The sequence below is a fragment of the Archocentrus centrarchus genome, chromosome 3 (genome assembly GCF_007364275.1).
Source record: "Archocentrus centrarchus isolate MPI-CPG fArcCen1 chromosome 3, fArcCen1, whole genome shotgun sequence".
In the NCBI taxonomy this organism is placed as follows: domain Eukaryota; kingdom Metazoa; phylum Chordata; class Actinopteri; order Cichliformes; family Cichlidae; genus Archocentrus; species Archocentrus centrarchus.
The window spans coordinates 2,052,922-2,197,100 of NC_044348.1; the positions used below are offsets into that span (position 1 = coordinate 2,052,922).

Here is a 144,179-nt window from a genome sequence, read left to right on the forward strand (position 1 = left end):
CCCCAGTAACTGCGTGGCTTTGGACTGTGGGAGGAAACCCACACAGACACGGGGAAAACATGTAAACTCCACACAGAGAGACCCGGGCCAAGGTGGAATTGAACCCAGACCTAGATGTCAATCTAGCTGTGAGGCAGTAGTGTTAAACACCATGCTGCCTTTCTGCACAGCATCTATTACATAATTTTAAAATTGTACAATTAAAAAAAAAAAAAAGAAATCAAACTTTTCATTAAACTCATGTTGGCAGACTGACCCCTCTTTTTTCCCATCCTTTATTTTTCCAAAGTTTTCTTAAGATAACTCAACGTATAATTATATGAAAACCAACAAGTAAAAATAAAATTTATAATAAATAAATAGAACAAAATAAACATTTGATATAAATTTAGGAGGCGTATATACTTTGACATATAAACAAACTCAAATTTCAATAAAATTTGTACAGAGAGTCAAACAAATTCTGGATAATTTACCACAATGTTTTTTTTTGGGTTTTTGTTTCCCATTTAGCCTAGATCTTTTTAAATTTTACAAGCTGCAATCTACCTGAAAAAGCATTCTTTAAAATTCTGAATAAACATTTAGATTTTGAGTCCATGTCCACTGAGTACAAAAATCCAAATAAAAACTCATAAAAACTCACAATTTCTTTGCCGTCCCTTTTCTGGTGTTTTTTCTTTTACTTGCTCTTCTGGAGTTTGATGACAGAAATAAAAATAGACCGAGCTCATTAGCATGGTACCACTGCTAGGTCATAGAATATATTAAAATCTGAAGTCATTCTTCAATCAATAATATTTTATACGTGAGGTAACTTATATTATGACCTTTGACTATTCTCAATATTACAAACTACATTGTTTGTTTTTTTTTATGTTAGCACTGACCACAAAAAAGAAATCAAAAGTTAAGAATTTTCCTGCCATTAGTACTTCTGTCTGTTGTCAACTCATTTTTGAAATCCTCAAGCTTTGATGTCTTGTAAACAGCCCCAGCTTACCATGAAACATTTTCTCTAGCATCTCCTCTGCTCCTTTGCTTGACATTGTGCACCAACATTACAAAAAAGAAGCAGCCTGATTGGCTCTCTTGTGAACATTTCAAGTGCCTATTGGTTCACAGATAGAACCTTATAGTACCAAGTTAAAGCTTGATTTTGCAGATAGAACCTTATTATTTTGTGAATAAAACGCCCAAAAATATATATATTTGAAAAAAAATCTCTTACATATTGTTCATAATTGGTCAGCAAATAAGTATATGACAATAACTCAGTTTCGGCAAAAAATGTCCGAACCTTATAATTCTAAGGGGACAATTTATCTGTGTATTGGTAACATTTATCTGTTCATTGGTAATATTTATCTGTGCACTGGTAACATTTATCTGTGCACTGGTAACATTTATCTGTGCACTTGTAACATTTATCTGTGCACTGGTAACTATGCACTAGTAACAATTATCTGTACACTGGTAACATTTATCTGTGCACTGGTAACATTTATCTTTGCACTGGTAACATTTATCTGTTCACTGGTAACAATTATCTGTACACTGGTAACATTTATATGTGCACTGGTAACATTTATCTGTGCACTGGTATCTATGCACTGGTAACATTTATCTGTGATCAAGCCCCCCCCCCCCCCCCCCCCCCCCCCCCCCCCCCCCCCCAATAAAGTCACATCCTTTCGATTTACAAAAAACATCTTACATAAATAACATGTTATTTTTCTTTATTCATTATCAATTTTAGGTAAACTACTAGCATGTTTAATCATTTGGTAATGTAACCCCCCCCTCTCCCCACAAAAACCTGGTATCACCCAACCCGCTTTCTCTACCAAGCGGCAGCTTTCGCTTGTGGAAGCAGCTGCTGGGCAGCAGGTGTAGTTTGAAAAAATGAAGAGCACAACACCCCTTGTAAAAAAGCGGAAAAATCAAAATGAGGTAAATGTAAATGTATTGTTAGCTGATGATTTAATAACTATGCTGCTGTGTACCAGACACACTATGAATACCGGTTCAGGTATTTTAGCTCCATTAGACCTGCTCCTCCTAATCTGACAATGAGTCAAAGAAAAAGAAGCACAGTACAATACCTGTAATATGTAATAAACTAAACTCATTAAACAAGTATACAGTTTTACTCAAGTGAACACGCACATAACATTTTATGTATTTAGTTAGTAATGACTAATATTATTACTGATAACAGGACTGAAGATGAGAGTCCCAGAAAGGTCCAGGATGAGACTCGTTATATTTTAAACACATCAAGTTAAAACCTTTTTCTCTACAGAACGTGTTTAATAGTAAAGATTGCATTAAACTCTCACATGCTCAGTGGAGAACAGACTGCTGTAAAATATTTTATTTATTTTATTTGGCAGGCCAAATTAAAACAGTTTCTTTAAAAGTGGAATGAGGGGCTGCAAAATTGGTAGTAAAACAAAACAGGTTCATGAAAGATATTTGTTACTGTTGGAAAATGTAAGCCTTTTCTTAATTGTTGAAGGTGCAGAGTAAATACAAATAAAGTTAAATAAATACATAGTAAAAGCATTACAATGTATTTCTGATACATTTCTAATTAACCCAAAAAGTAAATGATTTAATAAATAAATAAATAGGCAGAGAGCTTAACCCCCCCAATGTTGGATCCAAGTTACGCCCTTGATCAAGCCAGTTTGCCCACGTCCTACGGTTATAAAACATATACATATGTAAATTATACATGCAATCATATAAGTGTACACAACACTATTTTTTTCAAGAAACATTTGAAAAATAAGAAAGTAAAAGATCAAATAGCATTTTTTTTAATGCTTTTCTCAGAGTATTTATGGATCTGTCAGGTTTCCGATATGTGTCACCCCCAATAGGAAACTCATTCCTACGCCCCTGGTTGTAGACCTTTTATACGGTTTGTCTTGAAATGGGGGCATTAGATAATATACATTTTAATCTTCCATCTGCTCATTTTCAATTATGGATTGTATGACATGCTATTTTACATTGTAGCTCATATAAACATTTGGAAAAACTAATAATGTTTGAACAGTAAAAAGCTATTATTGTCTCTGGAAAAAAATAAAATCGACTGTTACTTCCTGAACCCTGACAGGTCGACAGAACTCTGCCCTCCCCTCTTTTCCCCATTCAAATTCATTTTATTTGAAGTGGGGGTGTTCCAGTAGAACCACTATGGCTGCTGTCAGTGTCCTTGCAGTTGTTTCATTATTCACTGTCCACAGAGGAGCGTCTGGATTTTTGTCTCTGGGTGACATCATTGCTACAGCCTGTCCCTCTGTCCTTCAGTTTAATTTCAAATCCATTAATTATGCAGTAATGTACAAGTTGTACTATATTATGGAAATGAGATGAGAATTTTCTGTTGGGAGGGGTATTTTTCCTTAATTAGCATGAAATCAAATTAAATCCTAGGCCTGTGTGAAGACTGGTTGACTTCATTTAGCACAATAATGCATTCCACATATAGATAGTTAATATCTGGGAAAGATTTCAATTAAATTACCTTTTCGAGACACATATTCTTTATAGGTTCTCATATATGCGTTCTCCTACCGTCAGTTTCTGTTGGTGCTGTGAACTACACACTCAAACAAACGCACACACTCCCTCGATGCAGTGCGGGCTGCTGTACGACAGTAAATCACTGAAAGGCGGAGCGTGGCGCTGAAAGCTCGGTGACAGAAGATAAACCACACACTCTCAGACTCTCCACAGTGAACTGTGAGCACCTCCGCCGGCTCCCCCTCTCCTCCAGGAAACACTCTGATGATATTTAGTCAAATGAAAAGAGCATCCACACTAGGGTTTAATATTTTTCCCGAAAATGACATGAATCAAATCCCGGGAAATGACGAGCCATTTCCCGGGAATCCCGGGAAAAAGTTTATTTATTTATTTATTTTAATTAGGCCTTCTGTAGCCTGTGTCGGCCTTAACCTATTGTGATATTGTAGAGGTAGCTTTCCAGCTATGTCCTGTTATGCCCAGTAGGGGGTAACGTTGGCTTGATTAACGCAATAAAACCTACATCTCGGCATTTGAGTGCTCGAGCTATGCGGTGTTGTATCGTTCCTCAACACTCCCCCTAACAAATATAATTCGAATATTCCTCCATTGTACATGGAATTATACCAAGATATTTTACAACTGCTGGTGCAAAACAATACGGTTCATCTCCACAGCATTGATAATGGCTCAGCCACGCTGTCGTGGCGACATCTGTTACACTGTATCTCCACCAGTGGAACGCTGTAATAGTCATTGAAAAGTTAACTACCGTACTTCACTATAATATGGCATAACACAGGGCCTTGAGTAATGCACTACGACTTGGTCATTGCCATTCTGGCAACAGCAAATTTATAACACCGTGTCTGAGGGTTAAAGTAGGTTCGCTGTGAATCGTCTATTGAAAAACTGGCCAATCCTTATAGCCTAAAAAATATACATTTTACTCAACTCCATTTTAAAAGCGAAATATGTTAAAGCAATCTATTTCATGATAATTTCTTCACACATTAGGCCCGTATCCTAATTCATGATTGTTAGTAAGCGGCTGCAAACGAGGAAAAGAAACACTCGAAGTTAAACAGATATTTCTTTATTGTTCAGGGCAGGCATATTTTATAGGCTATATAATGCAATATAACAATATATAATAATATAAAATTATATAATACAAAATACCTTAGGGTAAACACATTGCCTACGATTTTAACAAATTAAAGAGGAAAAAAGTACAACTGTGTAATACCTCTATTAAAACGCTTGAGATGAAGAGGCTGAAGCCTTAAACGGAGGCTGAACGTGCCTGAAATGAAGAGTAATGCTTTTCGCATTAAACGAACCCTTCTCTCAATATTTCCTTAAATTTAACATTCTGAAGCTTTCTTTTCTTTCTGAAAGTCAAATCGACGCGCGCGACTTTTTTCCCGGTTTCCCGTCTAACGTTTCCCGGGAAACGGGAAATGGTTCTGATCGCATTTCCCGGGAATCCCGGATCCCGGGATTAAACCCTAATCCACACCATCGAGAGACAATTTCAGTCACACTTTAGTCCCGTCATATGTTGAAAGAGGAGAGTGTTGACAAATGAATGCAGGATTACATACTGTGTCCAATTCTGAGGGCCCTGTATTCAAATTAATCAGGTCACATTATAGTCCTGATGTGCGGGGTCATCTGAGTAAAGCTCAGTGCATCTTCATCACTGCAAGAAAGAAAAGAGAAGTTTTTCGAGGCAATGCAGAGAGCGGTAGCATCAAAGTACTGACACAAATGGCATAGCCTGCTGCTACTCTTTTGACTGCTGCTGCTTGCTAATTGGTGGCTCATCACGCTGCTGCCAGTTCTGGTGTTCTCTCTACATTTGGGTCATTTTGTATTGGGTGTAATTGTCCTGTTGGTCTGTTTCAAACTAGTTCTGTCCTAGGGTCACTTTCGGATCGTGTTTGTGTTGCTTTGTCCTTTTTAATTAATTTAAGCAGTTTGGGCAGGTTTTGCACAAGCCTGTTTTTAGATCTTGTCCAAAATTATGGAACAAAGACCTGAAGCGCGGATCTAGTGAGATCAGTACTGCAGGTCAGCTGAGAGAGCTGACTCAGCTGTTTCTGCCTGTCTGTCCTGTAATCCCAGACTCCATCATGTTGAGATCAGGATTGTTCTTGTTGTTGAAGACGATTCTTGGACACTCTGACTGTTTGCTGGCCTGCTTTTCATGTTGATGAAAGACTTAGGACCAATCAGATGCCTCCCTGGTATTTTTACATGATAAATAAGAATCTGAACATTTAAAAAGCCCTCAACCTTTGCAAATTGCGATACATGCTGTTACAAATATATGTACACAGAGATACTATAAGCAGATAATATATATAATATAGTCACAAAATCGTGAAACTGGGATGATTAAACTAAAATAAACTAAAATAATAAAGTTAAAAGAACACTTTTCCGTCATTTGATTGGAATTCGCCCTTTTGCATCCTAGGTTGACACTGAGCTTTCTCAACCGGCTCATGCAGCAGGCAGAGGAAGTATGTTTGACCAGAGGAAGGAGAGTTTAGAAAATTGACAGACACTGAAACGAGTCACACGGCAACAATCAAATAGGTTTCCAAGCAGTTGTGAGGTAAAATGAGAGCTGCAGCGTGACACCTCATCGCCTGGGTTTTCAATCAGACTCACTTCCTATCTCACCTGTTCACACATAATTGTAATGTAGGCACACACACAACACACAGTGACTATCAGATTACACAGTAAAGCCTACCTCTCTCTCTCGCTTTCTCTCTCTCTCGCTTTCTCTCTCTCACACACACACACACACACACACACACACATGCACACGCACACGCACACGCACACGCTACCACACAGAAACATGCGCAAATCACTTGCCAGGATCATTTTGCACGTCCTCAGTGGGAAACCCCATCAACTTTCACAGCAGGGAGCGGAGCAATGAAACACATCCCAGGCTGCCGTGACTAGCTCCCTCACACACACACACACACACACACACACACACACACACACACACACACACACACACACACACACACACACACACACACACCAGATGCATTTACTCAGAGAATTACTGAGAGCCCAACATGGTGGCCATACTTGTGCACATGCACACCACGCAGAGATGTAGCATGCTGTGGGAGGCTCTTGTGAGGTCTGAAACAAGGAATGCCAAATGGCTCCCTCAGGTAACACTCATTCAGCCTGCCTTCGATAAAAATTACCAAATGCACATTTGGCTTCAGCACGCTGTAAAATAAAAATCAGAGCTCAAAATGTGCTTGTACTGAAGAGACTTCTCTTATGTGGTGTTCAGTTTACTTTGTTATATACCACGTTCTTCATAAGTAGGCATCTACAATTCAGATAATGACAGAGCCTATTCCCCAGAATCCCCTGCTAGTATCTTGCTGAAGTCTGAACTCATTATGTGGTGTTAACTGGAACTACACTTTCATAATAAAATGCTGCGTCTGTGCACATTTTTTCTACACTGTCAGACAAAGTGGAAGCATACGTACCCTTGATCTAGTGTGCAGTATAGCGTCTTCTGAGAAGACGTGGCTGTATTATGGAATAAATCAGTCTTGCTTCTAGTCTGACACAATAGTGAACCACAGTAATGCAAATAAGATATCTTCCTCCATATAGCACCATAATAAGAAGCACATCTGTAGAATGGATGGATTAATTTTTTAATTAATTTTTTAGCAGCTGACACCCCAGTTTGACTCCAGGCCTGCTTGACCTGGATGTTTAAGTGTGTCACATTATTACCTTCGCCAGTGAGGTCATGTTTTTGGTACCGCTGCGTGCGTGCATGTCATGTGTCTTGTAGACACAATAGCTCGAAAGGTTTTGAATGAATTCTGGTAAAACTTTAAAGGGGTGTAGAATGGAGTCATGTTGACAATCCATTACAAATTGCCTTCCATCCACCAACATCTTCAAGTTCAACGTCGTGATATTTTGGTCCAAAATTGGCAAAAAGCCTGATAACTTAAAAACTATGACTCTTACAAGCGTGGTGTGCATTGTCAGTTGCATTCATATGAATGAGTGAGTGTGTCCAAACTTTTGACTGGTACTGTATATAAGCTACATATAAAGATTTAAAATAACATGTCACATTTGACCTCTGACCTCTCGTTCAAGGTCAATAGATTGATCTGAAGGTTAAAGTGATAAGGCAATACGGAGCTATTTAAAACTATTGTTTGTACTGACAACACATAGAATGATAGATTCTAAATATCACGTTACTTTGGACCTCTGACCTCTTCTTCAAGGTCAAATAAGGTCAAATGTCTCTTATCTTTAAAACTGCATCTTTGTATTGGCAACATTTACACCAGTGCAGTACCTCTTTTTGGGTATTTCAGAGGTATTTTTTACTGACATGTTCAATATTTAAAATTTTGACAACCTGATATAAGTTAATTACTAACATTTCCTCATTACAGTAGCAGAAATCATTATCCAGGTGGTGTCCTTCAGCCTCTATTCACTGCAGCAAATTAGTTCCATATAAACATCATTTCCAGGAGACGAGGCTGACGGTTGTGTCAATCATCCCCACATGCACATGTGTTTTGTGCCAAACAACACAGAATAAAAGATGCATTTGCATGTGTAGGATAAATATAAACTGGCCCCTCTTTCAGCACCCTGGACCATATTCCCTCAAGTAAGGTACCTCAGAGCTTCAGCGGTAAGGAGCTCAGATTGCAGCTGGAGCTTTCAGGTGCCACTGCGTGAAAGAGAACACATTCCTTTTGAGAAAACTTTCCTGAAAAAAGTTTGGTTTGCAGTCAATGAAATCCCTCTTTATTGATGCAGTGCACCTTCAATTCAGCCATTTTTTTTTTTTTTTACTGAGTTCTTTGCGTGACACCTATAACCCACACATATGCCTGAGTAAAAGCAGGATCTGTAACACACGTATTAGTTTTCGATCAAAATTCTACTATAAAATGTTTCACCCCTGTAAGAACAGTGTGAAAACAGCTACACAGTTTGACATCTGTTATTGATGATTCATGAGTGTCAGAAACACTGTTTTATCTACACACTATAGAACAAACTGTTCTTAAATAAAGAATAAGTAGCTAAACATTGCTTTCAGACACAATGCACTTTTAATGATGCAGCCACACTCAAAACACAACTTGACAATCTCAAGGCTGCATTAAATTCTGCTCCATTCAATGTGGCCTATTATGCTTCTCCTTACTCACTATCATATATACAGTACTACAGTGATGAATGCTCATAATAAACATGGTCAAAGTTTGAAATAATAATAAATAAAGTATGTGCAAGAAATCCTTGTGAGCCAAAATCTAAGGCTTCAGACTGCTTTAAACTACTCTTGGGTATGACATCACAGAGTGGATAGCATTAATATGGTCATCATAAGCACAAAAAGCTGACTGTAAGCACAGAACAAGGATTATTATTTTTGAATTGTGCAAAGCTACACTAGTAGAGTCCAAGATTTTAAAAAAAGGAACTGGAAATGGGCATGCAAGACTAGAATCTCTGGAAATGAGAGAAAAGTGGCAGCTGTAGAATGAAAACTCTGTCTTTGGCTCTACTGACACAAAAATTAGATTTTTTGCTGTTAATATACTTCACTGAAGATTGTGCTAGTGTTAATCTCTGCAGCAGCTGTGGAAAAAAAAATAATATACAGCCAATTGACTGCATTTAATTTTGGCCTTGAGAAACAAGAAAACAACAAAGCAGACTCAGAGATGGGTAGTGTCAGTGGATTATTCGATTTCAGACCCACTGTGGTCACCATATTGGTTGCGATGTATTCAGAGTGATGAAATTTGTATTCCCTGAGTTGCTGTGAGTGGTTCCTGGAGGAACCTGCTGGCCACCGCATGGTCAAATCAGTCACAAAGAGGGAGCCGCACCAAAAGCCTCCTTGTGATTGCTTTGGTTGTTAGCAGATTGCCGCAGTTGCCCGCAGTTTGTGTGGAAGACACCAACGTGTCTGCAAACACTCACTATCTACTGGTGAGCGGTAAACTTAAAAAAGTGCAACAAATGGAGAACGTTCACCTTCAAAGTAAAAGCTGTGCCTCGCTGCTGCAGCCGACATGTTTCAAAATGCGCAGCTTTTACTCTGAAGGCAAACGGTCTGTTTCCCTTTTGTGCTGCACTGCACCGCTCGGAGAGTAGTTGGTGACTGTTTGCAGACGAGTCTGCATCCTCCTTGCAAACTTCAGTTTGCATAGAAGATGCCAACTGTGAATCACAAGGAGGTTTTTGGTGCAGCATCATATATCTCTGCAATAATTTCAGCTAGCGACTGCCAGCAACCTCTCACCAATCAATCCGGGAATACAAAACCTGTGCATCAGCACTGGTATGGGAAAAGAAGTAATAAAAACCAGAAGCAAAGGGGAAAAAATTTGATAGCTTTTATTTTTCAAAGTTTTCTCCAGAAAGTTTCATCTTTTCAAGTTGATGCATCGTTGAAATGAGAACAGCAGAACACTGGAGTCTTCAACCCAGCGGCATCTGCAAGAAGTTACAAAAGCTGAGAGGTGCACAACCAGCTGAAACAAAGCATAGCTTCCACCAGCAAATGTGGCATCACCCTTTGCAAGGGCAAAGACAGTGAGTATAATGGCCCCTTTAACAGTATTTAAGTGTGGATGTTTCCTTTGATCTTATGTTCACAGACTGGTATGCTCTCTCTTTTGTTTTTCCCTTTTTTTTCTCCTCTCTCTGCCTCTCTCTCTCTCTTTCCCTCTCTGCTCTTGTTGAGTTCATTGCCTTTCATCCGATGTCTCTGCCCTCTTTCTGTCGCTCTGTTTTCTGGGTGAGTCTCTGCATTTGGAACTTCAGCCCTCGCTGTCTGACCAGCTGACCTGCTGACATGCTTTTATCCCATTGTTATTTGCTCCTTTCCCTCTCGCTCCCTGCCTGGTGCCTGAGCCTTAGAAACAAGTGTAATGATGAACCTATGCACCCGCAGACACACATACACATAGGGAAGTTCTGTATTTTCAACCCTTTTACATACGGCAGACAGAACACTAAAAATATTAGCATTTTATTGTGCAAGGAGAGAGCAGCAACAAAGTAAAAGTCCAACCTGTTCCTGCCATTTATCTGCCCAACAAGAGGTTCAAAATGAATTTCAAAAGAAGGAAGGATAAGTGGCTCTCATGCCAACTGACTGCTGAAAGACATAATAAATATTATTAGAATTTTTAAAAGAAATCTGTTTGCAAGTTGCTGAATATGTAATGCACAGTCTAATTTTCACAATACAAGCATACATGCATGCATATACTACACACTGGCACTGGAATACATCATGCAGGCTCCACATATAGGCTTTGAATTGTGATACTGCGCATGCAGCTCTTGGCAAGTGCAGTCAGAGGATGGAGAAAGTTACCACCGTGATAGAATACATAGTGGATTAATTGCGAGTGTGGGTGCTCGGGTCGTCACCTGAGGAGAACAGGAGCCACTTTAACAGAGCAGCTGAGGACTGAGTGCAATCCAGTGTTGTCCTCCTCTGAACTTCATCCAGTCAATTAACGTAATTTAATACACAGTCACTCCACATGGAAAGCAGCGTGGCTCAGAGTTCTCCCAATTTATACGGTATTGACTGCTTCACACACGTGCGGGGAGGGATAGAGAGAGGGATGGAGAGAGGGAGGAAGCCGAGGCGCACAGATCGTGTTGAATGGTTGCGGGTAGAGCTGGATCTCGGGGGGGTGTGGGGTGGGGTTGGGGGTGAAGTGATTGTTTTATTTTTACAGTTTACTATTCCTGAAGTTTAAAGGGGCTGGAAAGAAAGAGATGGAGAGGAGGCAGAGAGAGACTGACTCACAGAGTCCTCTTGAGTGAGCCTTCGTCTAGCCTTTGGCATAGAAAGTGAGCCTGCATATTACTCAGTCTATCACAACACAGCAGGAGAATGGGAGGGGAATTAATACACTTGGCTTTCATGCCAGTGTGCTCTCTCTTTGCCTTTCTTCTGTCCTACACTTCTGCTCTCGCTTTCTCTTCAAGCTCCACTGGACAAAAGCACTTTATGTGCTAATAAAATTAGCTGGCATGTAGATTTGAACCCCCCCTCTTTTTTTTTTTTTTTTTTTTTTTTTATCAGTCCCATAACACCAAGCTGAGGAAAAGTGAGAAAAAGAAAACTCCTTGAATCTTAAAGTATTCATTTGTCTGCTTGTTTCTAAACACAAGGCCGGTGCCAGCAGCAGCTCGGTCTTCAGAGTGCTGCTGAGGCTCAGGGGCAAACATTTTTGTCTGTGTGCATTTCAGTGACATAAACAGTATCTAGCCTGCCATACCCTCAGCAACCATCTATCTGCCTCCCATAAATCTGAATGACATTAACATTTGAAAAACCCAGCTCCTGCCTGTGTGTGGATGGGCCTCTCAGACAGACAGGCCTCCCATTTTATTTATCCACAAGGCGAGCAGCGAAGACAGACAGTGCCACAGACAGGCATAAATCTGTGCAGGTTAGAGCCGGTGAGCCGCCGTGGCCGGCAGGTTAAGTGAATATCACCCTCTGCCTCCCGCAAGAGCTCACACCACCTATTTCCCTCTCCCATTAAATATGTGTTCCATTTTTGCCTTATTTGGATGGAAAGTCATTTTACCCTCTTTTATAGAAGGTCATAAAATATATAGTGTTTTTGAGCACTCTGCATAACATTTACATTTTCTATTGTATAAATGTGATCGGCACGACATGGGGCTGAATAAAACATTCATAGCAAAAGCCATTTCTTCTCTGACATTTGGTCCCGTATCTATCATCAGTTTTCTATATGCAGCCAGGAGAACAAATGCTGGTCAAATGTTTAAATGTGGCCTCTCCACATAAAATTTAAACCCTGCTTTCACATTAACACCCCCCGGCTAGTAGATGGAAATGCTTTTTTTTTTTTTTTTTTTTTGCGTAGATAAGAGAAAAGTCAAATGGAAATGACTTGCAGGGCTGTTGTGGCAGTGGGGGAACGTGCTGATGGTCCTGGGAAATTGAAGCATGCCAGTAAAATTAGAAAACGCCAGCCCTGCCTCAACTGGCAGACATGTAAATGTGGTAGAGCCTCTCAGACGGGCCCATTATGGATAGTCCCGCGCAGCCTTTTCTCATCAGAAATCCCATCAGTATATTAAAAGGTATAGCCTTGGCACTGACAAATTAATTCTTTATTATATTTTTTTTCTTGACTGCTTTGAATTGCTGTTGAACTCAATGATGGGCAGCAATTGAAAATGATCATTTCCTTTCCTTCAGCAGAAAATATTATTTTGCTTTGCTAACTTATGATATATATATATATATATGATATATCATATATATATATATATATATATATATATATATATATATATATATATATATATATATATATATATATATATATATATATATATATATATATATATATATATATATATATATATATATATATATATATATATATGTGTGTGTGTGCAGGTCATCCATAATATTTAAAAGAAAGGTTTTACAGGATTAAAGAATAAGTAGCAATAAGCAGCCAAGAAAAGAGGTGGCAGCATTTAAATTATCATCAATTATTTAAAGTTTGTCTGTAGGCAGTTTAACCCGTGACCCACAACCCAGACTATAATAAAGACCAAAAAATATATAGTGATTTAGTGTTTCTTCCCATTAATGTTGCCTACAGCTTACTTACAATAGCCTTCATTTGGCTGATCCTGGATACCCTCTTCTACCTTTTTTTTATAGGCAGTATAGGTAACTTTCTGAGTAGATTGCATGGTTTACTACTACATGAGGTTTCCCTTCACAGAGCCATGATAACTGTGTAATAACAATAGTTAACTGAGACTATAGCTGAATAACTATGAGTAACACTGAAGCTTTAATAACATCAAATTAAGGGGAATGACCAGAAAATGAAAAGTGAACACTGTGCATGACAGCAGCACCCTTACAGACAGCTTTGACAATTTTTTTTTTCCTGTGCATACATGTGTACATGTGGCGCAGAGCTGTGAATATGCTGCAGATGTGATGCATCATTAACTCTGATGGAACCAGTTGGGCACTTCCATTTTTCAGAAATGGACAATAACTTACAGCTGGCATGTTTACATTATTCGAAATACAATTGATTGCCAGCTACAACCTATTTAATGCAGTTCAGTCAAATTAAATAGTCACAAAACAACCACACCCCAAAGCATACCCTGCAGTGTTGGGCATTTTAACATTAAATGGTAATGTTATCATGTTGGATTAAACAAGACTAAATAAGAGAAAAGGCTACACAAGAACTGGACTGAAAATCAGTGGCAACAGGTCTCAGGGAGTGATGAATCTGAAGGTCAGGAGAGAGGCGCAACAGTGAGTGTCTACAACCGTCTGTAAAACACAGTGGAGATTTGAAGTAAGGTTTGAATATTTGTATTAATTTCCATTCAGCCAAACTTGATTTTTTGAACATATCTGACTCTCCACTTAGACGAGGTGATGAGCCTTCACCGTGCACTGAAAAAGACTATAATTCACAGCTGATGGCACCCAGATCTTGAGGTTAGATTATTTCTGTACATGAATCCGGTATCTGAGCCCTTCTGCCTTGAGTGTTGAAAATGTGACGTCAGTTTCATTTGTAAATAGGTTTTAAACAAACAGATTATTGCAATGGCTGCACACCAAGAGACAGAAACACAAAGAAAACTCCAAGATTAACAATAAAAATGTGTGTTTGAAGAGACTCAAACCCCCCCACCCCCAGACTTCACATTTACTTCAGAGAACTGATAGTCAGTGAATTAAACCCTGGTGATCGGGAAGCTGTTTTTACAACCAGTCGGCCAACTTTCAGGATTTTCCCAGTTTGGAAACTGTGCTGCCCCATTTCAGGTTGTGTGATGGACTCCCACAGGTACTCATTAGTATTGTTTACTTGAGAACCCAAAGGGACCATGCTGCCTTCTAATCATAGATTTTACAACACCTTCTACACTCTGGCACATTTCCCACACATCTGTGATCTTATGAAAAAAAATATTCCAGGTCAACATTTCCACTGAACTGCGTCTCAGTGCGGGAACATGTATGTTAACTGATGCTGGTAAGAGTGAGGCATGCAGGTATTCAGTTTACCCAGAAAAGATAAAAGTGCATTCATATCAGGTCTTCCCTGTCTGTCACTGCCAAGATGATCAATTAGCTTCAGCGTGTGTGCTTGTTACATACAAGCTCAATGTGCAGCAACCAAAATATTGATTACTGCATATGATTTTATGAAATAAAATCAATAACCTACTTTTTATGCCATGCCAGAAACCCAGTTCCTGGCTTTCTTCATGGCCAACTGTAGACACAGTGGGAAAATGGTGAATTTAGGAACCTGGGTGGATGCTTCTTAGCATTTCCAGGTTTAGGTTTTCATGTTTTGAAATATTCCTTAGACTTAGACTGCAATTATAAATCATAATATAGCTGCAAAGGCTGCTTGACAACCTGCCAAGTCTACTGTTGTCAGTTTTTGCACAAGATACTGTAACGGACTATTGAAATCTGGTTAATAATGTCCTTTAGATAAAAGGACAAGACATTATAATAGTGGAGGATAATAAATGCCAAAACAAATACTCTAATCTAGCTTAATATATATGCATTGTAAATTACTTATAAACCATTAAGTAAGACTATAAATATGACTTACAGAATCAAAAAATTTGTTCTGTGTAATAATTTAGAATTTAACTACGAGGTTTTTCCAGGCAACTCTTCCTCACCACCAAAATACATTAATTTAGGTCATAAATAATAATACTGTCAGTCAATACTTGTAAAGTTGTGATATTTATTTAAAACTAACACATCTGACAACCCTTTATAAAAGGTAAATTATTAGTTAGTACTAGTATTCATTTATTTAAAGAGTGACAACTTGTCTCACATCCACATAGATCGTTTTCTAAGCCAAATAATTTACTTGCTACAACCTATAACCCATTTATAAAGACTATATCATTAGTAAGTTGTATTAATAATTTATTCCATTTATGCTACACATTCTTTTTTTTCCACAAACATGTATTCCAAGTAATTCCAGGCAGGTTAGTGTCACTACATAAATAATAGCTCCACCTTCAATAAAGCAATTCAGTTAACATATTTACAGTGTAGTCTTTCCAGCTGTAGACTTCATATATTTTATAAATCAGTTGGCAGTTTAGAAACATGGGCTACAATAACAATGTATACATAAGAATTTTGGCTTAATAAAGTAATATGTATTCCACGGTAACATGGGGTTTCCCCCCCAAAAATCCACATTCTGGAATTTTTGAACCATCGCTGCCTAAATCGTTACTTGATAAGAAGCGCCATTTCCGAGAGTACATGAATGCAACACGGAGGTAGAGCGGGACTGCGCGAGCACCCTCCTCCTTCCCCGCCCCCCTCCGCTTCTCCTGCCTCTTGCGTGTGGCCGCCGTTAAGGGCGCGCGCACGGGAGGTGGCGGGGGGTTGTGCTCGCTCCTGCTCTCTCTGCTCTCTGACCCCAGTGGCAGCTCCGACTCACTGCACTCCGGCTCCCCCTCCGTCAGACCGAAGCTGCTCTCTCTCTCTCTTTCTCTCCCCCCCCTCTTGTCTGTCAGTGTCTCTCGTCCTCCTCTCCGGCTTTTACCCCCTGCGCTCTCTTGTTGTCTGGTTTCTTTCCACAGGAGCCAGCAGAGGTCCCGCCGGGTCGAAGGTTCAGCCCTGTTCGCCTAGACTGCCACAACCCCCGGACGGCCGCGTACGAATCTGCCCGCTCTAGTGCTGCTGCCGCATGGACCCGCGTCCCTCCGCCGCCGCTTCCTCCGCCGCCGCTGCGTAGAGGGCGACCCCGACCCGACACTCTTTTCTCCGGCCACAGAAAACACGCACAAAAAAAAAAACCCACACGACGAAGGTAGAACAACCTTTCCGCTTTGCTTTGAGAACCGAAAAGGGAGGGAATGAAGGGGAAAGATGGGAGACTGGGAGGAAAAAAAGAAATTCCTGACACAAAGCTGTCGGTTATAAGGTGGCTTGTCATTTACGAGGAAGAGCAAGAGGTTAGCGCGACGGTGCTGTGACACTGACCACCTTTGGGTGCTTTTCGTATTTCAGGAGCAGAGTTCAGGATTGCACGGAGCTTTCTTTTTGTGTACACTGCTGCAAGCGGCAGTGTTAATAGCGAGCGGCGCATAGCACACATCGTGTGTATGCGTGTTATCAGAAAGGGTCAATTTATTCGCCTTCACCCCCTCTGCTTACCGGAGTGATTTCTACTCGTGAAGTTAGCTACACGGTGGCGTACGGGCACTCTGTAACCGAAGACTGCACTGACCATGTGTGCGCGCACCGCCGTTATAGAAAAGCAGCTCAGCGTGAAGCTACAGCGTACATAATAATTACAGTAATAATAATAATAAAAATGTATTGCCAGGGCACGTTTAGCAGGCTAAGCTAGAGAGCTAGTTGCTACTACTGTAGCCATAAGGTAGAGACAGACAAGCGAGCTTCGGCAACCCGAGACACACATGCATAGGAACACACACACACACACAACCAGGAGATTGTGGAGCATGCTGCACACAGTTTTTCGGCCTACATTTGCACAAAAAAAGCTAATTTTCCGAGAAACTGCAGCGGCAGCACCACCAGGTTGTGATTTTTGCGCTGATTGCTGAGGAGGTGAAGCGCAGGACATCCTGCAGGGCAGCTTTTAACTGAAGTGAAATATTTTCTAAGGCCCAGTGAGATCAGTACACTTGTTTCATGTGCAGCGAAGATTTAATGGAGCAGTCTCAGTTTAACTTTGAAGTGGAAAAACATGAGTATGTAGTGGGGGCTGCTCAGACTTTGTTCGTGCGTTTATTTTTTTAATTTTAGTTTGAGTCTGGTTTACCCACCTTTTTCTAGGCTGGCATACATCTTTTTGACTTAAATTCATAGCGTACATCATAGGAAGTAGGATGCAGCCGACCCAGAAAACATAAATCAATGCTTTAGTGAAAATAGGACAACTTTTAGTTTAAATTGGGGGGTTGTTTATCCAGCAGCAGAAGCATTTTTTTTTTTTTTTTTTTAAGTCTCACTATTGCATCCAAGAATTTAACCATCATGTGAACTCTGGAGCTTTTGTTGATTTCCCTCCAAAAGATATGACAGACTTGTTAAATTGAGGGCCTTTTTTTTTTTCTGTCTTTTTCTTCTCTTGCTCTTGGCTGCATCAGGAGGTCTGGTATAAAACGCCTGTCAAGCCCACAGTGGCCACTTTACTATCAGTTAGGGAGGTCAGACAGGAGGGAGGCTCAGGGTGCAGGGAGACGCACAGCGGATCCGGTGAGTGTGCTCTGAGGTTTGTTTTTAACCCAATTTCAGTCTTTGTTGTACAGTCAAGCAAACGATACCATAGCAGTTAATTGCTACTGGTTCCTTTCAGAATATATTTTTGTGCTTGGGTTATAGTCAGCGGGGAAGGAGACCTCTTTGATGCATGCTTTGTGAAGAATTTCTCATTTTAGTGAAGCCATTGCAACAGTTCATCACGAGCAGAGATTCTGCCTCCAGCCTTTCTTTTTTTTTTTTTGTTTTTTAAATTTACTTGCAGAGATTTTTTTTAACATTTAAATATGTTTGCATTGAAACTAACTGGGTTATAAGAAACAGCAGCAATTAAAAAAAAAAAAAAGTGCTTTCCAGAGTGTAAATTGTCACCTGAAAAGTGAAAGAAGGATTTTGTGCAAACTTCATTCTAACAGGCTATTTTTCTACCCTTATCAAAATGTTTTTAAAGGTAGAATTCATCTTGTAATTATGTTTAAAATGCCTCACTGCATTTTTCTAATGAGGATTTTATGAGGATGTGTTTGATGATCTGTTTGAGGATTTCTTTTCTTTCTACCAAATTTCAAATTGCTTCTGTTATCTGGAGCCATGTAAAAAGACTAATTACAGTGCATATGCCTTCACTGGATGGATGTCTTTGTCTTTGCACTTGAGTAGAGAGGCACTTTAAAGTGTAAAAATCTAACCTGGGATGTTTTTAATTTCTCATGTGAACGCCCTTGCTGTGGGTGTATTAAGAAGAACGTGCATGCCTTGTTAAAGCAGTTGATGTGTCTGTGTGTGTGTGTGTGTGTGTGTGTGTGTGTGTCCTGTCGGTGCAGAGTGCAGCGTGTTGTGGTCGAGTCGGTCGGCCAGGTCATTGCTGCTGCTGCTCGTGCTGCTGCAGGGAGGCTTCCTGGGCTTCTGGAGAGCGGCTCTGAAGGATGACCGCCGCACAGCTCACTGCTGAATCCCGGTGAACGAACGGCGTCTCATGTCCAAACGGTGGAAGAATGGCTCATGGCAAAGTGACCATCACGTTGGACGAGTACAGCTCCAACCCCACACAGGCCTTCACACACTACAACATCAACCAGAGCCGCTTCCAGCCCCCACACGTCCACATGTAAGTTCTCACACAAACACACACAGTTTTCATGAGCTGGCAAATTTTATTTGTAATCTTTATTCAAAATCAAGTCAGTCTTAAGGAACATTGCAATGTAATTTTTAAACATCAACTGGTTGGTTTTCTTTCCTTTTAATGTTTTTTAATGTTTTTGTTTTGAGGCAGACTTTGTGTGATGATTTAAGCAAATTTCAGAATCATCCATATGCTGTAACTCCAGTACAGGAAGCCAGCAGGTAGCCTGTAAATGCAGGCTTTATTTACACTTCGATATCACTGGCTCTAGCTCATTGAGTGTACGGTGGCCAGCAAGGACAAACAGATTGTACTGTGAAGTAACACAGGACAAACCAAGCTTTGTGAATAAAATTATATATGCTACTGTTTCATAAAGTTTCAGCGTTTGTGAAACGCTGCTATTAGATTGAACAAATATCTAATGGTTGTGCAGCAATTGCAGAATAAAAACAAATGCTTTGTGGGTCGCACATATGTGTGCTGGTTTTTCTGACTTTTTTTTTTTTTTTTCTTCTTGCGTGTGTTGTTGATGCGTGTGGCTCACCGCTATGTGCTGCGGTCTCACTATGAGACGGTTATCATTTGTGCCATGTTGTCATTGCGGTACATGAACGCTTTGTCTGCATTAGGGCACTCTCTTTAGTTATTTATCAGACAAGTTACTTAGCGTTGCTCTTGTCTGATGTGGTTATGCTGTTCCTCTCATTAGTGGGTCAGAGCGCTGTGACCCATCAGAGTGTGTGTGTGTGTGTGTGTGTGTGTGTGTGTGTGTGTGTGTGTGTGTGTGTGTGTGTGTGTGTGTGTGTGTGTGTGGCGGGGGGGGGTGGCTCTTCACCAGGCTGTGTGTTTTAGCTGTGAGCAGATATTAACACAGAGCTGCAGCTCACTTCGTGTCTTCTTCCAATTAGAGCAGTTTTGAGCATTTATAAAAGGTTGGTGACTGCTGGTTGTGTGTACACAGTGTGCTCGTGACATTTATTCACTGTGTATGTTGTGAAGTTAACCTGCAGCAGGGCCAAGACGAGTTGGAAGAGCCTGTTTGTTGTTTCCATCATCACTGTAATGGAAATGTCATTTCTCCTTACTTTGCCCTAATATGTGCATTTTAAAAAACATTTTTTTAGAAAAGTGCAATCCATCAATATCTCTTTTTTTTTTTTATATATATCACCAGTGGAGCACAGGGATAAATACAATTTATGGCCAAAATAAACGAGTATTGTTGATAATGATTTGCTTCAAAATACCTTGATGCTATGTTGAATTTTTGAAAGTCAAACACCAAAACATACGTTCATGTGAGAAAATGCAGCCCACGCCCAAACACCGAGCGCTAATGCCGTTGTAAGCTTTGTTTTAGACAGATTTCACAGTGAGGTATGTACAAATGTGCTGTTCCCAAGTCCTCATGTATAATTAAATTGTTGAGGATAAAATCACAGCAAAGCTCAAGGCTTTTTTTTTTTTTTTGTTTGTTTGTTTTCACTGTTTTCCTTGTTAGCACAGAAAATGGTAATCATAAGATTTTCGATTTAGGCAATGCTTTGGTTTTTTAAAAAAAAAAAAGCAAAACAAAACTTATGATTGACTTTCATGAATCCTTTCATTACCACGAGCTTAAATCGCATCTATCAGTTACTGTAGAGATCATGAAACACTGTTCAAGAGAACTGCGGAGCCACAATTATAGATTTGTGCGCACATGTTCATTCTTGTAGCTCACTTCTCCAATCGCGCTGAAATTAAAGGTGAGGCCGAAGAGTCGCCAAATCAAGTTATCAATGTATGAAACCAAATAAGAGGCCGGGAGAAGCCTTTCCTTCGGGTTGTAGATGCGGGTGTTGGCGGGGAGTTGACGTCTGCGCCGTGCTGAACCAAGATGACAGCTGTCGGGATTGTCGTGCAGAACTGGAGTTTCTTATGTGAAGTGTGAGAAACTGAGATAATGCAGATATGTAAACAGTCATAAAGGAGATGGGTTTTAGTCGGTGCAAGATCTCAACCAGCTGCGTTGCGTCACTTTTAGGGAGCAGCAACATCTGGCAGGCAGGATTTTTTTTTTTTTTTAATAATATTGTTTACCTGGAACATTCAGGGTCCCACAATCGTGTGTGTACAATCGTGTCCATGTAAACAGGATTATTTTTGGGAGATGGAATAGTATAAACAGCTAAGAGGAGTTTTGCCTTCCTCCTGGTGTTGGCAGTGTTCTCATGATTGTGCCACTGTGTTGTTTTGGGATTCCTCAGCTGCGAAGCAGGGCTGCCAAGTACAACAAGTGCTGGTGCTTCGATTGTGGTGAAAAGAGACCCGACTTCACCTATCAGCCCGTGTTAAATCTGTTTTAATGGATTACAAAGACGGCAGTAAAAATCAGAACAAAAGCCTCGACGCGAGCCCAGGTTAACATACGCCAAGCAGCACAGGATTCACCAGAACAGGCTCCGGTTTGATGTCTGGAGAGGCTTCCACAGTCTTTGATGAGGCGAATAATAGAACATACAAACAATATTTATCTGGCATAAAAAAAAAAAAAAACATGACAGAATGACCTCTCTGAGCTGAAATACCCCAGCTTATTTTTGGATTTATTATTTTTGTGCTTCTTCGATTGACAAGTTTTGTTTGCAGTTCCCTGGAAACTCTTTAGTACAGTTTCTGACTGCCTTTTATTTGCAGTCTTGCACCAGTTGTGTATAAGTTCAGTCATGAAAGCCTTACGTAAAAGATCTTTAGAGGAAAAATGTAGAAAAAAGCAGATTAGGAAAAGAATGGATCTGCCTGATGTTTACAAGGAAAATCTTGAAAACATTTTATAGAAGTGGATCATCGTCTGTCATCTGGAGGCTGTTCAGTTTTATTCCAGACAGCGACAAATAAGAACAGATGCGGCTGTAAAAGGGGAAAAAAGTCATTATTAGGGGTATTTTGTAAAAGAGGGCATACGGCAGGAGTTTTCTATTCTTCTGGCAGCAACAGTGATTGAGTGGTAACGGTGTAATAATACATTACGCAAAAACTTTGAACAAATAATCTCCGTATTTATCCATATAATCAGTATAATCATTTTATGCCCATATTGTGCAGTCCTGCTGTTTATTTTCCACTTTCACGGTGGTAGTTTTTGGAGGTGAAGCCCCTGTAGAAGGGGATGTGTTAAAGCCGTGGGGCCTCTCAGTAGATATGTGTTTGGATAAATACATTAGGCTGTTTCCTGGCTTCCACAGAGCCTGCAGTGTTTTACCCTGTCATTCTTAAACTCAGTCTGGGAACTCTGGGATCACACGCACTCACGCACCCCCCCGTGTTTAAGTGCTTATAGAATACGAGCTCTGTTCTAGGAAAGTAAAGGCTTGTTTAGATTTGAGAGATGATGATCCGATTTTGCTCGCCATTCTCTCGCTGCATCTGCAGCATTTGGACATAAATAAAGTTGTTGCTTCTCTGCAAGCAAAGAGGAAGGGGGGAGGAAAAAAAAGCAAGGTCTTGCCCGCCTTTTGAAATATAATCCTCACTCTAATGTCCCGTCTCCACCTCCCCACCCCACACAGAATATTTAGATTTCTCAAATGGAGTACAGCAGTGCCTTTTGTGTGGCGTGGAAGGTATCATTCTCTGAACCACATATGAAAACATGCACGTGGAGCACGTAGAGAGTCGCGCACACACGGTGGCACTAATAAGCTGAAGCTGGGGAACGTGACCCTGAAGTCAGAGTGGACTTTCTTCGGAGCATGGGATGACTCTGCCTCTGTCTGTGAGTGAGCGACAGACTCAGTCTGGCCCTGGTTGTGTCTGGTTTATTTTTCTGTGCCAGCAGTGTGTGTGTGTGTGTGTGTGTGCGTTTTTTTTTTTTTTCTTCTTCTTCTTCTTTAACTCCCTCTCCTCAGCCCCCTCATCATCGTCTTGTGAAATGAAATGCTCAGCAACTTGGAACATATGCTTCGAGTTGGGACACTAATGACTTCGTATCCAATTTGGGCAGGATCTGGGCAAGACTGTGGGAAGGCCTGACACACAGACGCAGGCACAGACAGACAGAGCTGAAACTAAAAGGACTCCTAAAAAGCTCTTGAAAAAAAAATGTACATTTCAGGATTTAATAAAGTTTTAAATACTGTTGCTGGACTCCAGAGGAAGGATATCTGCAACATTTTTGACATGGACAGAACTGAATCGCTCTTAACATTCCTCAGTTCCAAAGTGATGGAAAACCATTCCCCATGGAATTAAATCCTAGTAGTGCTGCAGCTAGTGATCATTTTTACAGTTTTTTTTAAATTAATAATTAAAAAATGTCAAAACTGTGAAAAGTGGCCATCACAATTTCTCACAGAGAAACAAGAAATCCTCACTTTTGAGCAGCTGGAAAGAGCTACTGTTGGACAGTTTTCATGCAAACCTTAGATTTTCTAAGCATTTCACGCACTGGAGTGTGCAGGTGAGACACACAAAAAAAAAAACACAGCATAAAGCACTGGAGGGAGAAATGTGATCCAAGCCTGTAATAACGAGGAGTTAATCAAGTGCACCGGATTAGATTTTGCAGAGATGATGTTGGTGGTGGTTGATCTTGATCGCAGATGTGTTGGCATTTCTCGCTCGATGATTTAACTGCGTTACGCCATTAACGCCTTTAGAGTGTTAATTTATTTAATTCCCACTGGATGTGCGTGCCACGCAAGCCAGCAAAACTGTGTCAGTGGAGAAAGCTTTCTCAATCACTGCCACGGTCCATGGTGGGAGACGTTTTAGAGTCATTAAAAGCTATAATCTAATTTAACAACATTATTTATCCATTCAGGAGGAAGAGCTAATTTAAATCTTGAATTTTGTTCCTCAACTTTGGGTATTATTCTTTGAGACCCAACCTGTAAACCCTGTTAAATCATTGTTTGTGATTATGGAGTGAGTTTTCCCTGCATGGATTCGGCATCACTAACAAGAAGCACGCTGGGATTTTTAATGATGGCCCAATGGCGGTGCCTGAGGGAGAAGAACCTACGCTGCAAAGTTGTTGTCCATTCCTTGCTCTGAGTTTTTTTTTTTTTTAATGGCATCTAAAAAGGGACTCTGCTGAGTTAAGAGCAGTCTGAGCATTTTGAAAACCTTTGTGAATATGGACACTGGTGTCTTTGTCTTTTCCTTTCTTTTATTCTCACAGTCTGCCTGCCTGCTGCAGCCCTCAGCTTTGGTTTTCTATTTCAGCTTTTTAAATTCAGTTTTAACTTTTGTCACTACAACATGCAAAAAGCAAATCATTTTCTTTGCTGTCCCGTGCTTATTAACTGGCAGATATGAGCTTGGATTTTCTCCACTAGAGCTCGATTAATTTTTTTTTTTTTTTTTTTTTTTAAACGTTTCTATTGTTATCAGCTGATGTGCAACATAAAACCGTGAGTATTAGCAGCAGCTCAGAATTTGTGCTTCTATTTTACTCACCGCAGCAGGTGATACAGGTGATCATCCTGTGGACCTGAGCTTTAGGCTAAATTGTTTGCCAGGGTGCTGAACTGGAGCCAAAGGAATGCTGAAAAAAAGCATTAGTGTTCATTTAACAGTGATTTTGTGAGCAAACAGCGAGTTTCTTTGTATCAGATTTGTATAAAGATTCAGTAATTATTGATAACCAGCGGTTAATTGTAACCTATGACACAAACCTGTGGGCTGTATATGAAAACACATTCTTTTGCAGTCTGGATCATTTAAGAAATATAAATTTTTTCCTACATTACTTTAAAATTCCTCTCATACGTGTGTTTGTCTTAATAGGCACACAATATACCCAAATATGTCAACACAACCAGCAAATTTATACTTTAAATCTGATAAATGAAAACCTAGAAAGCAGAGAATCTTTCAGTGATTGATAGTTTTTTGATACTTAGACGAGTATTTATAGTTTCTGGGTAAACCTCTGTGGTAGGACAGGATTTATTCTGAATTAAGGGGAAAAGCAAGAGCATGTGTGATGTAAAATGTGGCAGGAAACCTTTAATTATATCACACACAAACAAATCACCTGTAAATATAGAGATGCTGCATCCTGGAAAGATGGTGAGCTTGTGGAGAACACGCAGTCTTAAAATATTTTCTTTTCCCTTATGAGGTTGGTGCCCTATTACTGTTATTTACTGTCTATTAGCATCAGTCACTGGAGACACCTGCGCTCATTACATTAATTTTAATGCACAGAAATGGAAATATTCTCCACACACACACACGAAAAAATACTCCACATTTAACAAAGTCTTTCTTCTCCACATGCCTTGTTAATTATTCCTGCCCTGTGAATAATTGAGGAGATTGTAAGTATGAATCATTTACCGGAGCCGCCTGCATCGATACACGTGGATATTCTGACACGAGCTGGTGAGAAAATGGCAACAGAAGAACACAGCTTTGACACTTTCATTTTCAGCACAGTCCTGGTTTTATTAATGAACTCCTTAAGGATTTTTTTCATGTGCCATATTTCCTTTTTCAAGTCTGTTTAGAAGAGAGCTGTAAAAGCCGGGCTCGTGCACGGTGAGAGAGACCAAACCTGTTTCTGAGCTGATACAGTTATGTTTGCATTCAGTGAAATTCAGCGTTCTTTTTGGTTTCCATAAATGAGTTTTTGCATCTTGGAAAAAGGCAGGATGCTCAGCATGTAGAGTCACGTGACAGAAGAACCCTTTCAAGGTGGCGGAATGATAATTCAACAGGACATTTCCATCTCTGAGTTGGTAATAGTAGCTTTTCCACTCATGTGACTCAATTTTCAACATGAAATGGACTGCATCTTTGTCCAGGAAAGGATCCTAGTTTTCTCGTATCGTGTTGTGGATAAAACACATTAAAGCGTGTTTATGCAAACCCTTCAGCAGCGGGGGTCACTTTGAAGATGAAAAAGCTCAGATAATTGGCGATTTAATTGTTTGAATAAATGTGTGATTTGTAAATAGAGATGTTGATGCTTTAAAGCTCCCTCCTTTGTCTAATTTAGCAGTCAGCACGCCACAAGTGTCACCCCCGTTCCTCGGAGCTTCAGATGTAAGCCGGTGCATCTTGGACAAAGATGCAACTGAGTGAAAACCAAATGTTTGTCCTTTTCAAGGGAATCATTTGCTTCATGTTTTGCTGTTTGAGTTCTCGAGGTGAACCAGCCATTTGGTACAACAAGGCTCAGTTGTGTTACCAGTATCCCCACGCTTTAAGCTAAGTATTATAGTCACAACTATAAATTATACTCTTTTGTCTTGGTTTTAATTGGGACTTAGTGTGCTTTTCCATCCTTTGTCGTATGTTGTTGCAGCGGTGGATGCTCATATTACACATGGCCAAAATCATAAATAATGAGGTCAGCTTGTGTACAAATAAAGTGCTGCTAAGTTTCAGGGTTTTTTTTGTACTCTCAGCGCTGTATGATGTCACAGAGAGTGGATGTCTGAGTGACACAGTTCCAGGAAGACAGACTCTTCGTAGTTCCTCTTTAAGAAATGGTATTAAACTTTCTGTTTAAGTCCAAAAATGTTTAATTGTAGTATTTCTCAAAGGAGCAGCTACACAGTCTGGTTTTCACTGGTGATTATTTCACTGTTGTTGTTGTAATGCTGTTATTTTTATTAGTTTGCGGTTCTGCTACAGCCCGAAGGTAGACTCCTTTCCCGGGTCTGTTCCTGCTTGTGGTTGTCTGATTTAAGTGTCTCCAGATGACAGACGATGAGCTACATTTGGGAACTGAAACATGTTCGATTTTGTTGTGTCTGATGCGAGACGCTTTGTGTGAGGTTTCCCTGCTGCTGCTTCTTCACCTTTCTGTTTATTTGGGTCACATGTTTGTGATTTTGCTCGGTTGTAATGGAAACTAGCTATCCCAGATTTAGACCTCTTTAATCTCCACCCACATATTTGATTCGTTCATTGATTGAAATGGGTTAGAAAACAAAACAGCCAAGTGAGTCAGATTTTTAGGTGGTGTAGTCATCCTGCTACATCGTCTGTGTGTGCTCTGCTCTAATAAGAAATGGTGACAAGTGCATATCAAATGGACGGAGCTGTGCAGGTTGTTGTCTTCCACATTACAGAAGCAACTCTTAAATTGACATGATTCCCTGTTCAGTCAGTTTGACCTGGCAAGTGCTGCTGTGTAGACTAAAAACTCTGTTATTGAAATGATACGTCAGACCCTAACATGAATGTGTCAGCCTGAATAATAAAAAAACTGAAGCGCGTTATGAGTCTATCGATTCACCATAATCAGACTTTCCCAGAACTGAAAGCGCATCAATAATCTATGATCATGAGTCATTGGCAGATAAGAGTTCCCAGCCTCATGTTTACCCCCGACCTCGGCGTCCCTTCTTCTGTTTTAATCTCAGTTTGCGGAGGAGCAGCAGTCGACCCACAGCCCTCCTGAGAACAAAGCACCAGTTCCGTTTCGTTGCCTTTTGTTTCTGTCGGCCTGCCGCTGCTTGCCAGCAGGAGCGGAGGGGCTTTTGTAACAGGAGAACCCTTGATTAAGTTCCCTCTCTACCCCTGACCCGCTGCTGGGGCCTGGCGGGATGGCAGTGGTGCGGGTTAAGTGACAGTTGACATTGGACAGGTCTGCTTTATTCTGTTGTTTGAAGCCCGTTTGATGTCTTTGAGATTTGGGCCCTTTGAGCCTGCTGGGCCTGGCATCGCAGGGCACAGTCCCCTGATGATGTCACTTCATATTTAACATTAAGCACTCCCAGCCTGCAGCTTCTCAATGTGACAACTCCTCCGTTTATGCAGTTTGAAGAGTGTTTAGTTTGGCTTTAGCAATGACTCATTTGTATAGTCATTTTGTGTCTTTTCGTAACACTTCATGGAAGTTTGTACGATAGATGTTCTTATTTCCTTTTCACAAAGGTGCTCATGAATTGGTGAATGCATCCTACGGTCACTAATGGTAATAACTTGTTTCTCTGTGAGTAATAAGGGAGACGGAAGAACGTTAAAGTTGTTCAAAAAATTACTGTGAGCATTTTATGGCATTTTTAAAAAAATCTGAATGCAGCTGTAAGCATTCTGAAGGATAGATGACTTAAAGTGGGTAAGATTATGAAGCTGATCAGACCTTCATGGCTAGGCTACAGTTTTCAGTAGTTTTGGTTGGACCCGCAATAATTTAGAAGATCAAATTGTGTAAGAATATCCTATAAATTATTAGTCCTAAAAAGACTTAACTGGCTCTTTAAATACATATATACAGCTAGATAACGCATTTAAATGCTACCTTGAAAACCAGCTCTGCTGATAGGCTTTATAATAATCTAGTCTTTTGGATTGGTATATTAAAAGGTCAGCTTTTAATGCAGACTCACTCTTATGAGCCACACTGTCTGTCCAGGTGAACACCACTCCACTAGTTTATTCTCCTGCAGCCTGCTGGTTGGTGTTTGGCCCCGGGGACCATGTCATGACTGTCTCTTCAGCCTTTTCTCCCATCAGCCCTGCAGCCAGGCAGACTGTCAGCAGCACAATTAAGGGCTGCACCATAATGAAAGGGGCATTAGCAGAAGCAATTTATTTCTCAGCGCAGTGCCGGAAGGTTTCTCCAGTGCTGATATTCCAACGCGGGCTTTGTGTGCTCTACTCGGCCATTAAGGGAGGGATAAGGAGGACACACAGTAGCTGAACAAATGAAGTAAAGGAAGGTTTGGGGGGGGGGGGGGGGGGGCATAAGGCCATATTTCACCATTCTTGATAATCAATTCTAATTTGAATATTTTTGCTAGTGTACTTGTGTGTCCATTTCATAATTGTGCATTCTGTTTGTGCTTTCACTCCTTTTTCCTCACACTTGGATTTTTCCTGTTTGCTTGTTCTTGTCTCCCACCTTTGCCTCTCGTCTCTGCTCGCTTGTACACCCCCACCACCAGCACCCCTTTCTCCACTATTCCTGTGTTCATTTTGTTCCTCTGAAGTTTATTGAATTAACGCAGACAGCTGAAACGCAGAAGATAAGAGAGGCGCTCTGTGCTCCTCTCAGAGAAATGGTATTGCAGCGTGGATGAGTGAGCGGCGTGTTTGTGTGCATGTGTGTGTGTGTGAGACTCTTATAGCAGGGGGAGGGGAACTGATGCAGAGGTTATAGACAGAGGAAATGGGGAGCATTGTGTGTTGATGTTTCTCCTGAAAGGACGATAAAGGAATTTTGAGAGTGGTGAAAAAGTAGTGACTGTTTTGTCTCCACTTTCATTGTTTGTGTAAATTTTCCATTCCTTTCTCTTCACTTTCCAGAAATAAGTTGGTTACGTACATTATCGTGTATTGGCTGCTATGATTGATTGATGGGTTTTTTTTGTTTGTTTGTTTGTTTGTTTGTTTTTGGGGTTTTTTTAGTTCTTTTCTTAGTTTAGTTCAGTTTTTTTTTTTGTTTTTGTTTTTTTGTTTTTTTTTTAGTTCTTCTTAGTTCTTCTTTTCTGCTATGTCACAGTTTACAATTAAACCAGCTTTTTTGACCAACCCTATGACACTCAGTAATAAACCAGTGGAAATGTCACATTATATATTTCATATCCAATTAGTTCTGTTCCCTGGAAAACAGCAACAAAAAAATTAACTGTCATGTCAAAAAGTAAAAAATATTCTTTAAGTGATGAATACACTCATGTTTGAGAAACTGAAACTAATGAAAGTTTTACACTTTTGCTTGATAAATGACTTAAACCACTTATTATAATTGTTACTTTTTCAGATCATTTCAGATCTGTTCAAGTATTAGAAACATCTTTTTAGTAGTAACATCATCTTGTGCCAGACTCGACATTTCCAGACAGTAATTTAATCGTACAGTTTCCTCTTTAATGTGGTTCTGTACCACAAACCTCTCCCCTCATCCTGTTTCCTACAGATTTCCCCAACACATGAAGCAAGATGTCCTGAAAAATCTGTTGGCTTATTTTAAATTTCATGCACGCTTTAAGTCAAATGGGAACATTTTGGAGCTGAATATTACATGTTTAATCAGTTAAATATTAAATGGGATTTTGCTAATATTAACAGGGATGCTTGCATGTGGTGGTTGAATGTGTCAAATGTTGCCATTGCAGTCACACACCTGCAGAAAATCTCTGCCTTTCAGAGTCAAGTGGACATGAGATGCGTCTTTCAGCTGTTCGGTGAAGCACTGAGTGTTCGAGTCATGATCTTCTTTATCATGTGTGTATGGACTGATGGGTTTCAGTTGATTAGCAGGCTATTTCCACATTTTTCCTTTGACCCTGGAGGTTTTAGGTGGCTGTGTCTCCACTGGTGGTCTACATTGATTAATGGGACAACTCCATTAACAGCTAAGAAACAGAAAGAGTCTAATCCTTCGGTAGCAGGTGGTAGCAAGTATAAAATATACAGGGAGATTGGACTGCACTGTGAAAGGCATGTGTGTCTGTTTGAGAGAAGGGGGAGCTCAGATGTCGTTGACCTATTAACTTTGCCGGTGTGGACCAGAACCAAAACAAAAGCCTTTTGCACCAGATTGATACGGATGGTTTTGAGAGTTTATACATTCTCATTCTTTGCTAGAATGACTTTCTAAATTAAGTACATCCATTGATTCATCCATCTTCTGAACTGCTAATCCAACTTGGGGTCGCAGTGGAGCTGGAGGCTGTCCGAGAAGTCACTGGGTGAGCGGGAGGGTACGCCACGGATAGGTCACCAGTACATTAAGTACATACATAATGGTATTGTTTATTCTTGTATATAAGTGCACAAAAAAACTCTTTTATTTCTCAAATACAAGAGATCCGTCACAGCAGTCACTGATGATGGAAAACGAATCCTCTTCAAAAGCTACCAAATTCTCTGGAGTGCTTCTCCCTTCATGCATTTTTCTATAGACTCGAAGCAAACCCGCGCTGCGCACTGTGTCTGCGCACTGTGTCTGCGCACTGTGTCTGCGCACTGTGTCTGCGCACTGTGTCTGCGCACTGTGTCTGCGCACTGTGTCTGCGAGGCTGCTGCTAACTTTGGTTGAGCTCTGACAGCGATTACCGTGACTTATCAGGAGCGTGACAGTCAAACATGGTTTTAATGATGATTAAAATTTGAAACAGTAACGCTAATAATTGGGAATTTAACCATGGTAACCAAGTTAACTGGTAAATGCTTGATTGTGAATAGTTTCCACAAAAAAAAAAAAACACAGAAGCTGACTCGTTTTGTTTTCGAAAGTCTTGCATAGTTGATCTGTGAGAAATCTGCTCAGTTCTGTTTATTTACATTTAATCACGATGCATTATTCCTAAAAATGGCAAAACTTTAAACACATCCTCACTCCCTAAGACATTTGTTTTTCACAGTGAGACAGAAGTTAAACACAACTGCAGCACAGATGACATTTCCAAAATACAACATGTCCACTTTGTTCACTCTTGGTGCTAATGATATCATTTAACCATTATATACCAGCGAGGGTGAGTTGAAGGTCAACAGCAACAATGGATGGAAGCAATCTGAGAAGCAGAGGAGGAAGATGAGGAAGGGCTAGATCAAGAACAGTAATCACAGATGAAAGTCAAGCAGCTGTGATGTATACGGAGTGACGACCCACAGGAAAAGCAAAAATGTATTTTCTATGAGACTTGCGTGTCTCATTATTTGATTTAGCAATGATAAAATGCATCACATTTTTCCCTCCTACAGCATAATGTTTGTGATTCATACTAATTATAATTATGTTGGATGACAAAACCTGCCCAGTTTGATATTTTAATTATAGTGTGAGACATATAAGTCTCATGAGATATGCAATATGTATAAAATATGAACATTCATTGTATACTTTGTTTGACTTCTTCTGTGAATAAAGGAAGTAGGACAAAGTGAGCCTCTTGCCTCCATAATCTTGAGTCTTTACTGTATCCTGATGTTTCAGCACAGCACTTGTACAGAAAGCGAGACTCGGGACGGGGGTGGCAGTGGTTTCTGTTTTTGTATCACATTTTTGTGAATTTTGTAGAATTACATGAGGGCCACATGTGGTTGGAAAGACCCGAGTTCCACGTCCTGAACACTGTGCTTTCTTTCTTTTTTTTTTTCCCCCATGTAGACCGTAAATGCATGCTCAGTAGTGTGATTATTTTGACTGGTTGTGTGTGATCTGAAAACACTGTGTGGTTTAGAGCAAGGAGAAACCTGTTTTCATGCATTTGTGTGGTTTTTGCCTGAAGGGTCAGGAGTTTTGTTCAGACCCAAATTGGAAATTGGGCTTTGTGATTTTAGCATTTTGAAGGAAAGGGTCTAAGGTTTCAAAAACATGAATTAACAATTGTGGCAAGTTGTAACCAAATGGGTTACAAGGCCGACCGCAGAACACGCACATTTAAAACTTTGCAAATAAAATTTGACTAGACTACAAAAAAAATGTACAAGCACATCAGAGTATGAATGATTTTTCTGACCTCACTCACCTTTGAACTCTGTCATCATTTTGATGTCATCCTTGTTGGCCCGCTACGCAAAACCACCTTTTGTGTTACTTCCTACTGTAGTAGATATATCGTACTAGGAGCACATTTTGTCATTGTGAGCGACACACAAATTCAGAAAGTAAAACAATGCCAGCCCTGCTGTCAGTGAGAGCTCGGATGTCTGAGAAAGAGGCAGTGCACTCTCAGAGCGGGCACGGCTGCCTGTGCTCACTGAGTCTTAGGATTTTTAGGCTGACCGAATTTCACAGTTGAAATATTTGAGAGGTTACAGTTCTCCACCGCCTCCTCCGGTCTCTTTGTTTTCTACATTAGATTGTATACATGAAGTCATTTGTTTGTGTTGGACAGCAGGATTTAAATGTAACTGATGCTGAATAGTTTGAGCTCTTTATCCGGACAGTTTTCTGCCCGTGCAGCACGCACTAGAGATCTGTTTTGTGGGGGGGATTCACCCCCTCCCCCAGAAACAAAAAATTTGCAAGCATTGCAATCAGTCATAATGATTATGTAGTATCCTTAAAGAGCTCAGCAAGCCGGAGAGCAACAGAGACGGCGACCTTCTTATCCGCACCGAGTTAAGAGTTTCGCTTAAAGGAGCAAGCTCCGGCAGAACTTTGACCCCGTTTGCTTGTGTGCTTTTTCAAAAGGCCATGGAGCCAAGTGTGCTCAGTCAAATGAAATGTCCTCCTACAGACATCAGAGAGCACTTCTCCTTTCCTCCTTTTCTCTCCCCCACACACAGTTGTTTTTCTCACAGCTACACGCTTCCACAATGACACATGCGAGCAAGAACGGTACAACATCCACGATTTAGCTGTGTTTCACATTTATTTTGTTTCGTTCTGCTCTCTGCAAAGCGTTTTATGGCAGAGCACCTCAAGCTTGTGACTTTAATACCGCTATTGTGAGTGTGCTATTTATGTGATTTAAGGAGGGTGCAGGATTTTATTACTCCAAACACTAATGTTAATAAGCGCATCATGATATTGAAGTGATTTTCAGTCCTTGTTAAATTTGCCAAGTAATTTGAATCTGTTGTATTGTGCCATGTGAATAAATGAAGAATTCAGAAGAGATACTTCACATTTCTTTGAAAAAAAGGAAGCAGCGAAGTGAGAACAAGTTGGCATTTTGTTAGAGAGGAGAGCCTTTTAGTTGCAAAATGTGGGTAATGTACCATCATCTGTGAGTTTTGTATTTAAGGATGCAACAAGAGCACGACAGTGATGGTGAGAACAGTGAACAGAAATGCAGCCCTCCATGATCAAAGTTAAAGGTTAAGTTGCAATAGTACACTTTGGTTTCCTCAAACTAAAATAAACAAATGTAATGACAAGTCCTCTTAATATTTTTCCTGTGATGTTGCAGCCGTAGGTGAAGAGAGTTAGGTTTCCCAGCTGAAGGATCACAGGCATTTCTTTATTCCTGCAGTCGCAAAGCTCGGTTTTGTGTCAGCTCCAGTGTCATGGCGGATTTCAGAGTGTGCTCCTGCCCTCCGCGAGCGCATTAGCATTTCTCCTCTCCCCCACTCTTTTTCCCTCCGCAGTCTTCCCTCTGATGTCACGCTGCAGCTCAGACATGTTAACATGAACCTTCATGCTAACACAGTTCAGTCTGTCACTGGAGAATATTCTTTTACCTGCTTGTGGAGCACAGGAAGACTTTTTCATTTTCGCTGTCTCCGTTTACAATAGATCAGAGGCCTCTGCTGTACCGCTGAACTCCTGAACTCCTGTATACATTACTAATGAACCTCTGGATTGTTATGCAGTCATATGTTAACAGGAAAGACAGGGGCTCTCTCTCTCTCTCAGTGTGCGTGTGTATGTGAGACCAATGCATTACTGTCATGAAGGTTTCTTGGCCTGGGTCTGCTCTAATTGATAGGGGCTGCTGGTATTTACTTACATTCTCCGGGTGGATTAAATCTCAAAGGAAAGAGGAGGTTGTTTTTCTCCTGGCTTTGTTTTAATATCACTGCTTTTTGTGTGTGTGTGTGTGTGTGTGTGTGTGTGTGTGTGTGTGTGTGTGTGTGTGTGTGTGTGTGTGTGTGTGTGTGTGAGTGATCCCATGTGGTTCTGCATTTGTCCTTTCTCCATGACGAGAACTGTCCAATCCTGTAAAGCTGCATGACGTCCAGGCACCACAGAGCACCAAATCTAATCAGCAGCTAAAGTCAAATGTACGCGCTACTTTGCTGGCTTAGGTTAGTGGGTGTGTGTGTGTGTGTGTGTGGGAGCACAGGGACTTATTCAGTGCACACAGTCAATAGTAAATATCATTAACTCTGTGGCTACTTTTTAATTTTGTTCAGCGTGTTTAATATGTATTCGGGGTCTGCTTGAACTGAGGAGCTTCCTGTGCTGCAGCGTGTCAGCAAAGCTGAGATCTTCCAGCTGAGGCTGTGGAAGAAGGCACAGAGGCAATGCCTAGCAAATGCTAACTGACTGCAATCTGCATGCAAGAAAATGTAAGTCAAAGGATGGATTCAGTTGAATACTGCAGACACAAGCTGCTCTTCAGACTACTCTTTAGATCAAAGACAGGTACTGCATCATACATTATAAATCTCAAAATTAAGCATAAGAGGTTCAACGTTTCATCGGTCTGCCTCTGTATTTAAAAACAAAGGGGGTGGCGGTTATTTGGGGAAATGTTTCAGGTATTGTTAAGACTTTGTAACAGTCACAGATGCAATGAATTTAAAGCTTTATTAGATGAAATACTGCACAGCTGTTTACTCATGACAGAATTTTTCCACTCTAGTAAAGTGTGAATGCCTCCACACGTTCAAACAGCACAGCACTGTGATGATCGTGTTGGATTTCAGGAGCCTTCCACTACTGCATTGGACTACAGACATGCCTGTTTTGACTAAATGAGGAAGCGGCAATTTTATGAGCATTTTTGGTGTTTTTCAGATAAATTTAGACTTCACAGCTTGTAAACAGCTGATAAATGCCAGGTTTGAGGTCTGAAAATCCAGGTTTCATGTAGTGCACAGCCTAAGTTTGCATGTCAATCAATCTGTAAGCATCTCTTTGCTGGTGAATTTGGAGTTTATCAACAAGAAGAGACAGCAACATGGAGACACAGGCACACTGAGATGATAGAAGTTTGTCAGAGGGATTTGACTTTTATTTCTACCTTTAATATCTCTGGATGTGTAAGGCCTCTATGGTCAATGCTGTAAAGAAACAAATCTGACTTGTGTGTGGGGTTTTTTTTTTCTTTTTTGCTTTGCAGTGCAGTAGTCATTTTTCATATTGATTTTTTTTTTTTTTTAATCACATTGGTGAAAACATTTACCTGGTTTTGGGGTCTTGTTTTGCTTTTCTTTTAATTAAAAAAATGATCGATCTGCTAAATGAAGTAATGTCTTTGTGTTTTGGAGGGTGAGTGCTGTACTGTATGTTGGGTTTTCCTTTAACGGTGAGAAATCACACAGACAGACTAAAGAGGGTTTCTGGAGTCAGACAGACTGCACATGCTGGCTGCACACTAGAGATGTTTGCTGCAGACAGTGATCGGCTTGTTCACCGTTGTCTTACCATTAACACGATACTGCGACATTTAATTCTACTAAAAAATAAAGAACGAACGAACAGCAAAGTTATCCAGGCTGTCTGTTGGCTTTCTGTGTCTAATATTCTGCTCTGCATGGCACAGAACAAAAATGGAAAACTGCTTTCAAAATGTGAACGCACAAATGCAGTTTTACCCCCCTGACCAGATAAGATGTTCTTTTGTGCAGAAGTGCCCATTTTCTCCATCTCTGTTAATGGCGTTTCCTCCAGTCTGAAACCTTTTGATTTCATCTGCTTCTCTGGCTGTTTCCAGACCATGTTTGTGCACGCATGCAAGTTAACTCTGTGCGTGTGTGTGTGTGTGTGTGTGTGTGCGCGCACGCTTGTCAGGTTGGAGATTGCAGTGTTGATTATGTGTCTGATGTTGTCGACAGAGTGACATCCCTTCTAATGAAATAATGGTCTGGTGCCAGAGTGCTGGAGGATTGCACATTGTAGACCTCAATTACAGACAAGATGATTTTTTTTTTTTTCTTCCTTCTTCCCTCCTGTCAGAAAAAAATACAGGTTTTTCTTTCCTTTTAACACAAGTACAACAAACAAAAAGGCTAAATAAAGGACTTATTTTTCAGCAAGACTTGGGTCTAAGTGATTTTTCTTTAGATAATGGATGGAAAGGACGTGGCATGCCTTAAATTCACCATCTCTTTAGCCAGTCTGATGCCACAAAACAGTTATTGCCCTCACCATGTGCAGAAATCAATCACAGGAAACTGGTTGTTTTCAAGTCCAAACTACACATTTTTTGCTCTTGTAATGTCCCCTCTTTTCTTTGAGATGTATTTTACTCTGCGACATGCATTATCCTGTAAGCCATGTAATTTATTTTGCACAACAAATGATCTTTTTAAGCGTCCTGTTTTCTGCTGTCCCTTCTGATAGCTAGTGTGAAATTAGCATAAACATGCTGGTTTTGAGAACACTTTTTTTTTTTTTTTAATATCACAAAGAGGGGAAAAGGGGAACATATTTTCAGAGGATAATGTTGAAGCTCATAAATTGATTAAATGAAACCAAGTTTGGCTGCTTACAAAATTGGTGTGTTTTTTTTTTTTTTCTTTAGCGACGTGATTTCAGTCTTTCTTTGCTGATGACAAGGAGGCCAGAAATTCCCTTCTAAGAATCGGTCATTGGAATTGTGAGAAAGTCACAGGTCAGGTCCTACAGACAGTGAAGTGTCTTAAAACAGTGTCAGCGGCTGAATGTGGTCACAAACTTCTGGATAGAAAAAAGTAGAAAGATGCAAACAGAGAATCTGAGAAATCGTTTGAATTTATCACATTGACAATAAACTGAAAGTACTTGTGATTATCTATAAATAATGGTTTGAAATGAACTAAGTTACGGAGAAAAAGACAGTCAGTGCCCAGTCCACACACAAACTCACGCCATCATTCGTGTGATCGAGCCTCAGTGTTTACAACTCTCTCTCCCTCTTTGTCTTTTCAGGGTGGACCCTATTCCTTATGACACTCCCAAGCCAGCAGGACACACCAGGTTTGTGTGTGTTTCAGACACACACTCACGCACAGATGGCATCCAAATGCCCTATGGCGATGTGCTGCTGCACACAGGCGACTTCACTGAGCTGGGCCTGCCCTCAGAGGTTAAGAAGTTCAACGACTGGCTAGGTACTGAACTGCTTAACACACACGCTCATTACCGCTGTGTACACACACACACACACACACACACACACACACACACACACACACACACACACACACAAAAATGTAAAGTCTTTAAGGGGCAGGGGCAGGGCCTGAGGCTGTTTAAATGTTAAACAGACCACAAAACAAACCCCTCCACCTCTTCTCTGTTTAGCACCAACTGTTGTGCTAAAGTGTCCAGTTTAACCCTTTTGACCTTCAGTTAACCTTTCACCTCTCTCTCTCTGGCTCCATGCTGTAGGTGAAAGTCTGGCTTTGTGTGTGTGTGTGTGTGTGTGTGTGTGTGTGTGTGTGTGTGTGTGTGTGTGTGTGGTTTCAGTGCCATTGGCCAGTGTTTTGTGTCTGGATGCTCTGAGCCATTTTTGGCCCCCTAATATAGACACGTTCCACTCTCACTAAAACACTGACACACACACACACTCCCTGACAGTGCCTCTCACAAAGTGCAGATCAGTAAGTACCGTCCACTAGATTGGGCTGCAGTATTTTAAGATTTTTGAATTATTTTTTCTTTGCTTCTAATTGTTTGCATTTGTCTGTTGATCAGATGAGCCAGAACAATGTCCTGAAATTAAGTTTAACCCTTAAATTTTATGACGTGAGGCTTACACATTCACTTAATGCGCAAAAGGTTCCTGGTTCTAGACCAGGAGGAGGCACCAATCCCTTTGGGGTTGCGCCAGGAAGGGCTTCTGGCGTAAAAATCTGCCACATCAAATATGCAGAGCTATCTGCTGTGGCGACCTCTTGTGAATAAGGGAGCAGCTGACAGAATCCTTAAGCTTTATGACTCCAGTTCCTGAGCATATAGAGTGGAGACTGCTGAAGGAAATTACTGGAAGAATTGGAGTTCCTCATGAGCTCTTAAATGCTGAACTGTTGCACAGACTCACAGAGACAACCCATGATGCTGTCAAGTCCTATGCAATGTTTCCCATTGGCTGAAGGGGCTGAATAAACATGGGCTGCAAAGACAGTCCATAAGCAGAAAAATCACTTTGCGTTCTGTCTGGGCACATTGTTGCTTTTGTAGTTTGACCTATGTGCAGAAAAATGGATGGAAAATGGAAAATGTTGAATATCATGACATCCCTTCTGCTGGAGGGGAAGTAAAAATGTTTATTTAACTAATGAAAACAAAGTTTACTTTCTGAGAATAAACATTGAAAAAAAAAAATCAAAATTGTAAGAAGAAAAAAGTTGATATACGAACTTATCATAACTTATTTTCCTTGTTTGACTGGAAACCTTTAGCTTGTAAACCCCTTGAAATAGTACTCCTCAAAGTCTATGTTTTGAGTATCAAACACTTGCCCCCTGTAGAGTTGAGAGGTGGCTGTCAAAGTTGTGCCTCTCCAAAGATGACAGCAGCTGCAGTCAGTCTGCCTTCACAGTAGTTACAGTGGATTCCAACACTGACCCACTTTTTGCAGCCAAATAAAAAAAAAAAATCCAGTTTACAGAAACTTCTCAACCCTTTCCTGCAGCATAATTCACTTCTCCAGCTCTCAGTATGTTAAATAATAATCATATTTTAAACCCAATTTCACTGAAAATGTAACTTCATTTCACTCTTAATGTGCAATCCTGTCAAGTTCACAGCCTCCTGCTCTTACACTCCTTTGCTTTATTTAAATCGTCTTCATATGAATGCAGACACATTCGCAAATATTTTCAGCGACCAGGGTTACGTTCATGTCAGTGTATCAGTGCACACTAAGATTTCTTTTTCTAAACTGCATGTGGTTGGGTGCTACGCTTGCTACCTTGGTTTGCATATTTTGTCTTGAGGGCATTAAAAAAAAAAATGTCGGTATTCCTAAACGTGATGAAGAATAGACGACTGAAAAAGATGTTTCAAAACATGATTCCTGTTGCTGGAGTCGGGAGGAAAAAAAAAAAAACAGTAGGAGGAATTTAATGTGGGTGTGGGAACTTTGTACAGATCGTAAACAGTTAAGACTAAGATTTGAAAGCTTGAGTGAGAATAGAAACCGTGGTCTCGAAAGTTCAAAGCCTGCTGAAAACTGTGAAAGGTGGTATTTTTGCCATCAAACTTGATAAGACACATTTTTTGACAACCTGCCAGCCTTTAAAGTCTTAATTTCCAGCTTTATGAATTCTGAATGTGATTTGTTGTTAGTCACAGTAGTATGCCCAGTTTGCCAGCTTGGCTTTTTAAAGTACTCTCAGGAGTTATGCCCTTGATTCCCCTGAAAAACACACACACACACACACACACACACACACACACACACACACACACACACCATACACACTTTGATCACATTCATACAAAAAAAAAAAAACGAACAGACACTCGCGCTGCCTTTTATGCGTCCCATTTTTCCCTTCTCCCCCTAAACCGCACCTGGCCCCACCACGAGGTCGTCCATCAAGCTAGACAGTCTGCATGTGCGCGCGCGCGCGTGTGTGTGCGCACTTTGTTTAGCCAGAGCGAAAACAGATATTGGTCGTAATGGGGAATCGATGCACAGCAAAGTGGAAAATGACTTTGTGTAGTTGGGAGCACCCTGCCCCATCGAGGACTGTACGTCTGGAGACTGTACACCTACACCTGGTCCTCAAACTCACATGATTGATGTAGGGTGGGAGGGGTAGAAAATGACAATGGAGTAGTCTAGCTACTTGTTGAAAAAGCCTTTAAGTGTACAATTTTAGGTTTTAGAATAGAGTTACTGGTACACAATGATCTAAAGTGGAAACTGTTTGTGTTGGTTTATTTTGTTTGTCATCTGATTCTGCTCTTCAGAGGACAGACGGCTCTCTGCAGTCTGTACAATGAGACTAATGTAGTTTATTTATGTTGGGGCTTTTACATTTCTGCTGCAAGCTTTACATACAGAATGGGTTCTAATGAATGTAAAGAAAGCACTTGTGAAAGGTTTGATATTGCCTCCAAGGCCACTTTTTGTGCTTGTTGATGTAAGAGGAGAGTCTGAGAGGGAAATGGAGACCAGGAGACTGCACCGTCTTTTACATTTTTAAGGCACAGTAGTTCAGTCATTGTTTTCAGTGTTTCTCAGGATGAAAGATCAGGGTTAAAATGTACAGAATGGCTGCAAAGTCAGTAGTTGCATAACACAATGTAATTATTGTGCAAAAGCAGCATCTTGCAGGTAGGCAGGATGAAACAGAAAAAGTCTCATCAACAAAATTTGAACAGGTTTTTAGGAATGGAGGAGGAAGTAGGTGTGCAGCTTTTTTTTTTTGTTTTGTTTTTTTGTTTTTTTTAAACGCAAGTGCTGCTTCATCCATCTGCTCCTCTCGCAGTACAGAGGAGACAGCAGTTTGTCCGGGCCATTGACTGCTGTTTGGCCTCTTGGAGGAGATCATTGGAGATCGATGCTGAGGAGCGAGCTTTCCCTGACCCAGCCGGTCTGATGGCTCAGCACTGACTCTGATCTCCTACTTTAAGCTACTCCCAAAGGCTTCTGTAGCGTGTGTTTTTGTGTGGGTAAAGAGTCAATCATTTGGCCCAACGTAAAAACTCACAACTACCTAATCAGACTGCAAAAAAAACAAAACAAAAAACACCCAAACATTTCCAGTTTCTGCTTCTCAATTGTGTATCTTTGCATTTTCTACTGCTATGATATTTGGAGGTGTAAAGCATCCATGCTTTACACCACCAGCGCACACAGCGCATCATTAGCATTGATTTAAAGTTTTGTTTGTTTTTTTTTCTTTTCTTCAAGGATCACAGGATAAATGCAAGTTTCTCAGGTTTTTTTTCTTCTGTGTCATTCTCTACTTATGTTCAACATAGAACCTGTGACTAGATCACTGACGTTATTGTCAGAACAAGCTTCCATTGGACGTGAGGGTTCAGTGGTGTCTGTCTGTCTGTTTTGTTAATTAACAGCTGCCGGGACGCTTTTGATGCAGGATTGTTATTGTCTCTAGTTGCTATTTTCTCTTCTGCCTGTCTTGCTTTACTGACTGCATGCGGCTTTGCCCTCCAACACACGGACTCAGACACACACACACACAGCAACAGAAAAGACAAACTATAAGAGGAACTAGCGTGATCATAAACAGCTACAAAATACTGCTGAAATGGAACAAAAGTAAATTAATTAGGTAAATAAAGTAAATGAAATGTTTTACTTACCTGTCGGTCAGGTAGGCAAAACATTTCATTTACTTTATTTACCTAATTAATGTTTACTGAGACACACTGCTACCTCCCAAAGGCCCATTCTGAGCTGAGACCCTATATTTTCTGCTTCTGCAATTAGTGCAGAAGCAGAAAATATACTATTTAATAAAACAAGCAGTCACTTATTAATGCAATTGTGCAGCTTGATTACGTTGCATCTCTTCAGGGATGAATTTATGGAAACAGCAGAAGGGGTGATTTATTAAACTCCTGTTTGCCCTGGTAACGTGTGTATTTTTAGTATTGCACTGTGGAAAACACTTTATAAAGGAAGTGTTTTGTGTGTGCAGATGTCTTTTTGAATGTCTTGTCTGACTCTCTGAGAGGTATGACAAAACATTTCAGTAGTTTGTGTTCTTCAGAGTTTTGTTTTGATCTTTTTACTCTCCGTCGTACCCCTGGCTGTCAGTAAAGAATGAAAAATAAATCTAGGTGTATCACTGCATCAAGACTTTGTTAGATGTATCACAGTAGCAATAAAAAGCAGTAGAAATTCCCAGTGGAGTAATGGAGACGGAGTTGTTTGATGGTAATTATGTTTTCCCCAGCTTTTCCCTGCCTGGTGTCGGATGATTCGCTTTGGGTTGTGTGTGAGCGTGCAAATGGATGCGTGATCCAGTTAGAGTGCTGGGGGACTGAGAGACGGCGCTCTCATTTAAGGTTACACTGGAATTTATGATCCTGAGATGCGACGAGAGCTAATTTAGAGCAGCGGGAATGAAACCTATAGACCGGGGAGCCATGATTCTTTCATTTCCAGCATTAGAGAACACACACACACACATGCACACACACATACACACACACACACACACACACACACACACACACTTGAGCTAGATGTGGTGGACTTTTTATTTATCTGTGTTGAGCTGATGTCTTTTGATTGAATTTTTATTCTCATGTATTCAGTTTCTATTAGTTTTAGTTCCAGTTTTGGTCTTGGCCACTGGAAAAATTGAGCAATATGTTCATTTTTTTTTTTTCTTTCACTTTCCATTATGAATCCAAACCCTTTTTAGTCAGTATATACCGTTTATTGAACTCTTTATTCTGCATTTTATTCAATTTCTCCTCTTCACTTGCATCACAGCATTCCTCTATTACTGGCCACAGTTGAACAAAGCACAGAAACACAAAAGCATTTTACACAAAATGGGTATCAGCTCTCAGTGGTGAGACGACTGCGTTCTTGTCAAACTCCATATTATAGATGGATATATACATCTCACTTATAAAACTGTGTGATATCTGTAGTGTTACATTCAGTGCCTTCATACAGTTTTTGTCAGTGACCATGTTTAGGAGAGCTCCTAAAATCAGCTTAATGCTGAATAAACCTGCTTGCATAGAAACCTTTGTCTGCACCTGGACCACCAAAGTAATGCTGGCCGCATAATCCGACACACTGACCTGTTTGGTCTTTTTTTTGGTCCAAGGTTGATGTCATAACAAATCTCATATTTAGAGACCGTATAACAGCCACAATTATACAACTGCTTATCTGTTGAAATTCCATTTATTAATGTTCACAGCTTAAAACTATGCATGAATTATGAAACCAAAAATAAAAGCATACCATGTTGCAGCAGAGCACTACAGTCCCAGGTATGTGCAGTCATTTCTTTACAGCAGTATACAACGTGACAGCCAGCCAGTGTGGCGGCGTGTTAAGAAATGCACTTAAATAATCAGGATGAATTCATTAGCATAGCAATGAGTCGATACTCATTCTGTCCAAACCTTCCTGCTACAGCAGATCCAGTGCCTGACAAAATACGCTCAGAAACTGCCGAAAATTAATCTGGAACAATCTTAATAATTGATTAATCATCCAGGTAATTTGTTAAGCAGAAATGCCAAACATGTATTAGCTCAGCCTCACACTTCTGCTGAATTTCTGCTTTTTGATACTGAGCATAAAATGTTTGAATTTTGGAGATTGGCGTAACTAAACAAGGAACCTAAAGAAAGGCTAAAGAAACTGTCACCAAGCTTTTTCTTACATTTTGTAGCCCAAACAGATTATTTGTATTATATTACCTGTGTTTGGGAGCCAGAGTACTATGCCACCCTCAGCACCCATTCTTCTCATTGTACTTTTTGAATTGTTCATAAAGGAGCCATCGTTTTAGTCTATACATATTCTACAGAGCATGCTTAAAGACAAAGGGAGGAGGATTGGAACGAGATCAACAGGAAGCCTAAAACCTGGAATCCAGGAGAGGAAAAAGAGAAAAGTAGAGAGTGAGTGGGAGGGTGATGAAGGCCAGGCCCTTTCGTTGAGTGCTCAGTCGGCTGGAATAAAGTAGTAAGTCAGCTTCTTGATGGCGAAGGGGAACCAGGACAAATCACCTCGACAGAGGAGAGCGAAAAGGGCACAGCAGAAGTTGAAAGATGAGGGGATGAGAATTGTAATAGATGTTCTTCTCTATTTAGTTCAGGTTCATGCTTTTTCCAGCTGCCTGGCATCTGCAGAGATGGACGGTGGCCTGTTGGGGTCAAACTGAGCCGTCAGCTGTGGTTCTAACCTCTTTTACTGTCTGAATTGAGGGTATTTTTCCCCTCCAATTATCTGAGTTTCTTTCCAGCCCTGATCTGTACTTAGGGTTAGGTACACAGGGAGCTACTGAGGGGAGTATATTCTTCATGTACAAACTATTGGGATAAACTGCTGTTTCTGCAGGAGGTGAAAGGTGAAGTGAAAAGTACATACAACTATTTTGTGAATTTATAAAGTACTATTCAGCCTCAAACTGCTCAATATGGATAAATTAACAGCCTTTTAAAGAAAAAAAAAAAAAAAGCAGATTTTAGGTACATTTTTCCATCCAACTTCCTAACCACTTATTCAACCCGGAGTTGCGGGACAGACTCTAAGTTAGCTGGAGCGGTCATGGAGACGGGGTACATCCTTAACATGTCAGGCACTGCTGTCGTGTTTGTTTAGCTTCCACAAAATATGAGAGTGAAATTTTAGTCTACCAGCAATATTTATTTATTTTTTCATGTTTTGATCAAAAGTACAGATTTAAACTTTTCTCAGTATGAGTGAACTTTTTTTTTTAAATATATATATATATATATTGCTTTCATTTCTTATTGATTTCATATTGCAACTAGAGGGGCAGGAGGAGAGCACACCCTCTGCCAGGGCCAGTTTTAAAGAAAATGATCCAGATCAGCATCAAAAGTTAATGAGTTCTTGCTTTGTCCGAGCTCCACCTCTCCGCTAAGATTCATGAAATTCAGCTTAGTGGTTTGTGTGTAAAATTGATGCCAATCTCAGCTCCTGCTTTGGCAGAAGAACAATATTAGGGCTGCATTACATATTGTGCTTGTAACAGATCTGCAACTGAAGTGAAGGACACAGGATATTAAAGCCTTTGACAAAGATCTTTGACAAAAAATGCATGACAAATCAATTTGAAAGTTTAGCAGTCATACACTGACCTTTAGGTCTGTTTAATTTTTTTATTTTTGACTCCATAGTGCAGTCAGCCACTGATATGGTTCTCTTTAGATTGCACCTACAGAAAAAAGGACTTTAATTATAGAGTTTTAATTCAAACATCCAGCTTGCTCTAACAAGCAAAATTGAGAAAAATTTGTCACTATTTTTAAAATTTGCTGATTGCAATCAATTACATTGCCAGACCTTGTTGCTTGCAGATAATTTATATATCAGTTTGAGTCAGGTAAGTTCAGTAGTGCTAAAAATGCCCTCTGTGTTTGAGAAGAAAGCAATACTAACTAGAGCTTAGTATGTAGATACATGTGTGGATTTGGTACTTTAGCTCACCTCCCTCTGCCTGGCTGCTCTTCTGTCTTCTAGGTGGCCTACCGTATGAGTTTAAGGTGGTAATTGCCGGGAACCACGAGCTGACCTTCGATAAGGACTTTATGGCTGAGCTGGTCAAGCAGGATTACTACCGATTCCCTTCAGTGTCCAAACTCAAACCAGAGGACTTTGACAATGTCCAGTCACTCCTCACAAACTGTGTGTACCTGCAGGACTCAGACGTCACCATAAAGGGATTCCGGATATATGGGACACCATGGTAAGAGCACCATCTGTTCACTTGCTTTTTTTTTTTTTTTTTTTGTGTAACCAAAAGTGCGTCTGCCCGCCATAACCGCTGAGTCACATTTCTGTCTGGTCGTGTTGTGGATCCCCGAGGTGACGGTGTGCCTTCTCAAAGTCTGTCAGTGTCTGGCTGTTTTCCAGCTCCCCTCCCTGCAGTAACTCTGTACTCTGCTGCACGCTCACAGCGAGGGGCCTCTCGTGGATGCAGAGTGCTATTCCCAGATTGCACATTTCTTTATGAGCTCAGGACCTCCGCCTGCTCCTCGTGCTTATGTTACACCTGTGTTTTGACACAGGGTTAAGTGATACGCGTGGTACCAGGACGCTGTGAATAGCCTCTCAGGTGTGGAAGTAATGCTGGAGGGGGGGGGTGTTTGGTTCAGAGATGGTGTAAGCGGTGTTCATTCAACAGACAAATGCATAGGGGACTTGTTTTTACAGTGAGAAGTGTGTGTGCTGAGAATTCAGGATGAGCGATTAAATCTGCTGTTGTACTTACTAGAAACATCAAAATGTCCAGTATTTTTTATAAATATTCATAACAAATATGTGTTTGTGCACCATGGAGGTAGAAATGCACACCAGTCTAGGTTTTGACAGCTGCCGCTTTTCTTTCAGTATATATGGAGATTTTTAAAGAGGGTTATGATCTATCTGCTAATTAATTTTAGGAATTAATGTTTCCCTGGAGGAAAATTCATCTTGCAAGAAGGTGAAACTTAAAAAGGGCACGTACACGTACACACACACACACACACACACACACACACACACAGGAACACAACACCCAAAAAATAATGATTAAACCAAACTGTAAGATGAATATATTTAATATATGCTATATAAAATATACATGTACATGAAAGGAGCACCATAACATAAAACCTGCAGTAAATCCAGCCGTCAGCATCATGCCAGGCGTCACTGTTTTAAAACATCATCACTCTCATCCACCCATGAATTATTTATTCAGTGATTCACTCCATAGAAATGTCCAAAACTGGGTCTCAAAATTATAAGCATCTAGAGCATAAATTTATTTTATCACTAATCAAATTTAGAGTGCACAGCTTCCCAATCACCAATCTGGTAGTTGACTGGTTGTTTCAGCGTTATAGAATTTAATTTAACAATACTTTAAATCCTAGAACCTGCAGTTGTCCAGGTGATCTTAGACCACTGCTCATTCTTTGCCAGGATACTGTGTCTTAAGGTCCTTTATTCTGAGCTGTTTGATCCATTTGCCTTTGCTTGATAAGCCAAATAGAAAGAAACCTGTGTAGCTCGGTCTGAGCTGCGGTTATCTCCCAGTATTTGAACAGTCTTGCAGTCTGACCTTGGCTCGCCTGCACTGCAGCTGTGCGTCTTGCTGTGTGACAGTTTAGACTGGAGCTTTCCCTGTCCTACTGTGACTGTCTCTGCTCTCTCTCTGCACAGTGAACCTAAAATAACTATTGAGGTCACACGTTCATCCTTTGGCGGCTATAATTAGCAGGTTTGCAGCCTGGCTTCAGAAGTGGTGGAGAGGAGGCAGGGGCAGAACCCAGCATTCCTCAGACATCACAGGAGCAGGAAGAAGAGATTACACGATTTTCCCCTCCATCCTTCCTCTATTCCATCCTTCTGTTTGAAAGAGGAAGGATGCTACCCCTCCCCTTCTCCCTGGTGGGTGTTTAGTGTGAGGCCTGGTAAATGTCTGTTGTGACAGCTGGGGGTCTCGTGAGAGGCAGAGTGGACAGCTTGGCCTCTCCCCCGCCCGCTCCTGCTCGGCTTCCTCACCTCCTTCACACCCATATGCCACCGTGGCCTGAGGTCTGGACTACTTGTCCAGTGTGAGGTCTCACTTAGCCCTGCAGTGACCCCTCACTTCATCAACAGCTCACCATCTCGCCGCCTGGGTGGCCGGCCCCACCAAGCCTTCGGTACTCTGCTGTTGCAGGCCGCGACGCGACAGCATCACTTAGGAAATGTACCGTGTAACAACCACCTGATAAATGCTGCTCAAGGATCAGTAGTCCTCTCAGCTGCTGCTGCTTTAAAAGCAAGTTTCAGCGGACCTGAAAGCCTGACGTGAAAACCTTGGTTTTAGTAGTGAAAGAAGTATTCAGACCTGAGCATCCATCCATGTAATCAAAGCCACATTATAGAAGTTCTTTGCTTAAAAAAAAAAAGGCCTGTTCAAATTGTTACTGTGGAAATAGACAAAGTGCTGCTACAAGTGATTTAAAAGTACTCATTGTAAAGAAATGGATGCAGTGCTGTTCAACATTTTCTCCCACTGTAGGCAGTCCTTGTATTGTTTAGACTAACCTCTCCACTGCTGAGTGGTTTAACCATAAAATGTGTTTTACTGATCATCTGTTTTCATGCATTTTCCTAAATGTTCCTAGAAATATTGAAAGCAATTATCAAGTCTTACAATCTGGAAATACTGTCTCTATTTTAATGTTGTTCTGCAATATGTCAGCAGAGCTGATGTGCTTTGTTTAGCTGAACCTCTGTGTATATACCAGTATTTACTGACTTTCAGCCTCATGATAAATGTCATTGGCCTTTTGTAGGAAATCGTGTATTTTAGTTATTACTGTACACAGGAAAACAACAACAAATAGGCATTTGTTCATATCTCCAATGACATACTTTAAAAACATTAAACATTAACGACAGGTATAAAAATGTGATTGAAAGGCAGTTTGGGTGTTTCTCTTTATTTGAACTTCTGTTTTCAAACGCGTGTTTGATCAGAGAGAGGAAATAAAACCTGGTTCTGATTTTTGAATCCACTTAACTCCCTGCATGTAAGATGAAAGAGCTGATTGGTTCCACTTTGAATGAAAACACATTTTTCATGTGAAGTGTCTCCATACACCACAACACAGATATTTAGATTATCACAAGCACAGTGGGGAAACACAACTTCAATATTCTTCTCAGAGCAGCGCTGTTGTTATGCTGTTGTGTTATGCGAAATCCACTGAAGTAATTTTGTGTTCACAAAACAGATCAGCTGCAGAATCAGTTACTCAGATTTCTGCCGCGCAGGCAAGCAGGAAGTACCGCTAAAGTTTTTATCTGTACTTCTGTTCTGTACTACTTGACTTAGTAGCAACACAACTTTGTATCCAGCGCTTCTCCCACCATTGCAATTACTTTGTTTTGTTTTTTTAAATCTCCATCATTTTATTGTTTGTTTTTAAAGGTTTTACAGATTCTGCTACAGCATAATCAGTTTTATATTTTTCTGCAGCAGGTTATTAGGTTTCTATTTGCAGTGAAAATATTTGGATCGATAGGTGAAGAGCATTTAAGAGCATATTAGTAATATTCCCACACAAATAGATTCAGGTTTATTATCTCCTTAAACTGAGAGGTAAAGTCTTTTCTGAACTCGGTTTTTCGGGGATAAAGCTGGATTTAAAAAAGGCCAGGCTTTCTCACTCACAAAGTTTTATGGTTACTTAAATATTGGTTACATTTTTGCCAGCAACTTGCCTCAGTCAATTAATTCCACTAGAGTATCTGAAAAACCAGCTGTGGAAGGGAAAAAAAATTGGAGTGGTTGAGGAAAAAAATGATTTTTGATGTGTGAGCCTCCTGAGCTGCTAGTTTTTTTGTTTTTTTTTAGTGGGAAATGCATTCAGAGATGAGCAGAGATTCAAACTCCAAAGAGAAGTGAACTCTCTGTGAACTGTTATTTTTCCCACCGATATTCAGAGATCGGCCCCGCTCTGCCTCTGATTTACTCTGACACCGAGTTTTTTGTTTTTTTTACTCTTACCATCTCACGTCAAGGTACTTATTCTCCCAACCCCTGTAGGTGAAAATCATTATTAATAATTAGTGTGTGTGGGGGGGGGAAGGGGGGCACACATGGTGAAAGAGGCTCATGCTCACATGTTGCCTAATAGGCAGCTCCCAAACCTCATTATTACTTTTATTAATTAATTTATTTTTACTCAGTGATTTTCAGAACTACTTTTCAGACAGTTTAAAGTTCTTTATAGTACTTTTAAATCAGCATGTAAAGCAAATCTCTTTTAAAATTTGCCCTTTGACCCTTGCCTACTTGTCGGGTTTTTTCTAGCCACACACCTTTCTTACCTTTTCTTCCCCACGCCTCCATCGCTTTACAAGATTTATTTTAAAACTAAAGATTTAAAGACTGTGCTATGAATTAGAATTCCATCAATCCTTTTATTTTATCAGTATTCAGTTATAAAATTAAGTTTCCTTTCCCTTCTTGACACTTATTTCAGTAAAAGAAGCTGCCTGGCCTTCATAAAGTTGAATTAATCCTAAATCTAAGAATTCCTTCCTGCTCGTATCTTTTATGAGATGAGAGAAAAAAAAATAAAAGTTGGCCCGAAAAAGCTGCAAATAAATTCATTTCTTTTCCTTTTGTTTTTGATATCCTGCAGTTTGAACTATTTCCACTTGTGCGTGAATTAAGAACTTGAATGACATTCACATCCTCGAGAACAGCGAAGTGCAGCTCCTAAAACGTGAATAGGAGGATGGTGAAGAAATGTTGAAGAAATGTCTTCCATAAGAAAAGATCCTTGAGCTTTCAATACTAAAGAAAAGGGCAGGTATATGGAAATGATTAGCAGGTTGTATAAAACATTTCTTGTGAAAGCGCTCTTTCATTATCATTTAAACTCCTGATTATTATTTTTAAATTAGTCTTTAAAATCCGAATGCTCACAATTTTTAAAGCCACATCTACTTGTTGTTTGTTTGGTTTAACCAGGAATATAAGCGGCAACTTCTTGCGTTTGGAGAAACTGGAACCAGAAATGATTTGAAATGTTTAATTAAAAGGTTTCTGCATAATTTGAAGGACAAAATATTGCCAGCAGATGTTCAGATGTTCTTTACATCTTGTTCTGAAATAAAATGTTCCACTACTTTATCAGTGGCTAATTTTGTTTGGCTCCTTAAACGGTGTAATGCCTTGTGGTGCTGCGGTCTGAGCGTTTTGAGTTAAACAGTGCTCAGAATTGGTTCACTCCTATATGGAAAAGAGAGGTGATGGAGTGAAAGCAGTGTACTGTGAAAGACACACAACTCGCACTGTTTAATGACAGATGCTTAACAGACCGAATACCTAAGCCTCCCCTCCTCGTGCTCGCACACTGTGGAAGGATGAGCAGGCTTCTGCACCTTGTCAATCAAAGCTCTTTAAGAGCAGCTGAAGGTCTCGTGGAGCCGGACAGTGTGGGATTTTATTCACATAGTTAACTCTTTACGCCCCAACAGAACAATGTTAACCACACAAAAAGTATTGCCTTTCAGAATTTGCATTTAATTAATATGCTGCTTTAATATTGGACATTATTTCCTCTTCTCTGCTCTCTGTAAATGGTAAAACAGTCAGGCGGTGTTCCTGCAGTCTAACTGATTTTGCTTTAGGTTTAAAGACTTAAAACACTCTGTGCTGAAGTACTGAAGAGTAAAGACTTAGATTTTCCCTTTTATCAACTACAGATCAGACATTATATCTGGACAGCCTTTAAAACATGAATGGTCCTTTCTCTTTGTGAGATATAATTGAATAATTTACTGCCATTAAAATACGTGGCTCTACAATCTTAGTGATGTGGGGACTGCGTTCAACGCACCAGGTCACCATTGGTCAGTCCCTTTAGAGCTCTCTTCCTGCATCATTTTAGTTCAACAAAACATTTGTTACCTTGGTTTCCAACAGGATGATGGGTTGACACAGTCGGTAAGGAAGATACTATAGTGCTCTGTCGCATAGCTATCTACAAATCTTTCCTCTTTATTTGTGGGCGCATTTATATTCGTAACAAAGTTAAACAGAAGTGAATCATGCAGCATGGGTACCATCCTGTATTTCAGACACACTGTTCCTTCAGAGGTCAGCGCTCTCATCAAATCGAGCTCACAAAATTGTGATTTTCAACTGCTGCAGAATTTTCTCTCTAAAATATTCCCAGTGATTTGCTTTTTCCAGGTTCTGTGTCGTGACTATTTGCCATACTGGTTTGCGTTTTTATCAGTGTAAACTGAATCGGTGTCTCTCAGTCTTAAATAAGCTGTTCAGGCGTAGTGTTTAGCTCTAGGAATCTGGTTGTTGTTTTAAATTATAAATGGGTAGCCTTCGTGCAGCGCACACTTTACTCAGACATTGGTACAGAAGCAACGATGGCAGGTGGGGTCACAGATTCAGACTCTGATAAGCTCTCCTCGCCGTAAAGACGAACCTGTTTTCTGATTCTGGACTTGACCACAACTTAACTCCGTGGCTGAAGGTTGAACTGTTGCCGATCCTTCTGTTCCTCTCTCCTTTATCCTCTCTCCTTCTGCCACCTACTCGAAAATCACAACCTTTTTCCTCTTACTGCTTCCTTTTTTCTTAATCCCATTTCTTCTTCATCTCATTTCTCCTCTGTTCCATTTCATTTTCCCTTTGCTTCATTCTCCTGCCAGCCTTCTTCTCAGCACTTATTTTACCTGTTAACCAGTGAAATAGCAATTAAGGTTTACTTGGTATGTTCAGAAGCAAATCAAGTCTGCGTGTGTGTGTGTGTGCGTGCATGTGTGTGTGCGCGTGCCTCCCAGAGGTGGCAGATTAAATCTGACTGCCCTCATTTAACTCTGTGAAGTGCACCTCAGGGGAAACCCGCAGGGCCAAATGCAGATTTGTCATTTGCAGATTTTAGTTTTATTCATGTATTCATTTTTCACTGTAAAGGTCAGGTGTGTGTGTGTGTGTGTGTGTGTGTGTGTGTGTGTGTGTGTGTGTGTGTGTGTGTGTGTGTTTTCCGGTGTGAGAGAAATAGAAAGGTAGTTCACATGTGCGTGATGTTTGAATATTGGCATGTTTATCCTCAGTTGTTGGGCAGAGATCTTTGCTGTTTGTGTTTCTCTGAAGTCCTTTTATCCTTTTCTCACCATCTTTCTAGCTGTTCCTCAGTCCTCTCTATACAAACACCCCTGGCCACATGCTTTTTTTCTACTTTTGATCCAAAGCTTTTTCCTGTTACAGCAAATCTTTATGCTAGAGAGAGAAAAAATGACACTTCAGACAATACTGTGCTTTGTTTTAAGGAAGATCCTTTCCGACAACAGCTTGGTTTCTATCCGCTTCTTTTCAGACACATCTGATCCAGTTCAGGGTCACGTTGGTGCGCTGGAGCCTATCCCAGCCACCATAGGGTGAGAGGCAGGGTACTACTCATCATCAGTTAGTCCTTAAAAAGAAACTGTGTGGAAATGCTGAAAATCCGAAAAAGATCACAAACTTTTTTTTTTTAGGACTGGTGCGCTTTGTGACAAAGCATGTGACCTAAATGTGCACCGAAGAGATGACAGATGAGGCAGATGAAAATGTCAGATCAGTGTGGACTGATGAGAGTGGAACCCTCCTTAAATTATAGCACCGTCGTCACATCTCAGAAAGTGCCCTTTCCTGAATGAATATCCTTCTCCTGTTAAATACAGACCATCTCCAACTCTTGATTCACTCACGCACGTATGCACACACGAACTCCTTTAAAAAGGTAATTGTTTAAAAACACTCAGGGTTTGTTTGTTTTATTTATTTTTATATATATATATTAGTTTTTGGCACCACTGTTCATTGTGATGCAGTGGTTAGTGTCATTGTGTCACAGCAAGAAGGTCCTGGTTTCGAATCCACTGGCCAGCTGGGGCCTTTCTGTGTGGCATTTTCATGTTCTGTGTGTCTGAGGAGGTTCTTCTGCCCAGGTGGCTTCCTCCCATAGTCCAAAGACATGGATGGGGGATGGTTTGGTTAGGTCAGGTTATTTTAAATTAGCCCTGGGTGTGAATGGTTGTCTGTCTCTCTGTATTAGCCCTGAGGTAGATTAGCAACCTGTCTACGGTGTGCTTCACTTTGCCTCATGGCAGCTAGGAGAGGTGCCAACCCCATTGCATTAAAACATGACAAAAATGCACGATGGATTAGTCCATTTAAACAGAATTACCTAAAACCACAGGCACAAAAATGTGTCAGCTTTGCTTTGGTCTTTGATCCTAAAGTCCTGTACGTACCACAGTTCCCTTTCAATGTAACATTTAATTTCCGTTAAACTCCTGTGTTTTCTTTTTGTTGAACTACCCTTTCTTTCTTAAGCCCAAACCCATCCTTATCTGTGAGGGAGGTCCTTATGGAATAAACGTGCGATGTTAAGGGCTTCACCATTTCTATTAACATCATTTACTAACTGGCACATAAGAGACTGTGGTCATTTTTTATTTTCTATTTATTATTCTTTTTAAAAATAAAAAATCTTCTAGTAATCAAACTCTGACATTGTGGCATAATATATAATGATTTATAGCAAGTTCCCTGCGGTTACAGACTTACTTTCAAAGCTTTAGTAAAGTGAACAGAGGCAATTTTAACTTGCGCTATTTTCATTTGTCCACGTCACAGAGATCTGGCATTTGTGTTGGCTGCTTTTAGCTTAATCACCCCTAAGTCACCTCTTTGTTGGCGCCAGCCTCTGTTAGTTTTCGTTGGCTGTCTGCCCACCACACACACACACACACACACACACACATGGTGACACACTATTTTACCTGTCAGACTGAGAGCACATGGCAGTTTCACCTCCGATGAGGCAATGAGCCCTGATAAATGTCCGTCACCAAAAAGTCAAGGGCTTCATGGGCGTTCTGCCCTCTTTCTTTCACTCTGCAGAGAGCTCACTTGGTGAAACTTTCCGAATATGAAATGTCACATTATGGTTGGAACTATGGAGTGAATTAAAAGCACTTGCGCTTGCTAAGAGTTTTAGAAAATGTAACCACTTAATCTCGGTGTAATGTTATTTTTGTCTAAAATTCTAGAAATGGGATAGAAAACAAATCATGATAGAAGCAATGTGTCCATTTAGAAAATTAATCTGCAGCTGTTTGATAACCTACTTATGGTCTTTCCATCAAAAATGCAAATCATTCTCTTCTCAGAACCCTCTTAAAAACTGACTCTGCTACTAATCTTTGGGCTGATTGTGGGTTTAAACAAGTAATGTGAATATAGACCAAGACTCTAGGAACTTATAATGGACATTTTCACCATGTTCTGACATTTTGTAACAAAATAATTGATTGTGAACATGAAACAGATGTAAACTCACAGATGTAAACTCTGTTACTACATTTTCGAAGATGCTTCACTTTTAATTTTATACAGTTCAACCGTACTCTTGCAAACTCCCTCTTTCTCCTTCAGCGTGCAAAGCAATCCATCAGATTTGACTTCAGTCCCAAGACTCTGATGATACTCTTAGTGATGCTCAAATGTTCCCTTGTGGAGTGCAGTGATTCATTCTTATTTTTTCTTAAGACTATAAACACCATTAGCACTGAATTCCATCTGAAGTTGGTATGTAGTATAGTGCATGTAGTGTATATACAGGCAAACAGTAGTTGTTTATCTGGAATATACTGACAATTCATAAATACTTAGAGAGATATAAAAATTGTAAAGTTTTACCACCACTATAAAAGCTCTTCTTCTTGTTTCATTCTGTTTCATCTTCACGTGTCCCATTAATTACTGTAATCTTTCAGCTCATTAATGAGCTAATGATTTATTGATGTTCAGATGTGACACCTATGCTTAATGGCGCATAAAACAGAAATCATCAAGCATCTGTTAGCTGGGCTGAATTGTGATGGACGCTCCTGCTGTATGTGTGCACTGTTACTGTTGTTGTGTGCACCCATGGGTGCTACCACAGCTGCAGCGTTACCGGGATTCAGACTGTGTGGCGCCTCCTGCAGATGGTGGTGAAGGCTGGGTGGAGGAGGAGTGGTTTTTTTTTTTTTTTTCCTTGCAGGCCATGCAGGTTAGCAGCTGTGTAAAGTGTTTCCAGTGTGTGCGTCAGAAAAGTGAGTGAGAGGGTTAAGTGATGGATTTGTCATCGCACCCTCACTCTCAGCATTGTGATGGCTTCTAGTGTTCCCTTCTGAATGACTCACCACACACACACAGACACACAGGCATGTTTGTCAAATGGGCATTATGCCACAAGAACATCAAATTTAAGCTCTGCAGTGAAGAAATCAGCACACACGCTGGTGCACATCCTCACAACTGTGTGTTAATACAGGCACACTAAGTGTTTTACATCTCCCTGACTCCTTCTGGTGCACCTCCCATCCCCAGCCCAAGGTGAGCCCCCAATATGTCAGAAGGAGAGTGATGGGTCTTCGCAGTTGTTTAATAAAGCTCTCCTCCATGGCCTCGTACGCATCAGTCACCGGCTGGGCAGGCAAAGGTCTGCCACGCAATGGCCAGCCGCTCCATCAAACACTCCCAGGCCTGGATAAAGGCTGACAAAGCCAAAATCCTGCTCTGGGTCCAGGCTGTGATGCAGGATTAACTTAAAAAAAGAAAAAGTAATCCATTTACTCAGACTTTCACTCTTAACAGCTTGTTAAGTTTTTGTTGCAGGAGCAACATCAAGTTTTTGTTTGCAATGAAATCAAAATGAATTTTATCCAAGGTGGCAGCTGTTTTACTTCAACATGGCGTAACAAATCTGTTCTGCAAAAATACTGGCATGGTTTCCGGACTCAGTGTACAGGTTTACAGTTTTTCAAGAACAAAAACATTTAGACATTAATCTGGTTTCATGTCAGAATCTCCCAGCAGGGACAAATAAACTCCGCTGTCTCCTTTTGCTTTGATCCGGTCCATTTCATATCCAGACACTGTGGGAATTGTGGTGACGTTTTCTTGACACTTGCGGTGTATCCAATAAAAGACAGATTAGTCACTTAGTTTGGTATCGATTTAGGAGCCTCGCTCGCCATCAGGATTCGGATTGGATGGTATTGATTGATTTGTTTTGGGGGTATTTTTGGATTGAAGAGGTGTATGGTTTATATTGTTGTAGCATTTACCAGTTTTCATTAGAGAATCACTTCTGTTAGAAATTTTTTTTTAAAAATGAGTTAATGCATAATAGACCAAAGTTATCCTTGATTTTGATCTGAGGGCATTTAACCAGTTCTCTACTATTCTCTCAGCATTGTCCAAGGATGATAAATAATTTCAAATCTTGGATCTGTTTATGTCAGCAGCACAGTCGTGAGTTAGCTGTAATGCAGGCAACAAGAAAAAAAAAACTTTTCTGTGTATAAAAGTAATAATTTAACATTTTGGGGAGAGAAAGCTGTGTTTCTTTTCTTGTGGTGTAGCAGACTGTTAGTGCTGCTGAGGTCAGGCTGGTGTTGGGAGTGTGGACAGGCTCTGGTTGCAGAGTACGCAGAGCCTGCAGCTGGAAGGTAATTGTTCCTGACGGTTTGCTGGTGTGTGTGTTTTTGAGAGAGCGCGATAGCTTGGGCCGCACTACCCGAGACGGCAGTGACCTCGTCCCTTAGATAGGAACTTCCTCCTCTTCTTATGCTTGTGAAGCCAAAGTTATTGAAGCTAATTCGTCTAAAATGTACATTAAAATTAAAATAGCACAGTCTCTACACAAAAATGGCATAAATCTGCAGCTATGAGTCACCTGGCTCTTTTCACCTAATATGGTTTCCATCTTTTATGTGAAAGCCCTTGATTTTCTTCACAAGTGTAAGAAATACCATCCATCTGTGGCTGTGAGACACTTAACAGGAGGTTGAAAGGAGATGCATCTCATCTTGAGCTAAATTTGGTTGTGACAGAGATTGATGCGTTTCTTGGATTCATTTTCATTTGGTCAGTTTCTCGGTCCTGACTGGGTTTAATTGAGCTTTTGTCTTCTTACTGATCTTCAATATAAATATAACAGTTTGCTTCCTGTGTAAAATATATTTTAAAAGATGTGCAGACATTTGTAGCTCTTTAGAAAAAAACACACACACACAGCATTTCAGAATTATAAAAAGACAGTATGGTGAAGCTGAGAAAATTCTTGGAATTTCTTGCCTGCACGTGTTTTAGAAAAGTTGGGACAGGGGCAATTGGTAAAAGGTCACCAACATGATTGGTTATAAACAGAGCATCCCAGAGGCTGTGTTTTGAGAAGTTAGGATGGGGAACAGTTCACTCCTCTGTGAAAGATCGCTCTCAATTCATAAAATCAGGAGCAATCTTTCTGCTTTCAGTATTTGCTGAAAGATGGCGTTTAGTGTCTGCTCAGATTAGTGGTTTGACTGGTTCAGTTGAGACAACTCCTTGGTGGTAATTTTTTTTTTTTTTGGCATGAAAAGTTATTTTTTTTTTTTTTTTTTTTCCTTTGCAATGGTCAGCACTGTCACTCTGTAGCTAAAAGATTCCTAGTTACCTGGTTTGTATGTTCTCCCTGTGCGTGCATGGGCTTCCTCCAGGTTCCCAGGTTCCTTTCCACAGTCCAGAGACCTGCTAGGTTAACTGGTCTTTCTGAACTGAGAAAGTCTGCCTCTCTGTGTCTCTCCTTATGATAGACTGGCAACCTGGCTGGGTTGGCTTCCACCATTCCAACTGGCATAAGCTTCCCGTGTCTTTAAGTGGGATAAGCGATTGAGAAAATGGATGACTGGATCAGTTTCACATATTTCTACTATTTCACAAAAATGTAATTTTTACTGTAAGTGCTATTAAAGTGTGGGTGTTTTACTGTCTGATGCAATACATTGTAATTTCATATTCAGTTTGTCAGTGTGTACTGGTGCATCTCCATATCAGATAAACCACAAATTAAGAATAGCAGCACAGTTAGGAGAGTGTGTGTACGCTCCATCAAAGGAAAAAAAAAGGAAAAAAACAGCACAATGGTTTCTGGATGGGAAAAGGTTTAAGGTGGATGCTGACAGCCAGCAGCTGCGCTTGGTCGGGAAGCTAAGAGTCAAAAAAAGAGAGCCTGAAAAGTTTGTTGATGAAGTTGCAGTGATTACTCTGTTGATTTGCCTCCGCCGCAGCCTGCGATGTCTGACCTCCAGGGTCGGCGTGCTGCTACAACTGTGACCAGTAAACAAGAGACCTCTGAGTCTGTGTCACTTCTGTTTACGGCTCTGGTTCATTTGTACTGAACCAGATTCGACAAGGAGCTCTCACGCTATGATGAACATTAGTTTTTCCTCTCTGTGGCTCATTTTTAGAGTGTGATCAAAAAGGCTTCTTCAGTGCAGTTGTTCTCCTTAGCTGAGCACCAGTGTCCTCGAATAGTTTTTTTTTTTTTTTTTTTTGGCTTCACTGTATCTCAAGAAGGTCCGGGTCCACTTGTCTTTTAAAGAACAGACATGTAGAGGTCAACAGTGTTCCTTTGTTCTGGTGAACACATACGATCAGTCATATGAGAGGAACAGACAGAAGTTAACGGCTTCACCTACAGTATTTATTTTTTTTGCTGCTGACATGTTTAGCTCTGTGCTGATGGCCTTCAGAGCGATGTCCCCACTCTTATATTGTGCTGAAAAGGGCTCTGAAGTGCGAGTTTCCTATAGATGTTCTGTCATTGTTTGAAAGCCTTTCCTCTTCCTCCCCTCCCTCCTTTGCTTTTTTCCTTTCTACTCTCTCTCCCATGTCATTGAGGAGATAAATGCATGAAGGCGGGCTTTTTTTTTTTTCTTCTTGAAGACAAAACTGTGAGAAACAGTGGAGGAAATTGGAGGAGAAGCAAGGACTTGGGAAAGTGTCGGGTTAAACAAATGGGGGAAGGGAGGCTGGTTGGGGGTGGGGTGGGGGATGCCTTTCAGCCTGTTTCACAGTGGCTGAGTACCTGTTTGTATCAGGGGTTGCGTGGTGACCTTTGACCCTGGGATTGGCGGGCTTCAGTTGGAGCGTCAGGTTTAATTAGAAAGCCACACGACACGATGCTCTGCAGAGCCTCTGATCCTTGACTGCTAATGCTCAGATTCGGGCCTGATCGGACAGAAGGGACAACAGATGCATGTGATGACTGAAAAACGCATACAAAGAGAGCGTGAGATCATCTGGACAAGAGCCCAAGAGGAAAAACTGAAATAGATTATCTTGTTGTCTTCTTGCTGTTGTTTTTTGGCATTTTTGGCCTTTTCATAGAGCAGTAGAGATGGGCAGGAAATACAGAAGGGAAAAGAGATGACAGAAAAACTATGGATATTGAGAATATACAGTATAGTATTCTTATGGATCTTCTGCATGCTCTACTTGGCTGGGGTCAAAAGGACTTAGCTCTTTGAGGATCTTCTTTCTTTTAGCATTGAGCTCCTCTAACGTAAAGCCAAAGCGTGTCACTTCTGATTTTATGTTGCCACATGCTTGCTGGTTTGTGATTAGAGTTGTTGGAGTATGTTTTGCCAGAGCGTCAGTGCATAACCACTGTTCACATTCTCCACTCTTTACTTAATGATGATGGAGTAGAGTTGAGTAGGCCCTGTTTTTATTGCTATGTCGCGTGCGTGCATTTCAGCTTGTGTCCAGTGTGGAGGTTCATGATGCAGGTTTTGTTTCAGGTTTGGTTTGTGCTCTGGCCAAAAGGTTCTTGCCAGTTCTCAGGGCCATGCAGGCCCCACAGCACAAGTACCAACGGTAAAGGTGTTTAGGCTTAATACAAACCTGTTTGCCTTCATTATTAGCAAATGTTTATGTTTGGTGACAGCAAACGTTCATTCATTCAGAATGGAGGACACATAAGCAAACCCCATTAAAGAAGTACTTGTGTGTATGTTTTGTGTTGTTCTTCCAAGTGGACGTTTGAACTTCATTGTTCATCTGTTTCATTCTTCGGTATGTGATCTGAAGTGGGTTTGAAAATCTTGGTCCTGTATCTGCCTGTCAAATGACTGTTGATGTTACCGATGTCTGACCCACAAAACTTCTCCTTGAATGCTGTTTTTCCTTCAGTAGCTGTTCAGTGCACTGAATTTCCATGAGGATTATTTCAATTAAACAGCCTGTTTGTTTACTCCTCAAAGCGTGTTTTCTCCTGCAGGAAAGCGTGGCAGTATTTTAGGTTTTTGTTTTGTTTTCTTGTCTTTTCCTAGAGAGAATAGTGAGAATCAGTCGCATTAAGGAATAATGAAGGGGTTGGTTGGCGGTTTGGAGCCTGTGGGACTAGGCGGCTGTTTGTGGCTCCAACATGCAGTGTTGATTTACAGAGTGTGCACACATGTTAAACATGCCCTGCACCCACCCACCCAGTCCTTCTATTAGAGTTTCTTTTTTTTCCCCCTGCAGAAGTACCTGAGAAGAGTACCATACGCCAGTGAAAGTACAATGTAGAAGTACAACACACAGAAGAGAAGTGTAACGGCATGTGCCTTACCTTGCTAATGTGAGCCTACAAGCATTTTGCATAGCAGGTATGGTGCATTAGAGTACTCAGGTACACTAAAAGCTGGTGGCAGCTCGTGTGCCTAACTAATTTGTGCAGTACTTACATCTGCCACAAGTCTATAGCCTGCACACCCACTGAGTTTTACTAGGAGGGCTGGCCATGTCATAATGTCTGAATACCTTTCCCACCATGCCTTCTGCGCCATCTGTAATAAGGTGCCATCAGTCTTCAAGGATCAGCATGTAATATTGAAAATTTAACTATATGCATTTCTAGAGGATTGTTTGTGTTGGAAGTGTTAGGATAAAAAAACACTACAGAAATGGCAATACTAGGTATAAATTTGAATTACAGCCACAGAATAGAAATGGCACGCAGTACTTATGTCAGCACAAGATGTGGAGATGTGTTATGTTAATTGTTATATTTTGACAATAGGAAGATGACAGTAATGGACAATAAAGTAGGGCTGAATTACATTGATTGAAGGGAAAAAGTCAATGTCATGTCGTTTCTTCATGTTTCTGTGTTCGTTGCTAAAAATTCCCGCTTTTCCCAGTGCCAACGTGCCTGTTTGTCCCTAATGAGTTTTCACATTGTGTGTGCCTTTTGTCTTTCATTTTGACCTCCAGTCTCAGCTAGCTTGCTACACAGTGACTTTGGATTGTTCACAGTGGAAGTGGAATTACCAGCAGTTAAGCATGAGCAGGGCTCACCTTCTTCTTGCCAATGTTGGCTACAAAGGTGAAACTGGCACAACTCACAGCAGCACAGGTGGAGGAATTAGTTCTCTGAAGGGTGCAGTTTTTCTAAAACACAAACATTTCCTTCACACTAAAGTATTTGTCAAGGTATCTGTTTGAAATTGTTCTTTTTGGCCCTACAGTCAAAGGTTGAAAGATAAAGTCAGAATATAAAGGAAAGACAAGAAACCTGGAAGCACTGGCACAGTCCTTTTAATTAAGCCAGGGAGAGATTGTTGTCAAGCAAATGCACTGAGATGGAGAACGGGCGAGGGATGAAAAGAGAGCCAGTGTTAGGGATACAGCAGGGGATTAAAGACAGTGAGCGAGTGTTACAGACCCCTGGCCAGCTTGCTGCTGTAATGAACATTAGGGCTGCGGCATAAATTTAATGACCTGTGAAACAAACAGCGTGGCTGAGACCAGTGCCTCTGAATGCTAAGTGGCTCTATTATTAATACCAGCTCAGAGATGCCACTGTGTAAACACACTGTTAGTCTGTTTCCCCTATGAGGCCCGTTAACCACACGGCGGTCATGTGATGGCACCGCACTGGCTCACCACGGCTTTCTGAAACGGGGTCACGTCTCTTTGTACCTGCAGAATTAATGGCACGTCGCCCATTAACAGCATACCTGCACTAACTAACAGGATATGAATAACACTGCAGCTAATGGCTGTGCAGGTTAGTCACCTTGATAATAAATAGCTTAGCGATGGGGCAGGTGAGGAAACAGTAATAAATGGGTTCTATGGAGCTGACAGTTTAACAGGTGAGAAAATACAAATGAATAGCGCAATTTGTTGCAGTGTGTTAAAAAAAAATTCACCCAGCAAGCAGTCCATCAAAGTTGAGTTCTAAAGCAGAAATAAATGTTTTTTTCTTTTTGTTAAAATAAAAGACCTTAAAAACATGACAAATGATTTGCAACAAAAGGAGAAATGGCTCAAAAATATAAATCAATATCAGTACATTTGGAAAAAGTGGTTTGTAAGAAGCAAGAAAAACAGAAACTTTAAAAAGTAGTTGAATTTTATTTATATATTTATTTATATATATATATATATATATATATATATATATATAATATAATATAATATTCTGAAGTTCACAAGGACAAAATAAATGATCCAGAACAGTTTCTGTCATTATGGTAACTTGTGAAAAAGATCAACATTTTAACAGAAATATTAGATTTAAAGTCTGACACACTAGACACAAGCTGGAAAAATGTCATGGTGGCAGTTTCCTTACAGCTCTCACCTCGCAGACTGGAGGGGGACCTGCTGCAGTGGTTCCATTTATTATTCTTTTTGTTGGGGTCAGGAAGTTAGGAAGCAGGTCTGGAGGTATGGGGGGGAGTTCTGAGTCTGATTACAGGCGATGCAGGCTTAATCAAACGATCCAGCACAGCAGGGAGCACAGGAGAGACTAGAAGAGCCCAGAGCTACCCAGATGTCTGCAACATGATGAGGGATACATGACATGAGGAGACTGCTCAAGGCTATAAAATGCAATCAAAATCCCCTGGAAGGAAGCCCAAGATGGCTCAACAACCAGTCGGGGAATAAAGGCAATCTGTCAGCAGACGATCCTCTGGTCACCCCCTGAACATGACCTCAGGCTACCTGTTCATACAACACCCAGGATGCTAAGAGCAGGCTGCTCCTTCATAGCAGCTGCCATCATTATCAGCCCTATAATCCTGGTTAAAAACTGGGTGCATGTATGTATCTGAATCTGCCCATGTGTTTGTTTTTTTCTGTGCTGTGTTTGTCCTGGTGTATAAGTGTGTACACTGGCAGATCCTGGGCCCAGCAGGACTCTATCTTGTTTTCCGTCCCATGCTGTGTCACACGCTATGAGGGGATAAATATTTGAAAAGCAGAGGAAGCCCTGTGTCCCCAGCTGCTGTGGCCTGAGGTGTGGCAGCCCTGCATTAGCTGCACTTTTTACCACAGTGTCTTTTTTTTTTTCCTGCCCAAGCATAGATTTCAGCTCAAAGTGTACCTTACTGTCCTTGCCATTATTGTTGGCAGAGCTCGGTGTGAAAGGTCACAAACCTAAGTGGCAGCACAGCTAAATTCAACAGACATAAAAAGCTCAAATAAATAATAAATACCATCAGTGACAACAAGTCTGGACACGGGCCTGCAGATGCTAAGTGCTGCAAGGTTTTTGATAGAGTGAAAAAAGGTGCAAGCTCCACTGAGTTTCGTGCAAGTTGTAAAGGAAAGAAAACATGAATGATTTAAGATGGAGTGAAATATGAAAGGATAAAGCAAAGGTTCAGTCAGGCTGTTTAAGGTGTTACTTTTCGCAGTAGCTAGCCTCTAACAGCAGACCACCTTTCAGGTTTGGTCTTTTGTATAAAGGTATATGGGAGTGTGAAAATTACACCTCAGTCTTCTAACTGAAGATAATTAAGCTATGGTCTGGCATCTGTACACCTCTATTGATATATGTTTTTGAATCTGGGTTGGTTTTAATTGTTTGGGTCTCTTAGTTTCATAGAAGCTACTTTTGGCTGCTCCCTTATTCACAAGGGGGCGCCGTAGCGGGTAGCTCCACATGTTTGATTTGTCGGCGTTTTTATGCGGGATGCCCTTCCTGACTCAACCCCAAAGGGGATTTTGTGTCTAGTCCCAGTTAAGGGAAATCTTTCTGCTTACATGAACAGTGATATTTTAGACAATAGTGCTTCCATTTTTGTTGCAACAGAAAGGCCCTTAATAATGACCAAGTGCACGAAGCTAGGCCCATAAATAATAAAATACCCATCCATCCATACATTCCTGGATCAGTGTGGAAGATCTTTACTGGCTTGTACAAATACCGACCTGAACCACATCAAACACATTTGGGATCATTCTTGGAATTGATATGTTTTGCTGAATGGGACCAGATTTTTGCACCCTATGTTGTAACCTGCAAAGTAACCTGACACGCACCTCCCGAGAAATGTAACTACACGTCGGGTCGACAAAGCCTGCAACAGTTGTGATTGGCCTGTTCTGCACAATTGGTTCCTCCTGTGCATCTCTGGCTACTTTTTCACAGCAGTTTTTGAATTTATCAGTGAGATAATAACAATCATTGTCTCAACATAAGGAATAATAATCGTAGCATCAATACAATGACTCACGATCACTACAGGGAGATCGCTGAAACTGCTTGAATGGACGTGAGGAGGAAAAACTAGAAGGACGAATATGTTTGCACCTGGAAAAAAATGACCACAAAAAAGAGCTCGGACCCAGGAGGGGAAAAAAAAAGTCCCAGCAATTTTTGTTTCTGTCGGCTCGCACCACATGTAAACCACTGGGACAGGACCACACGGTAATTAACACATAATGCACCACACATAAGCATAAATGCTGGAAATGGTGTCAGCCACTTGCATAGGTTATGTCATAGGCGCTACAAAGATTCAGCACAAAAGTCTAAATCAGGCTTTACAGCGACAAATTAGTACCGTGAGGTCTCTGTGGTTAACAAAGCAACGAAGAGGCGAGTTCTGAATTCAGATCAGTCCAGTGCCTTTCTGCGCGGAGTTTGCATGTTCCTCATGTTCTTGCATGTGATTTCTCCCACCATCAATATGTTTCTATGTTTCCCCTCATTGTGCCCTTGACCAAGGCACTGGCATTCATCGGGAGTAAGTCCCTTGGCTTTTCATGGTACCGCTAATGCTTATCATATGGCATTGCTGTTTCACTGGCCATATAATTTTAGCCCTCTAATTTATCGATTACTGGGAAGTCTTAAAACTTTGAGTTAACTGAATTATTACTCAATAGATTTTTGAATTTGTTTTATCATTTGGAAATTGTTCTTAAAGCAATATGTGCTCAATTAAAGCTGACCTTATTATGCCAAGTAAAATTTTTTTGAAGAGTAAAATTTGTAAAATTGATTTTTGCCACTTTCCACACACAGACCCTCTTTCGCATACTTTGGCTTTTCCCATTTGTTCTCCCACCATGCCGTGTGGCCCACGAGGGAGATGTGGATTGTCTGTATTGAGCCATCAATCATGGCAGTAACGACAGTTCTGTAAACAGAAGGGCAGCCTACCTACTGATTTCTGCTCGGCTGTGATAGCATTCACGTTGTCCCACAGCACTTCCCTTCCTTCCTGCTGACCTCTGCACAGCTTCAGTAGCAAGGACAGGACTCTGCTTATCTCCACTTGCTGAATTTAGACCCCCTGATGGTGGTGGTACAAACACACAGGTGTCAGCAGGGATGTAGTGTTGTAAATAAAAAGGTGAGAAAACTCTGACCTCCATTCAGTGATCAGGGTCAGGCAAACAAGTAACAATAGAAAGAGAAGTTAAATTAAGGACACGTATTTATAGGAGTTGCTAAATTAGTGTCAGAATTGAATTACTGTGAGGTCAGTGTGGTGCCTGTAGAGCTGTAACTAACAATTCTTAAGTTTAAAGTAGAAAATCTTCCCAGTTTATGGAGCTGGAATTAGCAAATCAAACTGTTTTAATTGATAAGTGATTTAACTCATCAATCAAATATCAGCATGTTTTCCAAGGAAGTTTACCTTCAACCTGTGCTTCTGGATATCTCATAAACGCCAGTTGTCCCTTAAAAGATCTGTATTTACACCAATGGGGGTATTTTGTGGTTTATATTTTATGGGTACATCTGCATAACTCCTACGCTCCGTTGCACTGGCTGCCCTTTCCAGCCTTGTGTGTTCTATTTTGTCTCTGTTCTGGCTCTCTGTGCACAAGCCCATGAGACTAACAATGCCAGTTTCTGTGCTTTCCGGTGCCTATTGTTGCCACTGTGTCTCTGTGCCCTTGGTAACATCCACTCGTTGTAAGGTCGCGACAATAGCTGCAGACAGAGTGCCATGTATCTGCACTGGCTTGACCCTGTGCCCCATCCTGTTGCCTTTAACGCCACTTCTCGTCCTCCCCCCTTGGCCTTTGACTTCTGCAGCAAATACTGGTTGGTGTGTCATGTCAGAACAAGGCAGGGTGTGCTCCAGGCCTTTTGACAGGACTGTGTGAAAACCTGCTTCCTTCTTTCCCATTAGTGTCTGGAGGGCACTGATTCTACCCTGTGCAACAAACAAATAGCAATATAATCAAAGCGGATAATGTGATTCTAAACTAGATAGTCCTCTCAAATTAACATTAAAAGAAGAATTAATTAGCCTTCACCCCCTTGGCGTTCCTCTGAAGGATTTTTACATCAACTGTAGCGTATTTGATAAAGATGATCTGAAATGTTAAACTTGTGTGAAACTGTCCTATATCTGTTATCCTCTTATCCTTGTCCATTTTGTTAATGTATCCCATAAAGCTCTGCTGAAGATTTAAATACTGACCCCATCTGACATAAAATGTTTCTTTCATCATGGCAATTGTTGATATTTGGCATTATTAGTCTCTGATAGCTCTAAAGTGGACAATCAGTACTATTATATCTTAGTGATTCCACAGACTTTACTTAGGTGGGCTGGCAAAGTATATTTTGCAGCTCATTTTAACATTTTATATTTTTAATTCATTTTATTCAATGCCTTCTGCTATCACACCTGTCAGTAAACATTCCCCTCAGTCTTATGCTAAAAATTTAGTTGCTGCAAACCAATCAGGCTCGGCCCTTTCCGTCTGTCAGCCACCAGACTCAGTCGCTGTGGTGGCGTTGATTGATTTCAGTCAACTTCTTCTCCAGAGAGTCTTTTTTTTTTCCTCATGGTTGGATGGACTTCAGGTCCACCGTATTGGACTGCAGCTGGTGAAAGTAGTTCTTCATCTGCTCTGGAGATCTGCTGCAAGCTGGAGAGCCACTCTAAAGAGAACCTGCAACAGGTGGAGAGCTGCTTCATATATCTGTTCATCTGCTCGCTAATGCAAATGTCTAATCTGCCAATCACATGGTAGCAACTCACCACATTTAGGCATGTAGACACAATCAAGATGACCCACTGAAGTTCAAATTGAGCATCAGAATGGGAAGAAAGAGGTTAAAGTGACTTTGAACATGGCATGTTTGTTGGTGCCAGACTAGCTGGTCTGAGTAGTTCAGACACTGGTGATCTGCTGGGTTTTTCCCCACACAACCATCCGTAAAGTGTTCAGAGAATGGTCCGAAAAAGAGAAAATATTCAGGGTGAAAATGCCTTGTTTACATCAGAGGAGAATGCCCAGACTGCTTTGAACTGCTAGTAAGGCAACAGTAACTCAAATGACCATTTTTTGCAAATAAATTATGTAGAAGAGCGCATCTAACTGTCTCTCCTTGAAGCAGATGGGCTACAGCAGCAGAAGACCACACCGAGTCGCACTCCTGTCAGCTAAGAGCTGAAAACTGATGCCTAATCTGATAAGTCTTGATTTCTGCTGCGACATTCAGATGGTAGGGTCAGAATTTGGTGTAAACAACCTGAAAGCATAGCTCCGTCCACCCATGCATCAACAGTACTGGCTGGTGGTGGTGGTGTAATGGTTTGGAGAGAGAGATTTTCTTGGCACACTTTGGGCAGCAATTGGTGATTACAGACTAAAACCTCTGAGGAATGTTTCCAGCACCTTCTTAAATCTATGTTGCAGAGAATTAAGGCAGATCTGAAGGCAAAAGAGGGTCCAGCCAGTACTAGCAGGGTGTGCCTAGTAAAGTGACCAGTGAGAATACACAGTACTACATAATTTACAGAAAGGCAAGTGCGCCTCCTCTTCCATGAGCCCAGCCACAACCTGAATCAGATTATTTGGGAAACACTGTATCTACCTGTTGTTCTTGTACTATAGATAAAGCAATTTCCTGATCCCTTTGTAGTGATGTGTAGGCTATGTTGTATGTCCAGGTCGAGGTGCAGTTGCCACTAATATGTAAGCTTTTTATGACACCAGAGAGGATGGTTGGGTAAAGGGGGAAAAAAAGAAGCAAGAAGAACAAACTTCAGTAACTGTGAAGCTGGACTTGCTGTCAGTCACCAGAATTTGAAAGCACCCTGACAGTGTGCGCTCTCTAAAGGCATTCAGCAAAGTATTTTTAAATGCAGGGCGGTAACGCTAGCATTGCAAAGTGTCTTCAGCCGCCTGGTGTAAGAATGCACAGGGACCCCGGCGAAACATACTTGACCTGATGTTTTGAAGAGTTTTGAACATGTTTTGAACACAGTGTGTCTTTTTAATAAAGAAACAAGGATTTGAAGTCTAAATTCTTCTAAAGTTATAACTTTTCCATGTCAAACAACTCAAATTATTTTTATTTTTCTTTATTCTTTGATTCTGTTTAAATTCTGTTCATGTCTGATGTGCAGCAGACCTTCAGCTTTGGGCCTGAATTGGTATAACAACTGGCAGAGGCCAAAACACACAATGGCTGTCTTTAATAATTTCCTTTCATGTCTTATCTGCTGTCAGTATTGTATGTCATAAATGAAAGTTCAACTGTTCAAAACAGCTTTTTCAGTTCTTGTTTTCAATTAACTTGTAGACCCGGCGCGTTCGTCTTTGTGCTGAGGAAGAAAAGCAGTAAGACGGTAGAGCTTTAAAATTGTCTGAATGACACACCTGTGTAACTGTGTGCGTTCATTCCATTTTCAGATCACCTTGACCCGTTTGAAATGTGTAGGGAGAATAAATAAAAAAAAAAAAAATACGCTGCAGCCCTGGTCCTTGGAGCAGAGCTGGGGAATGAAACCTTGCCTGTCAGTTATTGTCACTGAGGGAAAACTCACTAATTTCCCAGAGATATTATCCTCTCCCCTGCCTCTCCTTACTCCTTCCCCCCACCTCCCCTCCCCCTTCTTACATTGTTCTCTGGGATCAAGTTCGGGGAGGCCGAGGCTGGAGAAGGGTAATGGACCCTTGTCCCTGTGTCTCAGGGAAGGTTGAATGGGTCTTGGCCCCTGCCCCCAGCTCCCATGCAGCCTCTGAATAGGGCCCAGATTCCCTCTCTCTTTATTAGTGTAGGCTCCAGTTTCTCAGACCTGCCTTGCTTCCTGATGGATCCATATTTCAAAGTGTTTACAGTCCATGTTCCATGTAGTTGCATCTGTGTTCCCATAACACCTCACTGCTCATTCCGACCCCACCTTAGACGTCCTCAAGCAGCTTTATACCTGTTCTCATCTACTACTACAGCTACTTCACACAAAGATATATATTACACATTTCACATGCACCAAAACAGATTTAAGTTGAGATCTGCTGGGACTTTACTGCATTGTGAAGTCATATTAAACTGTAGTGGGACTGAGCCTTAATATGAAAGGCTAATGGTAGTGCAGAAAACAAATATAGTACAGCTAACAAACACATTTGTGTCTCAAAGGAGGATAATTAAGAGTTGAATGCTCTAATGTGGGTTTGTAAAAACAGTTAAGTGGGCTTCACTTGAAAGTAAATTATAAACAGTAATAGAATCTGAAAATAAATGTAAAATATGTTGAACTAAAGCAAAAGCGATTAATAATGAATTATTCTGAGACAGTTTAAGGCCATTTTTAAGGAGAAATTTCAAAAATTTTCATTTAAATTTTGTCAGTCTGAATATCAAGTAAATTATGATGGACATTTTCACTGTTTTGTAGATGAGACAAAAAATAAAATCATAACTGATAACATTTAAATGAAGAGAAATGTACTTTTCAGAATTACACCCAGTAAAACACTACATTTTTTATATCTGCCACCTCATTTATACTGACGCCAACAGAAGAGCTGTGATTAGGGTGGGACAGCATAATGAGAGGTTAATTTTTGATAATGAGTCGTTAATTTTTGATGCAATTTGATGCGTTATTGATACACTTGTCTTACAACGTATTGATCACGACTGGACTTTTTGCACGGGGGGCATCCTATCACGGTACCACGCTGTGAGCTCCTGAGAGCGACCCATTCTTTCACAAATGTTTGTAGAAGCAGCCTACGTAGGTGCTTGGTTTGTACACCTGTGTCCACACCTTTCACATTGTAATCAAAGTACAGAAGTCAAAACTGTCTGACTAATCAAAGAAGTGGTTATACCAGCAAGCATGGTTAGATTTGTTTATAGTTCATACATTTCTGTTGAACAGTCTAAAAAGTATATATGGCAGTTATAAGGGGTTGCATTTACCTGTATTTTGTGTTAATTGCAAGTCACCATTTTGCTGCTTTCTTCACTCATGGTTCCATTATGTTAATGACTGGTCACTATATAAAAGTCTGTCCTTTATTCCACATTCACATGTCAAAACTGCAACAAGAACACACACACACACACACACACCCTCACACAGATGTATTGCATGTACTTTCAGTCCCACCCTCCTAGACAGGCAGTTTCAGGTTCAGTTAGTGTAGTCTTTGGTGGCTTTGATGTCTGTGCTAATCCATTGTACCTACGGCTGCTTTTTGGCCGAGTTTGTGCTGCAGAGCGAGGCGGGGGTGTATTGGTGTTTATTGAGGAAGCCTCTTAGATGTAATAATGGCAGGGGATACACTCTGACCCTCTCTACTCTTATTTGATTTCCTGCTACAATGTTGGGCACTGGCCCTTTGCCGTATCTTTTCTTTTCCTCCCTGTTTTTCGCACACAGACCTGTATGCGTGCTGAGAGCTGCCAGGTCGTTGAGAGCAGCTGTGTTTGCTGTGAGGTGTCTGCAGTGGTTGTTTTACATTAGCAGCCTGCAGGTCAAACTGCAGCTGGCTGCATCTCAGCATGGAGACAAGCCCCTGGGAGACAGCGTGTGTGTCTTGGTGTGTGTGTGTGTGTGTGTATGTGTATAAAGCAGCCAGTCCCCATGGTTGTAGCCTTTCCTAAGCGAGCTAAGTCTGGTGGCTAACCCTTAGCGCCTCTGTGTTTGGCAGCATGACTGCAGCGAGATTAATCCATTCCACACTCCATCAGTCACTAGGCACAGGTTATTAGTGCTGGAGCAGAGCAGAGCTCAGACACACACACACACACACACATATACTCTCTCTCTCTCACACACACACACACGCACATCAACATGGCCCCTTCACCCTTGTGACTTCACCTTCTACCTTGTCCCCAAAGTTTGCAAAGGTGGCCTTGGTGTTGAGAGGCCATTTGTCAAAACCCAGCCAGAGTCTCCACTTGGCTCCTTTTAATAAGGCTACCTGGGCTCTGAGATTGCACACACACATACACACACAGGGAATGAACTCTGCTTTGCACATACTCATACAGCTTTCAGTGTCAGGTGGTGCGTCCCGCGGGGCTTATAAAAGTCCCATTAACATGGCCCTCCTCATTGGTTCTGACAGGTTGATCAATTAGACCCCTCCCCCTGCTGACCCCAGGGCTGCTCTGACTCAGAGGTCAGACACGATGGATCGCTGGACCTGCACACACTCTTAACTCTCCCTCCCTGTTTTCCCTGCTATCTCTGAACTGGTCACAGGCAGCTTGTTTGTCCCCGTTGTGTGTTCAGCACCTGGCTGATATCCCAGGGTGCAGCTGGACCCCAGCTTTTAGTTGGAGTATCACATTTTACCTGAGACATATTTCGATCTTATCTCTGCTCTCAACATGACCAAAACACACACACACACACACACACACACACACACACACACACACGTGCACACTTTCTCATCCTCCTGGAACATTCCTCAAGGGTCTAGTTGAGTGTTAAAACCCTTGTTAAGCATTAAGAATAAGCAGAAGAAAAATTCCTATAAATGAAACACTCTCCTGGTTACAGGGTAACATGGGCAGCCATACAATCACACACTGATCACATTGAAAAAGAAGACAATAGTGTTCCATACTTGGAGAGTTCACAGCTTTTTCTCCGGTGATATTTGGCAGAGTGGCTCAGAAAGTGTCTTCTAACGATCCATAATCAAAACTCAGCCCCTTAAACTTTAATTTGCTTTGTAGTTGCATTGCATTCTGGTCTGTTTCCCACTGCTCCAGTTTCAGAAATTATTCTGTTCCTCCTTATGAGATTATCTTTCTGTGACTGCTGAAGGTGCAAATGGCAACTGAAAAAGAAGCATTTCCTTTGCTTCCTGCACTAAAACTCTGTTTTATGTCACTGTTTGTGTGTCTGTGTTTTTGTTTTTTGTTTTTTTTTTTTTTTATTTAAGCAAATATTAGTGGATACTACAGCTTGTGTATTAGAGGTGGCAGCCACTGATCTGTCTGCCTAGCACTTTTAGAGCAGGTTAGGTAAACACACTCAGTATCCTTTAAAAGACTTAATCATTGCTGCTGTCGTCACGTCACAATTTTTCCCTGACTCAACACGGCCGGTTTTCTGTGATGTTTGTGGTGGATAGCTGCCATCTAGATGATGAATCCATTGTTTTTGGTATATGTGGTATATGTTTCTTCTTGTACACAAGAAATAATAAAATGTGATGGGTGATTATTATCATTATCATTTTATTGACCACATTTGTTCTCCTCAGATTATAAATGAGCACTTGGAGTGAACCTAAATCGTGTAGTGCTCTCTCAGAATAAACAACTTTATGTGTTAAAATTGTATTGAGATTTGTATCTGTAATATTTATTATATACATTTTAGTATATTATGTCAGAGGTCATCTCTCAGTATAATAATTTAAACCTGCTAGAATTGTGTGCATATTCATGCACAGAGACCAAACTGTCTGCCTCTTTTTTTATTCAGTTATTTTTCTGTTAAGTATGTTTCTGTGCTGCGGTCTGAACAACAATTACAAAATCACACTTTTTTTCTATGATTCATTGCTTTGTGCTCACTAACCCCGTTCCCTCTTGTCATTCACTGTTGCTAGTTTTACAAACAGTAACTGAAAATTGCTGCTTGGTATATGGACATTGACAGGGCAGGTGCACTAAAGCCTTTTAGGGCTTGTTACAGTGTTTGAGGAGGCAATCGTTGTTCAGTTTTTGGGCTCAAGGAATAAATGAGGTGTAGTGATACAGTAACGCAGTCAGTGTCTGCCTTATATTTCCAGCTTCGTCGTGTTTGTAGTTTGGTCTGTACTGCTGACTCAGATGTATGTTGAGTGAGATACAAGAAGAATTGTCTATGATTCTGTACTGTGTTTGCTAAACAGTCTCTGTGCACAGGGTAAATGAAGGTGTGTGTGTGTTTGAGAGCGAGAGAATTAGGAATGAAAGAGTTTGACCTTAGATTAGATTGGGGGAAGGTAATTACTGAATAAGCAGCAAGATAAGCAATTTACAATCAAATTACTGAATTATTATTTTTCATTTATATTATAAAAATGTGTAAGATTACACTAAACAAAGAACTCCTGCTTACCAAAGAACCTGGGGTGAGACCATGTCAAAGAGACAGTAACAGTTAGTCAGCTGCTTAGAAAATAGTTAAATGATTAAAAAAAACTTGTGTAGAGGTAAACAAAAACTGCAAATTCAGATATGGACCAACGGAGATTGGTTCTTTAAATTAAAGTTATTTGTCTGATACCAAATAATTAAGACTTCTCTCGGATACTTTTAGTTTGGCTTGGTCTCTCCTTCCATCCAGCCTCTGTGCAGCTGTTATTTCCTGCCTTTACTTTTTTGCCATGAGCGTTTAAAGTAGCAGATTAGAAACCTGGTTATGTGTATACACAGCACAGAAATCGATGAGAGGGTGTCATGTTTCTCTAATCTCCTGGTGCCATTACAGTCGCAAGGTTTCTTGTTCACATGACACTAAGAAATAAGCTTACTGCTCTAACCTTGTTACTTATCTGTTAATTAATACTCTTTTAGTGACCATGATAACCACTGAACCTCTGATTATGGGGCAGCATCATTTCAGCTGTACTGCTATAAAATCACAATTTATTTTAAACATTAACAGAAACAGTTTAGTAAAACACAGCACGGCACCTGATGTTCCAGAATAATTTTGGTGTTTGTGATGCAAAAACATTAGAGAACCTTTGCCTTGTAAAGGCAAAGGTTTAGAAAAAGAAATGCTTAAAATGATCCGTTTAGGGAGGGAGGAGTCAGATTAAAAGACGTAATGAGAGGAATGAAGCATTCTGTGTGTGTGTGTGGTGGTAGGAGGGGGTCCTGTAGCTTATCAGAGGACCCACAGAGAACAGCTCGGGGGACTACAGGGGTTAAGAGTGGTGTCACGCTCAGAGAGACGCTGCGCCGCCGTCCTAATGATGTCCACCGGCCTAATTGAATATTGACGTTCTGCACACGAGGGCTAAATGGCTTCTGTTGGTTTTACCGCTCGCTGCCAGCCCAGACTGCACATTTTTAACCCCTTGGCACTGTTTGATTCCCTCCGGGGGGGTGGGTTAAATGTCCCTGTTACTATGGTTACCCAATTTTTGTTCATTTGATGCATTTCGTCTTGTTTTGTGTGGCGGGTTTGAAGCTGCTGGTGCTCAAGTTAAGGATAGTTTACCTTTCTTGTGGATTGCATGATGCTTGATTATCTTCCTACTGAACGTAAACAACCTTTTCTTAAGTTGGCACACGCAACCTCACAGCAGCTGACACGTAAACTTTTTAAAAAATTTGCCTCCATGTTATCTGCACAGCTCCTCTTTCCTCCTGTCTTTGCTGTGTCTGCACATCCGTCCTTCCATCCTCCTCTTTTTCCTCTTACTTCTGCTTCTATTTCTGTGGCGGTGTTTTACTTCACACTGCGCTTGCCTCCAGACGCTTCTCCTTTGTTGCCACGGCGACGCTCTCCAGATGGCGAGTGTCAAGGCGAGGCTGGGCTCAGAAACATGCACACATACACATTCATTGGTCTGCATATATACAGTCAGAGAGCAGTACATTCTGTACACTCACATCCTACTCGGGAGCTTTTGGATGCACACTGCGCGCGCGCACACACACACACACACACACACACACACACACACACAGCAGTACAGTATAATAAAACCTGTGTCACAGCCACACAGGAAACAATCTCTCCTTTATGCGACTGGGATGTCATTAATCTTGGCGGAGGTTAACAAATGCACTTGCATAGAAGGTATATTTCATAGGCAGACAGCCGACAATGGGGGCATTGTGGCGTCGGGCTGTAGCACCTCGCGCCGCATTCAGTCAGGACCGTTCAGTTTGGCTCTGGATCCACAGATCATGTCAGGGGTTATGTTTCATCTCACAGATGAATGTGTTTATGTGAGAGAAAACATGTGAAACACAGAGCAAAATCAAGGCTGCAGAAGTTTATTTATTTTTACTGTGAGAAACCGCGATTTATTTTACTGAGCAGCTAGGGGGGGGGGGGGGGGGGGCAGTGTGTCTGGCTATTTTTCAAAGTTTGGCCTTGTTGCCATTAGTCAAAACCTGAGGCAGACAAATGCCCTGCTGGTGCTTTCTATGCACAGCCAGCCGACCAGGCCAGCTCTGCTCTGATTCACCAGCTTTCTAAGTTTGTCCACACCGCAGCAGCAGCAGCAGCAGCACTCTTTCCATGTGAGAAGTGGCGAGTCTTCCCAGTAATCCATTAGACTTCCATTAGCTCCGATTTGTGTGATTAGTTCTAATTAATCAGTTCAGTCTGTGGCCTTCACTCCCCTGCGCGCTCCTCACATTTCATTTTTAACCTCATTTCTCAGCTCTCCACTGAGCGAGAGAACGAGGCAACGATTGAGCGAGCAAATCAAAGAGCAAGCTTCAGGTCTGCCGCCGCCTTTTTTTTTTTTTTTTTTTTTTTGTCCAAGCACACAAACACTCAATACTCTGAACAGGTTGAGCTGGAGCTTAGCCTGCATTATAATGCTTGTTTCTCTCACCATGGTGAATTAATGGGATTTTTTTTTTTTTTTTAAGGTTCTTGTTTTCAGCAGCATACTTTTGGTGCTCGGTTGTGTTTTAAAATGAACCGGGGGGATTGTGATCTCGTGTTTTACACATCTCAAGTCTGCTCTGGCTCTGTTTAGCCCCTCTTGGCCCTCCTCTGGAACAGTAAGTATTGATTAGTGCTGGAGCATCCATCCTTCACTGTAACAAAGCCTATTGATGTTTGTGGAGCCCTGATTTCCCCTCGGTCAAATGCCATACCCGGCACCATTGCTAAGTGACAGGAAGCTGCTCTGAACTCAGTAGTCTGTCCCAAAGTAACCTGGGAATAATAGCATCTTTTCATCAGTGACTCTGCTGCTCTGAGACACAACCCTCAAATTAAAATCAAAAGATTTTTTTCTTTTTCTTTCTGGGTTTCTAGCAGTAGGTCAGCTTATATACTGAGGTATTATGTGATGATAATCTATCTTCCTTTCCTGTGTTGTCAGCCTTCTTCAGCTATTACCACTATTGTGATAAATGAAGGCTCAATTTATCAGCCAGCCTCTACTCGATTTCTTTTTCTCCCCTTGGTTTCCACGGCTCACGGTTCACTTTATTTCTTCATCTGTTTCCACCCCATCCATCCATCCATCCATCCAATCCATCCATTTATTCCTCATTCCCACCCAGCCACATCGAGGCTCTTTGTGTCTGCTGGGGAAGGCTGAGATGCTGCCTGTCACCCCAGAGATGCAGACTCCCATCTAGGCTGCTGGAGGTGGCTCGGCTGCTGTCAATCAATCTGTAGAAAGGAAGCAGAGGGAGTGGGGGCTGACATATGATGTGGCTTCCTGCTGTTTAGAAATTCACTTTTTTTTTTTTCCCCTCATCCTTCTACCAGGCCTGCACAGACAGTCATTTAGTGTTGGCTTTTAACATGAGTTAATCTAGATTGTGACTCTTTGAATTTAAAGCTTGTCTGCTGCATCAGACCAAGCGCTCCCTCTTCAAGGGTAACCAAACTATAGTGATTAGTTGCAGGTATGTTGAGATTCACCGTCTTGTGCATTGAACTTAAATGCTGAAGGTGACCTGAACGTGTGCAGTAGAATATTGTAGTGTTTGTTTTGGTGTCAGTATTACTAGATAATATGTTGTGAGTTTTGATGAATACATTGGAAGATGAATGTGGTTTTGTTCCATTTAAAATGATTCAGCTGCCATTGCTGCAGTTATTACAGATGAGACTAAATTGTCTTCTGGCTGCTGCTTCTTGTAATGTGTCACACTACTGCCACTACTACTGATATATTTTTATTTAAAAACAAAGTTTTTTATTTTTAAAAAACCATCAGTCCGTTCAGGCACTCTAAACAGATTCCCCTATCAGACTCAGGCTCTGCTTGTTTTGGACAGCAACTTTGCATTTTTCCATTCAGCCACTGTCAGTCCAAAAATCACTGATTTGATGGATTGATGCACTTTGAATTCTGAAGTAGGCAGACCATAAAATAAGCTAAATGAAATGACAAAAATCATCCCAAAAAAAAAAAAACCCAACAGTCAATATATTCATCCAGTCACCCGGCTCTAGTGACTAAGCCGTGATTCCGTGTGATTGTGCAAAGGAAAAAAAGTAACATGATCAAAATGGCCGACAGTGAGGACAAGTATATAAGAGCTAATTAATTAGATTGACATGTTATTACTATAGAATAATAATGATGACACACACACACTGACACTGTCATGCAATGGTGAAAAAACCTTTCCTGAAAAACGCATATATTACTTCTGCAGGGAGCTGTTCTATAACTTCATAGTAAATTTATGTACATAACTTCATGAGGTCTCAGTATTTCAAAGTGTCTGCATACTGGCATGAGATAAAATCCAAAAAGACCCCAAAACGGCTCCACAGCACCCCTGGAGGTCAGCAGTTGCATGATGCAACGCACTGCAGAACACGATCGACCGGTTGGTGTTCGCTGGGGGGAAAAAAAAAAGAGTATTCCCCAACCTTTTTCAAGGTGCTGGCGGTTGCTGGCAGTTACTGTGATTGCTAAAGGCAAAGCCACTCAGGCCTATAGATCGGTCAGGGACCCCTGGTAACCACCAGTTGCTTGGGAAAAATGCGAGGCGCCAATGTGTCTGTAAATCCTTGCAAACTCACCACAAGCAGTAGTGAAACTTGGAAAAAGTAAAGCAATCAGGAAACAGGGACAGTTCACCCTCAGAGTAAACGTTATGCCTTTCTACTGAAACCACATTTCAAAAAGCGCAACTTTTACTTTGACAGTGAATGGTGTCACTTGTTGGAGTTGCCACATTTTCTTTCTAGCAACCTTTCTAGCTACCAGAGGGTCACCGACCAGTCTCTATCCCTGTGTGACTGAGACCTTTATTGAGACAAACTGAACGTGAGCAAGATTAAACCCTGGATATAACCAAAGTTATGTGTTGCACAACTTCCTGAAGCTGTTTCAGAGTAAAAGCCCTGTCCAGTTCTGTTGTCTGGAAGCATTTTATACTTCTATTATTGTTGAATGAACCTACCTTTGCAGGATGATGTTTTGGGCATATAATTTAAATTTATTATTACTAATATATTAACTTTTTCAGTAATCCGGTTTTGGTTAAAATACAGATTATATATGAATGAACTGATGAATGGAATAAAAGGGACATGGGATGAGATGCGCTTTTACAAAACAACCATCTGTCTAATACAGTGACTTAATAATGGCATGTTGAACAGAAGTGCATAAATTCTGTGATATGTTGCTTTGATATCTTTGCTTTGCACAGTGATGGTGGAGTCGGTCTCCTGAGTGACGTTAATATGATCTCTTCCCCTCTGACTCTGCAGGACTCCGTGGTTTAACGGCTGGGGGTTCAACCTGCCTCGAGGACAGTCTCTGCTGGATAAATGGAACCTCATCCCTGATGGCATCGACATCCTGATGACCCACGGACCTCCACTCGGTGAGTCCAATTAACCAATCGGGGCCCTTTCATTGTTGTATTTAATGAAGTTGAGGCTCATTCATCAAAATTTGTGTGAAGTCACTGGAGGCGTCGCAGCAGGCCTTGTTTGAGCAGATCTCTGCGTGTCTTACATTATAGTCAACGTTGTTTCCATCTAAATCCAACAGTAACTAAAGTGAGCACTCCAACATGCTTCATAATTCAATATTTGTGTTTGACTTCATGAAAAAAAGAGTCAATATATTTTGTTTTCTTTTTTTTTTTCTCCCACTACTGGCTGATTTGGTTTGTTTGGGTCCTTTTTTTGTGTTTGTTTTGTTTTTCCTTCTTGTGCTTTCCATCTGGCTTTATTGAGTGATTTCCTTTCCTCTCGCCTACGGAGGGCTGCTGGTGCTGCCGTTGTTGCTGCAGCCGCTGTGGCTGTTTGATTGCATGGAAACTCGATTTTGCAGCAGTGTGACAGATGCTGCAAACGACTGGAGAGAGACGATAGGAGAGGGAAGCAGGACTGGAGGAAGGGGGCAGCTGAAAATGAAAATGTTAGGATGATTCTCTAAAGATGGAAAAAATGAAATGGGGGGGGGGGGTTGCGCAAGTGTGGGAAAAAAAAATATCAAGAACAAGATTCGGGGGGTTTTTGTATTACAGATTTCTTCTGAAATAAGAATTCATTAGTATGGTCGACCTGTGCCAAAAGTGTGCCTCAAATGATCATTTGAGTTAAATTAATTTTGTTATATCACTACCTATTCATGTGCATATTTTATTAAATCTCTCCTGCAGAAGTTTGGAACAAAAAAAAAAAAAAAAAAAGATCCTCTTCTGATTTGACCAGTAGCAGTCCTCATGCTCTTGATCTGCTGATACTAGAAATTCAAACCCTAAGGGGGATGTTGGTTTCAGCTTGTGCATGGCAAGACTACCTCAGCGTTCATGACAAATGGCTGCTAATGTCAGCATGAATCTGCTAAATGGAAAACCCCTGTGCATGTTCCCAACATTTTTATTTACACTCAGTTCTCAGTTTCGTTTGGTGTGGTTTCACATCAGAGATGCTCAGTGACGTTCTGCTGCTGCTTTCTTTAAGGTGATGTGCTACGGCTCTGCACATCCACTGGTCGTGATTGGTTTGATTAAAAAAATGGAAGCCCAGTCGCAGCAGGACTGCCTTCAGGACTCTTAAGAGCTATGAAATCTTTTTGCAGGTTTCCGAGACTGGGTGCCTAAGGAGCTGCAGCGGGTTGGCTGCGTAGAGCTGCTCAACACAGTCCAGAAGAGGGTGCGACCCAAGCTTCATGCCTTCGGAGGCATACACGAAGGTACTGGGAGTAAAATCCAAGCAGTTGATTCTTTTTTTACTCCGGGGACCTTGGAGGAAAATGAGTTCTGATTGTATGATGGAGAGGTGGCATTTGGCAATTGCATGTGTAGAAAACCGAGTTAGTGCATACACAGTGCTGTAAGGTGTGACAAATGTTTGCTTCAGTCTGTGGGGCGAAGTCTGAAGTTGTTGTTAATTCGAGCTAAAATTTGTGGGCTTTTATCAAATTTCAAATTTTTGCATTCAGTGAATATATTTCTTTCCTCTTTTATAGCAACCGGAGCACAAATGATTTTATAGAACATCATTTTCTAAACAAAAAATGTTGCTGTTTGTCAGACAGAGCAAGACAACTCCAATATTTTATCAGGCATTTGTCACTTTTTGTAGGGATGCACTGATTCAGGGCCCATAAATTTGAAAATAAAAATCATTTGGCTAAGAGCCATTTCAGATGCCAGTATTTTTTTCTTAGTTTATTTTTTGTGTTTTTTCCCATTTTGGTGCCTAGGAGAACAAAAACATGTTAATTATTTAAAACAAAAAAAAGGAAACAAAAGGGACCAGCGTGGTTGTGCATTGGTGCTGCTTAAAGTGCTCAGCTGTTTAGGGTGATGACGTGCAGTCTTTTGACTGTCATGTTGTTGTTTTTTGGAGGACTGCACACAAGTGCGACTGTGTAGGTAGGTTGCCCGCCCAAAGTCCTTCAGTCTGCATAGAGAAATATCTGCACAAATGTGGTACCATGTATTCAACGCGAAAAACAAACAGAAATAATCACATAACTCCCTCAGTGCTAATCATCAGTTAATTGAGAACAAAATAAGGAAAGCTGATTATCTTATAACAACCCCATGTGTCAGGTGCAGTGATAAAATAAACAGTTACTGCAGTCAGAGATGGGCCAGAGGACTGCATCTCCACAGCATTGAGCCTCTCTGTCAGCATTAGAGAGCGCGCGCTGACTGGGGTCCAAGGAGCGACGTGGCATTAAGGCAGCCATAGCTGGAGGGATGCGCTTAAATAAGTCTGATCCACTGCTACTCACACTCGCAGCTCACAGGACTCGAAGGATCTGGTGCAAATGTCTTGCTGTCTGATGCAACATGCGAAGGACCTGCAGCATATTATGATCACACCTGCTTAATAAGCTGTGCAGCTGTGTGGCCTTCAGGGTTTCACCCCCTGCATAACTGCACCAAAATCAAACAGCTGACAGCAGTTAGTCCAAGATGAGAAAGTAGAAGAAAGGTGACAAATGAAACGCACAAATGAACTTTATGAATTCGTGGAAATCCTCTAAGTAAATTCAAGCATACAAATTGCTAAACTGAGTGTATGAAATTGGTATATTGAGCGGACAAAGGAGTGATTTGGAGAAACAGTTTATTAAAAACTCTGTTAGATGATTGAACGCTGCCTGATTCTGACGCCCATCTCACCTCCCCAGGGTACGGGATCATGACAGACGGCTACACGACGTTCATCAACGCGTCGACCTGCACCGTCAGCTTCCAGCCCACCAACCCCCCTATCGTGTTCGACCTGCCCAACCCTTCCAGCTCCTGAGAGCAGAGGACGGGGGGTGGGGAGGGTCAAGGGCTGGATAAACGACTTCTTTTCAATAAATATGTCAAGTTTAAAAAAAAACAAAAAAAAAAACACTAATAAGTGGTTCTTTGCAAACTTTTAATCTTCTTCAGGCCGTTGTGAGACAGAGAAGATTTAAAGATGTAGGGTGGGGAGTGTGTGTGGGAGCGTTAAAGGAGAATACCGTTGGGGTTTTTTTTGTTTTTTAAGCTTGTGCCAGCAGTCCCGGTCTCCCTCTCAGATTTTTGTTTATCTGCACGCGGTCAGAATAGTTGCAGATATCAGGGCCTGTTTTCCTCCAGAATGTTTTTTGCCATTGTTCAATATGAGCAACGGCTTTGACAGAGCAAGATAATCCTTGAACAAACTTTCTTTTGTCCTGATTTGACTGTGCAGAGTTGAGTGTTTTTATGTCGGCGCAGCCTCATTTCACACTCCGCTTCCTGTCAGCCACGGGAAGAATTAATCCTTCAGAAACATGTTGCCTTAGTGCAGAACGGCAGACGAGAACAATGCTTTCAGCTCACGCGCTCTTAAAACACTACTTGACCACAGGGAAGAAAACTGTGATCTCAAATTGATTTCCTTTTTTTTTTTTTTTTTTTTTTTTTCTTTGTATTACAAAGTTAAACACTAGGAATATTCTCTTTCAGGCCTTCCTTACCATCACATTCACACGTCTTTGAGTGTGTTTGTTAGGCAACAGCAGCAATTTGGAATATTTGAATTATTTTTAAATATTTTAAAGTCTAAATGGCTGCAAATTTGGAGGGACTGCTAAGCTATGAGCCTGGCTGATACTGGTATTCTCCTTTTCAGGGGGATTTTGTGATTAAACAATCTTGCTCTTGATAAATATTGGTCAGATCTGTAAAATAAATGATGCTATGTGAATTTGTATAATTTTTTTTTTTTTTTTTTTTTTTAATGTTTGGTTTGTGTTAACCAGACAATGCATACCATGGATGTGTCGTCATGATATTTTTCATGTTTGGGTTCTTCTTGTTTGTTTAACTTCTCGTCAGTTCCTCTTTTCTTTCTTATTGGCTGACAGGGACGCTGCCTTAAACTAGCTTTAATGTTCTCAGCTAGAGCCCCCTTCTCTGCGAGCTCAGAGAAAAAGTCCTTATTTATTACCCATCATCCCCGCAAAACAACACCTGACTAACGCAGGGACAGAAAGCTATCCAGTTACAGCCGTAAAAATTCCCTTTGTATCATCCCATTATGGATTTCTGATCTGATTTGGAAAATGTATGTATAAAAAAAATATATATATTATATATTCATGTTGTAAAACATCTGTACTAAAAGTTGTGTTTGAAAAAAAGGTGCATTTTTTTTTCCTGTATGATTATCATGTTTCTTTAATTCTCTCATCAAAAACTCTTGGAAAAAGTTTCTTTAATGATTTTTGTATCAATTCTCCCAGTAGGGTAGTATTTTGGATGAGAGAGGAAAATTTGTCAGTCACAATCCAACAGGTGCTGATTGTTCCCAGCAACACACCTGCCTAAACACTAAACATGGTTACGTTCTTCTTTGAAGTGTAAATCTGATAGTATTTGTGTTTTATTGCTTTTTTTTTTTCTAATTTTGCACTGTGTGTAAACGCAATCTTGCTAGCACAAAAAAAAAAAAGTTGCCAATAGTTGTCTCAACTTTGCCGCTGTAAATGCTCTTTTCGTGCTGTTCCTCTCTCGCTATTTCTGATTGTATCCCTCTTCATGGAAATGTTAGTTCTCTCTTTCAGTTCATTGTGATATATTTAGCTGCCTTTATATGCAAATAAAATTGCAAGATTTTTACTTATGAAACTCCATCTTTGTTTTTAATATGAAAATATGGCTAGTCTTAAACTCCAGGTTTAGTCTAACGCTGCGTAGTGACTGTATTCAGAAACTTTTCGCACCTTTTTGAATTTTCCACATTTTGTTAATGGCTCACACCACAGCAAAGAAAGGATGACATCCCTCTTGCAACTGGGAAAAACTGGTGGTTTCCCAGTAATTAAAAAAATAATAAAAATAAATAAATAATTCCCACACATTTGGCAACTGATTGCATTTAGTCGCGGTGACTAACTGATCACCAAGCAATCAAATGTGCAACAGCTTCAGCCTCTGGGTGACCACTTTTGTTCCCAAAGCAATTGCACAGGTGGCCTTGAAGCTGGTGATAAGGTTTACGTTTCAACAAGAAACTCAGGTGTCGACCTTTGTTTTTGTTTTTTTTCCGTTGTGCTTGACTACCATGATTACATCAGGATGTTGGCCACAACTGATCATATGCTAGTGATTACCTCAGGCAGCAGAAACCCAAGAAAGAACAGGAACCATCATGGAAGAACACCAACAGATAGAAGAAGTGGCTGATATGCAAAAATCCTACCAATGGCTGGACCAAGCTGGACTGAAAAAGAGCACAGACACAATAATCATGGCAGCACAGGAACAAGCTCTGAGCACAAGATCAATAGAGGCTGGAGTCTACCACACCAAGCAAGACCCTGTGTGCAGGCTGTGCAGAGATGCCTCTGAGATGATCCAGCACATAACAGCAGGGTGCAAGATGCTAGCAGGCAGGGCATACGTGGAACGTCATAATACATAGTACAGGTGCTGGTCATAAAATTAGAATATCATGAAAAGGCTGATTGATTTCAGTAATTCCATTCAAAAAGTGAAACTTGTATATTCATTCATTACACACAGACTGATATATTTCAAATGTTTGTTTCTTTTAATTTTGATTATTATAACTGACAACTAATGAAAACCCCAAATTCAGTATCTGAGAAAATTAGAATATTGTGAAAAGTTTCAATATTGAAGACACCTGGTGCCACACTCTAATCAGCTAATTAACTCATAACACCTGCAAAGGCCTTTAAATGGTCTCTCAGTCTAGTTCTGTAGGCCACACAATCATGGGGAAGACTGCTGACTTGACAGTTGTCCAAAAGACGACCTTTGACACCTTGCACAAGGAGGGCAAGACACAAAAGGTCATTGCTAAAGAGGCTGGCTGTTCACAGAGCTCTGTGTCCAAGCACATTAATAGAGAGGCGAAGGAAAGGAAATGATGTGGTAGAAAAAAACTGTACAAGCAATAGAGATAACCGCGCCCTGGAGAGGATTGTGGAACAAAACCCATTCAAAAATGTGGGGGCGATTCACAAAGAGTGGACTGCAGCTGGAGTCAGTGCTTCAAGAACCACCACGCACAGATGTATGCAGTCATGGGTTTTAGCTGTCGCAGTCCTTGTGTCAGCCACTCTTGAACAAGAGACGGGGTCAGAAGCGTCTCGCCTGGGCTAAAGACAAAAAGAACTGGACTGCTGCTGAGTGCTCCAAAGTTTTGTTCTCTGATCAAAGTCAATTTTGCATTTCCTTTGGAAATCAAGGTCCCAGAGTCTGGAGGAAGAGAGGAGAGGCACAGAATCCACGTTGCTTGAGGTCCGGTGTGAAGTTTCCACAGTCAGTGATAGTTTGGGGTGCCATGTCATCTGCTGATGATGGTCCACTGTGTTTTCTAAGGTCCGAGCTCAATGCGGCCGTCTACCAGGAAGTTTTAGAGCACTTCATGCTTCCTGCTGCTGACCAACTTTATGGAGATGCAGATTTCATTTTCCAGCAGGACTTGGCACCTGCACACAGTGCCAAAGCTACCAGTACCTGATTTAAGGACCATGGTATCCCTGTTCTTAACTGGCCAGCAAACTCGCCTGACCTTAACCCCATAGAAAATCTATTGGTTATTGTGAAGAGGAAGATGCGATACGCCAGACCCAACAATTCAGAAGAGCTGAAGACCACTATCAGAGCAACCTGGGCTCTCATAACACCTGAGCAGTGCCACAGACTGATCGACTCCATGCCACGCCGCACTGCTGCAGTAATCCAGGCAAAAGGAGCACCAACTAAGTATTGAGTGCTGCACATGCTGATACTTATCATGTTCATACTTTTCAGTTGGCCAACATTTCTAAAAATCCTTTTTTTGTATTGGTCTTAAGTAATATTCTAATTTTCTGAGATACTGAATTTGGGGTTTTCATTAGTTGTCAGTTATAGTCATCAAAATTAAAAGAAATTAACATTTGAAATATATTAGTCTGTGTGTAATAAATGAATATAATATACAAGTTGGTCCCTGTGGTAATGGGAACACTCGAGGCAGTGACCCCCAAACTGGGAGAGTGGGTCCAGCAGATTCCAGGAACAGCATCTGACATCTCTGACCAGAAGAGCGCAGTCCTGGGAACAGCTAAGAAACTGTGCAGGACCTTCAACAACGTGATTTAAGTACAAACTTTCAGCTTTAATTCAAGGGGATTTACAAAAATTGCATTGACTGCTTAGGAATTATAGCAATTTTTATACACAGTCCATTTTCATCAGTTCAAAATGAATTTCAGAGCCAGGTGAGGCCTGCTCCCTTGTTATTTCATGACAAATGAAGCAGAAATAATATCTGAAGTAGATTCAAAATGTAGAACTGTGTTTTTTTTTGTTTGTTTTACTTTTCATTGTAATTTTAAATGAGGCTTAAAGAGATGTCACTGCAAGTGAAGGAGGCCATCATTAGGCTGAAAAACCAAAATAAACCAATCAGAGAGCGGCTGTGTCAGTCCTAAAAAGAAGGAATGCACAGGCCAGCTCAGCAACACCAGGAAGACTGAGGCCACAAAACATGACTAAAGTGGATGATTCCAGGATTCCTTCCTTGGTTAAGAAAAAAATTGTTCACAACATCTAACCAAATTAAGCACACTTATAAGGAGGTAGGTGTATCATGAAGAGACGCCTCCGTGAATGGAAACACAGAGGGTTTACAACAAGGAGAAAACCACTGGTTACACTCAAGAACAAGAAGGCCAGATTAGACTTTCACAGAAAACATCTAAAAGAGTGTGCAGAGATCTGGGGGAAAAAAAAATCTTAGGACAGATGAAACCAAGATGAATTTGTACCAGAATGATGGAAAGAGAGAAGTATGGAAAAAGAAGGGGACAGCTCATGACCCGAAGCGTACCACATCATCTGTCAAACATGGCATGGGCACGTATGCATGCCAGTGGAACCGGGTCGCTGGTGTTTACTGATGATGTGACTGCTGATAGAAGCAGGATGAGTTGTGAAGTGCGCAGATTCAGCCAAATGCTGCAAAACTGATCAGAGAGCACTTCACAGAATGGACTTAGCTGCCTGTACAAGGGTACTTTTATATATGTCATTTCAGTCCTAATAAAACATTGCATCTTGGTTTTCCCTGATCAGCTTCTACTATGGCAGCAGTTAGTGTGATGCAAAGTAACCACTACTTTCCCTTCTTCTTTCTTCATTAGAAAATATGGAGTAAAGTCGCATGAAAAATGATCTTGGTTTGGATCAGCTAGTCGACACAGCTGCAGGCAGGTTTGGCCTACTTTCAAATACTTATCTGAATACTTATTTACAAAGTAAATAAATGTATGCTCATCTGTACAGCCCAATCTCACAGCAGGTGTTTCGCCTCAACAGGCGGCACACCTGCTGGCCCTCATTGTGGCGAGGCCAGAACAAACCACTTAAAAGTCTTGACCCACAGTTGAAAATAAAGTAAAGCGGAGGGTTTGTTTTTTTCCTGCTGTGACTGTTCAGATAAAAACTGTTAAAGCTAAAATATCAATCTGCGTGCTGAGCTCTTCAGCTGTGGGGGCTTGCTTTTTGAATTTGCCTCATGACCGTGGATAAAATGTGGCATTAGTGTTATGGTTTATTAGTGAAAGGTAATATCTGTTACTGAGGGTTATACGCTCTGAATATCCACATATGAAGGTACAGAATTGAATTAATGTGCTGACATTTCAGGTTGTGGATTTTTTTTTTTTTAAAAAAGAGCTTTTTCCCCATCAAACACAATGTTCGGTAAAAAAAAAAAGATCAACAGTTGACTCGAGATGCCACAGTCAGCGAGAGAGAATTAAAATACGGCCCCGTGCTTCTCCCACACTCATCTGAATATTCACAGCGCTTCAGCTGCAGATCTGCACGTTGGTTTCATCAGGTTTCATTCCTTTTTGCCACTCGCCAGCACAGATCCCTCATAGGCCAAAAATAAAATGGGTTTGAGTTGTAGGGCGCCTTTGCCAGCCTTTCCCACCAACCCCCTTCTCTCATCACCGCAACATCAAAGCAGCCCAACCAATTAACTATTCCCTGAAACGAGAGCAGCAAAGCATCGCCCCACACCCACCAGATCCCCCAGCACATTACCATAATCCAGTCTAATCATATTAACATAGGCCACAGATGAGCAGGAGGAGACATGGCTGCTCTGCTCTGCTGTGTTCGTTCCGTCTCTTAGAGCGGGTGTGAATGCATGTGGGCACTTTTATTCAGATTGTGTGTAGGCACATGTTGTGGATCTGCAGTGTTCAGTCCTTTGATCCAGGCCCTCATATAGTGCCAGCATATATGAAGGCAGTATGAGTGCTATACTGTGTAATACAAGAGGAATTAGCCTTAACACGTTGGCTGTTATCTAAGCCAACTGTACCCGAGTTGATAATCACTAAAATGTGGTCTCGCTAAGAACAGTCTAACAAGGTAAATGTTTGATTCGGCAGGTTAAAATGGTGACACCAGATCAGTTTAAGGTCAGTCTAAAGTATTTTTCATCATGTGTCAGTCAGCAGTATCTGCTGATGACAGCTTCCATCGTACACCTCAGAGTTGTGATAAATTGAACCTGGTGCCCTCCCAATTATTGTGCTAACAGTTATTTCATCTATTATTGAATTTTATTGATATTCCTTGGTTTTTGGCTGCCTCCTGGTCTTTTCATGTGTGCACACCCGTTAGGCAGGAATGCGTGACATTAATGTAAGGCTCTTTTTTTCAGCCAATAGTAGTATAGTAAGGGATTACAGTTATTAATCCCAGTAACACGGCCTTAGTTTGACAGTTTTGGGGTCTGTCTTATTTGCTGGTTTCAGCAGTTTTGGCAGTTGTTTGATTTTAGGACTGCACTCCATAAATGGAGGAGGGGGGCACTTCCTTAGAACAACCCCAATTAAGAAGTTGATTTGAACTTCAAATTGCAAAATTATTATTGCATTTCTTTATTTTAATAATGGAAGAGTTAATGCTCATACATGAAGGCGATTACCTCACTGATCACTGATCCTCAAATCCAGGCCTCGAGGTCCGGTGTGCTGCAGGGTTTAGATGTGTCCCTGATCCAACACACCTGAATCAAATGGCTGAATTACCACCTCAGGATGCAGTCAAGTTCTCCAGAATCCTGCTAATGACTTCTATATTTGACTCAGGTGTGTTGAAGCAGAGACACATCTAAAACCTGCAGGACCTCGAGGCCTGGATTTGAGGATCCCTGCTCGAGGCTCTGTTTGCCAAGTCAGCGCTCCAGTGGATTTCCCACACTGGAAGCACTGGAGTCCTCTGCCGCACAGCCACATCTCCATTATTGGTATTTGCCATGACTGCGACACCTCAAAGTGAACTTAGTTTTACTCTTTAACCGTCTACTTCACCAACAATTATGTTGCCCGTCATTTCTGCAAGTTGGTGAATTTCATTTACATTCTACTGATCTCTCTGTCTCCTCCCGGGCAATCCTAGCCGGGCAATACTCATTAGCTCCATTACCATGAAGAAAATGCCAGTCGGGCTGTGCCTCGGAGGATTTATTACCAAAATGACACTCCAGAGTCAGTGTTGCTACTTAATTTTTTCTTTTAATGAAAACCAAATCCTGCTGCTGAATTTATCTGGATTCCTTTAATTTTACCAAAGTTACTCAACATGAGGAGTTTCCATGTATCAACCTTGGTAATGCTTTCAGCAGTCTGTCAGCTAACACGGACTATGCAGAAAATGAACAAAGGAGTGTTTTTTAAAGTGGATTTGTCCTTCGACAGTGATAATTACATTGGGTCTTCTTAGTGTGTCGCAGACAGATCTGTTCTGTTCCCTGGATTATCAGTGCTTCTCCCTCTTTCTTTCTTTGTCTCCCTCCTGCCCTCTCTGTTAATGATAGTTTCTCCGTCAGTCAGCCCTTGATGTCTCGGCGTCAGGACATTTATAGCTCTGCCAAATTGCCGGCTGTATTAATTATCCTTGCTCAGGCAGCTGCTGGTAATATTGGATGTTTGTCAGGTTAGCCTTCATCTGCTGCTGATGGATTCGGAGGAAGACGGGGTGAAGGCTGACAAACTCTGAGCACCCACATCAACCTGCGGGAACTTGTGTGGCTTATCCTGGTGCCAGCACTCTGCATGCACTGTTTATATGGACTTAATTGCCTGCCAGTGGTATTATTGTAATCTGGAGCTCATTTGGCGTGAGTGGGATTCCTATGAAATAATTCTCTAAATCAGAGGCATGCAGGCTCATGCTTTCCATGTGCTCATCTTTCCCCATGTGGTCTTACTTAACATCTTTCACACCAAATGTTTTATTATAACGGTTTACATTTATTTGAGGAAGATAATTGAAAAGGAGGTTTAAAAAAAAAAAAAAAATTTCCTGACAGATTTTCTAACATTAAAGCAGAAATGCTGAAATTTAGCATTCCCTGACCAAAAGGTGAAAATGGCACATGCACATAAATGTGACAAACACAGCTTTGTGCGAATCAGACAGGCGCCGCTTCGGTTTTAATTTGGCCGGCTGCGAGTGTAAAACATGTTTGAATTCAATCAAATTGAAAGTTCGCTGGGTGATTATTTTCCAAGTTAATTATTTCCCCTGCAGACTGGATTCATGCAGCCATGTCTCTTCACACTCAGACTTTCTAAAAGAATCTCTGAGAGCTGATTGAGCTAGAAGAGAATTGACCCCCAACAACCCCGGCACAATACATGATTATCACAAGTGGATCTGCTGACTGACTGGAGGTGATTAGCACCTCCGCTGTTTCTTTACATCGCCACAGAGACAAAGGCTACATTTGTCTAATGGTATATAATTTACCCCCTTCTTGATTTTCGCCGTCTCGCTCGCTTTCTCCTTTCTTGCTGCCGTTTTGTAGGCACCTCATTGAGTAATTGTGTGGGGTTTAGTGAATTACCGTAATTACAGTTATTGGCCACCATTGTCCTATTACTCACTAATCAAGAACGTTGCAAATGGACAATCAGAATCCTTGACAGCCAAATAGATCAGATTAGCTGACGATCGGATGGTAAACGTTTTGATTTTTGCCAAACAGGTGATTAGATGTAAACAGACACATTTTTAGCAGCAGCAACAGTGAAGCTAATTTCACCTACTTGTGAGTCTGTGTGCGCGTGTCATCATAGCAAAAGACAGTCGTGGTAACACATGCTGTACAATGACTAACCACGAAAGCAGATTTGTCTGTGTACAGACAGACCTGCTGTGGTAACTGCACTGAGACAAAGGTTCAGATGCAAATCATAGGTTTTCAGTGGCCGCCCCTGTGGGAGCTTGGTATGTGGTTAAAAGGTGGTGTTAGTGTTGGACGCTGGTGCTCTCTTCAGTCTATCTTTCTTCTTTTTCTCCAAGTCCTGGTCGAAGACACTGACCGTTTCTGTGATATACTGAAGTATAAATTAGAAGGGTTTTAAAGGCTTTCATTGACAGTTACATATTTGCAGTGTTTGTCCTTCTTTTTCAAGACCTCTGCAATTCACCCTGGCATGCTGTCAACCAGCTTCTGGGCCAAATCCTGACTGATACTGATAGAGATCCATTCTTCATAATCAGGTTTTTGTTTGGCAATCCTCCTCTTGAGGATTGAACACAAGTTCTCAATGGGATTATGATCTGGGGTGTTTCCTGGCCATGGACCCAAAATTTTGATGTTTTGTTACTCGAGCCACCTAGTTATCGCTTTGCCTTATGGCACGGTGCTCCGTTGGGATCATTCTTTATTCATGGCTGTGTTCTGTCGCAAAATTGTGAGTGAGCCCCTTGGATGAGAAGCAGCTGCACACATGAGTGGTCTCAGAAAGCTTTACTGTTGGCCTGACACAGGACTGCTGGTAGCACTCAACTTTTCTGCCCCGGACAGTCATTTTCTGGATGCCGCAAACAACCAAAAAAGGACTTGATCAGAGAAAATGACTTCACTCCAGTCCTCAGCGGTCCAGTCCCTGTGCTTTTTGCAGAATATCAGTCTGACTTTGATGTTTTTCCTGGACAGAAGTGGCTCCTTTGCTGCCCTGCTTGACAACAGGCCATCCTCCAAAAGTCTTCACCGCACTGTGCGTGCAGATGCATTCGCACCCGCCCGCTGCCAAACTGGTGGTGCCTCCGACCCTGCAGCTGAATCAGCTGTAGGAGAGGATCCTGGTGCGTGCTGGACTTTCTTGGGCACCTTGAAGTCTTCTTGACAACACCTGAATCTCTATCCTTGAAGTTCTTAATGATTCGATATATGGTTGATTCAGGCATAATCTTAACATCAGCAATAGCCATGCTGGTGAAGGCCTTTACAACCAAAGCAATGATGACTGCATATGTTTCCTGGCAGGTAACCGTGGCAGAACAATGATTTCAAGCACCACCCTCTTTTAAAGCATCCAATCTGCCATTCGAACTCAATCAGCATGACAGAGTGATCCCCAGCTTTGTCCTCATCAAAACTCTCACCTGTGTCAACGAGAGGATCACTGAAATGACGCTAGCAGGTACTTTTGTGGCAGGGTTGAAAGGCAGTGGGAATTATTTTTTGGGATTAAGTTCATTTTCATGGCAAAGAGGGATTTTCCAATTAACTGCAATTCAGTTGATCACGCTTCATCACATTCTGGAGGATATGCAAACTGCCATCATAAAAACTGGTGTGGGCCTATGGCCTTACAACCAGACATGCGTGTCTGAGATGATCATATTAGGGAGATCCGCTCACACTGACATCATACAGAGCCAAGAATCGGGAAAAAAAACTAATAAGTGGATTTTAAGTTAACATTTTTTTTTTCAAGCTTCACAGCAAAGATTGAACCTGAATGCTAAGCAGCTGCACCACATTTTGCTGTGAATCCAATAAATTGTGTATTTCCATTTTATTTTTTAAAAAAAATGTCCTTTTTAGTTTGTTTTGCCTGATCACACATGAAACTTAGCGGCAGCTTCGGTTTTCGCGTCAGCGCCCTGAGAAGTAGAAGATCGTCAACTATCAGCCTTCCAAGAAACAGAACAGCAGGCCGATGTGAGTGGAGATGTAAACAGGCAGGCAGACACCATGAACAGCAGTGCAGTGCAGAGGTTAATACTTAATTAATGTCTGATTAATGTCTTCAAGCTGATTAATTCAATTGAGCCCTTTATTACACTGTGCGTATTAATAGAAATCAAGGAGTCCCTCAGCAGGAGATGTTGTCTGCCATATGGAGAGCATTATGGCAGTGCTGGCTGACGAGGGTGCCAACCACAGCACTGGGAGGGTCAGGAGGGCGTGCTGGGAGAGGCTGGAGTTTTGGCAAAAACTTGATTTTTTTTAAACAAAAAAAGAGTTTTCAAACCTGCATCATGAGCCGGTCGAGGAGCCGAGACTCAGCTGGAAGCTGCAAGCTCACGCTGAATAAACCACGGAATCAAAATAGTAGTTACATTCACTTTGAAAAATTACAGATTCTTGTTTGTGCCTCTTTAAAAAAAGAAAAAGCTAATTCCAAATTAATCTTCTTAGTTTAAATATGCGTTTGAGAAAAAAAAATCTGGAAGAATTAGATTAGATTAGAAATTGTTGTGACATTGCTCATTATCCTGCTGGAAGCAGCCATCAGAAGATGGTCACAGTGTGGTCATAAAGGGATGGACATCTACAATACTCAGGTAGGCTGTGGTGTTTAAAGGATGCTCAGTTGGTACTATGGGGCCCAAATGTGGCAAGAAAATTTCCCCCACACCGTACCAGCAGCAGCCCGAACCGTTGATATAAGGCAGGATGGACCCACACTTTCATGTCATTTGTACCTAATTCTGACCCTGCCATCTGAATGTCCCAGCAGAAACTGAGACTCATCAGACCAGGCAACGATTTTCCAATCTCCTACTGTCCAATAATGGTGAACTCGTGCAAACGGTAGCTTCTGTTTCCTGTTCTTAGCTGACAGGAGTGTCAGCTGGTGTGGTCTGGTGCTGCTGGAGCCCACCTGCTCCGAGGTTCACTGTATCGGAGATGCTCTTCTGCACACCTTGGTTGTGATGAGTGGTTATTTGAGTCACTGTTGCCCTCCTATCAGCTTGAAGGAGTCTTCTGGCATTTTCAGCCAAAGAGCTGTCGCTCACAGGCTCTCTTGTTTAGATCATTCTCTGTAAACTGCAGAGATGGTTGTGTGGGAAAATCCAAGTAGATCAGCAGCATTTGATATACTCAGACCAGCCAGTCTGGCACCAACAACCATGCCATGTTCAAAGTCACTTAAATCGCCTTTCTTCCCCCATTCGTCCACATGCCAAAATGCACTGAATTGCTGCCATGTGAGTAGCTGATTATACATTGTAGTATATCCTAAGGGTCTAAGTACTTCTTGTAGTACTTTACATACTGTGAATGTAATTAACAGCCACGGTTTCATTTCCATTCTTGTAATTGTTTTAAGAAAACAGGGTGTGGAAAAAAAAAAGGTAACAGAAGCAAAGAGACCGCACCAAAAAGAAAGGAGTGGGCTTCACGTGTGATCATATAAAACATTTTAAGATTTTGCTTGTTGTCTTTTCAAGACTGGTGAGTCATTTAATCATTTCTTCATGCTGAGAAACAAGAGAGAAACAAAAGAGACAAACTCCCAAGGACTTCCAAGACATTTGGACTTATTCACCTGTGAACTCTGGAGAAGCACAGCAGCAGATCCATCACATGCAAACAGCAAACATCAGAAACTGATGAGACGTAAGAGAATGAGAGAATTTTCCTTTTGTAATCCTGAAGAATTTCTCCTTCTGTCCTGTGAAATCCTCAGCTGGCGCCAGTGTTTCTTCCTTTACCCCAATGATGCAAACCTCTGGCGCGCACACACACACACACACACACACTGAGACTCACTCAGACGCACTACAGCTGTTATAGTTGGCACACTGTGTCAATTGTGTTTGCCCCGAGAGTTAACAGCAGCCACTCGACATGAGACACCGCCGCGCCCTCGGCCCCTCTGCCTTCACATGACAAAAGATCTGTTTCTCAGCTATGGCGGCTTAATTGAGAATGATAACCTCAGTGTCACAGTTGTTTATCCAGCAGCTCTCCTTTCTGTACCGCCGCGCAGTGAAATTCAAAAAGCTTCAGCACAGAATGTGAAAGAAGTTGATGTCTTTCCTTAGATGAATTGAACACTGTTTCTTTGGCAAATGCTGCATAAACACAAACAAGGTCTTGAAAGATACACGCAACATAATTAAGGCAACAGTTGGACTTCATTAAAACTAAACCCTTAATGGAAAGCTTGTATTCTGATCTCTCTGCTTCACCCTCTTCCGGATATTCTCAGGTGGAGTTGCCGGACTGGGCTTGTCTCTGCCCAAGGGCGTAGCTTCTTGGTGTGGGTCAGTCCTCCTGCACCTGTGGGCTACAAGTATAAGGACAGGTGATGCCACAGTTCCCTGTCAGACCGTTCCTGTCACGATGGTGACTTTCAGGTTCCCAAAGTTTGCATCCTGTTTGAAGTTCCATTTGTTCTTACCTTTTCCTCCCCCTGATCTTCACGGCCGCTCGCCTAAGAGCCTCGTTTGTCTTCTGGTTCAATCTTCTGGTTCAAAAATCAACTTACCCGCAATCTGGGCACAGCTCAAGCTGCTTTGCCTCTCCTCCGCTCCACCACCTGGACCTCCGGATGTCAGCGATTCACACTCAGCCTGCCTGCCCGCTCTCCACCTGCTTCCTGTGAATACCCCGTCCATACTCTGCCTCTTCTCATTCTCAAGTAAGTCTTGATCAGATTCAGTTTTCACATCAACCAGCTCATTTTCTCCTCCAACAGAGCTCCCGTGACCCCTCTTGCAGTAAAGCTGTTCAAATTCCCCAGCCACAAATCATCATGTAGTCATTTCCTTTGCAATAAAGTTCTCTTGGTTAAAATATCTGTGTGTTGAATCTGCATAGTCTCCTTGTCCCCTGGCTTAGAACTATGACTTACTCTGACTACCTCCTAACTCACACAAGAATAAACATAAAATGGCAACCTCTGTGTGATTAGGAAAAATTGGTGGTTGTCCAGTAATTGCATTGAATATTTTTTGCATTTGGTTACCGTTGCAGAGGCTATCTGGTCACCCAGAGGCTGAATGTGCAACACCCTCAACCTCTGGTTTCTGTTGCGAGGTTCTGGCTGGATTATGAATGTACGTAGTTAATGTGAATTTCTGTATGTGTCGGCGCCAACAGATTTGCAATTTTCCCTGATTTATTCAGCTAATCGTTGTATTATCACAATCAGATCGCATGTAATTGCCAACTTGACCCCATTCAATCACAAACTGATTGCAGACTCCCAGATTCCGTCGTATTGCTTGTGCGTACCCCTGGAGCGCCACGACACAGCAGCAGTATTTGATACCCTGAGATGAAAAGATGTTAGAAACCTCGTGATTACCACTGAGCAAAACTTGAGGAGAGAAAACCTCGACTCTAGCCTGGCTTATCGAGAGCAGCCCTCTGCCACAACTGCTGTGGAGAGGGAAAGAGAGTACAGAAGGAAGGCAACCAGTTATTCACACAACTGCAACCCTGATCTTTTCCTAATCCCCAACCAAGCATTTTGTCACCTTAAGCTAACCTACAGGTTAAATGCACTAAAAAAAAAATACTGGTGGCACAGTAGCAGGTAGAAATATCATCTCAGGAGGGAAAGGAAGGGCCAAAGCTGCCAGCTGACTTTCACTTGGCATTGTTTCCATGGTACTTACACATAATTTAAACACACTATGTGCACCGGCTATGTAACATGTTCTTTAGATGGTTACGGTCATTTCATACATTTCTGTGAGAGAAAGTTGACTAAATTCCAACAGCAAGTGTTTATTGTCACTCTTTATGTTTGCATGGACTTCACAGCATATGGTTGGAGTTCAGGAAAGATCATTGCCTGCTTTACAGTAAGAATATTGAACTTTTCCCCCTTAAAAGAACAGCTTTAAAATAATTTGGAAGATACACTGACTGGGAATTGTGTGAATGTTGTGTGTGTGTGTTTTTTTTTTTATTGATTAAACTGTATCAGTTTAAGCACATATTAGAAAAAAACTGAAATGTTGACTATTACCAGCAGAAACCCATTAATGATTTTTTTCTCCCTCTTTATTTACGTCCTTATTTTGATTGCTGTCTCTCAGGTGTTGATCAGAGCATTCAGCCGAGGGACGTCTCTCATCTCTGTTTGCGACAGGTCGCGGTGTACTGACCTGGAGTCACGGTTTAAATCATTTAATTAACCATTATTCCTTTTTTTTTTCCCACGACAAGTCATGTAGGTGCATGGCCTCCTTTAATTGAATGGCCTTTTGCGTAATTACTGTCTTTGTGAGCGGTGGGGAGATAACAAGGATATCCTTCTCTCTCTCCTGCGGAACTCAGTGAAGGTGAGCAAACCTGTGACACTCAGAAACACACAGTGTTATTTTATCGGCCTAATCTCGGTAAACAAGCTGGATGTGAGTTTCCATTAAGGTGTCTGTGTGTTTGGAATCATAAAGCCTGCGCATTTAAGGGAAAACACAAGCCAGATATGACAAATATGAAGCGTCTGCTTACTGCGTGATGCGCGCAACTATTTTGAATCTGCAAAGAAGGTCAAGCTGCCTTTGTTCCCTGACTAATTAAATCCTCAGTAATTACTGCGTTGAAGAGGATGTCGGGGATAAAAAACACAGATGAAGAAAAATTCAGGGGGAATATAGATCTGCAGCATTTGCAGGCAGCGTTCATCACGTTTTATTACCGGAGCCGTCGTTATGGCCATCATCAAGGCTGTGATTTGATCCGTTTTTTTTTCCAGCTCATTTACAAAGCTCAGCTGTGGAGTTCACTGCAGCACAGAGAACAGGAGCTCAAAGGGTTGAAGGAGCATTCATTATTGTTCTTGTTGCTATGCGACTCACTAATTAGCCCTAGCTAGCTAACCTGAAGCAACAAAAGGGATCAGGTAGATAAAAATAAAAATGGAAGAGGTAATAAAATAATTGCCCTTCTTGCTCCTGACATAGAGGTTGAAGAGCTCCTCCTGGTCTGAGATTATTGGGGGGTTTTTTTGTTTGTTTGTTTTTTTACAGTATTTCCTGACGGTGTTAGTTTGCATGAGCTTTCAGATCTCCACCTGTTTTCTTCCATGTCAAACTAAACTTATTAAGTATAGCCAATTATATAGTTTTCTCATTAATGAGCCTCAGATTTTAATTAACTAATTTAGTTATTTTAAGCGTAAAAGAAAGATAATGGTATATTAGTCTTGGGGGGGAAATGCTCAAACCAGATGGTTGCGATTTCACCTCCAGTGGCAGTCAGGAAAGAAGGACAGCTCCACAAAAATCTGTCTCACATGTGGCTGCATCAGTGAACTCCACCTACTCTGCATTTACAGCACCCAGAAGCCTCCCTGCACACTCCCTGGCCTACTTCCATCTATAAAACATCCAAGTTCTCCCTCTCGTCAGCACTGGCATTCACTCTCTGTTCCACCCCATCAGTATAATCATAAAGACACTCACACAGACAGCCACATCTATTGCACTAGAGAATCTCCTTAATCTGCATGTGTAAAATTTCTGTCCCTTGTCAGAATTCCTCAGCTTTACATGTCAACCCATAAACCCTGCTCTGGAGTTCAGAATAGCTAGGATCATCAAAAACCTCACTCATTCGCTTTATTTGCTTCAAGTTGTCTGTGCAGTTCGTAGTGCATGCAGCTTGTGCATGTTACAGATGTTAAATGAGTCATGATGAAAGTATACAGTGCTGAAAAATGTAGCCGACTTGGAAGGAACAGAAATTGCAGTTCCTCTAGTGGCCACTTGAGGCTGGCTCCAGAAGTGAGTTAGTCTGCATACACTCCTATGATTAAAATGGTCAACTTTACAGCATTAAAAATCTGGTTTTCAGCCTGGTAGATAAAGTGGTTTGGGACTCAGAGGTTAGGCATATTTCCCCTTTTCATATCAACTCTGAGTGGAGTGGATTTTTTTAATAATGGAATTATGTGCATGGCCACTGACAGAGACAGCTGGAGCTGATCGGAGTCCGCGCTCCAGTTGTTAAACTGGACGGCTTCACTGTGTATGTGTGCTACCGGTGTCATGGTTCCTGGGTTGTGGACCCTGGGTTTTGAGTTTTGTGAAGTTAATGTTTCTTTTGCTTTCTGTGAATGCCCTATGTTTGAGTTTTGCGTCTTTTGTAACTTTGCTTGTATTACTTATGTTTTATTACCTCCCTGTGGCTCTTTTGGATTGAGTATATTCCTTTTTCTTAGTTTTAGTTACAGTTGATGTGCAAGTTGTTTCTAGTTAGTTCCCTTTACTGTTGCTTGGTGTCCCATCTCATCTGCATTTGTCCTTTGTCTTTCCATATTCCCTTGTCTAATCCTTCTGTTCTTCGTTATAGTTAACCCTCTATTCCCGTTCATTTGTGACTTCCTGTTTTATTGTGGTAACTGTTGTTTTCTGTGGCTTGTGTTGTTTACTTCCCTCTGCCTTGTTATGTCTAGTTTCCAGCCATATGTCCCACCTGTTAACAGTCCTCTTGTTATCCCGTGAGTATTCATATTGTCTGTCTCCCGCTGTTCTTTGTGGTGTCATCCCTCATCCCTCAGTGCTTTCCGTGGTTTTCCCTAGGCTCCTAGTTTGTATTCCTGGTTTCACCCCTGCTGTGTTTTGTATTGTGTTTTGGAAAGTCTTCACCATTAAAGCTGCCTTTTCAGCTCACTGACATTTGGATGCTGATGGTACAGACCATCCCAGAAGTATGTCCTCCAGTTCTGGAGAGTGAAATTTGAGTATTTTATTGGTCTGTTACTTAGCACTAATTAGCAGATGTGTGTGTGTGTGTGTGTGGGGGGGGCTTGTAAATCAACTGTACAGTTTATGAACACAGCTTGCTAACAAAGCATTAGCGCTTCAACTTTTCATCCTTATAAGGCTTCAAAAAAACAACATGGGGTGGACGATATGCACGAGTCCAAAACCAGTAGGTAAGGTCACCATTGTTATGTCCAACTTTTATACATATGTCTGTGATTAAAACACAGACAGGATGACTTTATTGATAAAGCTGATTTAGCAGATACATAAATAGGCTAAGCTACAGAGCTGAACACTGGCCATGGGGGAGCAAAAGAGGCTTTATTTTACTAAATTTATTTTACTAAATTGTTTATAATTTGTCCTTATATTTCAATGAATTTGAGGTACAATCTGATATCCCTGTGCTGGTATTGTATCTACAGTACATCATAATCACTGTTGCTCCAGACTATCTTTAGAGCATGATTTGGTGATGTTTGCAACTTGGACACGTGGAAGAAGTTTGCCCTCAGGGTTTTCTGCAAGAACTGTCATGAAACACGCTGTGGCAGGCAGGTTTTGGGACCCCCAGTGCTGGAATCAGAACAGGAGGGAACTTTAACATCAGCTTTATTTGCTGGAAACAGGATAGAGCTGGAAGGGGCCAGCAGAACAAATTACAAAACTCACTGGATCAGAACTAAATACAGACGGGAGAGCACACAGCGGGCAGGAGCCAATGATGAGGACACGACACAGAACTACGGAAAATGCAGACAATACATACACATCAGGGAAATCAGGGAAATAAGACAGGGGAGCACAGCAGAAAAAAATGGATGTGATGAAGAGGGGCAGGTCTGACCGTGAACTCGCATGCTCATTGGCTATCGACTTTTGATTGGACAAATTGTTAGTACATGAGCATGTGGTTTCACACCACAGATAATCCTCCATTTGGAAACATGGCATGGCTAAGATTTACAAAACAAACTTTCTTTTTATTCAATGGGACCCAGATTGAGTGACTAAGCCCATAAATTCAGCATGAAAATGTTTACAGAGGTCAAGTCAAAGCTGTTTTCCCATAGACTTCTACAGGACTGGATGTCTTGCAAAAAGACTTCCAGTGTTTTGTCTACACATAACAGAGAACTTAGTAAAGAAACCATTTTAAACTGCACTTTTAGGCATTTTGTTACTAGCAGCCTGTCACAAAAATAATGTGTTTAGTTGATTCTTTAATAAAAGAGGTACAACAGTGAGTGTGTACAGCCATCTCTAAAACATGGTGGAGGCTCTGTCATGGTTCTGGGCTGCATTTCAGACGTTTGGGGAGCTTGTCAGAACTGATGGAATTATGAACGCAGAAAAGTACTTTCAGATTTTGATGTCTGATTGGCAGCTGTATCACAGCTGTATCACAGACGACCTACAAACTGCAAATAGACTGAACGAGTTCTATTGTCGTTTTGATGGTCAGTTCAGCAGCCTTCACACCTCCACCAGTCCCAACTACAATACAGCCAACACAAATATTCACCCCCCAACCTCCCCCACTCCCCACACCTCAGAGAAGCCCACATCATCAAGGACTCCCACCCCAGAGTCCCCCTCCTCCCCCACCCCCACAGTCTTTTGTATTCAGGAGGACCAGGTGCTAAAGCAGTTCAGGAGTGTCAAAGCTCGCAAAGCTCCAGGTCCAGATGGTGTCTCACCTGCCACACTGAGACACTGTGCTAACGAGCTTGCCCCATTGTTCACGAACATCTTCAACTCCTCACTGGAGGCTTGCCACGTGCCTGTCTGCTTTAAAACCGCTACCATTGTTCCTGTCCCCAAGAAGCCAAGGATCACTGGACTAAATGACTACAGACCTGTGGCACTGACTTCTGTGGTCATGAAGTCATTTGAGCGTCTGGTGCTGTCCCACCTCAAGTCCCTCACAGCCCCCCTTCTGGACCCCCTGCAGTTTGCCTACAGAGCCAACAGGTCTGTGGACGACGCCATCAACCTGACTCTGCACTTCATCCTACAGCATCTGGACTCCCAGGGAACCTACACCAGGATCCTGTTTGTGGACTTCAGCTCTGCCTTCAACACCATCATCCCTGATCTCCTCCAAGACAAGCTGTCCCAGATGAACGTGCCAGATCCCATCTGCAGGTGGATCATTGACTTCCTGATGAACAGGAAGCAGCACGTGAGGCTGGGGAAGAATGTCTCGGACTCCCGGACCATCAGCACCGGCACTCCTCAGGGCTGTGTCCTCTCTCCTCTGCTCTTCTCCCTGTATACCAACTGCTGCACCTCTGACCACCAGTCTGTCAAGCTTATTAAGTTTGCAGACGACATGACTCTCATCGGACTCATCTCAGACGGGGACGAGTCGGCCTACAGGATGGAGGTCAAACGTCTGGCGTCCTGGTGCAGCCACAATAACCTGGTACTGAACGCCCAGAAGACAGTGGAGATTATAGTGGACTTTAGGAAGCACACAGCCCCTCTACCCTCCATCATCCTGACTGACACCCCCATCACCACAGCGGACTCTTTTCGCTTCCTGGGAACTACCATCACCCAGGACCTCAAGTGGGAGCCCACCATCACCTCTGTCATCAAAAAGGCCCAGCAGAGGATGTACTTCCTGCGGCAGTTGAAGAAATTCAACTTGCCAGCAAGGACCATGGTGCAGTTCTATACTGCCATCATTGAGTCCATCCTCACCTCCTCCATCACTGTGTGGTACGCTGGAGCCACCACTAGGGACAAACAGAGACTACAGCGCCTTGTGCACTCTGCTGAGAAGGTGATTGGCTGTAACCTCCCATCTCTCCAGGACCTGTACACCTCCAGGACACTGGGGCGTGCAGGTCGGATCACAGCCGACCACTCTCACCCTGGGCACAGGCTTTTTGACCCTCTCCCCTCAGGCAGGAGGCTACGGTCCATACGGACCAGAACCTCCCGCCATAAGAACAGTTTCTTCCCCTCTGCTGTTGGACTCATGAACAATTACCCTAAGACTGTTACCACCACCCTCCACAAACGCTGATGACCCTATGTCTATGCACCTGTCTGACTGCACTGATGTACATATTAGTGGAATATAGTCTACATTTTTTTATCTTTTAATTAGTCTCTGCACTGTATATTTTGTAATTTTGTAATATTGTGCTATAGTTATAGCTCTAATATCTCTGTATATTTGCAATTTGTATACTTGTATATTGTCTTATAGTTTTTATACTTATTTGTTTTTTTTCTGTAAGCACGAAGTACCGCAGCAATTTCCTAATGCTGTGAACCTGTTCACCCATATGGCAATAAAACCTTCTGATTCTGATTCTGATTCTGATTCTGATTCTGATTTTTCAGCATAGCAATGATCCCAAACACACTGCCAGTTCTTTGAATGTCTTTGAAGAAGCCTGGAGAACTGTTCCTGAAGACTACTTGAAGAAATGACAAGAAAGCCGCCTGAGAGAGTTCAGGCTGTGCTGGAGAATAAAGGTGGTCACACCAAATATGGGCTTTCAAGCACTGTTACTATTCCTTTAATCCTCTAATAAAGGTTTTGTTGTGCTCTTAAATGAACAACATTGCAAAAATAGTGGAAAATCTTATTAATTTTTTTTTTTTTTTTTTTAGCATTATATTTGCACCATCAATTCTAAAAGTGACAGGTCGCTACCCGGAGCGGGACACAGTAAACCCAAACCTAAGTATTCTGCTATTTCCACGAAGCTGCAGCTGAAGTAATGTGGGGCTATTTGTTCATGTGTTTGCATGTGACTAAGTGTTAGGAGTTAGCAGCAGCTATCCTAAAACCTGTCTGAGGCTTTTTCTATCATTAAGAATGAGAGTCACATACCCAAGGCCAGTCAGACCAGTCTGTGATTGGTTGGCAGTCTTTGTTACCCACAGCAGTCCTTTCTAAGGGCACAAAGGTCAGGCTTGAAAGCTCTCATTGAAAGGAAAAAAAAAAAGCAGAAATGATGAAAGAAGGGCAACAAGGAGAAGCCACAGATTGATGGTCTCCAGTACGCAGCAGAGAAGAGAAATCATGTCCTGGGGGAGAAAGAGACAAATGTTGAAAGAATTGTTTGTTGCACTGATTGAAAGGATTGTATAGTTGACAGAACATTTGGTGCACAAGGCCTCCTTGCTGCTTCTGCCTCCTGCAACCGGTTTGCTGCTTTAATGCCTCCTTCCTGTGTGTATTGATTCAAATTATGTGCAAACACAAGAATATGCACGCACGCTGGAAAACACAGGCACGCAGATATACACAGCAGCTCTTCCCTCTGAATTTGACATGTGTTTTTATTAAAGTAAGCAGCTGCTCGATAGTGCTAAGGAGTAATGGGGATTGACTCTGGCATAATTATACAAACCCTTGCATGAATTTGGTCCTAATGGAAGCTGAACACTTAACCCAGACTAAATGCAGAAGGGCAGATCAATGCTGAGGGGCATTTTTTTTTTTTTTTTTCCTCCACTTGCTTGAACAGATGCCAACTCGCTCCAAAACAGGACATTTACATATGCAATGTATCTCCTTTAAGATAATCACAGCGAGGCGGAAGCCCTGGTGCCTCGGGACCCGTCAGGTGGTGATACCTTATAGGGCTTAGAAAATGAAGATGCATGTCTGAAAAACCTGCTTATGAGAGAAATATATTCAGGCGTGTCTGCATGCATGAATAAATACAGCACATTTCAGGTTCCCTCTGTAGTAAAGACACTATGGGATCAATTGAAGTGACGTAAAGCCAGAAGTGCAGCAACCCTTCTTGTGTTTAAGGTTCAGGGACAACTCACCCCCACTACTTATCTTTAACCACCAATCAATATCTCGAGTCCCTGTCTTGTCCCACATAACCCATATGGTGCCCCTGGTAAAAGAATCTGGGATTATTTCTTTCTTTGTAATATCGTGTTTTACAGGCTGCAGACAAACACAGTCATACGCTGCCTACAGATGTGCTTTATTTTATTGCTCTGACTGTTTAAATAACATACTGACAGCTGTTTCCAGTGTTATAAAATAAATATTGCTTTATCAGAGTTATCCAGGTTTACTGCCAAAGAATACAAACCCAAAAATGTTGGAATACTGTGTAAAATAGAAATAGCAATAGAAAAAAAAGAATTTTGCATTTTTATTTAACCTGCACGGTGAACTGTGCTCGCAGACAGTCATTCCTGGAAGTGTTCCTGAGCCCATGCAGTGATTTCCATGACAGAATCATCCCTGTTATTAATGCAGTGCCGCCTGAGGGCCCGACGATCACGGGCATCCTGTATTGATTTTCAGCCATTTTCGGTCTTTGCAACTGAGGAATGTCGAGGAGCATTATTCTGAAACTGTTACACAATTTGCAGATAGTTTTTTTTTTTGCAGGTTGGTGAACTTCTGCCTATCTTTACTTCAGACAATCTCTGCCTCTCTGAGATGCTCTTTTTTTTTTATCCCCAAACATGTTACTGACCTGTTGCCATTTAACCTAAAAATGTTCCTCCAGCTGTTTCTTTTTAGCACCACTTACTTTTCCAGCCTTGTGTTGCCTACATCCCAACTTTTTTGAGATGTGTTGCTGCCTTCTTTCACTGCATGGACAACTTGATACCACATAGCAGATTAAATGTAAACGGATGTTTTTAATCAGAGATTTCTATCAATCAACCATTTACTGTTGGCCTACATGTTTCTGTATGACATCAACACTGTGGAAAGTCACACACCAAAATGTTGTAATAGCTAGGTTTGGGACTTTTTTACTTTATGTCTTTAACTCCTTCATGGCTTCTTGGTTTGAAGCCTGCCTGTATTGGACAGTGGTATCTGAGCAAGCTCTGAATGTATGCAGGTAGTCAGTGAGGAGAGCAATGGCGATACTGGCTGAAATGCACTGGATGTTGCTTATTAATATTTTTTTTATTTATACACATTTGTAAACATTGACTGGTGGATTATGGACATGAATGGCCTGGATATCCGCTTGCTACACTGGGAAAAAACTGGCAAACGGGCTGATCGGTTCACAGATTGAAGATCAACTGTCTGATCTGAATGTATCCAGGATTTTGCCTCACAGAGCAGAGGGGGTGTGTGTGGCACATTTCGCAAAGCCACAAGAAAATGCTGATGATACTTTATCCTTGGCAAAGTGTTTCTTTATATATTAATAATCCATCTACATATCCCGAGACCCAGCATACAAAGCCACTTCGTCACCGCAAATTCAGTGTTATAGCCGCTGTCTTCAGGACACGGGAGCGGGCACACTCTACCTCCTTTTTTTGTCTGGCCCATTGACATGTAAATGTCCTCCTGCTATAAGGCATCAGCAGAGAGCAGTGGGAGAAAAAAAAACCCACTGAATTGAAATGTCAATAGTAATTTTTGGCATGCAAGGGACATCTGAGAGTCAGGGGCTGCCTCCCAGGAGAAATGTAAAAAAGGAAGAGAGTGAGGGACATACTGAGAATGTGGAGGGAGGATGGTGTGTGTGTGTGTGTGTGTGTGTGTGTGTGTGTGTGTGTGTGTGTGTGTGTGTGTGTGTGTGTGTGTGTGTGTGTGTGTGTGTGTGTGTGCCGGAGAGAGCGAGAGATGGAGAATTGGAGAGGGATGGAAGATGTAATAGAGGGGGCAGATAGAGTGGAAGTCGGGGTGATGGAGGAGAGGAAGAAGGGGGAGTAATAGCAGTCAGAAGGTGAGCTGTCAGAGGAGAAGCAGGGTAGGGACATCGGGGTGGGGTGGGGGGTATAGTTGGGTGGAGGGGGGCAGCTGAACACCGGTCCTCCTTTGGGAATCTCTCCCCATCCTCCTCTTCCTCCTCCACTGATGGACAGGCTGAAATACCGCAGGAGCCACCTCCCGTAATGACTTGATGAATGAGCTTCTCCAACCAGCCCCCCCCCCCAACACCTTCACACCTTCTCTCAGTGTTCACATGCCCTCTTTCACTCTCGCATTCTCTATCCCCCCATAACAGTATCACACCAGGGTGCAGCAGTATCTGCATTTACTCTAAAACATATTTACATACAACCCTCAGTGTGAAGTGCTGCACCTGTAATTCTGCCCTCCACTTTAATTCAGTGCTATCTGAGTGATACCGTGAGCAAACTACCGGAGTGGGATTTTTTATTATTTTTCTATTCATATTAGATTGTATTGATACTGAAAGTCATTCAAACCAAGCAGTGTTTGCTTTGGTCTGATTTGATTCCTCTGCTGATTCTGCAGCAATAACACTGTGTACTGTGCTGAGCAAAGTCATTAATACTGGATTTTCCAATCAATCGCTCTGGCTCTGTCTTGTTTGTCATATCGATGTATGTACTTTGATGCTGCTTTTATTTCGTCTGGTGTCCCGTGTGTCCCCGTGTGTCCCCTTCTGGAAGTTTCTCCTCATGCAAAGAGAAAATGTTTCTGAATGAATCTCTTCATCTGCTAGTTCATCACAGGAAGGGTGAAAATAAGGTTTTGAACTGACTCTTGTCTTCAAAGCATCTTTTCAGTAAGTGACTAAATTCCTTAAAAGAAGAAACATGGTTAAAATATTTTTACAGTCTAACATTAGTTGAAGAATATTAATTGTATTCGATAAACATGGAATTATGAAACATATGGAAATGACTGAAATCGCATCATAAGAAGAAAAAGTCGAGCTATAGTCCAAACTGTTGAAATTATATGTAAAAAATATTGTCCATAGCAGACATACTGTACTGTGGTGACACCTTATTTTATTAATATAAATAAAACAAAACAATCTGTGCATCCATATGTTCATCATAGCGTCTTAGTGTCAGAATTGTACTAAAGTCTTCCTGTATCGATATAAAATGTTTGTAGCTGGAAAACACTGAGTTCAGAAGTCAAATATTTACCATCGTCTCTGTCCTTTCCTACAACAAAGGTTACGTTTCCAAAGGTCAAAACCTTAAAAGTAATTGAAATGAAATGAAATGCTGAAAATCAGCTGTAAAACTGTTCCACGTGAGGTGAATCCAGGACAGCTTATTGATTTCTCCTCTTTAATCTATACTGAAACCAAAGGAGGAGGAGGAGGAAAGAGACAGCTGCAGTTTTGAGAAAACAGATTGCATAGACGGATGCTGCCTGCCATCAGAAAGAAGTTCCTGACAATAAATATCTGCCACTAAATAACAGTATACACTGGCCACTTTATTAGGTACACCTGTTAATTTACTCATTAATGCAAATATCTAATCAGCGAATCACACTGAGGTGGATTAATCCATGTAGGCACGTAGACATGGTCAAGATGACCTGCTGAAGAAGAAAGTTGATTTAAGTGACGGGCTGGTCTGAGTAGCTGAGTGGATGCGTGGATCTAAAAAAGTTCAGGGCTGCAGGCCAAGTATGAAAGACAGGCCGCCACTTCATACGGGCGGTTTTGTACTTGTTTTGTAACCTGTGTGGTGGGTCCATTCCCATTTGTTTGAGTCACTGTCAGAGTGCAGGGTGAAATGATGAAACAGAAAATCTAAACAAAGGAAAAATCTGGTGCCTTAATCTGATGAAGCAACACATTAGAAAAATTCTCGATATTTCAATTTGTGCAAAAGACCACTGAACCTTTTAGAGGGGAAAGTTTCGCTTTTATCTTTGGCCCCTGAGTTAAAGTTAGCTTCTTGGGCAACATAATTAAGCTTCTGCTACGGCGATTCTACAGGAGGACCGCAGTGTATGGATTAAACCTGCATTACATTTGCTGGTGTGAGTTCATGTGAATAGAACGGGTGCTGCTGTGTGTTTTCAGAGCACTCTTCTCTTTAGCCTGCTATTGATATGCCAGTTTCATTATCATATAAGCACTAGGAAGATTGGAAATGTTGCTTGGGAGAAAATAAGAAAAAGATGATTAAATGTTAAAAAAAAAATAATTGCAAATGATTTTTTTTTCCTTCTTGGTTGTTGATGGCAAAAAAAAAAAAAAAAAAAGACACATAGTGAGCCATGGATTCATTATTAGCTGTCTAGAAATAATTATCTTTCATTCCACAAGCTGGTTGCTCCCTCAGAGGCATTTGTCCCACTCCTTTCAAACAAAAATGCACACACGCGCACACACACACACATGCACGCACACACACGACCCATGGGGTTAGCCATCTAATCCTAAAGGCTGCACCCTGACAGAGGGCAGGTAATCTCCAGGACAGGCCACTTCAGGACATTATAACAGAGTGGACTGCTGTATGGAGCAGCTGGTGCTTGGGCAGATTGGGAAAAGACTGAAGATGAGCTTTGAGAAGAGATGAGGGGAGAAGGAAAAAAGAAAATGAGAGCAAGCAAGAAAAATATGCAGCCATGGTGGAGGGAGTGCTTTAGCAAAAGGGAATTACAAAAATAGATATGAACCGAGAGGAGAGGAGTGGAGGGAAAGGTAAAGAAAAGGTGAATGTGAGAGTGAGAGGGGCTGCGTGAGCGTATGCATGTTGTTATCTCCTGGTAAAGCAGATGTGCTTTATCTGCCAGGAAACAGGAGGCAGCTTCTACAAAAGCCTCTTTTTCACAGGTGAAACCCCCGTCTTTACTTACAAGACTCTTATTGCCAGTTTGGCCTTTTTGAGATTGAACCTGAAACAGAGATTTTACACACACACACACACGCACGCACACACATGCACACATACACATCAGCTGTAAGGCACTCCGGTGAAAGGGAGACTCGTCCACCTGACAGACATCATGTCCACTCTGGTTATTTTTGCACACCACCCCTCCAGGCCTACGCTGGCTGCAGCAAAAAGCAGAGAGACATTCTCAGTGATGCACGGCTGGAAATTTGTCATTTTAAAGGGCGGGTCAAACGGCCTCTCGGGCTATTGATTGGGTTGTCCTCCTCTATTACCCCTGTGTTATGTATTGCACCCTTTGTCAGAGCTGCGACAGCCACAAACACATTAAACTCGAGCAGCTTCGATCCACCGTAAAGTGCCGCAGCATATCGGCCGGTGTGCAAGCGCTTGGTGGAGATGAGCTCGGCTCGGCTGTAATGTTCTCGGTGCTCTGCTTTCTGGAGTTACGATCCAAAGTCATAGAGTCGTGGCCGGAGTGAGAATCTACAGCTCCCTTGACTCCCCACAGCATCGTGGCACAAGGTCACTCAGCCTTGTACTCAAGAAAAACCGCCTGCGCATGAGAAAGACGATCCATGTTTGGGTGCTGTGTAGAACAAAGTATCACAGCCCTTTAGTCAGAGGACAAAAGGTTATGCATGATTATGGAGCTTGTGGTTTCTTGCATTTTAACATTTTTTATTAATAAGAACACATTTGCCCCCAGTGAATCAAATTAGTTGTGGTATTTTTGTAGTGCCAGTAAGGCAGTTTCACTTCCTCACTGACCAAGTGGTTAAAAATGCTTTGTTGAAATTTAAATTCAATTCCACAGAAATTCAAATTCAGTGGAAGATGGGTGGTGCCATTGTAGCTCTATTATTTTAATAAATACAGCCATGCCTGTAACCATACATTAAACATAGAAGATTGTGCCATGCATTAGTCTGTGAACTAGAGTTTTGAAGCCTTGATTTACAGCCATAGGGTGGAGCTTTCAGTTACACTAGCTAACCAGGTAATCAAGGAGTGCCATAGCTGCATCACACAGAGACAGGTGCCTGAAATTCTAAAGTAAAACAGAAAATACTTACAAAACTGGAGCACAGTCTGTTAGTTAACCACTCAGTTTATTATTTGTCAGGAAATTTCATTAAAAATACTCCAAAAGGTGCCAACTGAATAAGCATGGCCACCAGTTCAGGGGTGAGAAATAGCTGAGGATATGCCTAACAGAATGCTACCAGCTATATCCACCTACCTGCCACTTAATATAGCCAATCAAAAATACACATATTTATACATAACCTAAGGCATTAACACACTTTAAACAGCTGAGTTATTTTTTTTAAATCACCCACCATTGTCACAAATAAATTAAATAAGAAATAAGAGAATTTAGCTTTACAGTAAAAAAAAAAAAAAAAATTTTCCATTGGCTTAATTTTTAACTAACTTGCTTCCTGATTGCTACAAGAACAGCTGGATGTTTACATTGTTCTAAAACATAACTCTAACTTTGCATTAACCCTTTAACAGCGCCGATCGCCGTCGACACACCTGTTACTTACCTTGAACGGCAGGTTAACGCCGAGCTTATCACCGCTGAGACGTCTGATCAAACGCGCTTTGAATTACCGTAATTACGGGACCGTTTGTCCTTTCGGAAAAATTCAAGTGGTCTCTGAAAGCTGAGAAATTGCGTTTCACAGCCAAGGTAGGGTTATTACGGTAATTGTTGTCATTTGTTGTCACCTTCTCATTAGTAAGTTTTTAAACCACACTCGCTCTGGGAATTATTTTCATTGGCAGTTGGCTTTCCTTTGGATTATGACAGGCTCTTACTGTATGATGAAGTTAATCTATTAATAACTATTTCAATCATGTTTACCACATCAGTAAATACTGTAACTGATGGAAGAATAATGGAGGGTCTTATAATCACGTCAGGCTAAAATGAAAAACTCGATTCTCCTCATTTGAATCAGTGCAGGGATCCCACAAAGACAGGAGACAATCCAAATGTGCTTGTATTCTGTGAAATTACCTGTGTTGATGAGAGAGGTGTAAATAATTCACAGAACTGCATTGGTGTGCTGCTGCTTTTGTAGCTGAGTGCAGATGGCCGTGGCAGCAGAGTTCACACAAGCAGATTAAACACAACTTGAACGCTGTCCAGTGAAGACAGTTGCCAACCCTTCGCTCAGATCCCTTAGCTCAAAGTTCCTTTATCTCACACAAGGCGTTTAAAACCCTCGAGCTAAGCTCACCTCATTCGGCAGCTCGCTGTGCTGCAGCAAATTTACATATCCACAAAAAGGGTGTTTTTATTAAAGCAGATGAGCCAGCAATGTGTCAACAATTCCATGTGGTGAAGTGGTTTTAATAAAGGTTACTTGTGAAGTTCATCTCTGACTGCTTCATGTGCTAATGGGAATCAGTTCTGTGCTGAGAGAGTTCGTGTCCCCCGGGCTTAATATGAGCTGTTTATCCACACGTACATGTAACAATTGTCAGATTTTTGAAACGGGTGAAATTTACTTTCAGATTCTGTCTGGCACTGTCAGATTTGTCTGGTCGATCACTTGGGAGCGTTTTCCTCGACTTTTACACTGTAATAATTATTTAAATTGACCGGGGCTGATTGGATTCATTAGGTGATTCTGGACATCTAATTAGGGTGCCGCCTGGTGAGGTTTCTCCAGACCAGCCCAGCTGAAAGATGACCTAGGGCAGACTCAGGATTTGCTGAAAGGATGATTTAAATCATCTGGCCTGGAACTTGAAAATGTTGCTGAGGAAAACGACATCTACAGTAGGATACCCTGCTTATCCTATTGCTACCCACCCGCCCAACTACATATATGAAAAAGAACTGATAACTGTTATCAGCCTCCAGCTGTCAATTTAAAGCATTTATACAACACTTTTCTAGCCTTGCTGACCCATCAAAGTGCTTTAGGCTACAAGTCACATTTTAACCATATATTTATACAGCACTTTATCCCATACACTTCAAGCACTTTTTCTACCTTACTTTCACAGCCAGTTTAGAATCACCAACGTGCATGAGAGGGTGGACCCACACCGGCACAGGGAGAACATGCAAACTCCACACAGAAAGGCCTGATGTGCCATGAGGTGTCTGTACTAACCCCTGCAACAATGTGCATTCATTCTAATGTAATTAGAAATGCTATGAAGGTTAACTGGGTTTTAAGGCTTTAGAAAAGACTAACCAGACCAGAACATCAGGGTGAGTCCATGGATCTTAGCAGTCTTCTCAGCATTTTAAAATGGGACGTATGTAATATTTAAGGTGAATTTTCCATAATGCATGTACAGAGATTTTCCTGTTCATTTGTTGGGGAAAAAAAGAGATAGACTTGACACTCAGTTTCAAATTGCAGACTGGACATATTGCCGCCCCTCCCGGGGAGCAGCCTGCAAAGACTGTTTCCAGATTCAGATTCAGTGGACTTGGACTTTTTAAGTTTCATCTGATTGATGACCACACCTTTCCACTAGAGGGCCTAGTGTTATGACATAACTCATCTTTAAGTGGGAAAAAAAGATTAATTGAAGCATTAAAGGGGACGTTTTCTTGTAGTGTTTGTAAACGAGTAGAAACACAAGCAGAACAGCATTCGGACAAAATATTTTTTCAGCCTAAGGGATCAATATTTTGAACTCTGGGCTACTCTTCCACAACAGCCTCATCCCCGCCTGACCCCACTGTTGTGTCAAAGAGCATCCCAATCTGTGCACTTCCTGTCCAGCTAACACAGGGCTCGTTACATAATACATGACCAGAGACGACACGACGGGCCGAGCTCTGCTGAATCAGCGGCCGTTACTGCTGCTGCTGCTCCGAATAACCGTGGTCCCACAGCGCCTGCAGAAGACAGGCAGCCTGTACTGCCCCGCCCACCCACCCCTGAGAAGAGCACTTGATCACCAAAGTAACCTTCTGCATGAGTGCACTCAATCTGCCACTCACCAGAGAGCCACTGCAGACATGGGGCAGACAGAGGGCATTAGGTGGGATTATCGCCCCCGCTGCCCTTTGTTGTTTTGATGTCCCTCTCTGCCCAGTTCACCCTCCCCTCCTCAGACATCCCCACCATTCCCTCCATCCCTCCCATCATGCTCTGGCCCTGTTACAGAGAGTTCAATGGCGAGCAGAAAGCAGGAAAAAAAAAAAAAAACCTCTCCCCTCAGTAGCCCACTGTCACTGCCACACACTCTCACGCAAATGAAACCAAACACAAAAACAAGCAGTGCGTGCACAGGGTATTTTTTTGGGGGGGCTTTCGCTTTTTAATGAAGGACACCCCAAATCCAGGGCAAAAGTGTTAATCGCTCATTGATTCCCTTTATTGTATCAAAAATGTAATCACAGAGGTGAGATGTTGATAAAGAGCGAGAGAGGTAAGTTTTCGAGTTCAAGGGAGGGACAGATAGTGAGTCTCCGTGTGTAGCAAAAAGTTTACAAAAAGTTTAAACATGCAAGATTTGCTTCTCACAACAGCTGAATTTAGATTTTTTTAATAGTCAGAATAGAGTTAAGACACTGAAAACATTGCAGACCTCCATTATCACACCAGCGAGTGGATTACTCAAATCTACAAACATCATCTCAAGATTCACAGTCAAGTCTGTTTAATGTTACTTTTACAATTGTGTCAGAAATAACAGGTGCAAAATTAAATTAGGCGTTTGTTGGCAGGAGTCCAATCTGCCTGCCAAATATCCTGGAAATCTGAGATGTTTGAGCTAATCTCCGTTTCCAGAGACAAATATACACAGCAGCATCATTAGTGGAGCGAAAAGTAAAGAACTTCAAGATGGGTTCGCAAATTTTCTTATGTCTTCACACAGATGGCGCGGCGATCTCCGAGTAGCTTTCAGAATGCAAATATTTGGAGAGGAGTGAAAATACAGCAAGCGAACGAGACAAACACGCTCAGGCCCGTTCAGCAGCTGCTGTTGGGCTTCAGTCGCGTCACGTGATCTTCATCAGCAGATGGAGTTTGTTCAGTCCAATGTGAACATGACGCCCTTCAGATGTTTGCAAAAAAAAAAAAATTCTCCACAATTCATGACAACTGAACAAACAATATTAATATCCTTATAAAGAACAATATGAGCAAAAGTTCCACAAAGTCCTGCTAAATGAGCTTTTTGGTAAAGCTTAGTGAGAGTTCAGTCTGAAGAACGTCTCTGCATATGCTGTGAATTTCCCGCTCTGCTTCTGCTCCTAACGCCTCCCATCTGTGTTCCTGCCTCACTTAAACCAATCACGTTTCACCGCAACCTCCATATTTGATTGTCTACCTCATATACCCCAACAGCATTCTTCTCAGCTCAAGAGTCCATCGATCCTTTTAGTCTAGCCCTTCATCCCTGCACTACCACCACCAGTGTCCAGACTCCAGCGCCTAAACTCTTTTCTTCTATTTTTCCACACTGTGTCAAATAAATGATTTAATTAATTGCTATACGGTCCCCTACTCGAACTGCAGGACGCATTTAGTTTTAATTGTGTTTTACACACATTTTAGTGGCTCGCTTTAGCTGTTTTTTGGTGAGGCAACACTGAAGATCAAGAGCCTATTAAACAAGACCGCAGCGTGCACTTTTATTTGTTATAACTCTGCATATTTCCTGGGATTTGTCTCATTTAACTGCAGCAATCTTTGAGTGCAAATCTTGAGGCTTTTCTTGAAGGTTTCTGTTTGATTACGTAATGTTTGCTCACTGATTCCATCCCTGAACTCTGAGGGTAAAACAAATGGCCAAACAAAGCTCACGCCCGCCCTCGCTGAACTCTGACTGACAGCCTCGGTGTCTTTCATTCGCTGTCATTATTAAGCGTCTTGGTGTTTCGGCTTCATTTATGGACTCCAGCCTTGTAAATGCCCCATTCCACGCAGACATAACTGCCCATCATCAAACTGATTTACATCTGCGTGTGTCTGTAACAGCCTTTTAAAACAGAACCATTTCAAACATGACACACCACCCACCACCCACCTCCCCCCTCCATCTCCTTCTCTCCATCAGTATTACCATGCAGCATGCTAGACAAAAAAAGGTCATGCAGGCTTTTAGTTTAAGACCTTTGCTCTTGTGGTCAGCAGTGTTTGAGGTCAACCTTTGACCCCTAAACGCCTGTGGACCTCGAGTTCAAATTGCAGACCGTGACCCTGCCATTGAACTCCCGAAATGGCGGGAGTGGCAGTGAGGAGGAGCAGCATGAAAGGAGCATCCTACAGTAGCTGCTGCCCCCCCCCCCCCTCATGTTTTTGGACCTGGAGAGGCTGACTCGCTCTGATGATTTGGGGGAGCGAACATTATTTCACGGATACTATGGTCTTAATTTTGTTCTCATTTTGTGTTTAATTAAGAGGTGTGAGTATTTGAGCAGCTTTATTGCAGAGGAGAGGCTTCTTCAGTACAGTCAGTATATTTTTTAGTGCCTGACATTTAAACACCCCCCCCCCCCCCTTAATGGCTGCAAACCAATCTTCAGACTACTCTGTTCAGTTTCTTTCAGGAGTCTCTTGTAAAACAGGTCACTTGTTATATTTATGTATGAATTTCTTCCCATCTGCTTCAGTCCGCGGATCCCTGCTTTTCCTGGAATTTGCTGAGAAGGAATGTGTATTGGTTGTTCCCATCAGAGGAGCTGCAAAGCAGATACATATTAGACAACAGAGTCTTGGTGTAACTTCCTGTCTGGCCACCGTTATTCAGCATTTGCTTCATCAGTCTTTGTGAAAAAGGTTTGCTGGCGTTGATCATCTGTACTCGCAGACAAATAACCATCAAGTCACCAATGAAATTAGCAGTGGGCTCAGTGTTATCTGTGCCAGTGTAATGATGTTACTGGATCAGGGATGAGGCATTAGTAAGAGTTTGGCCTAGTTTCAAAACCTGCCAAGCCTTCATCTGATTTTGGGAATTATCTGAGTCATCAACACAGACTTAAGAAAAAACTCACTGACAGGGAAAGAAAAGCGCCTTCTCCTGTATTCAAGGGAAAACTGAATGATTCAACCTCAAATGCCATCCTCTTGTATCCTCATTGACAGAACCCAGTGCATTCTTTTTCATATTTTAAAACAGCATAAAAAGCAGGACAATTCAGGGAATCTCCTATTCAGTCTTAGATGTGTGAAAAGAAAAGTAAATAAAACATGACGTTTCAGTGTATCCTCACTACACTGAAACTCTTTTTGGCTCTTTACTTGAGCAAAATCTAAGGTGAAGAACATTGTTATGTTATATTGCAATCCTGTGATCGTGCTTGCTCTTCCCGGGCGTTAAAGTGATGGTATATGCTGTACATATGCGCCTCTTCTTGTTTGTTTTTTTACAGACTAAAGCTGTTGGCAAAAAATCCAGCAGTAATTCCCCGTCAAAAGTGACAAATTAGTAATATGTTAGCTGTTGGCGCTCGTCCAGAATAAAATTAAAGGAATGCTTAAAGGAATCCTGTCTTCCAGACTCCTCGTTATTATTGAATTAGCTTGAATTCAGCTTACTAATTGCGTAACCAAGCTTATTTAACACTGTGACTCTGTCAGGGCAGTTTAGGCCAGCGCTGACATTTGAAATCAATTAGCTGATAAACGGTGGCGTTGGGTAGTATTAGATGTTGCTCAAAGTGATGCAGAGAAACATTAACTGAAGTTTGAAATTACTGACACGTTTACTGCTACGAAGCTCCACCTGGCTGCTTCAAATATCTTTTTCCATTTAGAGCCAGTGGCTGTTTTTAGCTCCTATTCTGAAGCGGGTTCCCTTCAGGATAAGCCGAGTCAGGAAAAGGAGATGGGAACAGTAAAATGATCATGAATGGACGGTGTTTAGTTTATCTCTCATTATCATATTTAGGTCAAGATAAAGCGTTTACATTAAAGCACTTCTTCTTTTGTTTGGTGAAACAGCCAGCAGAGAGTACGACAATCACAACAGACTGAGACGCACTGTTCAGTCCCACATGCCACCGCTCACTTTATTACCATAATTAACTTCCACCAGTCGGGGTCTCCTCACTTCCATATCTGCAAGTATCTCTGGAGAGCAGCTCTCACCGTGAGCACAGCGGGGTTCTCAGCATATTACTCACTTATTCATTCTCAGTGCGACTGCGCTGAGGTGTGCTGCGGGGGATTAAATGTGTTCTCAGGTAATCGTAATATTTCTAGAAAACTCACAAAGCCTTCAAATGTTTGTCTCAGGTTTGAGTCTTGCTGAACTCATTCAAAGCATCAGCGTCACAGAGATTTATCACCAGCTCTCCCGTTGCCCTTTGCTTTACTGAGCATTGTTCAGTTTACTTTTCGTCTCATGTCAGAGAGCTAGAGGCTGAGCTGTTTTTCGAGGAAGGGCTTGCATATTTCAGCAAGACGATCTCAAAATGAAAACTGCCCTTTGGGTGCTAAGCTGGCCTGTTTGCAATCCAGCGTCATCAGCCAACACAAATGTTTGGAAAATATGACAAAGGAGGCCCTGAACTCCTTGGAAAGTCACTCTCAAGCTCGACTGGTAAAATATAAAGATTTCAAAACTACACTGATGTCCCAAAGACTTTCAGATGAGGTAATGCAACAAAATAAACACATTAATCATGATCCAGTTTCTGAACATTTGATATGCTCTTCTTGTACTATTTCTAATTAAACACGGGGCTTCGAGTGATTTGCAAATCACTGAATGTGTTTTTTTTTTTGTTTTTAAAAAAATAAATTTCACAAAGTTTCCCAGTTGTTGGACCACCGGTTGTGTGTTATATGTTTGTGAGAGACTGATGAGACAGGAAAGAGGCTTTGGGAAAAGTTCCTTTAACAAAGCAGCTCTCAGGATGCTTATGACAGCTGTTGTTAGTCAGTTGGTGTGCATTGTTTGTACCAGGGTTATAATAGTTTTGGATTTTACATTATAGTTTAGTTTTAGTTAGTTTTACTTTTTTTTTCTCTAATTCAGTTAGTTTTAATTAGTTTTCAGAGTGGTTTTGCTCGTTTTTATTAGTTTTTATTTTTGGTTCCATGCTTAGTTTCAGTTAGTTTCAGTATTAGTTTTAGTATTTTCATACCTGATCAGGTGCAAGATTCAAGGCGCAAAAGTGACTATTGTGTAATGAAAACTTGACAAAAGATACAGTTTAAAGAAATATAGTCAACCAACTGTTCACAAGACATGCTAAATGTGTGTAATATTAAGGACACACATGAACATCAGCAAGGAGAAACAAAGAAAAACATGAACTCCCAAACTCAATAAATTCTACAATAAACTTCACAATAAACTTCAGCATCAGTGCAGCAGATTAATAACGCCTACATGTGGTGTTAAACAAAAACAAACTCTTTGAAGGAGTCAAAGGTCAAATCCAGCTGCATCCTGATGTTCTCACCACCTGAAGCTGCTTCTGTTTTGGAGCTAGCTTGGTTAGATGCTGCTAATTAAACCTGCAGGGTCTTTGTATATAACCTACGGAAGTGTCCGACCTCATGTCCGCATTTATGCTTGTGTAGCTGGATTGTGTGTGTTAATTACCTTGTGGTCGTGTGCAGGTGTTTGTACTCAAAGAACCTCCATACGGGACTCTGCCGCTTTCTCTGCAGACCGCAGCCATTACTTTGCGGACCAGCGCGGTGAGCGCACGCACATGCGCACTCACACAGTTGTCCTGTGGCGCTCCCAGCTTAAACTCGGAGAGCGGAAACAATGATTTCATATCAATCCACAAGGCTTAAAAAAAAACCCCAAACAAAACAAGTAAATGAAAGTCAGTTTATCGATAATTTCAGTTAGTTTTAGTTAGTTTTGTAAACTCACAATTCAGTTTTAATTAGTTATCGTTTTTTCCTTTTAGTTATAGTTTTTATTTATTTCAGTTAACGACAATGTTTTTTCAATTTCAGTTTTCGTTATTTCGTTCGTTTTCGTTAACTATAATAACCCTGGTTTGTACGCAACTCAAACAACTCTTTAACTCTGATGATCTAATTTTCCCTCAACACTCAAAACTGAACAAAATATAACTGTCAGTAAACGTATCTTTGACATATTTAACGTGAAGTAAAACCCTGTCCCAAATGAAGTCTTCATTAAACATGTCATCAAATACATAACCACAATTTCTGCTACTGCAGAAACAGTTCCTGACACACAAACTCTCCCATTATGAGTCAAAATCAAACCGTTTTCATATCCATAATTGCTGCACAACAAGTGATAGATCATCACCCACCACTGAGTTGAACAATATGGGTTTACATCAGAGATGAAGACCACAGCAGTTCTTTCCTGATTTCTACTTATTCTCTACTACAGTCATATATCTTTCTATACAGTCACATGCAGCAATCAGGTATAACATTATGACCACTGACTGGTGCAATGAATGACTGATTATCTCTTCATCGTGGCACCTGTTAGTGGGAGATAGATAGATAGATAGATACTTTATTGATCCCACAAGGGAAATTATTGTGTTTCAGCTGCAAGAAAAATAATTCCTTCCTTCTGCTTAGTGTACAGTCTCAGGGTGCTTGTTTTGGGGTAAAAACCTCCATGCATGGTAAGGAGTTTTCTTGTCTTGTGCCATGTGCCTGCTCACCTTAGTTGCTATGATGCCTGACAGGAGTTTCCATGTTGTACTGAGGCAGGTTATTGGCCGAGAGTTGGATGGGACTGGTCCCTTGTGGGGGTTCTTGGGGATCAGGACCTTCAGTCAGCCGTTCCAGGTGTGTCTTAGCCTCTAGCAGCTGGTTCACTTGTGCTGCCAGGCGGTCGTGGAGTGCAGTTAGCTTCTTTAGCCAGTAGGTGTGAATCATATCAGGGCCTGGTGCTGTACAGCTCTTCACAGGTGAGACTCTTTCTTGAATGTCTGCCACTGTGATGGATCAGAAAATACAGGGAAAATAGATAATTAGCCTTAATTAATTTGAAGTTAGTCAAAAAAAATTATAAACAGCATTAACATGTAGACACATACAGTGCTATGAAAAAGTATTTGCCTCCTTCCTGATTTTAGTTTTTTGCTCATCCTCTACAAATAATGGCCTAAGCCATTATTACAAAAAACTGAACCAAATATTGAAAATATGATGATTCAGGCAAAAAAAAAAAAAAAAGACTAATCACATTATTTTAGGAAAGTGACAATATTTGTCACACATGTTTCAGACCATCAAACTAATTTTAATATTAGACAAATCCGAGTAAAAACAAAATGCATTTTTTAAACAATGACTTCATTCATTAAGGGGAAAAAAATGCTATCCAAACCAACCCTATATGAAAACCTAGTCGCCCCCCTTTGTTAAATCACAAATTAACTGTGATTAACCACTTTTTTTTTAAAAAGGCCTGATTACTGTCAGACTTGGATCAAGTAATCACTTTAACAGAACCTGACTGACAGAATGAAGAATTAAAGATCTCAAACAGCAACACATGGCATCCAAGGGAGAGTTCCAAGGAGAAAAACCACTGCTGACCAATAAGAACACAAAGGCTCATCTCACGTTTGCCAAAAAAAAAATCTTGATAACGCCCAAGACTTTTGGGAAACTATTTTAAGGACTGACGAGACAGAAGTTGAATTTTTTTGGAAGGCTTGGGTGCCGTTACATCTGATGTACAATTAACACAACATTTCATGAAAAGAACATCAGCCAAACACAGTGGTCCTGCTTCAGGACCTGGACAATTTGTCATAATTGATGGAACCAGGAATTCTGCTCTCAAACAGAAAATCCTGAAGGAGAATTTCCATTCATCAGTTCATGGCCAGAAGCTCAGGCACACTTGGGTTATGCAGCAGGACAATGAACCAAAACACGCCAGCAAGTCCACATCTGAAGACATCAGGAAGTGGGCAAAAACTTTTTCACAGCACTGCACCTGCCAGCTTCTAGGTGTGGAGGTGTAGGATGAGGTTTTCCTGAAAAGAAGAGTTTTCATGTTCAGAAAACCCTCCAATAAAGAATGGGCAGGTCAGTCACCAACATGGGTAATAATACACAGGTCCCATGTTGGTTTAATGGATTTTTTTTTTCGCATTCACTGTTCTTCTAAGCACACACAAAGAGTTAATTTCTGTTTTATATTGCCCTTGCAAAAGGATAGCAGGCACAGTCAAACTTGAATGTTTTATCCTTTTGAATGTTTTAGACAAGGACAACTTCATTAAAACAAAGTTTACTGTAGTATTTTCTCGGGTATTGCTTTTTCTGTTAGTAACGTTATTTTTTTTCAAGGCTTCAAAACTAAATTAAAAAAAAAAAATCAATCATTCTGTAACAATGGAAAACAAAAGCAGATTTGATTTTCACTGTGAGGGATTATTCAGACATTATTTACTGTTACAGCCCAGGATAATAACCAGAATTAACTTTCCCACCACTGTGTCTGTTTAGAGGCAGAAAAATAAAATAATCAGAGACAAGTGGAAACACAACAGATGAACCGAGCCTGATCATAAATTGAATGCTGTGGCCATCTACTGTTTCTCACCAGGAAGTGCAAGAGATGGTATCCTCTTCAGTCTGTTATCAGTCTGTAGACTGAACAGGAAAAAGGGCTTACGTTTCGCTTTCATATTTCCATTTATTTCATTACAGTGTTTGAAATCTGAACGCTCACCTGAGCCTCACACAGTTTTTGTCTTGAACTCATTTTACATGGATTCCCCTTAAGGGATACTGAAAGCCCTCATTCTATTCAACATGGTGACTGAAAGCTGCACTTTGCAGGAGGCGTTTTAATGATAAACACGGCTGCCTTCCTGGATTAAAATCTTAAGGTTAACATATGATTTTCACCAGAGCTCTGCCTCCTCACATTGAGCCAGCTTTTACCTGATCTTACAGTACATGTATTCATTTTGTATGAGGAGGAAAGAGGGTTTTACAGACCCACTGAGGATTTTAAAAAGCCTTACTGGAGCTCTCTGAAAACCTCTGGACAAAGCAGCAAAACAAAACAGACTCTGAGTTAATACGGCAATAGATCAAGTGGGGAAAGCATGTAGTGCAAATGTCCAGCTGTATTTAGTAAAGCAGACGATGCTGATGCTATCAACCGCATGTTTGTCTTTGAGTTCATCCACAGGTCAGAGCCTCTGTGCTTTACAGCTCCATGGTGACGGCCACTTCAGCTGCATTCAGTCCATATTTAGTTCCAGGGCACTTACTGGGGGGGGGGCATCTCCAGTATAAGTGGCTGATTTCATCTGAGTCACTTTAATTTGACTTAGTGTCAAAAAGAAATTTCTCACAAATTCTCACAGAATAAGAGTTTGGCTCCAGTGGTTAATTTGTCACCAGAAATCCATTTAAAGCCATGTGGGATTTCACTGCACACGTGGTTATATATTGACCAGCAGGTGAAAGGTTGAGGAGAAGACCTGCTTACTATAGCACTAAATGAGGAACAGGACTGTGTTATCCATTTTTAAGATGCCTGCACCTTCATTTGTTTATTTGTATGCCAGGTTACTTCAAATATCTTTATGATCACAATCGCTGATGTTCATTGCTGTGAGTTTCAGCTGCTCAAAAGGCTGTCTTAAAAATTTCTACAGTAGAAATAGCAAAATTAACTAAATAAATAGATGAGTCTAAACAACGTGCTGACAAAACCTGCTCAGTCCACTTTGCAAAGAATGTTGACAAAGGATGGTCAGAAGAAAGGCATAATATCTGAGTTTTATAAGTCAGTGGTGTCTCAGGTTTCTGAAGGAGCCTGTGATAGACTCCAGACTTGGAAGGAAGATTTGTCATCAGAATTATCTGAGGAAGATCAGCAAGATCCATCTATCAATGGGTATTGCTGATATATGTATTGCAGATCTCAACAGGTATAAGATGTATAAGATTGTACTATTATCATGTGTGAAGATTTGCGACACGTTGAATTTAAAAGAATATCCACTTACAACACCAAAGCACTTTGTCTCAGTGAAATTTTATTTTGAAAACTAACAAGCCAATAAAAACTGTCACGTCTATTTTAGGATGGTTTAAAATCCAACACGTCTCAGAAAAGGATTTGAATCCTTGTTTTTATTAATGAATATTCATGTATTCATCAATGATATACTCAGAGACTTTAAATATTTATTTTCACCGCTGAGTGAAGCAGACAGAAGCAGCAGTGGAGGCCTGAAGGTGGGAGGAAAACAACAGCCCAATCAAAAGCATCTCCAGGAAGAAGGAAGTGGCAGGAAAATTACAGAGCACAAACCGTCAAAAACCATTTCCTCCTTAACTCTTTGGCCTTCAAAATAAAATAAAGTATAAAAGCGAGGGAAAGGTCGTTTGTCACTTTGTTAAAATAATGGCCTAAGTCTTCCTTTTTTTCCCCCCATGTTTTTCAGAAAAGACAAAAACTGAACGAAGCATAGAAAACTAGATGATTTAGGCAAAAATAAAACTTTCGTTAAAAAAATGACTTAGGCCATTGTTTTAACTGATTTTCTTCTTTAAACCCTGTTTCAAGGCTTATGTCACTTTTGTGATTACATGTTGTGTCTTCCTAAAATCTTTTTTACTCAAATGATTTTAGGAAGACACAAGATGTAAACACAATAAAGCCCAGGCCTGGTAGTGCCAGCTGCCTCTTGTCTGTGTCTGATTTCAAAGACCTTCTTTTTGACAGGCCTCCAATGCAGAACAAGAGAAGGGAGTGAGAACAACGTGTCTTTATACCATACTGTATAATAGCCTAGCCATTCCCAAAGTCAGTTTAATACATGAGCAGTAAATTTAGATCAGAGTAATGAGTAATATCACAATAACCACCTCCTATTACCAGTTTCTAATGTACGTTTTATATAAATAATACAGTTATATAAATATGTAAATCTACATACTTGAGAGTAATTTTAATCTGAATTTATGTCATTACTGCGGTCCATGTGCAGAAACTTTGTGGCTCACCGGGGGGCCCAGGCCCAAATTTGGGAATCACTGCTGTCTAAGACATATTTTTAAGCCTTTTAATCTGAAAAACAAGCGCAGGAAGTCAGCCTCTGCCTATCAGGAACTTTTCCTTCGCTTCTCCACTACAAGATGGACTGGAATGAAGACGCAAGTGTAAGTCGGTTTATGTATATATAATATATATATTAGCTGCTTCTTTGTCTCATTTTGTGTGGTTTCTGATTTATAATGTTGAGACATGGCCGACGTGCTTGCTATTTTTACTGCTTTTATCTTTGCTATCTGTCAGCTAGCTAGCTTGCAGTCTAGTCGTAGCTAGTGTTGAGGTGGTGTAACGTGGAATAACCTCAGCTGCCTGATTTGACTTAGAGCCAAATCAGCGCTTGCCGTCTTTAGTTTCAGTAGGCGTAGTTAACCTGCAGGTTACCTGAATTTATATCGTGCTACCTAGCTACTACAAATGTAGCTAATTTCTTTGGTGTGAAACCGCTGATGGTGACGCTACGGAAGTGCTTTCTTGTTTGTCTGGTTTACATCATGATTAACTGATTAACAGACTTTTTCCTCCCCCGTACCTTTCCCATACCATGAAGCTGTAATCCTCTTTCAACACACAAGTCCCAGTCGTTGTCCGAGCTGCATGTGTTCAGCTAAATCCACATGTATTAACTCATAACAGCCAGACAGCGTGCAGCTTTTACCATATGTTGACGATAAATTAACCATCTGTCTAGATCACTGCAGCAGTCTGTTGTATTCACAGTGTGACCATCAGTATTAAACATCTATTCTAATCTAGACTGGCAGCCAAACGCATCCAGCACATCCGCCTATCCCAGAAGATGAAAAACAGCTGCCTGGTGCTGCAGTATTAAAGGTGTGATTAACCACAGGATGTAAGATTTACCCACACATCCGTGGCAGTGCAATCTCCTCAGAGGTCTTGTCTAAACCTTCTCTAAATGATGCCGATTTTTATTACTATTACTGGTGCCCGTATGATTATTAGGTAGATTTATATTGTAAAGGGAAAATGATACTAAATTTCCAGCAGTATACACTGTTCAAAAAAAAAAAAAAAAAAAAATTAAAGGAACACTTCAAAAAACACATCAGACCTCACTGGGGTAAAAGTCATGCTGGATAACTATACTGATATGGGCCGGGTAATGTGTTAGGAATGAAATGATGCCACATCATTTGATGGAAATGAAAATTATCAACCTACAGAGGGATGAAAGCAAAGACTCCCCGAAAATCAGCGTGGGGGCCAGTCAGTGGCATCACTTCCTTCATCCTCCGGGAACTGCCTGCCTACTCTCACCACATGAGGTCGTGCACCAGTAGGGAGGAACCCAGGACCCACTGCACCAGCATAGGCTTTGACAGTGGGTCCAAGGATTTCATCCTGATACCTAATGGCAGTCAGGGTGCCGTTGCCTAACCTGTAGAGGTCTGTGCGTGCCTCAATGGATGTGCCTCCCCAGACCATCACTGTCATTTTCTGCTCACTTCTGATGTATATTTTGTTATATGCATTATATGGACAAAATTATTGGGCCACCAATACATCTACTGGAGCTTTTAGTCATCTAAATCCATAGTCAGTGCCCCCTTTGCAGCTATATATAGTAACGTTTCGGGCTGGAATGCCCTTCTTCAGACTTCATAGGGTGAAGTCTGAAGAAGGGCATTCCAGCCCGAAACGTTACTTCTTTTATATACTGATGGATTAAAAATTCTCAAGGAGCTTTTTGGTGTGCGGACCTCCTCCTTTTTCATTGCATAATAAAACTGGAACATTTTTTTCTATCTGGGATTTGGTATTTTGGGTAGAGCTTTTTATGCAGTTGCTTAAAACTCCATCAGTAATTTCCATCCACCATGAGCCCTTCCTCTCATATGCAGCTCAACTAGTGAGTGCGCCATCGATGCTCATGGAGTTTTTTTGCTTGCATCTTGGTTACACATCCACCAGCTGCTAGCATCTCCTCCTTTGTAGCGTGGTTATACTCGATGGTGTTTTTGCTTCAAGTTTGTTTGTGATACCTTTAACAGAAACAGCTTTCTTGCAGATTTGCTTAGTTGGAGGTTGTTAAAGTAGCTCCCTTTTTAGGTACTGAATCGTCACTGGAGGCTGACATGCCTGGGCTTGTCTCATTGCCCATGCTATAGGGAACTTAAACACATGGCCTACCAAGGTTTTTATTTCTGAAAGTCACTTTTTTAATAACCATTTATTGTTTGTTTGTTTTTTTTCTCAAGAATCACAGATAAACTAATATTGTCCTGAAGCTTGCTTGAGTTTGCTTGTTTTCTCCAGCCTGTCTAAATTAATCTTTTTACAGCTATTACAGATGCAGTGATTCATAAATAACCTTGGGTTGCTACATTTGACAAATTGATTTAATCTCATGATATAGAATCGCTATAGTACGAAGCCCCACAGTTTGTACACAGTGAGTCAGATTGTGCTGTTGGTTAAGTTGTTCACCTTGGAAATAATCTCCCTCTTGACAGGACTTATGTGACCAGCTGATAAGGGGACAAGTTTGGTGACACCTTCCATACGTCAGTTTCGTGTGCTAAAATGAGTTTAAAGGTTAATTCACATTGTATAAATTAGAGAGATGTCAACAAAGGGCTTTGGCTGGGCTTTATTTGGATTCGATCTTTTGATCTCATGTTCTCTGACAGTTTAAAGGTTCCCTGTAGACCACTTTGGACTAAATAAGTGTTTCTTTGTGTGCGTGATGCAGGATCACAGCCACATGCATGACAGCTGTCGCCATGGGCATCCAGGCCATTCTCACAGTCACGGGCCAAGAGCAGCAGGATTTGGAGGGATGGCGAATCCGTTCATGCCGGATTTTTACGGACAGTTCAGCAAAAATGCCGATCCGACTGACATCAGGGAGCAGCCAAAGAAACGGTCACACATGGATGACAGCAGCAGTTGGGACATAGTGAAGGCAACACAGTAAGTGGTGGATTTCTAATATTTGTGTCTTTATTATTTTACAGTTCTGTAATTAAAAAACTGACTGGGATATAGCCATGTTTATAAAAAAAAAAAATAAATAAAAATGTTTTACAGGATTCTGTGCCATCCTGTGAAAAAATAAGTACCCCCATTACTCTCTTAATTTCTATGAAAGCAGCAAGTAGCAGCCAGGCTCATTTTCTTCATTTGCAATTGCCCAGTCAGAGTCCAGATCTCAGTGCTGTGGTGAGAGCTGCGTATAAACGAATGCCTGCAAACCTCAATGAACTGAAGCAATGCTGTAAAGAAGGCGAGTGCAGCCAGTGTTGTAAAGCGCCAGAATTCTTTCACAATGATGTGAGAGACTGATAAAGCCATACAGAAAACGATTAAAGTTAAAGGTGGTTCTACAAACTACTGAATCACAGGCTGTACTTACCTCTAGTTTTTCACAGGATGTTTTCTGTGACGCTTGCTAATTCAAATACACATTGTGTTTTTCTGAGATTCTTGCAGCTAATTAATCAGTGAGTAGAGGTGTATTAAAGCAGAGGTTGCTCACCTTGTTTAAGCAGAGGAACATTAGAACAAAATCTCGAGCTGCTTCTATCCGTCTGCTCATCTCACCATGTCATCTATAGTGGAAACTATCTGCATACTTGTGTTTTTGTTTGCCACATTCTAACAGTCTCTTCATAGGAACTTGCTTTTCCTTTTCAGCATACAGGTCACATTTTGCTTCCAGTTCACCAACTTTGTGTATAAATTTGTTGCATCCCCTCAGTTTACCAATAGTTTAGTCCCACTTTGCAGATATGATTTGATTCTGGAGCACCGTGCACTTTATAACTTTGGTATGATTGCTGAGATTGTAACGCTTGTTTTTCTTCGTGTGCTTCCCACAGGTTTGGAGTCCTGGAGCGCTGTAAGGAGCTGGTGGAAGCCGGATATGATGTCAGGCAGCCAGACAAAGAGAACGTCACTCTGCTGCACTGGGCTGCTATCAACAACCGCTTGGAGCTGGTCAAGTAAGCACTTAAGATGTGATCTCTGTCTACCAATGACAGTGTCTGTCCACTGATAACATTTAAAGTGTTTTTCTCACAGTGGACACATTAGCAAACATTGGATGTTGTGCCCTTGGTGTGATCTTTGCAGGGTGCCCATGCTTAGAGTAACAACAGTCCTGAATTAAATTAAATTTGTATTTCTTTGACAGTTTGTCTTAACATGGATCGATGAACAGCCATATTTTTGCAGCCTTTTCTAACGCTTTGCACCTTTCTAATGTTCTGGGTCACTGCTTTAAAACCACCTTTCCAGTCAATAATTGGAACACCTGACTCCAAGCTGGTTTTGGTGAAGGCTTTACCACGTTTATTTTTTTCCTGTACTGCAATAAATTTCTCGCTGTGTTTAATGAAGAAATTGAAAGTGTAGCTGTTTGTGTAATAGCGAGATTGTGGTTTTTGTAACTGCGACAGATGATGAGATTGCATTTTATGTGTAATTATTGCAGAAGTCCTTGTCGTTCACAAACATTCACCAACTGAAATGTTTTGAAGTGTGATCTTTGTTCAGATACTGGCTCATTCAGCATCTCTCCTCTTCTGTTTTCTCACAGGTATTTTATTTCCAAAGGGGCAATAGTAGACCAGCTCGGGGGAGACCTCAACTCTACTCCACTTCATTGGGCCATAAGGTGACTATATGACGGTGCCGGCTAAGGTTAGGTTGGGCTGCTCTGTTTTGTTTTGCATATGCAGTATTTTTACTTGAGTCTTGGTTTACCAGCCACCTCTGGTCAAAGTTTACCTGCATTACTTGGACCACATAGCTGTTTCACAACTAATTTGCTGTGTATTTCATGACTTGTCCATAATTGCTACCATAAACCTGCATGTGTTTGTTTCAATGATCAGGCAGGGCCACCTCCCCATGGTAATCCAGCTAATGAGATATGGAGCAGACCCCTCTGTCGCAGATGGAGAGGGCTACCGCGCTATTCACCTCGCCATCCTCTTCCAGCACATGGCAATAGCGGCTTATCTTATAGCTAAGGGACAGGTCAGACATGCACTTCGCTGTATACTTCACTCTTTCTCTCTGCTGCACACTTTTTTCCCTCATTGCATTTGCTCCTCATTTGGTGCAGGTTGTGGTTTTGTTTCTCAATTTCTTTTTTGTCTCCAGGAAGTTGATGGGCCTGACTGCAATGGACAGACACCACTGATGTTAGCAGCACAGAAGATTATTGGGTAAGCACCTCCATAAATGAGCACTTTTCCTGAAAAATGTCTGATTTCATATTGACTTGTCATGAAGGTATTTACACTGTTTTATCGGTGCATTTGTTGGTGTTTTTGGTGATTTTATTAAAATAAATCTTCAGATATAAAAATATGTATCACAACTGATCCTAAGCATAAGACTTTTTAATCATAGTTTGAGGTAAGTTGAGTCTGTTTAGTATGTAACATAAACTGATTGCTGACATTAGTATCGAAATGTGCTATGAAAAGAATAATGTGTCGTCCTTCTGCCACAGGCCTGAGCCCACAAACTTTCTAATCAAAAATAACGCCTCTGTGGGTGCTGTTGATAAAGTGAACAGGAACACTCCGCTGCACTGCGCCGTGCTGGCAGGAAATGTAGATGCTGCCCACATCCTGCTGGAGGCTGGGGCCAGTGTGGAAGCAGAAAACATTAACGTGAGCTTCACTCATACACACTCAAGTGCAAAATGTTGAAATACATAAAAAAAAACCTAACATCATCTGAATGTGTCTGTCTAATTCCTGTATGAGCCCTCTGATCGCTATTAAATAATAGTCACGGTGGGCGTCTTACTTGATCAGACCTAGTAACAGTTATATAGTTACTTTCATCATGATTCCACTGTAAATGCTTGCATATGAAATAATGAATAAACATGCAGAACAATACAACATACTAATATAGGACATTAATGTTAATTGTTGCCTTTGCACGGCTCTCGGGGGTCTGCATTGCTGGGGTCACAAAAAAAAAAAAAATATTTCTTGGATATTTCTTGGAACAGCAGTGACATGAGCAAAATAAATCTCACTGAATCACTCATGTCCCACGTATTTCATGTAACGGTTTAACGGCAAGTACAGAGAAAACATCAACAGTTGCAGTGTCGATGTGCGTGTGTGTATACAGCCACCCGTCGTTCCTTGAAGTCAGTTTTGTGTAATGGGGAATGAAAGCAAGGACACAAAATAAAATAAAGGGGATTGTAACATGAGTTCATACACAGAAATACACACTCTGGATTTTAACCAGGACAGGTGTGCACACATTATTTTCTTATAAAATCCTTATTCAGACATTTTTCTATTTTAGTAAGAAAACTCGGACCTCCTGCATTATAGGTCACCTGCTGACCTGTCTAATCACATGCAAAGGCATCAGGAACAGTAACTTCAAAGTGACCTATTTTATGATGGCAGAGTAATTTTTAACAGGTCCATGAAGCCAATAGTTTTGCTCATTGCACGTCTCTAAACAGCTTTGCGTGTGTGTCCGTAGTTTGACAATAATCAAGTTGTTTCTTCATTGATCTGCTGAAAGGGAAAAGTCTGTCTTTGACTTTAAATCTGAGTTTAGCAGATGCGGTGAAGCAGGGGCTCAGCGTGATTTATGAATAAGAGTCTTTGCTCTGCATTTGACAGTCGAGTTCATATACTCAAAGTGAACAGTGAATTTAAAGAATCACAATTATACCCACTTTTAAACTGCACCTATAATGATTCATATCTTCATGGTGTTCTTAATGGTTCGTCTTCAGGGTCACACACCCATTGATTTGGCCCACCAAGTGCACAGCCCGTTGCTCATCCACATGCTGAACCACGTCAAACAGGAGAGGCTTCGCTCCAACTCTCGCTGCCTGCGGGTCGTGAACAGATACAGGGTATGTTTGTCTTAAATGACACATTTCAAACTCCCGGTCACACATGATTAAAAATCTACAATGATTGCTAGAAATTGGGCTCTTCTTCTGATGTAATCCTCTTTGTATTTTCCAGGTGTTCCTGCAGTTTTTGCTCTGCACTGCCTTGTTTGGAAGTGTTGGTGGAATAATTGATATGAACTCAGAATCCTGGTTACTCAAAGGGGTCCTGTTGGCCTGTGTGATAGGTGTGGTTAACCTGGCCACAAGGTGAGGCCACATTTTCACTGAGCCAAGAATGTACTCTACTCTTATGCAAACCTGTGTGTTAGCAATTTAATAAGAACTGTTTGTGTGAAACAGGAATTTCCCAGTCTCAGACTTTCAGTCCAACCTACAAGCTTCAAGTCTCATGGCTTCAATCTTCTGGATGCTTGTCACCTGGTGCCTCTGGTTCCTGCCAGATATCCTTTCATGAAACAAACCCACACCCTAAAAGTCAGGGTTTGTTGCACTGTAGGGTGCAACAAATCCCTCATTTTCAACAGTCAGTATGAGGTCAGTCTATCAGGAGTGTTCAGTGAGAATCAGAGACTAATTTCTACACTCACTGATGGAGTAAACAGCCCAGAATGCCGTGCCTTTGCAAGGACGATTGTTTCTTTAGTTCAGTATGTGCTGCCATTGTTCAGGAACTAAGTGTTTTTCTTATATGCACAGTTTTAAATTGGAAAAAAGCATATCCGTGTTCCACCTTTATATCATATGGAATATCAGATGAAAGCATAAGCAAGGATCATGAATGCAGATAATATTTTTACACCATAAGATTCTCTGAGGGTATTTTTTCCTGTTGTAACAGAGATGGATAGTTTTATCAGCAGCAAACAGAAACAGGATATTGACTGTTTTCAGCTACGTTTCCGTCATTTAGAGGAAATGCTTCATAATCTGATGAAAAACTCAACAGTCGTTCTTAACTTGCAACTCCACATCAGCCTAGTGCCACAGTGCAGGTACTGTTCACTCTGAATGCCACTGCTCTCCTGTACTACTACCTCCGCACCTGCAGGACAGACCCTGGCTTCATCAAAGCCACTGAAGAGGAGAAGAAAATGGTGAGAAGGTCTCAGAGTCTAGAAGCCAAATAAGACTCTCTCCATGTAAAAGTGTTAGAAAGAGCTGAGTTAAGTTTTGTTTCTGTGGTGTCAGAATGTGTTGGTGTTAGCTGAAGCCGGCTGTCTGGACCCCAGAATATTGTGCACCTCTTGTATGGTGAGACCACAGACCTGCAAACTTTTCCTTTTTTTAAAAAAAAAACAAAACACAGCACTGCACCATAAATACAGTGACAGCTGATACTATTTTATAACACGGTTTTACAGATCAAGAAGCCAATGAGAGCCAATCACTGCTTCAGCTGTGATGCCTGTGTTGCAAAGCAGGACCACCACTCCATCTGGACCAACAGCTGCATCGGTAAAACACGAGCGTTTGTAACTTTAAAATGATGTAACACCAGGTAGAACCGTCAAATATCCCAAATATCTTTTTTAGGGTGAGGTTATTTTTTCATGGAAGTTCATGTAAAGATTGTTCTAATGTTTACCAGAATATTCATGAAATTAGAACATTTTTTTAAAATCTACAATTATACAATAAGTGACCTCCAGTTGATCATATCATTTTGAGGATATAATACTTTTCTGTAAGTGTCCAAGGAGGTGACTTGACTTTTTGATGTGCTCCTACTTAAAAAGTATGAGCACCTTTATTAATTTAGATGTGCAGCTTTTGAGTTGATCATGATCTGATTTATTTTTTTGTCCCCCAGGTGCGAGGAACCATCACTACTTCATCCTCTTCCTGTTCTCTCTTGTGCTGATGGGAGCCTGGATGTTCTACGGTTGCCTCGTGTGTGAGTTCTGTGACAGATAGTGTAACCCCAGCTTCTGACACACCTTTACTTTCACGCTGGATGAACATGTCTGTGTTTTTCTTTCAGACTGGTCCGCTCACTGCGTGCTGCGTTATGAGGAGCAGGGCCTGTGGGGGGCTGTCTCTGCCCTGGTAGGCTGCTCTCCCTGGCTGCTCTGCATCTTCCTGCTGGTTACTTATCATACTTGTTGGTCGAGTTTGATCCTGCTGCTGCAGCTCTACCAGGTGACTCACTGTTTGCAGTTTGGGTCTCTAGGGCTGCATATATTCTATAAAGCATGTTCTCTGTCTCTGACTTAAAACTATATACACACTGCATTATAACTACATAGACACTACATTATAGCTATATACACACTGTATTTTCCTTATAGTTTTTAAAATAAAGTGTTAGTCAGCAGAATTCACCATAAATTAATCAAAACCAGGAAAATTCAAGTTCTTTTTAAGTTTATCGCTTTAGATTATGGAAACAGTCGGATTTAGCCATGAGAAGTTGTACAAAAGCGGTTGAATTTGATCAGGGTTCACCGGGAGCGGTGAGAGAAGCCAGACCTGTTGGTCCAGTACCTCTGGTTTTCATAACCTGTTTTCTTTTGTTTTTCATTTAACACACAGTATATCTTGTTGTGAGTGCCTTTTTTTTTTAGTTTTTTTTCCCCTTTGTGTGCATGTCGGAGTAGATTGCATTCCTGGGACTGACCACAGCAGAGCGAACAAGTCTAACACATCAACATCTGAAATTCCGACAGTCTGTCTCTCTTAGACAGAATCCATACAAGTGAGTTGCATGTAGTGCTGCTTACCTTTACCATATTACTTGATATTCACAAATTGTTTATGCTTTATTGTCAGTAGCATCCAGATTGTGTCCAAATTACAATGTTGGCACATTTTTCTGCTGGTAAACAAGTATATAAATTCGTGAGCGTGGGCTCTTTATGCTTAACTGTCAAATCACGTGCAGTGACTCTTTGTGTACTGACCCTGATTTATGACCCATCCACTGTAACAAAATCAAAATGCTGACTCCGTCTTCTCTGATTGTGTGTTACAGTTTGGGCGTGGTGCGGAACCTGGTGTCATTCTTCCAGCTGCGCTGTTGTGGATTCTTCAAACCCACCATCATCGACTGGACGCAGCAGTTTCCACCCGGCCAGCAGCATGTGTTCGGACACACCGACATGGTCTGACCTCCTCCCTTCCCCATGCTCAGGGTCAAGGGTCAGACTCTTGTAGTTGTTCTGGACCAAAAGCACAGACTGTATTTATTTATTTTGGGGGTTTTTTTTTGTTTTTTTTTAATGTGGCTGCTTGTGGGAAGAGATTTCAACACTCAGAGTTGGGAAAATGCAAAGTAACGTGTAGATATTTGATTGAGTTGCTGTTTGTACAGACTGCTGCTGCTGCCTTATATTTGACCAGAGGAAGTAAAAAGAAAACAGAACCTTTAGAGGCCTAAATTGTGATTGAAGTTTTGTGCTGTTTTTATGAACACATTAAAGCTATTTTTTATCTGTTCTGAAAAAAAGAAGTATCTTTGTATGTGTGAACAGTTGGTTTTATGACTTTTGTAAAAGTTGCATGTGTTTAATACAAATGACCACTATAAAACTTCAATAAAACAGTGTTGTGTCTTTTTAACTAGTTCTGAGTCGATTCGGGGGTCCTAAGTATAGCAGATGTTTACAAAAAAGGCAAGTGAATGCTACCGAGGGTTTGTGAGAAAAATATTTAAGAATGTGAAATTTAAGCCAGAATTGTCTAAAGTTTTATATTAGGTTTCTTTTTTCTGCGCTACAAGATTTGTGCTCACACTGCACTAAAAGCTTTTTTTTTTAAATTTTTTGCTGAGTGTAATTTAATTGAGACAGGATGATTTTAATATGGTTTCCTCAGGCACACAGATCTGACTTTAAGCACCCACCTGCTCCTGAAATGTTTTATCTGCAACAAACCATTTTCAGGAGGGGGACGGAAGCATAGTATGAATAGCGTGACTTCACAAGCTTTTTGAGGAAGTTGTTACCTCACAGTTTGGGCTTTACCATAAGACCACCAGTGCAGGAAGGTATTTTTGAACCACAGATTATGGCAAACATGTTTCATACTGCAGCTGAAATAGTAAGTATTTAAAGTGGATACTAGATACATTTTACTCAGCTATTTTCAGAAAGTATTGAAACATTTAATGTGAAGTTGAGATGCAAAGCTGAATTGTTTTTTTTTTTTTTATGACACTTACGGTACTTTTGATTCTTTCTAGTGCTTAATTACCAGCTGACATGTTTTGTAAGCGATGGAAGGAAGGGTTAGAGGAAGACTGCAGCTCTGTGAAAAACATCCAGTACACTGGCAGCAATGTGGGTGCTGTCCCATTCTGCTGAGCGGAAAAGCAAAGCTGTTGATCTAACCTCACCTACAGCCATGAGCTGTGGGTATTTACCGAAAGAATGAGAACGTGGACAGCGAGCTTCCCCCTTTAGAGACAAGGTGGGGAGTTTGGTCCTTCAGGATGGGCTGAGAGTAGAGCTGCTACTCTGACATCTGCCTAGGACCCCTCACCCCTCCTAGGTGAGGTGTTTGAGATTCTGATGACTCCCATGCTGTTAAAGTAGTTTATGAAGAATAAAAAATTAAATGCTACTAATCAGATTTTATAGATTTGTTAATGCTTGCATGTATTTTAAGTCTGAATGAACATCCTCAGCAGTCTCCACAAAATCTGAATTTACTGCAGGTTACAGTTAATTATATTAATGTAATGAACAGAGCCATGATTTGGAGCCACTGAATGTTTTTTCTGTGTGTTGTCAGCTCTGCTAATTCAATAATGCGCTATTAGTTTGACAAGTCATCCAGTCTCGCCCTGCGTGGCTGCCCACACATAATTGTTCCGGAAATATTAACTCATTGCGTTTGTTAATCACTTGCCCATTTGATTTTTCTAATTAGTGGGTGCACAGAATTCTGAATGCAAATAAGATTTTACCAGTAATTCACTTCAACAAGAGAAGTGCTTACAATAACAGTGGAGGATATACATTTAGGCAGGGGTGGGCGAGTTCTTTTGCAGTTCATCAAACATGTGTAACACAAACAAAGCAGTTCAACTTTTCTATGTGTTGTGTGGACTCTGTCTAAATAAACTGCATTAGAATCCATTTTAATGTAACAAAATAATTTTATTCTGCACAGAGTCATCACGAGAACACTGTAGCCAGCTTTCAACATAACTGTACGAATGCCGATGAAGAGTCTATTATGTATTACAACATAAGTCAGCGTGAAGGTAAAGACGTGATGAGCAGGAGGTTCATTAAAATCAGATGTGTTTTTACTGCGGTTCTTCCAGCATGGCAGCGTTCCCCAGTCCAAATCCTTTAGGACCGAAGTTTTTGGCGTAGCAAACTGCAGAGAAAATGAGAATTAACTGAGTTAATAATCAACATTTAGCTTTAGTGTGTGTGTGTGTGTGTGTGTGTGTACCTTTACAGTACAGCTCTCCGTCCTTATCTGTCACTGTGGTCGACTCCAGGCTTTTACCACACAGGGCGCAGCGGAAGCAGGTTTTATGCCAGGGCTAAAGACACACACAGTTATGATTATTATTAACAAAGGGCTACAAAGTGCACTACATAATGTAACCCTGCATAAATGGAGTCACAGGTCAGTGAGGTGGATCAACATCTTAATTTGGACTTATAACACAAATCATATGCATACAAACTATATACGTTAAAAAAATGAATCATGGGTGTAACATAGGAAACATACTTCTTAATACACCCATGTTCTTAAACACAGTAATAGTCTAGCCCTGAAGAGTCGCTGTGTTTCTTAGGTGCTTTTGAAGGTGGGGGAATTAACCAAATCAGGCTGATTGATAGTTAATACGATCATCTGCCCTGCAATACACTGGCAGCTTGTCCAGGGTGCACCCTTCCTCTCGCTCTATGACAGCTGGGATAGGCTCCAGGATCATATTGAAAAGTTGTCTTGTGATTCGGGAATCTGGTTAGAAAATAACAGGAAGCTGATGCATAACACAGATTAGACTTTGATTTCATGGTAATCTGGCCTAAAGCGTGCAGCCTGACTGTTTTGGGGGGCTTTTTTCTATTTTCTTGCTTGCCTAAGTGTAATTGTATGTGTACTCAGTGAATTAATACAACAGTATTAAGCAATAAAACACTTTATCTTTGATGAGACCATCTAGAGATACGGGGTCTGAATTCAAATTGCTGCCAGTCTGTCAGGCAACAGCAATCAATTTTATATTTAAGCAGTACTTTAAATGCATACAAAAAAATAATATTACACATAATGAAGTATGGAAGGATGGTCCTTACCTTCCCTGCTCCCATCACCTTCTCTGCTGCGTAGACTGCCTTGGAGCAGCGAGGGCAGCGATCTGAGCCTCCAAACTTCTGAGAAAATTTGTTGGCAATGGAATTTGATGAGGCTGGTCGTGGGTTGGAGCTAGAAAAGAAACACTGAGTGATGTTTGTATCACTAGACGTAGGTTGTGAGGTTTGTATGAAATGAGCCTTTGATGAAAGGCCCATCTCTGTCTTTGTCTTTATCTGTAATGAACACTCACTCGTGAGGCTGAGGGCCTGCATCCCGTCCAGGAGGATCAGAGCTCAGAGCTCCAGCTCCTTGCCCATACCCGTAGCCTTTTGGCCCGTACTTCTTCCCATAACAGGACTTGCAGTAAATCTCAGACTCGTGCGCTGCGACTGTTGTGCTGTCCAGCCCCTTTCTGCAGCTCACTTGTGTGAAGGAAACACAAACACCATACCACACTGACCACGAGGCTGGGTGACATGTTTTCAGTAGAATGTCATGGTGGTATAATGGACGTTAAATAAAGCTCCCACCTAGCTAGTTTTATCAGTCAACAGTAACATTACACATACTCTGATGTCTTGTGTTTCTATTTTTAGAAAGAGAGAGGAACATGAGGTGAAAGTTCAAGAAAAGATGAACACTCAGCAGATTGATGAGCTTATCACAGAGGCCTCTCACAGCTCCCACTGGAACAATCCAGCAGACACATGGGCTCCTAACAGCTAACGAGAGTGTCTGCTTTGTGCCGGGGACAGTAAACCTATATGAGATGTTCATGTAGCTGTGAGATCTGATTAAGGACTTGTGGCTGTATCGGTTTATAGTCATAAGCCCAAATGGGATACACAAGAGAGGGAAACAACACTGTCGATCCACCATGACAGTCTGCTGGGGCAGTGCAGGTTTGCTTACTGCAGATGAAGCAGGTCTTATGGAAGCTCCTTCCATTACACTGGATCTCCTCTGCATGGTACACTGTCTTCTCACAGGCTGCACATTTGGCACCTCCTCCCCAGTTTGGCATCTTAAAGAATAAATAAAAATGTATAAAGTAATGCCTATATTAAATTTCCCAAAGTGCAATGGTACCAAATGGTATTCAACTCTATATTATACTCAATCATCTCTTTATAACATGAGGATGACTGCTGATGTTCTCACTTGATTTATGGCAAAGCACTTTGTACATTTTATTTGCGGTTGTTTGATTGAGCAATCAGCTTATCGCTGAAATGTAAATGTCACCGATAATGATTTGATGATTGCTATCTGAGATTGCTCCATGTATAAATATAGCCCCAACCAGTCGTGGCAGATGGCTGCCCCTCCCTGAGCCTGCTTCTGCTGGAGGTTTCTTCCTGTTAAACGGGAGTTTTTTCCTTCCCGCTGTCGCCAAGTGCTGCTCTTAGGGGGTCATTTTGACTGTTGGGTTTTCTCTGTAAATATTGCTTCATGATTGCTCCAAGTGGCAAGACTTGCTTTTAGAAGGACTTTGGTAAAACTTGCAAAGTTATTTGTCTCCGTTATGTTTCAAATAGAGAAAACCTATTTCACAAAATTATGTTATAATTTTTATGTTCTTTTATTCTCAATACTTTGTCTATCTTCAGAGATCAGCATCTAAGTCTAGGTCTAGGTATCTTAGGTACTGAAATAGCATTATAGTCTATTAAAAAGTCAACAATAATTATATAAATAATTATTTTAATGTCAATATATAAACAATAATAATACATAAAAAGGTTAAAAATAATTTCCTCACTTAAACAAAAAAAAATATATCACTGTGTGCTGTCTAAAGCGTTGTTTGTTTGTTTGTTTGTTTGTTTTAAACATTCTTGTCTGGAGCAACCAAAACTATTGTTTACATGTTCTGTTGTGCCAAACACCTTTGCTGTGCCAAGAGGAGCTCTGTTGTAGCAAAACACACACACACACACACACACACACACACACACACACACACACACACACACACACACACACACACACACACACACACACACACACACACACAAAACACAGCTGGGAGACACACACACACACACACAAAACCACTTTAGTGTGGCTTGTTGTGCATTTCTCTTTATGTGTGTGTGTTTTTAAATCCCTGCATGTACAGAGTCATCAGGGCTACTAAGACTTTCTTCTCAGTTCTGGTATTTTTCACCTGTCATATTTTACTCTAAGAACCATCCTAACGTTTGCTCAGAAACAGCAGCGCTGCCCTCTCTGGCCTTCTGTCTGACATCCCAGTTTCCACTCATATCCGAGGCTGCCCATCACCTCACAGGACTGGTATGTGATATTCCAGGAACAGAAGCTTCACTGACACATCAGACAGATAAAAGCTGCGCTGCCTCCTCCTTTACTGTCAAATGTTATTGTCGAGGTGAATCCCACATTTCACACAGAAATGCCTTCAGCTGTTCATTGCCGTGTAAAACAAACATGTCAGGGTAAATGTAGTTAAAACAGTAAAAATTTAAATAAGTAAAGTACCTGCGAGAAAACGACTCAACTCCTAAAAGTGAGCTTCAGTACAAAAGGAAGGGGGTCCTTACCTTGAATCCAGGCTTGCTTCTGTGGCCGACTGGGGATGAGCACCTCTGAGCCGTTTAAATAGCGTCCATCTCACCATCACCACGGTCCACTGGTGACGCTTCAGTGAGAGTATCCTCCTAAAATAACTCGTGACTGAGCAGAGCCCTCTGACCCTTCATCACAGGCTGAAAGAGGCCTGAACATCAGCCAGTCAGACATTTGTTCTGCCCTCAGTCAGAGAGTACGGGAAACTCTGACCATCAGCTACAGGCAGAGAAGCATTACAGGATTATGTACAGGAATGGTGTATATAAATATAACTACTAGCTGCACATCTGATGGTGAGCACATGGTTGACCTACACTAGTAACCTGGTGATCATCACAGGATTTGTGTTGCTCATTGGGGGTTGTGTGATTGTCAGTGTTTCTCTCTAATATTGTAGGGCCTTGAGGCGACTGTTGTGAACTGGGGCTATATAAATAAAATTGAATTAGAACAAATCTCAGAGATTGGTCTGAAGGTCGCCACAACTGAGAATAAACACAGCTTGTCGCTGACCTCTGAATCACACCTCACATGTTTTTCTATTGCAGTGAAGTGAAACAAAAATCCTGTTTTCTGTAACTTTAATTAAAGGTAGACATCTCCCACTCATCCCGCGACCCTGAAAAGGATAAGCAGAAGAGAATGGATGGCTGGCTGTGCCTCCCACTCATACTTAAACTCAGGAGCAAAAAGGCTTCCTGGATTTTTCAAGTGTCTCCAATCAGCTGCTCGGCCATCGCGAGATAACAGCCTAAAAATATCTCATGAACAAACAGCAAATATACATACAAAATGTAATGACATAGATCAATAAATAAAAGCAAAATGTTTAAAATGTCCACAAAGCAACCGTGCTAGGTGGCTAAATTAGTTTAATGTCTTTATATTAAAACATTCTGCTGAATTTTAGAACCTAATCAATTTATTTTTAGTGACAAATTAAAGGGAAAAAAAACGTGCAGAGCAAACAGGGCAGCTTGAATGCACTTTTAGACTGAGCTTCCAGGTCTCTGGAAGTCTGTAGAACACCAATATTCATTCACTGGATATTTTGATGATGGTGATACGGAGAACTAATTTATCTGTCCAAAATCCACCAGAGCCACCAGATCCCATCAGTGGAGAGGTGAACATTTATCTACCTGTAAATGATATAACAAGGTAAGATCCAAGGATTAATGCTGCTCCCTTTAGGTGTCTCCACAGCGGATCATCTGCCTCCATCTCACCCTGTTCAGAGCATCCTTTTCTGTCACACCAACCCTCTGCATGTCCTCCTTCACTAAATCCACAAACTTCCTCTGTGGTCTTCGTCTTTTCCTCCTGCCTGGCAGCTTCATCTTCATCATCCACTATCCCTTCTCTTCACATGCCCAAACCACTCTAACTTGATCTCCAAACCACTCAACCAAAGCTGTCCATCTGATATATTAATTTCTAATTTTGTCCATTCTGGTCAATCCGAATGAAAATCTTAACATCTTCAGCTCTGCCACCTGTCTTTTTGATTCCAAACCACACATGATAGCAGGTCTCACTACCATCTTGTAAACCTTCCCTTTCACTCTTCCTGCTGTCCTTCTGTCACAAATCACCCAGACACTCCACCCTGCCTGCACTCCTTTCTTCACCACTCTCGTGCACTGTCCATTCTTGCTTTAGAACGTTGACCCCAGGTATTTAAATTCATCTACACTGTATTGCCAAAAATATTCACTCACCCATCCAAATCATTTAATTCAGGTGTTCCAGTCACTTCCATGGCCACAGGTGTATAAACCAAGCACCCAGGCATGCAGACTGCTTCTACAAACAAATGTCAAAGAATGGGTCGCTCTCAGGAGCTCAGTGAATTCCAGCGTGGTACCGTGATAGGATGCCACCTGTGCAACAAGTGCAGTCATGAAATTTCCTTGATACTAAATATTCCACAGTTAACTATTAGTGGTACTGTATTATAACAAAGTGGAAGGGACTGGGAATGACAGCAGCTCAGCCATGAAGTGGTAGGACATATAAAATGACAGAGTCAGTGGATGCTGAAGTGCACAGAGGTCACCAACTTTCTGCAGAGTCAATCACTACAGACCTCCAAACTTCATGTGGCCTTCAGATTAGCTCAAGAACAGTTCATAGAGAGCTTCAGGGAATGGGTTTCCATGACTGAGCAGCTCCATTCAATGCAAAGCATTGCTCTTGGTGATGTGATGGGTGAGTTTGGGTTTGGTGGTTGCCAGGAGAACGGTACTTGTCTGACTGCATTGTGCCAACTGTAAAGTTTGGTGGAGGGGGGGTTATGGTGTGGGGTTGTTTTTATTTCCAGTGAAAGGAACTTTTAAAGCTTCAGCGTACCAAGACATTTTGGATGACTTCATGCTTCCAACTTTGTGGGAACAGTTTGGGGATGGCACCTTCCTGTTCCAACATGACTGCACACCAGTGCACAAAGCAGGTCCATAAAGACATGGATGAGTGAGTTTGGTTTGGAAGAACTTGACTGGCCTGCACAGAGTCCTGACCTCAACCTGATAGAACACCTTTGGGATGAATTAGAGTGGAGACTGCGAGCCAGACCTTCTCATCCAGCATCAGTGTCTGACCTCACAAATGTGCTTCTGGAAGAATGGTCAAAAATTCCCATAAACACTCAACCTTGTGGAAAGCTTTCCAAGAAAGATGAAGCTGTTACAGCTGCAAAGGATGGACCAACATCATATTAAACCCCATGGATTAAGAATGGGATGCCACTCAAGTTTATGTGTGTGGTGCCAGATGAGTGAATACTTTCGACCTTATTCTGTCCTGCTTCTGCTGACTTTCATTCCTCTTTTCTTCAGAGGATTCCTCCACCTCTCCAGGCTCTCTTCCACCTGCTCCCACTACACATCATGCCATATGCACACATCAGATTCCTTACTTTCATCACTGCATGCCTACCTTTCCTTCTTTCATGCTGCCTCCTAACACAGTCTCCCCCTCTCCTTGGCACCCTATTGGCCAACAGTCAGTTAACCCAGGCCTTGACCAATCCAGTATGAAAATGTCATTCTTGATGATCCAAATTAGATTTGGCTGAGATTTTATGCCGGCTGCCCTTCCTGACACTACCCTCTAGTGCTGGTTTGGGACCAGCACTAAGAGTACATTGGCTTCTGGCCACTGTTAGTCCTGTTTCCCTTTTGTTGGAGCCATTTCTGTATTATGCTTTAATAAATATTTGTTGTAATATGTA

The 144,179-nt window shown here is 41.3% G+C and overlaps 3 protein-coding genes across 5 annotated transcripts; 2 read left to right on the forward strand and 1 right to left on the reverse strand.

Moving 5' to 3' along the window:
• The first annotated feature begins 16,130 nt into the window (after positions 1-16,130).
• Positions 16,131-84,453, forward strand: mpped2a (metallophosphoesterase domain containing 2a). 2 transcript variants are annotated; one of them, XM_030726449.1, is made up of 8 exons: positions 16,131-16,532; positions 17,842-17,950; positions 18,778-19,061; positions 37,564-37,745; positions 45,803-46,028; positions 79,604-79,719; positions 80,928-81,041; positions 82,494-84,453. In XM_030726449.1, exons 3-8 carry the CDS (start codon positions 18,949-18,951, stop codon positions 82,610-82,612), a joined length of 870 nt encoding a protein of 289 aa, XP_030582309.1. In that variant the 5' UTR covers positions 16,131-16,532; positions 17,842-17,950; positions 18,778-18,948; the 3' UTR covers positions 82,613-84,453. The 2 variants fall into 2 exon arrangements, with proteins under 2 accessions (XP_030582309.1, XP_030582310.1); XM_030726450.1 differs by lacking the exon at positions 17,842-17,950.
• A 40,792-nt stretch (positions 84,454-125,245) lies between these two features.
• Positions 125,246-135,616, forward strand: zdhhc13 (zDHHC palmitoyltransferase 13). Of its 2 annotated transcripts, none has more exons than XM_030721995.1 (17): positions 125,246-125,315; positions 127,922-128,142; positions 129,051-129,173; positions 129,770-129,847; positions 130,068-130,212; positions 130,339-130,403; positions 130,694-130,856; positions 131,960-132,085; positions 132,201-132,334; positions 132,428-132,528; positions 133,058-133,182; positions 133,277-133,339; positions 133,450-133,543; positions 133,899-133,982; positions 134,070-134,227; positions 134,686-134,783; positions 135,060-135,616. In XM_030721995.1, the coding sequence occupies exons 1-17, from the start codon at positions 125,292-125,294 to the stop codon at positions 135,193-135,195; spliced, it is 1,938 nt and encodes a 645-aa protein (XP_030577855.1). In that variant the 5' UTR covers positions 125,246-125,291; the 3' UTR covers positions 135,196-135,616. The 2 variants fall into 2 exon arrangements, with proteins under 2 accessions (XP_030577855.1, XP_030577860.1); XM_030722000.1 differs by lacking the exon at positions 125,246-125,315 and adding an exon at positions 125,790-126,039.
• Positions 135,617-137,254: 1,638 nt separating this feature from the next.
• On the reverse strand, positions 137,255-140,987 carry csrp3 (cysteine and glycine-rich protein 3 (cardiac LIM protein)). Its single transcript, XM_030725477.1, has 6 exons — positions 140,920-140,987; positions 139,268-139,379; positions 138,606-138,777; positions 138,355-138,484; positions 137,492-137,585; positions 137,255-137,413 (listed from the first exon to the last, which is right to left on the reverse strand). The coding sequence occupies exons 2-6, from the start codon at positions 139,377-139,379 to the stop codon at positions 137,340-137,342; spliced, it is 582 nt and encodes a 193-aa protein (XP_030581337.1). The 5' UTR covers positions 140,920-140,987; the 3' UTR covers positions 137,255-137,339.
• Between the last annotated feature and the right edge of the window lie 3,192 nt (positions 140,988-144,179).

Bases quoted from the DNA above. Each gene is read 5' to 3' on its own strand.
- mpped2a (XM_030726449.1), top strand. From the start codon at position 18,949: ATGGCTCATGGCAAAGTGACCATCACGTTGGACGAGTACAGCTCCAAC. The intron at 79,720-80,927 runs GTGAGTCCAATT...ATCTTTTTGCAG, and splicing joins GACCCACGGACCTCCACTCG to GTTTCCGAGACTGGGTGCCT. The intron at 81,042-82,493 runs GTACTGGGAGTA...TCACCTCCCCAG, and splicing joins CTTCGGAGGCATACACGAAG to GGTACGGGATCATGACAGAC.
- zdhhc13 (XM_030721995.1), top strand. From the start codon at position 125,292: ATGGACTGGAATGAAGACGCAAGT. The intron at 130,404-130,693 runs GTAAGCACCTCC...CTTCTGCCACAG, and splicing joins GCAGCACAGAAGATTATTGG to GCCTGAGCCCACAAACTTTC. The intron at 132,529-133,057 runs ATATCCTTTCAT...TTGCAACTCCAC, and splicing joins GTGCCTCTGGTTCCTGCCAG to ATCAGCCTAGTGCCACAGTG.
- csrp3 (XM_030725477.1), bottom strand. From the start codon at position 139,379: ATGCCAAACTGGGGAGGAGGTGCCAAATGTGCAGCCTGTGAGAAGACA. The intron at 138,778-139,267 runs GTAAGCAAACCT...CCTTCACACAAG, and splicing joins TAAGACCTGCTTCATCTGCA to TGAGCTGCAGAAAGGGGCTG. The intron at 137,414-137,491 runs GTACACACACAC...TTTTCTCTGCAG, and splicing joins CGGAGAGCTGTACTGTAAAG to TTTGCTACGCCAAAAACTTC.